This window comes from Diceros bicornis, chromosome 15, assembly GCF_020826845.1.
Source record: "Diceros bicornis minor isolate mBicDic1 chromosome 15, mDicBic1.mat.cur, whole genome shotgun sequence".
In the NCBI taxonomy this organism is placed as follows: Eukaryota; Metazoa; Chordata; class Mammalia; order Perissodactyla; family Rhinocerotidae; genus Diceros; species Diceros bicornis.
The window spans coordinates 65,934,519-66,078,697 of NC_080754.1; the positions used below are offsets into that span (position 1 = coordinate 65,934,519).

The 144,179-nt window shown below is 45.0% G+C and overlaps 2 protein-coding genes and 1 long non-coding RNA gene across 5 annotated transcripts; 2 read left to right on the top strand and 1 right to left on the bottom strand.

Annotated features, from left to right (window-relative positions):
- Positions 1 to 1,424: 1,424 nt before the first annotated feature.
- On the top strand, positions 1,425 to 7,542 carry IL12A (interleukin 12A). 3 transcript variants are annotated; one of them, XM_058556480.1, is made up of 7 exons: positions 1,425 to 1,542; positions 2,156 to 2,310; positions 4,992 to 5,105; positions 5,433 to 5,474; positions 5,550 to 5,591; positions 5,684 to 5,827; positions 7,343 to 7,542. In XM_058556480.1, the coding sequence occupies exons 1-7, from the start codon at positions 1,425 to 1,427 to the stop codon at positions 7,496 to 7,498; spliced, it is 771 nt and encodes a 256-aa protein (XP_058412463.1). In that variant the 3' UTR covers positions 7,499 to 7,542. The 3 variants fall into 3 exon arrangements, with proteins under 3 accessions (XP_058412463.1, XP_058412464.1, XP_058412465.1); XM_058556481.1 differs by lacking the exon at positions 5,433 to 5,474; XM_058556482.1 differs by lacking the exon at positions 4,992 to 5,105.
- A 5,528-nt stretch (positions 7,543 to 13,070) lies between these two features.
- LOC131415025 (NACHT, LRR and PYD domains-containing protein 1b allele 5-like) lies at positions 13,071 to 64,392 on the bottom strand. The gene is made up of 16 exons (XM_058556468.1): positions 64,078 to 64,392; positions 52,905 to 52,936; positions 51,390 to 51,434; positions 45,073 to 45,114; positions 44,722 to 44,751; positions 41,582 to 41,626; positions 40,289 to 40,335; positions 40,129 to 40,178; positions 39,642 to 39,859; positions 39,289 to 39,539; positions 36,842 to 36,976; positions 33,557 to 33,695; positions 19,227 to 19,280; positions 18,901 to 18,981; positions 16,060 to 16,329; positions 13,071 to 14,501 (listed from the first exon to the last, which is right to left on the bottom strand). The coding sequence occupies exons 1-16, from the start codon at positions 64,107 to 64,109 to the stop codon at positions 14,482 to 14,484; spliced, it is 1,491 nt and encodes a 496-aa protein (XP_058412451.1). The 5' UTR covers positions 64,110 to 64,392; the 3' UTR covers positions 13,071 to 14,481.
- Positions 64,393 to 69,607: 5,215 nt separating this feature from the next.
- On the top strand, positions 69,608 to 74,023 carry LOC131415030 (uncharacterized). Its single transcript, XR_009222302.1, has 3 exons — positions 69,608 to 70,007; positions 71,085 to 71,193; positions 72,642 to 74,023. It is a non-coding gene; the product is annotated as an uncharacterized LOC131415030 (long non-coding RNA).
- The last annotated feature ends 70,156 nt before the right edge of the window (positions 74,024 to 144,179 follow it).

The following is a 144,179-nucleotide window of genomic DNA, read 5'->3' on the forward strand; positions in this document are numbered from 1 at the left end:
CCTCCCTTTCACACACACCCAGGGTGACTAACGCTCGTGGTAGAAATGAGTGAACTGAAAAGTCCCACAGGAACCTCAAACCCAGCACATCCAAAATGGAAATTCTCCATGTCCTCCAGACTCACTCCCCTCTTACAGTAACCCCTGTGCAGGGACTGAACAACCTCCATTCAGCCCTTCTCAGCGCCTTCCTGTCCCTCACACCTGAGGAGTTACCAAGCCTTGGTCTCTCCCCCAGGAGAATCCCTCCTGCCCACCTTCTGTTCTCCATTCTGAATGTGGCCTTGGCCACATCCTCCCAACTGCTCCCTGCACTCCACTCTTGATCCCTGGGATCCATCCTCCATACTACTGTGGAAGGGATCTTCCCATCACGCAAATCCAGCCATGTCTCCTGCCTAAAACCCTAGAAGGCTCCCCACCACCCTCAGCAGAATGTACACTCCTTAGCATGGCATCTACTACCCTCACGGCAGAGGCCCATTGCCTTCTCCAACCTCACACCCTGACAGCAGAACCTCTAGATCACCACCTCCTTCTACCCTCCCTGACTGCACTCTGATCCCTGTTCCCCCTACCTAGAACCTGCATCCCGTCCCACTGGAAGCCATCTAATGCCTGCCCATCCTTCAATACTCAGGTCAGGGGCCCCCTGCTTCTGGGAGCCTTTGCTGCCTCCTCACCCCCATTGCTCCTGCTGAGGTGCCCTCTGTCTGGGCTTCTCCTCCCAGGACCCTGTGCATCCACCCCACTAAATTGTAACGATTCTCTCCTGGACATTGTAAGAAACTGGATTCTCTAGACAGTAGTTATTGCATAGCCAGACTGGTTTCATCCATTTTCATGTTTCATATAGCGCCCATGAACAAAGCACATTGAGTCAGATTCGGTGCAGGAGTGCCCCAAAGGGACCTGTTCACACTGGGTGTCCTGCACCTGGCACAATGTCCTCAGATAGCACTGAGGACCATCTGAATGAATGAGTGAATGATGAATGATGAATGAATGATTTGCGCACCCCCATCCAGAACTGGGCGGGAGGTCACTCACCATCAGGGCACATCCTGGATAGGAGATGGGAAGCGGGTGGCACTGCCCGGTGCTCCGTCGGGAGGGAGCGCTGCCGGGCGGCGGGACGGGGCTTGGGAGCTGGGGGACTGAGGGCTGCGGGCAGGGGGCGGGCTTGCCCGGGGACCCCGCGCCGCGGCTGAGCGCGGATTTCGCTTTCGCTTCGGGCGGCCGGAGGCGGGGGGCCGTCCCGGGACGCCTGCGGCCGGGCTGCGAGTTAACCCGAAAGCGCCCAGCTCCGCGGGCCGGACTCCACGTGTCACCGAGAGGCTGATGTAGAGAGAGACAGAGAGAGAAAGCAACCAAGAGAGCAGAGTCCCGGGAAAGTCCTGCCGCGCCTCGGGACAATTATAAAAATGTCACCCCCCGGGCCGGCCTCGCCACCACCGCCCTCACCTGCGGCGTCCACCCGTCGGCGTCCCGCGGCCAGCCCGGAGTCCGCGCAGCGCCCGCTCGCCATGTGTCCCCCGCGCAGTGAGTGGCCGCGCTCGGGCGGAGGGTGGGGCGGCCGCGCGGAGGAGGAGGTCGGGGGAGACCGGGAGGCCACCAGCCACCTCTTGCGGAGCAGAAAGAGGGGGCTTACCGGGCGCTCACTGGGACATTGGCTCTTTTCACCTTGAAACAGCCCCTCGAGCTCCTTCACAGCTGAGAACCTGAGGCCCCGCGCGGTAGATTTCTTGCTCAGGGCTCCTCAGCTATTGTTATAAGAGGGCAGGTCCCAGCTGGCTTCAGATGAGGCAGTGTCACCCCACTGTTTCCAAAACTCTGAATCTGGGCCAGTCACTTCACCACTTGGCCTCAGTTTCTCTACTGGAGAGATGGAGGCTTTTTCTGGGTGAGATCTGAGTCCATCACCCTTGTCTGAGCTCCTTAGGGGGCCCTTACAGTGAGTTGGCTTTTAGCCCCAGACTAGAGCGCTGCCTCCGGAGAACTGGATTCATCTCTCAGGTGTTGAAGGAAGACTGGCAGTGGGGGAGGGAGGTGGTGCCCAGGAGAGGTGGGTGGGTGGAGATGGCCAGAATGGATGGAAGGTCCAGGCAGGCCAAAACAGGCTGACCAACTCGACCTGCCCTCGCTTCCCTTCCAGGCCTCCTCCTCACAGCCATCCTGGTCCTCCTGAACCACCTGGACCACCTCAGTGTGGCCAGGAACCTCCCCACAGCCACACCAGGCCCAGGAATGTTCCAGTGCCTCAACCACTCCCAAAACCTGCTGAGGACTGTCAGCAACACCCTTCAGAAGGTGAGATTCTCAGTGTGCTTGTTCCCGCTCTGCAGCCTGTCCCTGAAGGGACTTCTGGAAGCCCTGGCCCCCCGGAGGCACTGCAGGGGCTTGTGGAAGGTGGTGGGGAGCTGCCAGGAGAGGGAGCCAGAACTTGACAAGTGGCCCAACTATTAGCTAAAGAGTCTCGGAGGCAGCAGGAGTGGTCATAAATGATAATGGCATTCGTTCTGGCTGTGTCTACACAGAGGAAAGTGGGTAGTTGTGGTGTTCCTGGTGGCCTGCCAACAGAGATGGAATTGTGTCAGGCCCACACTGTGTCTCTGACACCCTTGTCAATGCAGGAAGCCGTGAATAGGTGCAGCCTCTGTGCTGCAGGGGCTGTGAAGGTGAAGGGACCTGGCCCTCACGCAGCTCACCAGCTTGCAGTCTGGGGACGCACTTCCTCGTCAGAACAGCACATTGCAGGGGACCTGTGACAGTGCACATCCAGCCTTCATTTTCTAGGAAGAGGGTTATCTAATTTTATTTACAGCTTCATTCACTTTTTTAGGTTTCGTATTTTAATGGGAAAAAAGTGGGTTTTTTTCCTTTTAAAGTGCCCCAATAGTTACTGCCCTTGCTGCAACGACCAAAGATCAAGTGTTAAAAGCTGTCCTCTTGCCTTCCTGCTCTCTAGTAAATCTTTCTTGAATATTTTCTAGCTTGTTGCTTTATGAATATCTTAAAATAAGCTCAATGCCACAAGGCCTTCTTAAAGAACTCTTTCTCTTCTAATCTTTCACACTGTGCTGCCAATTGCTCCGTGCGGTCCATCAACCTTGTTAGAAAGCCGGCTCAGCAAGGGCGAGCTGTGCAGGGCAGTGCTCTGATTCCTGAAGAAAGCTCGATAAGGATCAAGTTGAGGAACTCTGATCTAAATAGATGCTTTATGTGCCAAAGCTGACTCTCCCACTCATGGGTACAGCACTAAAGGTCAAAAGATTGCAGGACTCAGTTTCATATTTTTGATATCATTCCTTTGTCAAATTTGCCAGAACAGATCAGCTAGCTCCTGCAGAAAAAAGAGGGGGCACATGTGTGCAATTCACAGGCCGTATCCAGCCCACAGATTCGTAGAGTCTGGCCCATGCCCTTTGTATTTATTTTGATTTTTGAGTTTGATGCCATTGAAAAAGTGGACCTTTCATATAAGAATCCAAATTTCCAGTTTCTCTTAAAAAGATCTGAAGAACTACAACAGAAGGCCCACGTTTCCAAACCCGACCCTGCATAGCCTGCTCAGGACGGTGGCTGCCGAGGTCTGCTTGAGCACCTGCAGGAACAGTGTGCGGTGTCCTGTGGCTGCTATAACAGACACCACAAACTGAGTGACTTTATGATCTTACAGCTCTGGAGGTCAGAAATCTGAAATGGGTCTCACTGGGCTGAAATTAAGGTGTCAGCAGAGCTGTATCCCTTTCTGGAGACTCTAGAGGAGAATCCGTTCTCCTGCCTTTTCCTGCTGCCAGAGGTGCCCATTCCTTGGTGTGTGTCGCAGTCCATCTTCAAAGCCAACAGTGGCCGGCTGAGCCTTTCTCATGCTGCCTTAGTCTAACATTGACTCTCCTGCCCCCTTCTTCCACCTAGAAGGACCCTGTGATCACATTGGCCCTACTCAGATATCCCAGACAACCTCCCTATTGTAAAGTCAGCCGATTAGCAACCTTAATTCCCTTTGCTGTGCAACGTGACATATCCTCAGGTTCCAGGGAGTGGGAGTGGACGTCTTCTGGTGTGGGCATTATTCTGTCTACACTGACAGGGATTTCACTACTTGTTCCCAAACACGGTCTGCACTCTCAAGGCTTGATTCGTGGCTCATGCAGCTCCCTCTGCCTGAAATTCTCCCTCCTCTGCCTGTCAACATTCTAACCCTATGAATGCAGATGCCCCATCTCTGGTGATGCCTTTGCTTCCCTTCGCCCCTCTTCAGAGCCTTCACACCCTTCCGAGCACTTCTCCCTTGCTGACGTTCTCCTAGTCACCTGGGCGCTTGCCTGTCTCTGCAGCTGAACTTGGGATCCTGGGGGCAGAGCCTAGTCATATTCTTTGTCGTGCTGCTCCGTGCCGAGCCCAGTGCCTGGCACCCATCAGGCTTGTTGAATGGAAAAGTGATCTCCATCTTCAGTCAAGAAGTCAATGACCTCTTAAGATAAATTTCATAATTATATTTAACAGTGTTTTCCAACATGCCCATAAAATGACATCTGTGTGTGTGTGTGTGTGTGTTGCAAATTAAATCTCCACTTGTCTTTAGAGTTGGATGTTTGTTATATCCACCAAGTTGTGACCTTATCAGTTCCCGCTTTAGAAGTTATACTTGGAGAAGATATTCATAAAACACACCCACTTTGGCAAAAGAAAAAACCTGTTTTCACCAGAAGCAAGTGTCCCAGTGTGGTGTAGACACTGATGAGCACAGCCCGTTGAAATGATTTATGGTGTTTATGTAATGGAAAAGCATATCATCCAGAGAAACATGCCCTAAGCAAAGGGAGAGGAGGGAGGGAAGGAGAGGTCAATGACCGTTTCCTTTGTCTTTTGAAGACCCCAGATCCCTAGAGGTCAGAGAGATGGAGCTCAAGGGCAGCCAGCTCTAGCACATGGAGCCACGAGCCCTGTTAATACTATAAACTGGGTTTCTCTTGATGTTTTTACAGGCCAGACAAACCCTAGAATTGTACCCGTGCACCTCTGAAGAGATCGATCATGAGGACATCACCAAAGATAGGAGCAGCACAGCGGCAGCCTGCCTGCCCCTGGAGCTAACCCCGGTAAAGACACACCCTCCCTACCCATGCTATACCGTTAGGAGCTGTGCCTCACCCTCATCTTCCTCCACAAATGTACACGTTTCTGGTCCCCATCATCATGGGACTTTAACAGGTCCAACTTCAGAAGTCAGATTTGAAAAAAAAAATTATAAAACAAATTGGTTTTTTCACAACAGTGGGAATATGCTTAACACTACTGAACTCTACACTTAAAAATAGTTAAGATGGTAAATTTTGTTACGTGTTTTAAAGAGATGTCTGAGAAGAAAAATCAGAAAAATGTATATTGAGAATTAATATCTTTGATGTGTGATTCTTTTTCTCTAGAATGAGAGTTGCCTGGCTTCCAGAGAGAGCTCTTTCGTCACTGTAAGTCAGAAAATTAAAGGTTTCAGCCCATGTTATGAATTCATATCATTGATGTCTGATAACTTTTTCTTCTAGAATGGGAGTTGCTTGACCTCCGGAAAGGCCTCTTTTATGATGGTAAGACACAAAATTCTTTCCTCAAATGTAATGAGGGGGAAACGTTTTCAGCCCATCTCACAGGTTCCTTTCTCATTTTGTCACATCACCAGACCTTGTGCCTTAGCAGCATCTATGAGGACTTGAAGATGTACCAGGTGGAGTTCAAGGCCATGAATGCAAAGCTTTTGATAGATCCTAAGAGGCAGATCTTTCTGGATCAGAATATGCTGGCAGCTATTGATGAGCTGATGCAGGTAAGGCCTTCATCCTATCGAGGGAGCACCTTCTTCATGCTGAGACAGCCAGCCAGGGTCCTTAAGAAGTATAGGATCAGCCCTTCCTGGATTGGGAGAGGCCTGAAATCCTCCTTGTAAAGGCCCTGCAGAGCCTCGTTCTGCAGGGCAGCCTCTAGAGAGGCCTCACGTGAGCAGTCACGTGGAGGGAAGCGGCCTCCGCTTGTCGGCCACTTGGTATGCACCAGGCTCTCTGCAAACATTGCCATACATTTTCCTATGTCGTCCTCACAACAGCCGTATGCGGTCTGTACCAAGGAGGAAACCAAAGCTGAGAGAGCCAGGCGCTTGTGTGAGGTCACACAACGTGTAAGTGGCGGAGCTAGGATGTAAGCCCCATCACAGGACCTCCACGCCACTGATATTCTCACCTCCAGAAGCTGCAGGGTGTGCATGCAGGGGCCGGCATGCACAGCTGCAATATTGCAAGAGAAGACAAGCAGCTAGTGCCTGCGTATGACCCATTTTGAGCTAAAATGTGAATGAAATAAAAGAGTGACCTATCACCGGGGAACATCCCCAATGTTGTTCATTTGACAGAACTTGCTTTGTAATTTTCTGAATCACCGTAGCACATGACGCTCATAGAAAACAGAAATACTCACATAAGAAGGAGCAGGGTGAGTGCCTTGGTGACCAGGGCATGGGATAAAAAGATGGTGTCGGAAATCATTGTCTGAAAAGGAATTTATTTATATTTCATTCATTCATTCATTCTTTTTTTTTGGTGTCAAATTTCCTGTTTGAAAGGCAGTGAACTTCACACAAGTGTCAAGAACATTACCATCTAGAGAGCTGTAAATGATACTTCATTTTGAGGTTAACAGTCAAGTGATTGGGGTGGTGGAGTCAATTCTGCCAGTCATCAGCCATTTATCCCTCTGTGCCTCTGTTTTCCTCTGTAAAATGGGATGACTTTACCCATCTACCTTTCTTTTAGTCTTTTTGTGAGGAACAAATGAAGGTATTGATCATTGTTCAAATATAAGGTCTTGGGTTGTGTTATCAAATTAAAGGGCTAAAACTGGGGGATCTGTTGCCAGGTGTATTTATCTGACACACATGAGTGTCTAGTAAACAAGTCTGTTACTGATAGTTCTGGTCAACAGCAGTCCATCACCTCTCTCTTCTAAAAAGGACTTGGTTTCTTCATGTGACACATGAAAATTAATTAGTGCTGCAGACAGCATTGTAACAGAACTGCTCCTTGCTAAAGTGCGGCTCCCACCGAGGATTTTCTAAATGGCTTTAAGGTGTCTTCAGAGCTCACTGAGGCACACATGCTTAGATCACAAGTGTGTCTTCTTTCAGGCTCTGTCTGCCATCTGGCTGGGAGTCCACTTGGGCTGGGTCTAGGAGACGTAATGAGGAGTGGGTTGCGGGCTCTGAGACATGTATTGGTTTTGCCCATTTTTACCGATGAATGTTTTAATTTTGGAATACCATATATGTCATGCTCAATCTTTATTCTCCTAGGCCCTGAATTTCAGCAGTGAGACTGTGCCACAAAAGCCCTCCCTTGAAGACCTGGATTTTTATAAAACTAAAATCAGGCTCTGCATCCTTCTGCACGCCTTCAGAATCCGTGCAGTGACCATCAACAGAATGATGAGTTATCTGAATTCTTCCTAAAACGCGCAGGTCTCTCCCAACTTTAAAGTCATTTTTATAAGAATTTGAACCAAAGAAATTTTAATAGAATGTGGGTTAAGAACCGGGGAGGGGGTGGCTGACCTGGTGCCACTTAAGCCGGTACAGGATTCTCATGCTTGTTTGCATTACTCATCCCAGGATGTGGAGGATGTCACTGTGAGATCCACATGATTCCTTTCAAGTATATTTCACATTTACCACGGATAAGTTGTTTTTAAGTTTTCATGAGCAAATTGCTAAGGAGGGGAAAATGTCCTCACTGAACATGTTTTTCTTTTCCCTTTAATAGAAGAGCAAGAATTTATAAGCTATTTCTGTATCAAAGTGTTTATAGAAACAAACACTCAAGTATAATTTATTTTAAAATATTTATTTATATAATTTTGTGTTCATGAAAGCATGTGAACAAACTTATATTTATTTATGTCATATTTATTAAAATATTTATTATCAAATGGATTTGAGAGATACTTTGTTGTTCTACAAATAAAATGATTGAATTAAAGTAATTCTCATGCTTTTCTGATGTAATTGGAATACTTTTAGTGTTAAAACACACATTGTGGGAAAACTGAAAACTCTGATGAAATTTGAACAAGATGACCTTGGAAAGAATGCCACAATATCCCTGCTCATTTCCTAGTCTGTTTAATCTCGTATTTTAGAGAGAGCCTCGTAAGACTAGATATGCTTTAACACTGAGGCCAAGGAGTGAGTTCTGGTTTTTGAGAGTATAGTTTATTATTTTTGTTCAACATCTGAATGTAAAAGTAAAATTCATAAAAATGTTTTTCCCTGTTAACCACAGTCCCATAACATACTGTGCATTAGACAAATACATAATAATATCCTCCAACTGGGAAAAACAGCATTAAGAGGCCATCTAGTTAAATGATTCTAATTTTTGTGACCCTTTGGGCCATCAGGGGGAAGTTGTTTCTAAATTATGAGAAAAACTCTCCATTTGCTTTAAATTATATAGAACTTCTGCCTGAACCACATGGATAATTGCCTTGCTTTTGCTTAAGAGATGTGCTCTTAATAACCCAAATAGTAAATTCCATCTTTTTAATTCTCTAAGCTATGTGAATTTTAAAAGGGTCACCTGACAGAATACCATGTAATTTTAGTACTCTGATAATCGTACTCCTCCTTAATATGAAAAGGCCATAAGAAACGAACTATTTAGAGTTCCCTCCTTTCCTCACGTGACTCCTCCTCACCAGATCCCAGTTCTTATCCCTGTGGACTGTGCGGGGAATGTGTATGGCCACCCCAGGTCTTCATCTGTGTGGCAAACTTACTCGTTTTTTTAGATTCTCACCCCACTTGATATACAATTACTAGATAGAAATCACTGGACGCTAGATCCCATCGCATATCTCCTTTTCTTGAAGGGTTCCTCCACAAGCTTGAATGTTCTTCAAGTGATGCACAGACAGGAGTTTCTTGCCTTTAAGTGTAAGGTTTGAGGTTTCAGCAGCTTTGACTGTGGGAAGAAGAGCCTGATGGCAAAGTGGGGCAGGGCTGTGGAGCTGCTGCCATCCCACACATGGGGAACGGCGACTCATCTGCTGCCTGGCAGGTTGTCGGTGCCCAGAAACAGGAGAGGCAAGCAGATAATATACCTTATGGATTAGGTTTATACAGAGGAACACAGGTGTTACTTTTGTTCTAGAAATTACCATGGCGTATGCTTCAAAAACATGATTGGCCCAAGAAAAGTCTTCACAACTGATTCCATTCTTCATTACATGGTTAGTTTTCCACTTTTTTCTTTTAAGCCTGGGTCTACAAGTTGTCTAACATGACCAAGTTGTTTTAACCTCTCCCTACCTGTTTCCTCTTCTAAGAAATGAAGATAATATACCAGCACAGACCTCAAAGGATCAGAACAAGGATTAAGTGAACAGCTCATACAAAGCACTCACATTGCACCTGGCAGATAACACATGCACAATAAACGTGAGCAATTTTTGAAAATTACTATTAGTCTTTGGGCTTGGCGACTGGGCCAAATGACTTAAACCTTCTTTGCTACTATTTTCTTATCTGTGACATTCAGAAAACTGTCGCCCCTATTTCACAGTGCTATTGTGAGGAGTAAAGGACACAGTGCAGGGCTGGCATCTAGTCAGTGCTCAGCATTGATATTTTAAATTGTTAGATTGTTGGCTTGAAGACCTCAGCACACCCTGTCCTCCACAGCACTCAGCGCAGCACAGCCACTCAGTAGAGGAGGCTGTCTGGTGTAAGACAAGAGGGCAAAAAGGCGGGGCCCCCACCTTCACAGAACAAAAGTGGGTGGTAGCAAAGTCATTTAGTAAGACCAAGCTCCCCCTAAAAATATTCTCCAGTCCTAGCCTACTAGAGACTCACTTGATTAACAAGTTACTTTTTCAAAAAGGAAGAAAAACAGTGACTGTTTCTTACACCTGAGAATGACTTAATCAGAGAATTAACACAAAAAACAGCTGACAGCTGTCCCACTGAGGGCCCAGAGCTTTGAGGAAAGGGGACAGTTCTGGTGAGCAGTCTTGCCAGACGTTCACAGGTATTGGACAACTCAAGAGACGCAAGATGGCCTTAGACACTCTAAGGAGGAAAGAGAACGTGGGGACAAATAGGGAAGAAAGCCAGCTTTGTCTGGGCCACCACCAACGGAGGTTGAGAGTCCTTCTGGCCGTGCCAACCCGGACCAGTGTTGGCCTTGTTTCAGGACTAAATATTTGGTTCTAGCTAACACAAGTTTGGCTTCCTAGTTTAAGGCAAAGCGTACTACAGTGTTTCTGTGGACTGAATATTTGTGTGCCCCTAGAATCCATATGCCCTGATCCTCAGTGTGACGGGATTAGGAGATGGGGCCTTTAGGGGTCAGTTAGGTCATAAGTGTGGAGTCCTCAAGATGGCAAAAATGTCCTTGTAAGAAGAGACTCGGAGAGATCTCCCCACCCCCACGCGAGGACACAGTGGCAGGGGGCCATCTGCAAACCAGGGGGAGAGCCCCCACCCGACACCAAGTCTGCCAGCACCCGGTTCTCAGACTCCCCAACCTCCAGAACTTTGAGAAATAAATGTCTGTTGTTTAAGCCATCCAGTTTATGGTATTTTGTTGTACTAGTCCTAGCTGAGAAAACTATTTTAAACAACAAAAAAAACCCAACCACATTTTTTAAAAATTGACTTGTATCACTTTTTGGTTGAAATGTATTTGGTAAGAACAAGTCAAAACCTTCAGTTATATTTCCGTATCTTTGAGTATGACACTAAAATTATGAGTGTGTTATGACATCACTATGACATCAGGGAGAATATGCTCATGCACCCTTTTACAGAAGCAACGGGAGCCGATGCTCATCATCAACTTACGAGACGCCACAGAGGCAGAGTCCTCCCAATCACCCCACGAGGAGGACTGTCGCCTTCCCCTTTTCATAGAAAGGAAACTGAGGCAAGAGACCGGATAAGCTTGCACGATGAATAAACGACAGATGCTGTGATTTCAACCCGGTCAGCCTGGTTCCAGCCTGTGCACAATTACCGCACCCTTTTGCCTCTCACATTAAGGACGCATCAGGTCAAGGGACACTTTCATCACGACCACACACACGTCGTCACAGTGACTTATGCGTCTCCTCTCTCCCATACTGCATGTGAGGACCTCAAGTAGAGCAAATGTCACATCACTCGTGCACTTGTGATCTCAGGCCCTGCCACTCAAAAGTGGGAGAGAGAGAGAAACGCAAATCTTCATGGGTGCCCACAGGTTTCTCATTTCTTTTTGTAATCTAGCAAGAAACTAAAAAATCTTCAGTCTTTAAACATCAAATTATTCCCAATTACAAAAAAAGTTAAAAATTGCAAAACGCACATGCTTGCTTGGTTCCAAACAATTATATATGCTTATAACGGGGGAAACTACAAAATTCATAAGCCTGTTCATTGAAATAATTTACAGATCTCTGGTTTGGATGATGTGGTTACTAACGTTCAGAAACAACATGCCGACAAAACACACATGCTTTGAGCTGGGAAGTGGTTTCCTTCCTGCAGCAGATGTCTCAGCAACAGACTCCAGGGTGACAGTGTCGAGACCCAAGCAACCATCTCCTCACTGGTCCCACACCGCCCCCGACAGCGTGGGTCAGGGGTCCAGCAGGCTCCCTAGTACCCCCCAGAGCAGCTCCAGTCTCGCATGCTTCCCTAGCGTGGGTTCCAGGCAAGATTTCCTTCCACAAATGGCTTCTGCAGCTAAGGAAAAGGTAAAAATTCACTGAACTAGTCCAAGCCCTCCCCTACAGTTAAGTTTTTATAAGCAACAAAACCATCTTTTAGATTTCCCAACTTGTTTGAAAACAAAACCCTGCTACAAATGCATAGAGCACATCCCTGTCTAAAAATGAACCCCATGCCAGGGGTTATAGCAAACAGCGAGAATGGACTTCCACAAAACAAAGATGGCTAAATTACTCCAGCCTGTCTCACTAGGAATTTACATCCTGATTGGAACACATCACATCTAAAGCCACTGGAATCCACAGGGTGGCGCTGGAGGTCCCAGTTAAGAAGCAGCAAGAGGGACCAGCACGGTGGTGTAGGGGTTAAGCGTGCGCACTCCGCTTTGCCGGCCCGGGGGTTCGCAGGCCCGGATCCCGGGTGCGGACAGATGCACCCCTCATCAAGCCATATTGTGGCAGGGGTCCCATATCAAGTAGAGGAAGACGGGCATGTATGTTAGCCCAGGGCCAATCTTCCTCAGCAAAAAGAGGAGGATTGGCAACAGATGTTAGCTCAGGGCTGATCTTCCTCACCAAAAAAAAGCAGAAGGAATGTCAGAACTCCATGCTCAGAATTCAACCCAGGGCCTCTATTTTAGTATCAACAGCTGTAGAGCCGTTATCAGAAAGGCTCAAACCCTGATACGTGCGGTAGAAAAGACACTCCCAGCAGCAAATCTCTAGTCACCCAGTCGCGGTTGCGCCCTCTGGCAAGGAATGCCCTGCTTCACCCCAGGAAGGACTTCCAGCAACTGGCAGATGGCTGGGCCAATGGCTGAACACCACCATCCTCACGAAAGCACATTTAAGAATCAGCAAATACAGTGGCTTCCTTAGAAAATGGAGTGAATACGCACACTTCCACATGATAAAGCAGGGGAGGGAACTTTTCCCCTAAAGCAACACAAAAATAACAAAATGAGTCCCAAATGTGCAGAAAAATCCTGTTAGCAAGATTCACAGGTAAGGGACTAATACGAGTCAGCCTGGTTTTAAACAAAAACACAACTTCCCTTCGCCAAGGGCCAGGGCAGGCAGGAGGAGATCTGACAGCACGCCCGCAGGGAGGAGGGCCGGGGCAGGCGGAGCCTCCTGACGCCGAGCAAGCTCCTGGGGAAACGCGTCTGCCTGGGTACAATGGCTCGGCCGCAGCCCAGGAACTGGAGAGCGGGGTACAGACCCAACTGATGCCCACAGCCAAGATAGCAGCAACTGAGGAATATAACGCTTTACAAAATAACCTGTAAGTAAATAACAACACAAAGAAGACACAGCACTGTGCAAATGCAGATTTATTTTTCTTCCCTTCACCCATAGTATGAGAAAGGTTGAAAACTGTTAGGAAACCAGCGTATATACAAAGCACCGCTGAAATTATACTTTTCGTTGGAAAACAACTTATAAACATTTAAAAATTCAAGTCCTTTATGTATTTTACACTTCTGAATATTTAAATTTTACGTTTCCTAAAATATAATACAATTTAAAAAAAATCTCATAAAGTGACACTGATTTGAATTCCACAGGATCCCTGGCAATTAAAAATATGTTCTTCCCTATAAAGTAAATTCGTTCTTCACAGGCAAAGCTATAGTTAAAGTGTGTTTCTCTGATTAATTCATTGAGATTTATTTTACTCTCCAGCTAACATCTACAGAAGATAAATGGTAATTTAGTTTCTTCAAATAAGTTAACAAAATGTATCCAAAATGTTAATCACCACATACATGATTCTGGGACAGTGATAATATCTATATATCCCCAAAAAACCATTTCACCAATTAAGAAAAGTCAATGGGCCCATTATTCCCTGGGGCAAGTCTTCTTCAAGAAGAGATCACAGTCTTCCCTTGGTCCTGCTAAGGCTATTTCTGAGTGGAATTTTCCCCCCAGAAAGTAAATGACCCCAGGGCGAAAGTCAAGAAATGTAGTGCTTGGCCTGGTGACTTTGGAAGGTTGATGAAACTCGCAGGGGCTCTCTGATGGTCGATGCAACTGAACTCCCAGGGAGACGAGGAGATCACTCCTAAGCGGGCATGCCAACACCATGATGGGGGAGATTACACTTCCTGATCACTCCAGGACCAGGTAACACGACTGGGTCAACGGTTCAACAGACCGCTAGCCAGACAGGTCAGCAATGTGAGATATGAAAATCACTTCCCACATAAACAGATACATTGTACCGGGGGCACGTGTGTCTGTGTGGGAGCTAAAAGAATAGGAACCTCTCTTCATTAATGTCAACATGAAAAAAGCTAGACTAAATTGGTGCAAGTTTAAGTACACCACCACTTAATTGCCAAAAATGTTTCAAACACTTGATATGAATTTCATAGTTCACAGACTCCAAAAAGAAGATGACCACATTTCTCACTGGCTGAGTGGAGTCCCTTTGCGCAGCTGTGTAAGCATACCAGTGGGGAGCACAGTGGGATAGTGCAAGCAGGAGGGGCAAAAAACATCTTGATATTATAGAAGTTTTTTCCTCCTCAAGTTTTCCAAATATTTTACTTTCTCTTTGCCCCTGAATAGTGTGAGCTATAGAGTGGCTGACTGTAAACGGAGTTGCCTTCACAGATGGTGAAGTTCAAGGTCTCATCAAGTCTATACCCACTACCAGTTGAAATGGTCTTGTGCAGATAAAAGTTCCTGAGGCTTCTTTTTCAGTTCATCTTCCAAACTTCACGTTCCCCGTAAGAAACCTAACAAAACAGAGAACCAAACAAATTCAGGGATTCATTGTTGGGGAAAAAGGTCCACGCTTTTAAAGACAATCACTTGTCCACTTCAAGAAAGAACTCCGGGAAGTGGTTAGGTTTTCATGGGCTGAAAATAAGCCACTGCAATTTAAAGGCTGTGGCTGTAAGATACTAAAAAGCCCTGATGAAAATACAAAACTCAGCCAATTTACTAGATCTTTTGGCTACATGAGAGCATAAGATATCGGTAAATTTGGGGGGTTTTGTTTGTTTTTAACTCACAGAAGATTTTTTTCTCCTATTGAATGAGGGAATTGGACAAATAAGCTTTTATGATCCCTTTCACTGCTAAAAAATGTCACAAACCCTTTATAGTTCTAACGTATCAGAAGTCAAGTGTCTAGGAAGGCCAGGAGCAGATAACAACAAAAGAACAAAATAACAACTTATTATGGAGGGTTTGTGAGAAGGATCTTCCGAGCTTCTTTTTGATGGAAGAGACTGGCTATCACAGCACAGCAGCCACTGCTGTCAACAGGCAGAAGCTGTATGCAGATGAGCAGATCTCCACAGGTGGGCCTCAGTCATTACGTAATTTCAACATATCCAAGAGTAAGAAGGAACAATTTGATATTGAAACTAGCTATTCTATTTCCTCAGGGCTCCTGCACCCAGGGTCTACAGGGGAGTTCAGAAAGTTTGCCCACCGTGGCTGGAAGCATCCTGTGAGATCACTGAGGGCTGTTCCTTTTCCTATAAACTCTTGGGGCATTAACACACTTTCACATTCTTTTTTGGAATAAAAAGTCCAAATAGAATTCCAAACGAAACCTCTCTGTGGCTTGGTGAGGCTTCTGAGAAGTAACACTACATTTATTAACTACCGTAACAACAGAGAATAATAAAACTTTTGAGTTGGTTTGACCTTGCGTATAACAATGTACTAAGTCAAGCCACAAAAAAAGAAGTGCTTAAAAACAAAGGAAGGAACCGTGTGGTTTTCTGGATTGAGACTAGAAACAACTCCCTGAGCCCTCGCTGGGCTCTGCTTTTTCCCTTCCTTTCTCTCGGCTGGAGGCTCACGGGTGCCACCCAGTGGCCTTCCCCAGTACTGCTTCAGCACCACAGAAGGCCCAGAAGGCTCAATGCTACCAGTCACGTGTGGAGTGCCATCGTGTCATTCACATCCACCCCTGACTGAGCCTTCCTACCGGCCTGGAGCTTTACATGCACTACCTGTTTTCATTCTCACAACCCTAGGACACACAGGGTTTTGCATCCATTTGACAGACGGCAACAGAGAGGCATAACGTTAGGTTAAGAGTTTGCTTCGTCACAAAGCTGGCCGGCACTTGGGCTGGGATTTGAACTCTTCCCAACTCCACGCACAAATCCTCTCTCCTTAGACGATGGCAGCCCACATGCTTACTGCCGTATCTGCATACTTCTCTGAACCACGCTTATCCATAGCCAAGCAACACATTCTATAGCAGAAATTTGCTAATCGCAAAGACATGGCTTGATTCTGAGTCAACGACTAATGCAGACAATTCCTGCTCACCTTTCAGCACATCCTGGACTTCCACTGGGGCATTTCTCAAGCAGCTGTATAAATTCTGGGCTGTGGCATTACCCTGCTCCTTTTCTTGCCACTTCTTCAGCATCTTAAAGTTACAGATCGTAACGTCTTCTTTCTTCTCCTGCATATCATCAATATCTCGGGTCTCCAGCTCCAGGTTGGCAGCGGCGACTTTTCTCCACTCCTTCCCCAGCTTCCCAGCAAGGGTGATCAGCTGAGCATCTGTTAGCAGGGCTCTGGCCTTCACTCCATCTGAAAGCAGACGAGGAATTCAGCAGTTCCTCTCACCACTTCAACCACTTGTAACAATTTATACTGAAAACGTAGTCTCCTTATATAAGTAAGGACACCATGAATTCTAACTTTAACTGATTTTAAAATATGTTTAAATGCTGAAAAATCCCTGCTTTCCAAACTATTGTAAGGACTAAAGGGAACTATTTCATATAGTAACACTAAACCGGGGTATAATGTTCACAGTGATAATCAGTAAGTCAGGGAATAAGACTGTTTTACAAAGCAGTACAAATTACGCTAGAATAAAAAAAAAAATCAGAGACCAAAAATAATTTACATGGCGCAAAAAGAAAAACATACAGCTCTGCCCTTGCCCAGCTGTGTGTCTTTATGCAACGTCAGCACCACAAACAGAGGCCACCGCAGAGCTCACTACAGGGTGTGGCAGAACAGAACCGCAGTCTCCACTGCACCACCTCCTGGCATTCCGGGAAAAAACACATTCCACGGAAGAGTCATGGGATGGTATCTGTGTTATTGGTTGATCCCTAAGAAACAGTGTCATAATCTTGGAAGGGCATATGTTTGCCAGTGCAAAACACTGGCCTCATGAAAATGTTTGCCCTATCATTAAGCTACATTTTCTACTTTCATATTTTTTAGCCGGCTGTGCTCTGGTGCAGCAAAGCTCACTGGCTGCAGAGTTCTGGGTAAGGATCCTCAAAGCATTACACTGGAGGGGATGCTGGAAGGGAGTGAGAGGTAAGAAGAGTACTTCCTGCCCCTCCTCCGGAACCACAACACCTCTGCTCAACTACAGCCAACCATTTATTAATGTGAATTGAACATTTGTGCCTGAACCCTTCCCCACTCTTTTACTTTCTAGACTGAAGAACAGGGTCCCTAAAGATGGCCTCTGCCCTCTAGTGTTTCCTGACACGTGGTCGGCTGCTCCTAGCTCTCATAACTTCTGACACAAGGAAAACTGCACAGGAAACCTACTGATCGTCAAGCTCTCAGGACCACCACAAGGCCCACTGCATCAGACTCTGAACCTGAATGTTAGCGGGTCTCGAGGTGATGCTGCTAGGGCTGAGTGCCGACCATATTTTAAAAAGCAACACAGTGATATACTGTGAGTAAAAAAATATCAGGGTAGTGACTCAATATCTCAAAGAATGTTGTGAAAATACCTAAACAAAAGTAAATCTTGATTCATTTATTTAGATACCACATTGTCAACTCCAAAAAGGTTGGAAATTCTTAATCTATGTATTATTTAATAATTCGAATTCCATTTCTAGTTACTTGCTATTGGAGCTAATTTTAAATAGCCAAATAATTGCATGAAACAAGAAAAACTTTTCCTATATGTCAATCTAACATAAAATTGCGTCCCACTCAGTTATAAGATGAATAAGTCTGAGGATCTAATGTACAGCATGGTGACTGTCTCTAACAACAATGCACTGTATACTTGGAATTCACTGAGAGTAGGTCTTAACATTCTCACCACCAAAAAAAAAGGTAACTATATGAGGTGATAGATGTGCTAATTAACTTGATTGGAAAATATTTCACAAAGTATATATCAAATCATCACATTGTACACTTTAAGTATACACAATTTTATTAGTCAATTATATCTCAATAAACCTAGAAAAATGTATTCCAATTTAGTTAGGTCTTAAAAATAATTCCAGAGTCTCACTTATTTTGATGTTCACTTAATAAAAATAACATTAAACAGTTCTACAGTGATATGCAGTAAAACCACACACCTGTCACCCTCACAGCCTCCTGCTCTAGAAACTGAAGAGTATCTTATTTCACTTGGTGGAGAAACAATTTATCTGCTTTTAGACATTCATACCTTACAATAATAGGAAAAGAACAGGTATTTTGATGGAAGGGTTAACTTGGGGAGCTACATGAGGCTCCTAAAGCCGTGAGACTTTGTCTCATGAGTCTGAGTTTCTAAACTGAGGTTTGTGAGTTCTGGTTGGACTTGAATTTTGAGCTATACAGTCCATCTTCTGGGTCCTCAGAGAACTGTTGTTAAATGTTTTAAATCTCTATTGTATTTTCACGACTATTGAGCCTTGGTCTCTGCCATTTAATTGGAAGAAACTGAGACTTGCCTCCAATAATTGAGCTGGAGGTTCTCCACCCCAGATGCAGCTGACAACTGTGAAGCCAATGAGAGCTCACACGGACATTCAGTTTCCTCCATTCAATCAACACTCATTGTCTTCTACATAAGAGACCATGCTCAGAGGGATGGGAATCGTACAGATGGACAGACCATGGTCCCTACCCTTACGGCCTGTAAGGGAGCTCCCCCCAACCCCCTATTCTACTTTGAGTGAAGGGGAAGAGTAGGGAGTCAAGCTGGCAACGTCCTGGGGCAGACCAAGGAGGACCTCACCCAGGCCTGGGGAGCCACAGGGAAAAGGCACCCAGGGCGACAGGCAGAACTGGGATGCGGCTGCAGGAAGCGCGAGCCACCAGCATGTGTGTGGGATGAATGTCAACGGCAGAGACCAGGGAAAAATAATTTATACCACTGATGACATTTTTACAAACCTGAAGTGTCAATCTGCTTCATTCTTTTATCATAGGCCTCCTCATCAGGTAAGCTGCTACTCAATTTTCGTCGCCTGTTACCTTAAAAAAAAAAAATCAACAAGTTGGCTTTCCCTTATGTTTCTTATTTCCTACCCACCTCCCATCTGGAATTTCTTGTTAAATCATCATTCGGGTAGAAACAAATTGAAACAGGTTCAAAGGTTGTTCAGATGATTGAGAGTGCTACAGAACATGTAACAGATCCTTCGCAAGACCACGTCTGCACAGCAAAACAAACCTCCCAGCAGACGGAAGGAGCAGTGAGTCCAGTTACCAGCACTTACCACCTGTGCTCCTTTTCGAACTGTTCCGATCCTGATCATGCTGAACCCAGTCACCTGTTAAAGCACAATGAGCATCAACTGGAGAAGCAACATGGAACGTGAACCACAGAAAGCAATCAGTGAAAGCGTGTGCAGCTCTCAAGTCTCAGCAACCTCTCTGCAGCTCAAGTATGAGTCTGGGGCTTGAACTCGGTACATGCACAACGCACTTGGCTTGAATTTTGAGATAAATAACCAGTACTCCTTCCAACAGGTCTATGGGGCAAGTGCTTCCCAAACTAAGTCATCTGCCTGCCACTGTGTGGTTTTTGTCACACCCGTATGCCAGGTGAAAGGTTACTTATCTAGTATGTCTTTAAATTTATACCTGTTATTGTAAACAGAACACTGGTATCACCTGCCATATGGAGAAGGAAGCCATAAAAGTAAACACTTTTTATTTTAAATGTATTTATATGTAGTCCACCTAAAACAATCTTCTATATTATCATGCTGTACTCGGGGAGTTCTTCCTGGACACGTCACTGTGACTCTCCACCACCTCCCTGTTTGGAATTCAGTCCCTGCTCTAGGAGGTGTCTCGTCTGATGCAGACCACTTCACGATGAAGTGAAGACACCTTCATTGTGATGACTGATCTCAACCATTAGCTTAGTCTAAAAAAATAATGGAGACCAGAAACCTCTTACAGTGTAGACTATAATTAAAGAAGTTTAAAAACATCAAACATAAGAGGTCTTATAAAGTGGTCTTTAAAACAACGAAGAGATTCATTCCCAGTCTAGAAGAACATTTGTTGTTCAGGTTGCTCCACAGTGAAGATCTCTGTTACTGTGGCATTTGCTGTGATTAAAAAGAAACATCTGAGTGGCTGAGGAGGAGCAGAAGCCCAGAAAGCTGAAGATGGAGGCGCCAAGAGCACTGAGACAAGAATTTAAAGACTATTTCGAGGAGTGACGTCAGCATCATGGTGGGGTGAGTTGTTCCCACTGTCCCTCCCATTTAAGTTACAACTAAATGGACATTCATTGACCAGCAGAGAACTCCCTGCACAGCACAACAGGACGTCTAAGAGATCCACGTGGCCGTGCATGTGAAGGTGGGTGGACTGGATCCCCAGGAGCCAGTGGAACTAGGTGAGCACACCCATCCCCCTCCCCAGGAGCAGCCATCCAGGTCCCGGATCCTCACACAGTGGCTGGTGCAACTGTAAGAGGAGGTGGGGGACAGCCTGGTCTGCGCAAACGCTTTTGGAGTTGCAGCCTGGCCCTTGGGAGTACCCACCATGCCATGTGGGCCCCACCCCTGGGAACGCTCCTCACCAAGTGGCGTGGTTCAACCCCCACGAAGGAGCCCCCACCAAGTGCAGTGGCTCAGCCGCGCTGCCCACAAGCACAGAGCCGGCCCTCAGGCAGAAGAAAGCACCCCACCCCTCCCCCCGGCACACCAGCTCAGCCAGTCCCTGCCGAGTGCAGTGGTCCCACACCAGACAGACCCGCGGGCAGAGCACAGAGGCCCCGCCTGCACGTGCACGCATGACCCGCCAAGCAGCTGCGGCCAGCGCGCGAACGCAGAGAAGCCCTGCCGGCACAACTTCCAGCAGATGGGGCAGGGCACCAAACACAGCTCCTGCCCCCACCCCAGCGGTGGCAGATGGAATCTGTGACCTGATACCACCACAAAGGCACTGGCAAAAGATCACGTCATCAAACACCAGGAAGAACTACAGTAACACTGCAGTGCAGAAAGAAGATGACAAGTCTCCAGAAACCAACCCTGAACTCACAGAAATTTACAATCTAAATGGCAGAGAACTCAAAATAGCTGTCATAAAAAACTCAACGAGCTACAAGAAAACTCAGAAAGACAGTTCAATGAGCTCAGGAATAAAATTAATGAGCAGAAGGAATACTTCACCAAAGAGAGTGAAACTCTTAAAAAAAAAAAAAACAGAAATTCTGCATATGAAGAACACAATTAATGAGATAAAAAATAATCTAGAAACCATAAAAAATAGAGCTGACATTATGGAGGACAGAATTAGTGATTTCGAGGAAAGAAATATAGAAATGCTTCAGGTGGGGGAAGAGAGAGAACTAAGATTTTTAAAAAATGAAGAAATTCTTCGAGAAATATCCGACAATTAGGAAAGGCAAGATAAGGATTATAGGTATTCCAGAGGGAGAAGAGCGGGAGAAAGGAGCACAGAACTTATTCAAAGAAATAACAGCTGAGAACTTCCCAAACCTGGGAAACGAACTGGACTTATAAGCACATGAAGCCAATAGAACTCCTAATTATATCAATGCAAAAAGACCTTCTCCAAGGCATGTAATAGTAAAACTGGCAAAAGTCAATGACAAAGAAAAAAATATTAAGGGCAGCAAGGCAAAAGAAAACAACCCACAAAGGCACCTCTATCAGGCTTTCAGTGGATTTCTCAGCAGGAAGCTTATAGGCTAGGAGAGAATGGGATGATATATTCAAAATTCTGAAAGACAAAAACTTTCAGCCAAGAATACTCTATTCAGTGAAACTATTCTTCAGATATGATGGAGAAATAACAGCTTTCCCAGATTAACAAAAGCTGAGGGAGTTCATTGCCACTAGACATCCCCTACAAGAAATGATGAAGGAAGTCATTCTACCTGTAACAAAAAAGGAAACATTTACAAAACCTTGAACAAGGAGATAAATAGACAGACAGAATCAGAAAACTGCAGCTCTATATCAGAATAGGTCAGTAAACAATTATAAAAGACAAAAGGAAGGAAAACGTCAAAAATAACTAAAAACACTTCAATTTAGTCACAAACTCACAACACAGAAAAGAACAATTTGTGACAACAATAACTCAGAAGGGGAAGAGGAAACGGACTGAACCTGCTTAGTCTAATGTAGATAAAAGGCTATAAGAAAATGGACCATCTCGGGGCTGGCTCAGTGGCGAGAGTGGTTAAGTGCACGAGCTCCACTTTGGCGGCCCAGGGTTTGCAGGTTCAGATCCCGGGCGCGCAGTGACGCACCGCTTGTCAAGCCATGCTGTGGCGGCATCTCATATAAAGTGGAGAAAGATGGACATGGATGTTAGCTCAGGGCCAATCTTCCTCAGCAACAAAGAGGAGGATGGGCATCAGATGTTAGCTCAGGGCCAATCTTCCTCACCAAAAAAAAAAAGAAGAAAGAAAGAAAATGGACTATCTCATCCATGAGATCTTTTATACAAACCTCATGGCAACCACTAAACAAATAATCAGAGCAGAGCCACAAATCACAAAATAAGAGAAAACTGAGAAAACCAACACAGAAAACCACCAAACTGAAATGGCAATCAGAAATACAAGGGAAGAGACAAGTCAAGATGGCAGCGTAAGCAGACTCTGAACTCACCTCCTCCCAAGGACACAGCCAATTTACAACTACTCTTGGAAAAATTACCCCTGAGACAGCACTGAAAACTGGATAAGAGGAACTCCTGCAACAACGGACAATCCTAATTGAGGTGGAAGAGGCAGAGACTCCCTTCTGGAGAGGAAAAACGCTGTCTTCACAAGCCACAGCACCTCACAGCCGCCCAGGAGCAGCCGAAAGGTATGCAGCCCTCTCTGGAGGAGTGGGGCCCTGAGCCGGGGAGCGCCCCCGCTGTGGGCATTTTGTGGATCCAGCACAATCGACACGAGGGGCATAATATCTGACTTTGCCTGCTACTGAAACACTGGGGAGTACCCCCAGAAAAGCTGGTTCACAAAGAAATTAAAACCAGCTCTTAAAGGGCGCACACGCAAACCCACCTGTTTCAGAAAGCAACCTAAAATCACCAGAAAGAAAGGCGCACAGTGCTTTGGTGAAAAGAGACTCACCTGATAGGCCCTGAGTGCATCCTGGTGAGAAATGAGACCTCTCCAGGGACTGGGACATTGGGGGCGGCCATTGTTGTGGCCTGGTGTGGCATGCTGACACAGACACCATTGGAGTTCTCCCTGGGGCCTGCTAGCCCAGGGTCTGCCCCACCCACTAGAGCACCGATTTAATACAGCTCAGCCAGGGCAGGCAGCCCACCCTAGAGACTGGCCCCACCCAACAACAAGCCCTCAGGCAACTTGTGGGCCTGCATAGATTGGTGACTGGATTCTCTGCAGCCTGGCAACTGAGCCCACTTCAGTGGGGCAGGGCATGCACAAGGAGCGGGTGGAGAGTGTGGGGCTCTCGCCATGGAGAGACTGGGTCCACTTCAGGAGGTCAGGGCACGCACATGGGGCAGGACTGTGTTGACTGTGTGTGTGGACCTGTGGGCGGCAGGGCTTGTCAGCTGCAGAAGACTTGTGCTTCTCAAAGACACACAAAGGGGGTTGCCCCACCTTCCAAAGCCTGAAACAATTCGGTACTCCCGTGCCTGAGGCCAGCCCCACACAGCTGCAATCCTCAGAGAGCTGACAAGAGACCTAAAGGCTGGAGGCTTATAGCAATTGTAAGCCCCTGAGCCTAACAACGTGCCACACTGGGGGCCTAACTCAAAAGAAATACTGCAACACAAATGTGGTATTAGAACTTGAAGCCAGCTGTGCTGGGGCTCCCCACACCTGATAAAGAGACTGAAGGGCCCACAACAACTACAAGCAGCTGAGCATTACAACAGCTGGCCAGGAGCATAACTCAGCCTCCCTGGGCTCCTAAGGGAGAGCAAACAGGCCACAACAGAAGGGGACACATAGCCCACATAGGGGTCACACCTGGAACATTGAGAACTGAGGGAAGCATACTGCAGGCCTCCTAAGACATCACTTATATAAGGTCACCTATCCAAGAGCAGGAGACGTAGCTGACCTACCTAATACGTAGACACAAGCACAGGGAAAGAGGCAAAATGAGGAGGCAAAGGAATACATTCCAAGTAAGGGAATAGGACAAAACCCCAGAAAAGGAACTAAGTGAAACAGAAATGAGCAACCTACCCGACAGAGAGTTCAAACAAAGAGTGTTAAGGATTCTCACTGATCTGGGGAGAAGAATAGATGAACTCAGTGAGAATGTCAACAAAGAAATGGAAGATACAAAAAAGAGCCAAACAGAAATGAAGAATACAATACTGGAAATGAAAAATTCACTAGAGGGACTCAAAAGCAGCGTAGAGAATACAGAAGAACAGATCTGTGAGCTGGACGAAAGACTAGAAGAAATTACCCAAGCTGAACAGGTAAAAGAGAAAAGAATTAAAAAGAATGAGGACAGTCTAAGGGACCTCTGGGACAACATCAAGCACACTAACATCCGTGTTATAGGTGTCCCGGAAGGAGAAGAGCGAGACAAAGGGGGAGAGAATCTATTTCAAGAAATAATAGATGAAAACTTCCCTAACCTAAGGAAGGAAACAGACATCCAGGTACAGGAAGCACAGAGAGCCCCAAACAAGATAAACCCAAAGAGGCCCACACCAAGACACACCATAATCAAAATGTCCAGAATTAAAGATAAAGAGAGAATCCTAAAAGCCGCAAGAGAAAGACAAGTTACATACAAAGGAAACCCCATAAGGCTATCAGCTGACTTCTCAGCAGAAACCTTACAGGCTAGAAGAGAGTGGCACGATATATTTAAAGTGCTAAAAGGAAAAAACTTACAGCCAAGAATACTCTACCCAGCAAGGTTATCATTCAAAATTCAAGGAGAGATCAAAAATTTCCCAGACAAGCAAAAATTAAAGGAGTTAGTCACCAAGAAACCAGTGCTACAAGAAATGTTAAAGGGACTGATTTAAGGGGACAAGAGAAGACCACAAATAGGAAAAATTATCTATTTCCATGATAAGAGGGTAATGGATACAAATGCACAAAAAAGAGGTTAAATATGATACCAAAAACATAAAATGAGGGAGGAGGGGAGTTAAAGAGTAGAGCTTTCAGACAGAGGTCAAACTAAAGAGACCATCAATTCTGTATAGAAGGAAAAAGGAACAGAGAGGGACTACTAAAACACTGAGGAAAAAAAAAGATAAAAAATGGCAATAAGTACATACTTATCAATAGCTACTTTAAACATCAATGGACTAAATGCTCCAATTAAAAGGCATAGGGTGGCTGATTGGATAAAACAACAAGACATATATATGCTGCATACAAGAGACACACTTCAGACCTAAAGACACTCACACACTGAAAGTGAAGGGATGGAAAAAGATACTCCATGCAAATGGCAATGAAAAGAAAGCTGGGGTAGCAGTACTCATATCAGACAAAATAGACTTTAAAACAAAAACTGTAAAAAGAGACAAAGAAGGGCATTACATAATGATCAAGGGAACAATCGAACAAGAGAATGTAACACTTGTAAATATCTACGCACCCAATGTAGGTGCACCTAAATATATAAAGCAATTATTAACAGACATAAAAACAGAAATAGACAGTAACACAATAATAGTAGGGGACCTTAACACTCCACTTACACCAACAGACAGATCATCCAAACAGAAGATCAATAAGGAAACATTGGCCTTAAATGACACACTAGAACACATGGACCTAGTAGATATATACAGAGCATTCCATCCAAAAACTGAAGAATACACGTTCTTTTCAAATGCACTTGGATCATTCTCCAGGATTGATCACATATTAGGCCACAAAACAAGTCTCCATAAATTTAAGAAGATTGAAATAATACCAAGCATCTTTTCTGACCACAACGGTATGAAACTAGAAATCAACTATAGGAAGAAAATCAGAAAAGCCACAAATACATGGAGATTAAACAAAATGCTACTGAACAACGACTGGGTTAACGAAGAAATCAAAAAATACCTGGAGACAAATGAAAATGAAAATATGACATGCCAGAATTTATGGGATATAGCAAAAGCGGTTCTAAGAGGGAAGTTTATAGCAATATAGGCCTATCTCAACAAACAAGAAAAATCTCAAATAAACAATCTAACAATGCACCTAAAGGAACTGGAAAAGAAGAACAAACAAAGCCCAAAATCAGTAGAAGAAGGGAAATAATAAAAATTAGAGCAGAAATAAATGAAATAGAGACCAAAAAAAAATAGAAAAAATTAATAAAACCAAGAGCTGGTTCTTTGAAAAGATCAACAAAATTGACAAACCTTTAGCTAGACTCACCAAGAAAAAAAGAGAGAAGGCACAAATAAGTAAAATCAGAAATGAAAGAGGAGAGGTTACAACAGACACCTCAGAAATACAAAAGATTATAAGAGAATACTATGAAAAGCTATATGCCAACCAATTCGACAATCTGGAAGAAATGGATCAATTCTTAGAATCATACAACCCTCCAAAATTGGATCAAGAAGAAGTAGAGAATTTGAATAGACAATTCACCAGTAAGAAGATCAAAACAGTAATCACAAACCTCCCCAAAAATAAAAGTCCAGGACCAGACGGCTTCCCTGGTGAATTCTACCAAACATTCAAAGAAGACTTAATACCTATCCTTCTCAAACTCTTCCAAAAAATTGAGGAGCGGGGGAAGCTCCCTAACTCATTCTATGAAGCTGACACTACCCTGATACCAAAACCAGACAAGGACAACAGAAATAAAGAAAATTACAGGCCAATATCACTGATGAACATCGATGCAAAAATCCTCAACAAAATACTAGCAAATCCCATACAACAATACGTTAAAAAGATTATATACCATGATCAAGTGGGATTTATTCCAGGTACGCAGGGATGGTTTAACATTCGCAAATCAATCAACATAATACACCACATTAATAAAATGAAGAATAAAAATCACATGATCATCTCAATAGATGCAGAGAAAGCATTTGACAAGATACAGCATCCATTTATGATAAAAACTCTGAATAAAATGAGTATAGAAGGAAAGTACCTCAACATAATAAAGACCATATATGACAAACCCACAGCTAATATCATCCTCAACGGTGAAAAACTGAAAGCTATCCCTCTAAGAACAGGAACCAGACAACAATGCCCACTGTCACCACTCCTATTTAACATAGTACTGGAAGTCCTAGCCAGAGCAATCAGGCAAGAGAAAGAAAGAAAAGGGATCCAAATTGGAAAGGAAGAAGTGAAACTCTTACTATTTGCAGATGACATGATTTTATATATAGAAAACCCTAAAGAATCCATCAGAAAACTTTTAGAAGTAATAAACGAATATGGTAAAGTTGCAGGATACAAAATCAACATACAAAAATCAGTTGCATTTCTATACACTAACAACGAAGTAGCAGAAAGAGAAATTAAGAATACCATCCCATTTACAATTGCAACAAAAAGAATAAAATACCTAGGAATAAACTTAACAAAAGCGGTGAAAGATCTGTACACCAAAAACTATAAAACATATCTGAAAGAAATTGAAGAAGACACAAAGAAATGGAAAGATATTCAGTGCTCTTCGATTAGAAGAATTAACATAGTTAGGATGTCCATACTTCCTAAAGCAATCTATAGATTCAATGCAATCCCTATCAAAGTTCCAACAACATTTTTCACAGAAATAGAACAAAGAATCCTCAAATTTATATGGAACAACAAAAGACCCCGAATAGCTAAAGGAATCTTGAGAAAAAAGAACAAAGCTGGAGGTATCACACTCCCTGATTTCAAAATATACTATAAAGCTATAGTAACCAAAACAGCATGGTACTGGCACAAAAACAGACACACAGATCAATGGAATAGAATCAAAAGCCCAGAAATAAACCCACACATCTATGGACAGCTAATCTTTGACAAAGGAGCCAAGAACATACAATGGGGAAAAGAAAGTCTCTTCAACAAATGGTGTTGGGAAAACTGGATAGCCACATGCAAAAAAATGAAAGTAGACCCTTACCTTACACCATACACAAAAATTAACTCCAAATGGATTAAAGACTTGAATGTAAGACCTGAAACTATGAAACTTCTAGAAGAAAACATAGGCAGTACGCTCTTGGACATCGGTCTTAGCAACATATTTTCAAGCACCATGTCTGACTGGGCAAGAGAAACAATAGAAAAAATAAACAAACGGGACTACATCAAACTAAAAAGCTTCTGTACAGCAAAGGAAACCATCAACAAAACGAAAAGACAACCTAACAATTGGGAGAAGATATTTGCACACCATACTTCTGATAAGGGCTTAATCTCCAAAATATATAAAGAACTCATGCATCTCAACAACAAAAAAACTACCAACCCAATTAAAAAATGGGCAAAAGACCTGAACAGACATTTCTCCAAAGAAGATATACAGATGGCCAAGAGGCACATGAAAAGATGTTCAAAATCACTATCAGGGAAATGCAAATCAAAACTACAATGAGATATCACCTCATGCCCGTCAGAATGGCTATAATTAACAAGACAGGAAACAACATGTGTTGGAGAGGATGTGGAGAGAAGGGAACTCTCATACACTGCTGGTGGCAGTGCAAACTGGTGCAGCCACTATGGAAGACAGTATGGAGATTCCTCAAAAAGTTAAGGATAGAACTACCATATGATCCAGCTATTCCACTGTTGGGTATTTATCCAAAGAACTTGAAAACACCAATTTGTAAAGGTACATGCACTCCTGTGTTCAGTGCAGCGTTATTCACAATAGCCAAGACTTGGAAGCAACCTAAGTGCCCATCAAGGGACGAATGGAGAAAGAAGATGTGGTATATATACACAATGGAATACTACTCAGCTATAAGAAATGATGAAATCCAGGCATTTGTGACAACATGGATGGACATTGAGGGTATAATGCAAAGTGAAATAAGTCAGAGGGAGAAGTTCAAATACCGTATGATTTCCTTCATTAAGCAGTAGATAATAACAACAATAAACAAACACATAGAAACAGAGATTGGATTGGTGGTTACTAGAGGGGAAGGGGGGAGGGAGGAGGGTGAAAGGGATAATTCGGTACACATGTGTGGTGATGGGTTGTAATTAGTATTTTGGTGGTGAACATGATGTAATCTATGCAGAAATAGAAGTATCATGATGTACACCTGAAATTTTTACAATGTTATAAACCAATGTTACTGCAATAAACAAAAAATTTAAAAAAAAATAAAAAATAAATAAAAATTTTCTTTATTATAATAAAAAAAAAAAGAAGAAGAAGAAATAGAGAATCTGAATAGATCAATCACAAATAAAGAGATTGAAACAGTAATCAAAAACCTCCCAAAAAACAAAAGTCCAGGACCAGATGGCTTCTCTGGAGAATTCTACCAAACATTTAAAGATTTAATACATATCCTTCTCAAACTATTCCAAAAAATTAAAGAAGATGGAACGCTTTCCAACTCATTCTATGAGGCCAACACTACCCTGATACCAAAACCAGACAAGGACAACACAAAGAAGGAAAATTACACGCCAATATCACTGATGAGCATAGATGCAAAAATCCTCAACAACATACTGGCGAATTGAATGCAGCAATACATTAAAAGGATCATACACCACAATCCAGGGAGATTTATTCCAGGGGCGCAGGGATGGTTCAACACTCGCAAATCAATCAATGTGATACACCCCATTAACAAAACTTGGAATAAAAATCACATGATCATCTCAATAGATGTAGAGAAAGCATCTGACAAGATACAACATCCATTTATAAAAACTCTCAATAAAATGGGTATAGAAGGAAAGTACTTTAACATAATAAAAGCCATATATGACAAATCCACCGCCAACATCATACTTAATGGGGAAAAACTGGAAGCCATCCCTCTGAGAACAGGAACAAGACAAGGGTGCCCATTCTCACCACTCCTATTCAACATAGTACTGTAGGTTTTGGCCAGAGCAATTAGGCAAGAAAAAGAAATAAAAGGGATTCGAATTGGAAAGGAAGAAGTGCAACTCTCGCTGTTTGCAGATTACATGATTCTATATACAGAAAACCCTAAAGAATCCACCAGAAAGCTATTAGAAATAATCAACAACTACAGCAAAGTTGCAGGGTACAAAATCAACATACAAAAATCAACTGCATTTCTATATACTAATAATGAACTAGCAGAAAGAGAAGTCAAGAATACAATCCTATTTATAATCACAACAAAAAGAATAAAATATCTAGGAATAAATTTAACCAAGGAGGTGAAAGACCTATATACTGAACACTATAAGACATTATTGAAAGAAATCAAAGAAGACATAAAGAAATGGAAAGATATTCCACACTCATGGTTTGGAAAAATAAACATAGTTAAAATGTCCATATTACTTAAAGCAATCTACAGATTCAGTGCAATCCCAATCAGAATCCCAATGACATTCTTCACGGAAATAGAACAAAGAATCCTAAAATTTATATGGAACAACAAAAGACTGAATAGCCAAAGCAATCCTGAGAAAAAGAACAAAGCTGGAAGCATCACACTCTCTGATTTCAAAATATACTACAAAGCTGTAGTAATCAAAACAGCATGGTACTGGCAGAAAAACAGATACACAGATCCATGGGAAAAAATCAAAAGCTCAGAAATAAACCCATGCATCTATGGACAGCTAATCTTCGACGAAGGAGACAAGAACATACAATGGAGAAAGGAAAGTCTCTTCAATAAATGGTGTTGGGAAAACTGGACAGCCACATGCGAAAGAATGAAAGTAGACCATTATCTTACACATACACAAAAATTAACTCAAAATGGATTAAAGACTTGAATCTAAGCCCTGAAACCATAAACCTCCTAGAAGAAAATATAGGCAGTACACTCTGACATCAGTCTTAGCGTCATCTTTTCAAACTCCATGTCTCCTCAGGCAAAGGAAACAAAAAAAAATAAACAAATGGGACTACATCAAACTAAAAAGCTTCTGCAAGGCAAAGAAAACTATGAATAAAACGAAAAGACAAACCACCAACTGGGAGAAAATATTTGCAAATCATATATCCAACAAGGGGTTAATTTCCAAAATATATAAAGAACCCATATAGCTCAACAACAAAAAGACAAACAACCCGATCAAAAAATGGGCGGAGGATATGAACAGACATTTTTGCAAAGAAGATATACAGATGGCCAACAGGCATATGAAAAGATGTTCAACATCACTAATTATGAGGGAAATGCAAATCAAAACTACAATGAGATATCACCTCACACCCATCAGAATGGCTATAAGTAACAAGACAAAAATAACAAATGTTGGAGAGGATGTGGAGAAAAGAGAACCCTCATACACTGCTGGTCGGACTGCAAACTGGTACAGCCACTATGGAAAACAGTTGGGAGATTCCTCAAAAAATTAAAAATAGAAACACCATACGATCCAGCTATTCCACTCCTGGGTATTTATCCAAAGAACATGAAATCAACAATTGAAAGAGATCTATGCACCCCTATGTTCACTGCAGCATTATTCACAATAGCCAAGACCCGGAAGCAACCCAAGTGCCCATCAACGGATGAATAGATAAAGAAGATGTGGTGTATATACACACACACATAATGGAATACTACTCGGCCATTAAAAAAGACAAAATTCTCCCATTTGCAACAACATGGACGGACCTGGAGGGTATGATGTTAAGCAAAATGAGCCAGACTAAGACAAACACTGTATGATTTCACTCATATGTGGATGACTAACAAACATGTGGATAAAGAGAACAGATTAGTGGTTACTAGAGGGGAAGAGGGTGAGGGAGTGGGCGAAAGGGGTAAAGGGGCACATATGTATGGTGACGGATAAAAACTAGACTATTGGTGGTGAGCACAATGCAGTCTATACAGAAACTGACATATAATAACGTAGACCTGAAATTACACACTGTTATAAATCAATATGACCTCAATAATATGAAAAATAAATTTTAAAAAGTAACGTTTCAAATTCATTTATTTGAACAAATAATGAATATCAAGAAAAACAATACAATCCCCAACACACAGTCCCAACCAGGACTCTTCACGGGTTAGGTCATTTAACTCGGATAAAAGGGCCTGTTTCAAACTGGCTAACTTAAGGATATAATACTAAGAATAAGAATTGATCACATCTACCGAAAAGGCTCATGTTGAAACTAGGACTGAGAATTCCAAGATGACCAGGTCAGGTTTCATTTCCAGAGCACAAGACATGATAGGAAATACAGACTCAAGGAACATGATCTGTATTTTGGAAAGAGAGACATAATGTATACGGACTGGGACACAGCACTCATCCTATGTCATGAAGAGCAGTTGTAATTTGTCCACATGTAACCCAACGGATACAGAAGAAACAAGCTAGAAAAGGATTCAAAGGTTGTTCAGATGATAAAGAGATTTACAGAATACTTAACAGACCCTTGATGTTATTACATTTCTGTAGCAAAATAAACATTCTGGAGAATGAAAGGACCAGAAGACTAAAGAAACCCCTTTAATGTCCAGCTACTGGCACTTACCACTTGTGCTGCTTTTCAGAACGATACTGTAGTCAACGCGGGACTATGTGTGATACCAAGAGAGTTATGGTACTATAATCCAAAATGCAAATGATGCAAAAATCATTTCTACTACAGACATGTGGCACTGGCAGGAGGGACCACAGTGCCATGTGCAGATGAGGATACTGCAGCCACAGTGCGTTGAAAGACTTGCCCACACTCCCACATGGAGCTGGTTAATTCTCAGGCCGGAACTAGAACCCATACGATCTCATTCCCAACCCCCCTACTTCTGCCTCCCTTCTGGCTCCAAAATGTGTTCACTATACACATGTCTGTTGTTCTAATGAGTCCCTTCAAATAGAAGCGGAGGTCAAGCTCAGATCTGCCTGCGGAGGGGGCAGGGGCAGCTGCCTGGGTCCGGAGTCTCCTCCCCAGGGCAGTCTACATGGGCTGCAGCCTCCCCCACTTCTCCCAGAGCAGGAGAGGGCGCGAAAGAGGTGGTTGCCAGAGGGCTTCTCAGCACCAAACACTAACAGGGAGAAAGCATTCCACAGCAGAGCTGTGATCACACAGAGCAGCAGCTCTCCGCTGAAGACTGAAGGAGCAGGATCTGGCAAACGAGACGTGTAATCAACCAAAATGCAGATCTACATCCAGGTCACGGAAGAGACTTTGTCGCAATATCCCTAATGCCCATTAAAATATCTAAGATCCAAACCTCAGCGTGCTTAAGAGAAAAACAACCCTCTCTCAGCTAAGCCCACCTACTGTTTGCAGCCTCGGCACACTGGATGATGGGTATCTGAGAACCAGAGCCAGCACGTCTGCTCCAGGAGCTGGGCCTTGCTTTCCCTGAGTCAGATTTCTAAAGGTTATGGGATGGGACAGACAGGGACTCTCTGTGCTTCCCACCCCCACACCCCACAGAGTTTTCACTCAAGATTCAAGACACTTACATTCTCTCAGTTTTGCTTTCCATACAATTTCCTCAGAATCCATTTCAACCAAAAGCAATTTAAACTCCACTGGTTGCTCCAAATACACTTCAATATAACTTTTCAATTTTAAAAGTGAACCATCAACAAATTCAATTTCCTTTAAAAAAGAAAACAGTGCATTAATTGACGACATAAAACGTCAAATAAGGAATGACAGCAGGGTGAGTGCCTACTCAGATGCTCCCTGACACCCGGGAACTCACCCTGAGTCACCCTAGCCCCCTGCTTCCAGCCCCTCCTGACTCTAACCTGCTTCCCGAATCACTGTGGCTCCCAGGACCTGGGCCCTGTTTTCCTAAAGCCTAACTTTTCAGCTGTTTCCTGATTTCAACGTTTCATGTTCCCAAACTGGCATGTGTGCCCACCCATCAAGCACCCTTTTAGAAGTGCTTTTAAACTTCCTCACCATCTTTTGCTTACATCGTCCTACAGTCTGGAATTGATTTGAAAACATTTGCAGAACTACACTGAGGTGTTTTATCCACATGCTCTCACTGAACACCACCTTCCCCTAACAAATCCTTTTACTGCTACCTTATGGATAAAGAATCTCAGAGAAGCTAATGAACTTGCCCAAGTCCACATCTAGGAATTGGTGGAACTGAATTTGAATCCACACCTTCTGACTCCAAAGTGTGAGCCTTTAACCCCAATAGACCACCTCCTGCCTCTGACCTCCTCTGCTCCTCTCCAGTCTGGCTAGCAAGCCCAGAGGGAGAAATACGTTTTAAAAAAATCACTGGGCATAGCGACCACAAACCGCTGGTCTGAACCCACCCCTCTGCTCTCCCTTTCCATTCCACATCACTAGCATTGTCCTCACATCCTTCACTGGGTCCCCAGGGCCTATGGAGCTGCGATAACACCTCACACGGTCCCACTCCTTCCACAGCCACCGTGCTCCCGTTTCCCCAGAACTGTCCTGGCACCTCGAGCCCAGCTGCACATTCCCATCACCTCCCTTAGGCACGTGCAGCTCCCTCTTCCAGGGGAGCTCGTCTCTCTCAGTGATTCCCTCTCCCCTCAAACCCAGAACCAAGGTCACCCTGTGGGAAGCTGACCCAGACACCCCGTGCACTCTGTACCTATCTCTACGGTAATACCACATTATGTTAAAACTATTCCCGTACATGAATGGGGTATTTCTCTCTCCACACTAGCATCTTTGGGAAAAAAGATCATGGCCTATAAATCTTAGCTCTTATCCCAGGCTGACCTGTTAGTCTTTTGATAGGCACTTCTGATACATGCCAGTTACACAAAAATCATTAACGGCATAAAACTAAGAACACTTTAGATTTACAGAGTTTTACAAGTTTCAGAGTGCCGCCAAACCATTATCTTATATGACCCTTAGAGCAATCCTGGGAGATTATCCTCATTTTATAGGCCAGAAATTTGGCTAAGAGAGAGCACACAAATAGTGACAGAGCTAGACTACTGACAACCCTCCAGCCATCACTATCTTCTGTAGGAAAGAACTCTGAGGATGATCTCAGTCTCTTCCTGGGCAGATTCACCCATTCAATACGTATTATTCCCTCTCCTAGCAGTTCTTAATCTTGGCAGCACGGTACAGGGAGCTTTAACTAGCCCAATGCTGAGGCCATTCCTAGAGCAATTAAGTCAGTATCTCTGGAGGTGGCACCCAGGCCACAGACCTTTTTAAAGCTCCCAGGGAATTCCATTATGGAGCAAAGGCCAAGAATCACTGTTCTAAGCAAACCCTTCAACTTGAATTCCACCTCCCAGACTAGGCTACAGTTTGCTTTTTGTGAGTGTCTTGATGTCCCATCTGCCAGGGCTTGATCAGCTTGGAAGGGCTGAGAATCAACCTCTCAGATCCATCAGGAGCCAAGGGCAGACGGGCGAGGGCCAGGCTCTCCCAGGCCCCGTTATGTGTCGTGGGCAGATGACCCACCTTCACACATTAGCTTCTTAAGCTACATTGTTGCAAAGCTCAAATGACACTGGGTACAAAGAGATCCTCTGAAACTGGGACTGTCTGGTCAACCTGACTGCTTCTCCAGGGCACCAAGCCCCAGACAATACAACAATGCAACATGGACCACTGCCATTAGCTCTCTCTGGCTTCACATTTTAACGTAATAGAATCAAAGCATGTTTTCAACTTTTCACAAACTATAAAACAAACAAAAAGAGGTGTACAAAAGGAATTCCTACCGAGACATCTCAGCTAGATAAGCTATGGCATACATTCAGAGCACACAGTGAAGTAAGTTTTAAAAATAACTTAGTCATTTAGGAGAAACCAAAATCACTTACAGATGTCACAGTGTGTGCAGTGAACAGTTTAAATCCACTGACAATCTGTTCCCATAACTATTTTTCAAATGCCTTTCAGTAAAAAAAGCCCAATATTCCTTATTAGCAGCTCCTTTCCATTAACCTTCAATGCTCTGCGACTTAAAATTAAACTTGAGGTTTTTATTCCTTTGAAGCTAACATTGTTAAGAATTTAATTAAAAATTCAAGAAAATTTAAAAGCTTTTTAAAGGGAAAGAGAGGGCTGGCCCCGTGGCTTAGCAGTTAAGTGTGCGTGCTCCGCTACTGGCGGCCCGGGTTTGGATCCTGGGGTGCACCGACGCACCCCTTCTCCAGCCACGCTGAGGCGGCGTCCCACATACAGCAACTAGAAGATGTGCAACTATGACATACAACTATCTACTGGGGCTTTGGGGAAAAAAAGGAGGAGGATTGGCAATAGATGTTAGCTCAGAGCCGGTCTTCCTCAGCAAAAAGAGGAGGATTAGCATGGATGTTAGCTCAGGGCTGATCTTTCTCACAATAAATAAATAAAGGGAAAGAGAACGGATAGTCAATTTTTGCAATGGTTGCAGATTAATCCTGAAACTCAACAGCATCTTTGGAATAAATTATGACTTTAGCAAAACAACTGCTTTCTTATAAACAGAGTAATAAAAAATGAGAACTGGGGCCGGCCTCGTGGCACAAGCGGTTAAGTGCACGTGCTCCGCTGCGGCGGCCCGGGGTTCGCGGGTTCGGATCCCAGGCACGCACCGACGCACCCCTTGGCAAGCCATGCTGTGGCTGCGTCCCATATAAAGTGGAGGAAGACGGGCATGGATGTTAGCCCAGGGCTGGTCTTCCTCACAAAAAAAAAAAAATGAGAACAAAATGCATATTTTAAAACCTTCAAAATATCATATTTAAGAAAGGTACATCCTTGCTACTACTCCAAGTGGTTTTTAAAATATATACCTCTGGGGTAATTTCAGCTTCTGGCTCACTGATCAGTCTGTATTTCTTCCCATTCTGCAGTAACTTCTGGCAAACAGGAGGCTTGTCGATTTTCATGAATTTCTTAGAGGAGTGCTTCACAGACTTGGAAATATCCTAAAGGTGGAAATAGGTTTTGATTTTAAAATTCATCAGCAACAACTTTAAGAACGGAACGAGTCCAAGCAGTGCATGTGCCAGCTGGCATCGTCTTCACTTCCTCCTACAAATGACAGCAATGGAAGAACGCTCACAGTGCTCGAAACAGAAATGCCCCAGGGCTAAGGCACTTCTGGTCTGCACTCCAGGATCCTAGATCTCCAAACACCTTTCTGCAAAAGCACTACAGCCAAAAGCAACACATACCCTGCGTGGCACCAGCAACTTGCTTCTGCAGGATTCGAGAAAATTAAATTAGCACTAGCAATATACATTTGTACGAATGACATGCCCATTTCATGTGAAAGGAAAGCAACTACTTTACTGTACGCAGTTCCAGTTCACTCGAAGTTTGTTTCCATCCTTTGATGGGGCCCTAGAGGGGACACTGATTTTATATGTATTGTTTGAATGCCCCAAGGAAGTTAATGTAACCTTTGGCCCAGGATCACACATGAAATTTAGGTTTCCTGAAGGCAAAGTTCAAAGAAATCTTTTCTTACATAGGAGAAAAGTCAACCCAAGAGGCAAAGCTGCAACAGTAGAGCAGCAGTCAGGAAGGACGCCCTGCCTCCCCCACTGTGCGCCCACCACCTGTTTCTCCCCTCACCTCGCCCACAGAATCAGCTGCTGCCTCCAGCCGCCCAGGCAATGTGGGCAACGCCATTTTAATTAATTGAATTTACTTTCAAAAAATATAAAGTTCATTAAATAATAGTATTTAATCCAAATCTATCTAATTCTACTTTAGACAGGATTATTTTTACACCATTCTGAAGACTAGTTTCCCAACTGGAAGTATTAACTTCAGTGAGATTCCAGGAAGCATATTTTACCTTCTTAGGAAGACACTAAAAACCTATTACTTAATCAAGTTTTTAAACTCTAATATATATTGCTAATTATAATCAATATAACTTATTTTTAAAGCCGTGGAAACACTACAACTTAAAACACTGGAAGTAGATAGTTTGATGTCAGTTTTGTAACTCTAACTCATCAATCAGTACATTTTATCATAGACCTAATGCTTTTTTTTTTTTAACTTATGTCAAACCCTGATTTCAAATCTGAAAGTACAATTTTGAGTCACTGTCTTAGCTGCCTACTTTGCTTGTTTCAGTTCTCCATCTACCTCTAACCCATTACAACTGTACTGACGACGACTAAAGGTATGAAAGGAGATTCAATTACCACGATTCTAACTTATATAGGAGCTCAGAAAAAGGGCTAAACATCCCAGCCTCATTCCATGTTCTAGAGAACTGGTAATATCCAACTCTCTCCCCTCAGGCCACGCTGCCGTAAACACAACGGGCGCTTCAGGAATATTTGCTGCTACAAAACCCAGAATGTTGAACCCATGAACCATGGGTCAACTTTTATCTAAAGAATTGCTCTGAAATGAGTTAACCTGGGAGGTCCATCTTATTTGAGGAGCTTTAGGCCAAGGAGAAATCTCAAGTCACCCTACACTTGACCCAAAGACCTCAAATGGCTTCCCAGTGTATTCCAGAGCAGTGTTTCTCACACTCGAATGCGCACACAGGTCCCCTGGGAACTCCGCCTAGGGCAGGCTCCCTCTGATTCTGTAGGTCTGGGGTGGGGCTAAGATTTTGCATTTTAACAAGCTCCCTGCTGATGTCCATGCTCTTGGTCTCCTGGTGCCCAGATCACAATTTGAGTAGCAAGGCTATAGAAAACAGATGGCCTGGGCTATACATCAGGCAACCCTCTCCAAGGCCAGGCTTGCTTGCCTGGGCCATCTCCACCTCTGGAGGGCTATTTCCCCATCTGTTTTCTTCTTGACACTGTTGCAGGTTTTTTTGTGTGTGAGGAAGATCAGCCCTGAGCTAATATCCATGTCAATGCTACTGCTTTTGCTGAGGAAGACTGGCCCTGGGCTAACATCTGTGCCCATCTTCCTCCACTTTTTATATGGGACGCCACCACAGCATAGCCTGACAAGCAGTGCATCCGTGCGCACCCGGGATCTGAACCCGGGCCGCGAGCAGCGGAGTGAGCCCACTTAACCACTACACCACCAGGCCAGCCCCCTTGACACTGTTTACATGTATAAACTACCGTACTCCATGGATCTGCGGACTCAATATACATCTAGGCACTGACCTTATAACCTCTGTGGGTAACTGACAAATTAGACACAGCAGGGGACCACTGAAATCAACAGAGATAGGATCCACCTAAACATGGCATCATGTTTGAACACAAAGTATTCAACATTTATTATTTATTTTCATTGACTTTACCTTGATGAAGGACTCATTATTGGTTGCTATATACACTCGAAAAGACAAGGATGGATTATGGTCAATGGCTTTGTACAAAATCACAGCCCCGTGGTGGTATACTGTTTCTTCACTTTGAATAACAGGTCCCACAGGAGAAAGCGAGCTCACATGCCATTTGACATGGGTTGCAGAATGATCCACAGTGGATTCTAACAAGGCCCCAGAACTTTTCACATGTAAGACTTTGAAGGTCATATTGGCATCATGGTCTGTTAAAATATGAAGGTAAATTAGTGTTCCAGGCATTGTAATGGGCTGCACACAGACACACATGCACATGCTAATTAAACATTTAGTAAACAAGTACTTACAACCCAAGCAGAGGGAATGTGGAAACTGAATGGACGTAAGACAGGCTGGGTCACATTTTACATCAAACAAGGGTCCACTGACAGCCCAGGGCTTAACAACCAGGTCTGCGTATTTGCTCCAGGACAAAATGCAATACTTGATGTCAACTTTTCTGTTCACCTCAAATATCAGACCAGTTTCTGTGCACTGGTAAATTCCCTCTGTGTCCACCTTCAGTCTGCATTGGACAGATAGGACAACCTGTTTAGTCCTAACGTTTGGTTAGGAGAGGACTTAAAATTATTTATGTTTTTAATTTCATTCAAAAGCACTAAGGGAACTACAGCATTTTGAAGAAGCATCATTATAAAAGAAAACAATCCAAGTAATTACATAAAATGTGTGAAATTAGTTATGCTGCTTTGTGTTTCCCCTACTTGGGGTTATTTTTATGTAGAAAATTAAATTACTGATGATGTTAAGTCTTCTGTCTTCACAATTACTTACAAAAACTGTCCCCGGGAAAGGAGCCTAGGGGTCACTTGTTCATTGTGTTTCTGGAGAAAAGGTACATATATAATATATAAATAAGTAATATATAAGTAAATGTTGTTTTCTTAAATAAAGCAAATTAGAGAATCAAATTTTATAATTAAAACATACTTACATTTTCAGCATTACAGTGTTCACAGTAAGGTTGGATTTTATTAAACTCTAAATGATAGAGAAAAAGTTTTACTTTTATGAATGTGATTGGCATTTTCAAATAAAATTTTTTTAATAAATAAATATGACATGGCCAGATTACAAAATTCAAAGGTACATGCCCCTCAGTAATAATATTTAAACGAATATTTGGGGGGACAACCTCGTGACCTAGTGGTTAAGTTCGGCACACTCTGCTTCGGTGGCCTTGGTGCAGACCTACACCTCTCGTTGGTGGCCATGCCATGACGACAACCCACATACAAAAAGACTGGCACAGATGTTACCTCAGGGCAAATATTCTTCAAGCAAAACGAGGAAGATTGGCAAAAGATGTTAGCTCAGGGAAAATCTTCCTCAGCAAAAAAAAAAAAAAAAAAAAAAAATTTTTTGGAAAATATAAGTTTATATCTGAATTAAAATAATCTGTGGGTGATTCTCTATCCTCCCATTCTTCAGCTATAAAAGACATTATCAATTTTCGCCATGCAATTTAAAAATTTTGTTATTTTTCTGTATCATGGGAGATATGGATCTAATTTTATTTTTTTCCAAATGGTTACCCATCATCATTTATTAAAAAGCCCACAAATAAAAAAAAAAAAAAAAAGACATCATCACACAGTATTGGTATAAGTCAACCATAGGATAAATCACGTACCACTTAAACACCCACCTTCAGCTTCACAACCAACAAGAACTTTAAACATATATCTAAACATCCCCACAAGTCACTTCAACGACACATGATACGTTATCATGTTTGCGACTCTCACCATAGGTCTAATGCAGGAAAACAAGTTTGAATGTGACTCTTAAGTTTCAATGCACCCCATTTTGACACATATGTCTCTATCTGATCTTTTTAATTTTTAAATTTTTTTTTTTTTTTTTTGGTGAGAAAGATTAGCCCTGAGCTAACATCCGATGCCAATCCTCCTCTTTTTGCTGAGGAAGACTGGCCCTGGGCTAACATCCGTGCCCATCTTCCTCTACTTTATATGGGACGCCACCACAGCATGGCTTGACAAGCGGCGCGTTGGTGCACGCCCGGGATCTGAACCTGTGAACCTCGGGCTGCCAAAGCAGAGCGCGCGCACTTAACCGCTACGCCACCCGGCTGGCTCCTATCTGATCTTTTTATACAGCAGCAACCCTTCTCTCATCACCTCTCAGACGCAGCCCTCCCATCCTCTTCTCACACCACATGCATGGGGGAGAAAACAAGAAGGCATGCCCATTGCTTCCCTCTTACCCTGAGCAGAAGCTTCCTCAGTGGAAGACTCTCCTAGTTCCCCATCTGTGGAGACAGGAAGGGCTTAAGGCACAGGTGGTCTTGAAGACTCTCTTCATTAGTTACTCCTCACCGAGACCACCGTCTCAACTACAGAGCTGCAGCCCCCACTGAAGCCTCATTCATGGGGACCAGGTGTTGGGAATTAAGCTGGAGTCATATGCCCAAGACAATGCTTGGCTGGCATCCGCCCTCCAAGCTATCACAGAGTTAGAGAGATTAGCTTGGAAGTAAGAAAGAAATTAACATTTGATTTTAGGCATATTTCAACTGGAACTATTATAAGAGTCTCTGATTTAGCATGCAGACTCCTTCTGTATGGCTCAAAGCCCTATGTGATCTCGCGCCCCATTGCCTCATCTCCCACCAGCCTCCCCGCACTCCTGCCCTCCAGGCACTCCCTGCCCTTTCTCACACCAACACACACTCCTGACCCAGGGCCTCTGCCCTGTCTCCTCCCACAGATATTCATGTCACATGGCTTCTCACAGCCCTGCCGCCCCTGCTCAAATGTCACCTTACCTGAGAGGATTTCCTGCAGCCACCCCCTTGAAACAGGGCCTGCATGACCTACTCACTCCTCCCCCTTCATTTTCCTTGGGGCACCCCCACCTGGTACACTGCAGTTGAGTGTTTATGCTTCCTCTGGAATGCGTGCTTCATGAAGACCACATCCCTATGGCCTGGTAAGTGCTCAGTGACTATTTTCTGAATGACTAGAATTCCATAATACAGAAAAGGATTACGAAAGGGAACAGCAATAAATTCTCCTATTATCTATCCTGGCACTGGCTGCATGAGCTTGGGCTCTCTAGTTACGTCACTAGGTCTCTCCACGCCTCACTTTCCTCATCTGTTAAATGGAGATTAGAATAACACCACTCCAACAAAGCTGGGAAATTAAACTACCAGGAGGGATTGTCCTGGCATTCAGCAAGTGCTCAGTGTTAGCTAACTGTTGTTAACGATTATTTTGCTATGGCAATGGGTGGAATTTGTTAAAAAATTCAAGAATTCTAAAGGAGACAAAAACCCTGTCACTTGGGGTAGGACCCTGTGTGTCAAATGCTTGGTTTTATATTTTAAAGGTCTGAACAAGCTTTGGGAGGGTCACCCAAGGGTCAGACAGGCATTCCTCAACCCATGTGCAAGGTCCTACACTATCACCAACGCCCAGGACAGGCAGACCCCCGGGACAGAGCACTCGTCCTGGCCACACAGCTGCCTGATCTCCCCGGCATAGGGCAGCATCCGGGAACCAGGGCTGGCAGAGAAGACCAGCTTTAAAAACAGCATTAAGATGAAATGGCAAATAGAGACTAAAAGTGTTTAGAATCCTGGACTCAGATTATTAGAGATGCAAAGGTTCTGAAATACTGACCCGACTCCTGTCCCCACAATCTTCCAGTCGTATTTCCTCAGCCACATGCGATAGTCACAAATTTTAAATTATGTCGTGGCTATACATCTACACTGTATCTCATCCACATCCCACGTCTCTCTGTCTTGCTACTTGCCTCGCGAGCAGAGAAAGGAAAAGTGGTCAGAGAGTCCTGACCAGCCAGCAAATGCAGGGTCTCCAGCCAGGTCTTCCCAGCAGAGCAGAGAGCTGACACATCCTCCCCAGCCTCTCTTCATACACAGGGCAAATGGCCTCAGAGCTCACACCTGTGAGCAGCAGGAACGGCCAGCCCACAGAGGAGCAAGCGCCCCAGGTGGCCCACCTGCTCCTTCTGCCTGACCAGAGCATGAAGGCTCGTGGGAGGTGCCTCCCCCTCTCCCCCAGGGTGGAGGCTAACAGGCCTTTTAACAAGGAGAATAGCCCTGGTGGAACGCAGGGCCCCTTGGATAAACCTGGGGCTCCAAGGACAAACATCTTCAGCCCACCCACAAAAGACGCCGGAGCACTTTCACTGCCAAAGAACATCCAGGTGTCTCACCCAGCTGAGGGCCAGGGCCAGCTGCTCCCTGCCCCACATCCGCCCAGTCTGACCTCGCTGACCCCAGCCTCCAGCCCAATCTGGGGCCTATCTTGAGCCTCGCTGACTTCTACCTGGGTTGCCTGCCCCGGTGAGGCCCTAGCCCAGGCCTGGCTTTGGACTCTGAGGGTCCTGCCTCTGGACTCTGGGTCCTACGGCCATTTACCCAGCTATTAGCCTGGGACAAAAAAGACCTGATCCCAATGCACAGTTTTCTAACTTCATTTCTATCCTAATCCAACCTATGGAGACTGGACTTTTGACCACATCTTAAAGGATGAAATAATCCATAATATACAAAGAGGACTGAGAGTAGGAGAGCTGGCATACATTGTTCCTTATGGGCATAAGAATGGGACATTTACTCCGCGAGAGTGATACAGCGATAATTACAGGTCTTATCAGTACATAACATGATTGCAAGGAGATTACAATGACCTTCAGCGTCCCCACCGGGGAACTGCAGAAAGAATCAGAGGAAACACAGAAGGACTTTTAAGTGAAAAGACTTGACTTATTTTAAAACAAAGGAGCCCTCTGACTGCCTTGTATTTGTGTTTATGGGCAGATCATATTCTAAGAACAGGAAAAAAAATGCTACAGCAACATAAAAATCAGTTAAAACATAAGCTTAGTCACTCACAAAACTTTAGACGAAAACCATATTTTATATTTAGCATCTATGCCCTTCAAGTGGTTTCATACTCAAGTTGCTCACAAAACAGCCAGAACAGCAAAACTTTAAACCACAAATGGTCTGACACTTCCAGCAGCCAACAGCTTCCTCTGCGGCAATCTGTGAGCAGTGACCCCGCGGAAGGAGGCTGCCGAGACTGCCCTGCAGATTACGGCCAGTCTCTCAACCTTTTCTCTCCAGCGAAACTGTGAGAGCAGAACCGCACAGGCAGAGTCCTGGGATCAATGCAGATCAAGCACATATTCCTGGTATGTCAAGTGCAGTGAGCTCAAATCTTCAAAATGCTTAGAAGTTTCCTGACGTTCAACTCCATTTTGCACAGAAAAAGATAATGAACAAGCAACTCGCAACTTAAAAATCCCAGAGGCTATCCTTCTTCTCCCTTTCAACAAAAAAAATAAAACTCAGAGGAAGCATACACTCACTTGTTTGTTCTGGTTTTGGCTCCTCATTATCTACAAAAGAAAAGTCTAAATCAGGTTCATATGACAACTGAGAAAAACACAGCCTAAGGGAGGGACGCCAGATGCTTGCCTCTCACCAGCAGCAACCATTTCCTGCCTTTCTTCCTCAGCTCATCCTGTTTTGCCACTTTGCTGGCCAACTAGAAATTGTTTACCATGTAAGTACTTTTTCAGGACTGTACGAAAGCACCTGGCAATGAACACACCCTCCAGCAATGTAAGTGATATGTGCATTTGTTTGAAACAGAAATAAAGGTGTATACGTTTAACTAGATTTCTATAACTAAAGAAACACACACATACATTACTTACCCGACTCACTTTCAGAACTGCTCTCACAACTGCTGTCTTCTCCTGAAAAAAAGCATGTCAATGTACACAGTGAATAAAAAGTGGGAGTTATTTTTTTAAATTATATATATCATAAAATAGATCCAAACCCAACTAATTTCTTCTTTTAATCAATTCTCATTAAGCACAAAACTAGTCTGGTTCAAATAAAAAGGGGCTTATTCTTCTTTGGAAATGGATAAAATATACTTTAATGGTTTAAATATGAGCTCAAGGGCTGGCCCTGTGGTGTAGTAGTTACGTTCCTGTGCTCCACTTTGGTGGCCCGGGTTCCCAGGTTCGGATCCCGGATGTGGGCATACACCACTTGTCAGCCATGCTGTGACAGTGTCCCACATACAAAATAGAAGACAACTGGCACAGATGTTAGCTCAGGGCTAATCTTCCTCAAGCAAAAAAAAGAGGAAGATTGACAACGGAGGTTAGCTCTGGGTGAATATTCTTCACCAAAAATAAATAAATAAATATGAGCCCAAATCACACTTTGGCTGCAATAATCACTTTATTTGGGTGTCACCCAGGTCCTACCCAGCCTTGACCCGCCCCTGCTGCTCCCGTCATGCCACTGCACTTGCACATCTAGAAGGTCCCATGCACAAGTTCAATGATATGAGAGTGCAGAATTCTGGAGTGTAGACGCCATTTCACTGAAGCACAGGACAAACGAAGCTATAGTGTTCAGCTAGTTCTGGAAAAAGTGGTTCCCAAAAATGCTCCCTCCACCTCTTCAAGCCCAACTCAGCACCTCATCCCACAGCAATCAGGCTTCTGTTCCCCCAATTGGTAGGGAATCCTTTCCTTGATGTCTCCAAAGGCCCGCTAACCCCCACGGCTCCCTAGGGTGAAGACGCCCGCCCGCCACTCCCTCCTGCCACAGGGCCTCCATGGTGTCTGCCCTGGTCGTCCTCCTGCCTCTCTGATGCCCTCCACTTGCCTCCGGCTCCTCTTCACACTCTCAACTACTAATGCCCAGGCCCCACTCCCCACTCCCAGCCCTTTCCACTTCCAGAGCCCTAGGATGGCATTTCACCTCCTCCCAAATCTGAGTCCAACGTCCACCTCCAGGGGCCCCCGGCCCCCTCCCGGCAGACCACAGAAGCGCGCCAGGCACAACCTGCCTGGCCCAAGTTCAGCCCCTCCACTCCCACTCTTCAATCACTCCTCCTCCTACTTTCTGACGCTGCCTCACCCTCGACTCAGGCTCCAGATTTTATGAGGAAATACGAGGAAAGCTATTAGCATTATACTCAAATCCTCCCCTCCCTACATACAACTACTGACAACCAGAACCAACGATTGGCAATAGTTACGTGAAAGGAAGGAAAAGATCTGAGAATAATGATGGGAACAACAATAATAGCAGCTTTCTTTGAGTGCTACATGTCAGGCACTATACATATATCTACTCATCTACATATAGTCACTCATTTTGTATATATATACACACACAGTCCACATATATTTATGAAAGTGCTTTACACACATTTACGCATCTCACAACTGCCCAGTGAGGTGAGCTGAGGCCAGTTAACTTACTTATGCAAGACTACCACCACCACCACTACCCTGCCACCCCACCACTCTCCCACAGGAAGTCTGGGAGCTAAATTTCAGCTCGGGCAGTGTGGCCCGAACTTGCACTCCTGACCCTGTCATGACACTCACAAGCACACTTATCATTTCTTAGGCAGTTCACCCCCAGGAGCTGGTGACTGGCTAGACGTGGGGGGAGGGGGCGCAGGAGTCAGGGTCCTGCAGGAGAGGACGCCTGAGTGGAGCGGAGGCATTCATGGTCTCGGGACAGGCAATCAAGGTGGAAGACGTGGCCTCCGTCCTCCAGGGCTGGAAGCACAGAGCAGCGGTTCTCAACCTTGGCTGCACATTGGCATCAGCTGGGAGCGTTCTGAACACACCCACACCTGGGACTCCGCCCTTCCTTACACGTTCTCATTTCACTGGTTTGGGGTGCGGCCTGAACAGCGGTATCTTTTTAAGGCCCCAGATGATTCCAATGCGTAGCCAAGGTTAAGAACCACTGGACTAGAATCAACCTATCCTAATCACTCCCCTGTTCCCCAAACTTGTTCCCCAGGATGACTGCCCCTCTTCCTCTAAGCCTTTAGAGATGCCTTCCCACTGCCCGGAAATCCTTTCCCCAGACACTCCTCAAGAGCTCTTGGGTATCCAGGAAGACCTAGCCCAAAGGTACTTCTGCCGCAAGTCTCCCTCCAGCCGCGGGGTTGGCTGTGCCTCTTCTGTGGTCCATCCTGTCACTCTTATCCCCTGGCAGGCTACTTGTTTAGCTGTTGGTCTGTGAGCCCTGGGGGACTGAGGCCACGTCTCAGCACTGTGATTCCCCAGCACGCATCCCTACACAGCTGCTCAATGAATGAATGCATATGGCAATGAATGAATGCCTTGCCCGGCTTTGAAGTACCAAGCAGGCCTACCATGGCCCCTCTTTCTTCTGTCGGTTCCCTCTAAGAGTCTGGGCCTCTGCAGGACTGTAATTCTGCCTGGACCAGCCCCAGGTGAGAACCCATCTTCTGCCCAAGGTCCCTGGGAGATGGCGTCTCCATCAGTGGGGTGGGGAGTGTGACTCTGGGCCACCCCTTCAGTTCACCTTCCTGCTGGTTCTGGTCCCAGGACTCCTGGTTCTATCTCTGCTCCCTAAAGCCACCGGGACCATCTTTCTGCCTCATGGCATAACTTTGAGGACTGAAAAAGCTATCTGTAAAGAGTGACCAGCCAGGGCCTGGCACACAGAGGCACTTAAGAAGTGGCAGCTCCTTTTTTTTTTTTTTGCTGAGGAAGATTCGGCCTGAGCTAACACCCATTGCTAATCTTCTTCTTTTTTTGCTTGAGGAAGATTGGCCCTGAGCTAACATCTGTGCCAATCTTCCTCTATTTTGTATGTGGGATGCCGTCACAGCATGGCTGACGAGTGGTGTAGGTCCCGCCTGGGATCCCAACCCAGAAACCCAAACCGCCACAGTGGAGCACGCCGAATGTAACCACTCTGCCACGGGGCCGGCCCCAGCAGCAGCTATTTTTACTATAGGTCTTGCTCACTCCTAAACTCCGGCGACAGGCACTGGCCAAGCCTGTTGTTACAAAGCATGAAACCCCACCCACACCTGTGCAGGTGAGGGCTGTGGCAGCAAACCCTTTGTTGGGGAGAGCCGACGTGCAAAGAGCCCCCCGCTCTGAGTTCCTCCTCTCTTGTTCTCTCATTTTGACTGCAGCCCCCTTCATCATGCCAGCTGTCCTTCAGAACGCCCGCCTAAATGTGGACAACATCCATACCCCTTCCTTTCATCCCTTTAGTTCAACTAAAAAAGGCTAAACTTGGGGTGGGCCTGGTGGCATAGTGGTTAGGTTCAGTGTGCTCCACTTTGGCAGCCCAGGTTCACGGGTTCGGATCCCAGGCACAGACTTACACCACTCGTCAGCCATGCTGTGGTGGTGACCCACATATGAAATAGAGGAAGATGGGCACAGATGTTAGCTCAGGGCCAATCTTCCTCACCAAAAAAAGAAGGGGGGGGCTAAACTTTTCAAAATAAACTTTACTTTAAAAAAAAAAATAAGGTGAGAAAGGGAAAGGGAACACAAAGCAGCTGTACTGCCTCTCTGGCTCCTTTCCTCAGCTGGTGCAGAAGCCCACTAAGCTCCTCCCCCAGCCCCAGCTAGGGGACAGACACCTCCAGGGGCAGACAGTGGGGGAAGGGGGATATGGAGACCTAAGCCCCTTCCAAGTTCCAAGCGCAGTGGCTGCACAGCCCACAACCCTCCGCCCAGAGGCCAAGGTCAGGGTTACTCGCACCTCCCACCTGGGGCTCCTTGGTCTGCCCTGTACCTCTTCCCGCCACATCAGCTCTGTCCTCAGTTTACAAAAACCACCCTATGCTTCTTGACAAGTCCGGCCCCCCCAAACCAGCAGAAAAGGTGCCACCCGGCTCTGGCTGGAGGCATCTCTCCCCTGAGCCCACTTGAGGATGTGTAGTACACACCTGCTGAACAATCCTCAGCAGTCACCTTCTCCTCCCATCCCCATGCAGACACCAACCCTGCAGGAGGATTTCTCCTCCTCTCTCAGATAGCTGGGGGAGAACCAGCCTCGCACAATCCCATTCTAATCTCTGTTTGGGTTCCATCTTACACAACCGTAGTTCAACTTCTGTTTTTATTTAACGTTAACGCCAAAGGGTAGCCGGCAAAATGTTAATATCCTCAGGGGGTGCTGCTGGTTCCCCTTTTGTCACTAGAAACATGGAAACCCTGGAAAGAAAGCCTACACAATCATCAAACTCATACAAAATTGCCTTGAGGAGAAAAGATACTTAATTTTCCAGATATACATAAAGATAAAAAACCCTTCCATCTGGCAACAAGATTGCCAATTGACCCTTTTCTCAGAAATTACCTGGGTAAGGAAAATAAATTAGAGGAACAACTTGTGCTACTTGTCCGTGCTAAAGTATATTCTACTCTGCATGAACCTAACCACAGAACAAATCAAGTGTACAAAAACCCTCAGTGTCAGCATACCTGGAAGGAGGGCCGCCGGGGCACAGACATAGCCACGCTCAAATTTTTCAAGAAAACAACATGTATTTTTTTCTGGTTGATAAGCTTTGGATTTTTTTTGATATAACTTTTTTCTTCTATAACAGTTTTATTGAGATCTAATTTACATACCATACAATTCTCCCACTTGAAGTGTAAATTCAGTGGCTTTTAGTATATTCACAGAGTTATACATCCATCGCAATAACCAATTTTACATTTTCACCACTTGCTAAAAAAACTGTATAATCTTTAGCTATCCCTCCAAACCTCCCCATTCCTCCCAGACCTAGACAACCAATTATCTACATTCTGCCTCAATAGAGTTGCCTACTCTGGACATTTCATATAAATGGAATCACAATATGTAAGCTTTGGGTCTGCCTTCTTTCACTTAGCATGTTTTCAAGGTTCAACTATATTGTAGCAACTATCAGCACTTCATTCCTTTTTAGAGCTGAATAATATTCCACTGTATGGTGTTATGTGCTGAATTGTGTCCCCCTAAAATTCATATGTTGAAGTCCCAACCCACAGTACCTCAGAATGTGACCTTATTTGGAGAAAGGGTCTTTACAGAGGTAACCAAGTAAAATGAGGTCATTAGGGTGGGCCCTAATCCAATATGACTGGTGTCCTTATGAAAAGGGAAAATGCAGACACAGAGACACATACAGGAGGAACATCAAATGATCAAGATGGCCATCTACAAACCAAGCAAAGAGATCTGAAATAGATCTGTCCCTCATGATCCTCAGAAGGAGCCAACCCTGCCAACACCTCGATCTTAGACTTCTAGCCCCCAGAACAGTGAGACAATAATTTCCATTGTTTAAGCCACCAGTTTGTGGTATTTTGCTACAAAAGCCCCAGCAAACTGATGCACACGGGTAATACTACATTTTGTTTATCCATTCATCACTGGATGAACTTCTGGGTTGTTTCTCACTTTTGGCTACTATAAATAATGCTGCTATGAACATTCACGCACAAGTTCTTGTGTGGACCTATGTTTCCATTTCTCTTGGGTATACACAGAGAAGAGGAACTGTGGGGTCAAATGTAACTATGTTTAACTATTTGAGGACTGCCAAACTGTTTCCCAAGTAGCTATGCCACTCCATACTCCCATCAGCAGTCTATGAGGGTTCTAATTTCTCCATGCCCTTGTCAACACTTGTTATCATCTGCCTTTTATCACAGCCATCCTAGTGGGTGCGAAGTGGTATCCTGCTGTTGGTCTGATTTGTATTTCCCTGAAACAACCTTGAGCACCTTTCACGTGCTTATTGGCCATTTGTACATCTTCTTTGGAAAGACAATTTTCTCCCTAACTTTGCTCTGTTACCCAATTCATCACCTCCTCAGGGAAGCCTGACAGGACGAAGTGTCTCCCACCTGGCTGGGCTTGCAGAAGACCCTGTATTAGGTTAGTGTGGTCAGTCTAGATTGCCCCATCAGATAATTTCTCAGTTTCACTAAGTACAGCTTTATCACCCAACTTTAAAGTCGATGACTTCATTACGCTAAGTCATCATAAAACTTTAAGATTTATTCAACTCTTTCAAGTAGAAAAATGAAAGTCCCTAACTTTTACTCAGATTACTTGACGTAAAACAGAAAAATAAACTATAATTTATCTTGCTATGAATTGATTATTTTGTAAAAATTTCATTTGGGCATATACCAATATTAATCATATCCCTTACCTGATTTAGAGTCCTTTGAAGTATCTAGGTTGGGGCTAGGGCAATCTAAATTTGGAGAAAGAAATGAAGTTTAATAGTGTAAATACAAGAGTAAAATATAACATTATGTTCATTTTTGTAAAAGCCACTAGTGAAGGGGCTGGCCTGGTGGCATAGTTTGCATGCTCCGTTTCAGCAGCCTGGGGGGTTCGCAGGGTCGGATCCCGGGCACGGACATACGCACTGCTTATCAAGCCGTGCTGTGACAGGGGTCCCACACATAAAGTGGAGGAAGATGGGCACAGATGTTAGCCCAGGGCCACTCTTCCCCAGCAAAAAGAGGAGAATTGGCAACAGATGTTAGCTCAGGGCCAATCTCCTCACCAAAAAAAAAAAAAAAAGCCACTAGTCAATAGTAATAGAAACACCTTCTGCTATGAATTGAATCACTTATCTAGAGCAAAGCAGCCTTTGGTAACTTATGCCCAGTTACCAACGGCAAACGATGCCATATTCTCAGGGGAGAAAAGATTTACACCAAGAAACCTTAAGCCTTTCCAGTAGATAGAACAGAAAGCCAACAAACTTTATAATTACACTTGGTTGGTTCCCAGTAAGCCCTCAATTTTGTGCCAAAGAAGCTGTATTGTTTCTTTGTTTGATCAGCTCAGCAGCTCCCTAAACACATCCTGGCAATTAAGTAACTTCACATCAGAAAGGAAAAAAGCACCTGGCCGATGAGGGTTTGGTGTTACCATACTGAAGAATCCACGTCCTTCCCCAGTTAGTAGTCTATTCAAGCAATCATTGCCAACAATTGAGTGAAAACACACACCTGGGTTGAAGATAAGGATCTGAAGTTGGCCAGATAAGGTGGGGCAGAGGAGGGAAGGCCCTGAATGCAGTTAGGAAGAACCGGCACTGGGTGATGGTCCAGGGACCACCCTCGGCAGGCCCCACTCGAGACCCAGACCAAGTGTATTCCTTAATAAGAGAGCTCCTACTTGACTCAGTTTCTGCGATAGAATTACGTGTTGCTATTTTCACTAAGCATATAAAATATTTTCACTAAGCGTATACAACACTCGAGTATTAAAGAAAACACCTAGTTATTATGCACGGAAAGTTTATAGAATTCAGTTGATAATACTTCTCTAATCTTACTTTATTGAATTTAAAATAAAGTTAAAAAGAGCATTAGACCCAGAGTTTAAAAGAAGGGAGATATAAGAGCATTTACTTTCCATTTTTCAAGTTGTAAAAAGCTACAAAGGCCCAAATTCTTTACATTTCACTTTTTTAAGTATCTGTTGAAAGATAATGTTAAAATTCTGAAAAAATGTTATTATCCCATCATCTTAACCTAATGAATATTTCAACGCATTTCTATTTCTGTAAGTCTATGAAATCCTGAATGTAACAAAGCAACTGCACCCAATAATTAAAATGAATGAAGAAATCATTTTCTAAATCTGCAAATGTTTCCATAGCATAGGTCAAGGTTCTCGATGACAACGCTGGCGCAGAGCACTGTACCTTTTTCTTCTGAAGAGGCACTGTGATCACCACTAGAACAAGAGAAGAAACACCGTTTTATAAACGAATACTAATTTTATACACAATAATTAGGAAAATCGTGGAAATGATTATGACGTTATGCTTCTCCAGAAATGCTGCCGATTAAAGACCTCTCTCCCTCCTCAATGCTCTTCCCGCCCCTCCCACTTCCCACCTACACCCGACCCCACACGGCACACACGGAGCTCGCGCGCTGCGCAGTTGAACGCCTGCGCGTGCCGCCGCGCCCCCGCCCCGCCCCCCGTTCCCCGCCCCGGCCGCCCGCCTGCCCCGCCCGCCCGAGAGAGGGCGGCGCGAGAGGGCCCGCCCTCGCCCCCCGTTCCCCGCTCCGGCTGCCGACGCTCTGCCCTTCTCACGCTCGCCTCACGAGAGCCCCAGTCCCCGCTTTCCCGCCCCCATTCTTCCCGAGACTCACGGCCAGCCGGCTTCTGCCCTCCCACGGCGCCAACACCACTCTAGCCGGCGCCACCACTGACTCCTGCCCGGGAGACCCCAAGGGCCCTTCTTCAGTCCCGAGTGACCGTTCTCTCTTTACAGGAAGCAGGTGACAGGCCCCTCCACGGCTCCCGCGTCCCCTCCTACCTGGTCTGCTCCGCTCCACCTCCTCTGTCTCGGTGGCCTCTCGTCTCTCCACGTGCTCCACCCGTTCCAGCCTCTTGGGGACTGACCTGACATCTCACCGTCACCCTCCTCTTCCCGCTCCCACGGCCTCAGTGCTGGCCTGCAGGCCAAGGCTTCAGACTCTAAATCTTGACCTCCTTCCCAGGCCTCTCCCCTGAGTTCCAGGGGCCTGGGACCTGGCTGTCAGTTACCCAACCGCAGCTTTCCCTCTCCATGGAGACCGCTCCTCCAGACTCGCCCTTGCAGAGAATCACACCAGCATCACCTAACAGGCCCCTCCAGGTCATCACCAGCTCCTGCGCCCTCTTCCTCAGCAAGCAGCCAATCCCAGTCCTCCTAAGCCGCCTCCAGCACATCTCTGGAATCTGGCCCTCCTCAGCATACCCTGCTCCTGCCTCATCCTGCTCTCCCCTGCTGAGGAAGGTACTGCCTGCAGTCTCACTCTCGGCTCACACCCACGTGACCATCAGCATGGCCTAATCACATCTTTGCTTACACCCTTCTGTGGCTCCTCACTGCCTCCTGGCTAAAGCCTAAGTTGTGTTAAAAAGAAAATCACAGGCCCAAAATGGAGTCCCTCTTGCTAGGCCCACATCACCAAACTGGGGCTTAACACCTAACCTAACTGCAGCTTCAACCCCCCAGAAACGTCATCTTAACCAGTCACCAGCATTTTCTGGTCAGCACCAAGGAGGTGATCTGTCACATGGGCCCTCTCCATTCCTCAAAGGGAGATGAGGTAACCCACCTAATTAGACTGTTTTGTCTCCAAAGGGAGATAGATGACAACCTGAAGTAAACCTTTTTCCATTTATGAGTTCCTCGTCCTGCCTTTAAAAATCTTTCCCGTTCGAACCCTCATACACTGCTGGTGGGAATGCAAACTGGTGCAGCCTCTATGGAAAACAGTATTGGGGGGGTGGCCAGCCCAGTGGCGCAAGCGGTTAAGTGCGCGTGCTCCACTGCGGTGGCCCGGGGTTTGCCGGTTTGGATCCCGGGTGCGCACTGACGCACCGCTTGGCAAGCCATGCTGTGGCGGCGTCCCATATAAAGTGGAGGAAGATGGGCACGATGTTAGCCCAGGGTCCTCAGCAAAAAAAGAGGAGGATTGGCAGATGTTAGCACAGGGCTGATCTTCCTCACAAAAAAAAAAAAAAGAAAACAGTATGGAAAGTCCTCAAAAAGTTAAAAATAGAAATACATTAGGACCCAGCTATCCCACTACTGGATATTTATCCAAAGAACCTGAAATCAACAATCCAAAGAGGCTTATGCACCTATGTTCACTGCAGCATTATTCACTATAGCCAAGATGTGGAAGCAACCCACGTGTCCCTTGACTGATGACTGGATAAAGAAGATGTGGTATATCTATACAATGGAATGCTATTCAGCCATAAAAAAAGATAAAATTGTCCCATTCACAACAACATGAATGGACCTGGAGGGTATTATGTTAAGCAAAATAAGCCAGACATAGAAAGACAAACACCGCATGATTTCACTCATATGTGGAAGATAAACTAACACACGGACAGAGAGAACAGTTTGGTGGTTACTAGGGGGATGGGGGTTGTACAACTGGAATCTCACAATGTTATAAACTATTATGACATCAATAAAAAAAATTTTTTTTCCCTTGCTATAGCCCCCTGGAGCTCCCCTCTACTCGCTAGATGGGATGCTGCCCGGTTCATGAATCGTTCATCAAAGCCAATCACACCTTTAAACGTACTCGGCTGGATTTTTGTTATTAACAGCTTCTTGGCGTGGCATGCAAGGACCTCCACCCCGCTCCTTATCTCCCACCCTGCAGGCTCCCCAGAGGGAAAGACCTTCCGTGTCACAAGCACACCCTGCATATCACACACACACACACACACATACACACACACCACTCTCTGCATCCCCCCCAGAGCCCCCTGTGGCCTTGCAGGTCACGCACCCCAACTCTGGGTGCTCCATGGACATGTACCATGATGTTGGGGTACCCCCTGGAGTTGTGTGTGCATGTGACAGCCCTGCCCGCCCCCTTGATGCCCAAACATCTACTCATCCTTTAAAAACAGCATTTCTCAAGGTGTGGTCTGAGGACCATTAGAACCCTATACGGTGCCCCCTAAAAGTTCTTCTGTGCCCAATGAATCAGAATCTTTGATGAATACGTGAAAAAGCAGAAGGAAACAACAACGGTGTCTGCACTTATGGGTATTTAAAATCTTTCTTTATTTTCTCATATCATCATCCCAATAAGCCTATGAAGGCCATTTTACAAATGCAGAGACTGAGGCTCAGAGAGGTTAATTAACTTCCTCGAGATCACACAGCTAACAAAAAAGGGGTACATGACCCTAGGCCATTACGACTTGGAAGCCCAAGTACTTGCCTGGTACCATGTCTTCCCTCACTTCCCACCACTTCACCCCCAAATCCCAATCATGGTAGTAAAAGTACACTGAGGAAGAAAACAGTAAAAGCAGCAGACCAACTGCTTGCCCTTTCCCTTCCCTTCCTTACCCAAGGTAGTCAGGGACCCCCAGATTTTATAATCCTCCTTGACTCAAGATTTTATACTAATAAACTTTCCCATGCATTTGGTATTTCCCAAGCTCCATGATTCTAGGGAATACATGTATTGTCATTTTCAGACCTAAATCCTCTTGTTTTTTAATCTAAACTCCTGCTAAAAAGGTCAGAGAGCAGTGATGAACCTAAAATTAGGAAATGCTTCAAGAAACCAAGAAAGGCTAAACTATGGCTCCTAATGAAAGGCATAAAAGAACAAGCCAACCATTGCATCTTTTTTCTCTAGACGCGTAACCTCTTATGATGCAGTCACTACGCCTTTCAACTTTAAAATAATTAGGAGAACGCATGTTCAGAGTGAGCATCCTTATTGTAGGAATGTGTCTGCTTACACCCACTTCTCAGTCCTCAGTGACAAAACAGCATTTTCCTTTCACCTGGCACTTTCGTCTTCCGCTCTCTACAGCTGTTTATCTCTATCTCCAGACATGTACACATCTGCTTAGATATTAAAACTTCTGCGAAAACCCTTGTGGAAAACCTCTATTCTCTCCTTGAAGTAGATGAGAGAGTGGTGCCCCAGACGAGACTGGTCAGACTACAGGCAAGACGGCCAGCCCTCTGCACTGAGCCCCCGACAGCTAAGGGGAGGGGCCCAACGAGGAGGAGCCGCAGGCGCACGGCTAGGTGAGAAAGCAGACTCGCAAGCACCACAGGCCCCTCCACTATATGGATGCTCCCCACGTTCTCTTCCTTTCTGCTTTTTCCATGTGGACTGTTACAAGGAAAACCACAGCAACCACGGAGAGAGAGCACCCATTCCAAATGTTCACAGTGTAATTTAGGCGCTGGAGATCAGTAGGCAAGGGGTGTGGACATTTACTTAAAAGCATCTAAAACTCCTTCAGTTTTGACCTGGACTCAACCATTACTACTAGGTATAATTTCAAGGCCACCTCATGCCCATCAGCTTCCAGGCCCCACTTACTCCAGGCGCCTTTCCCTTAGTGGAAGGGGGGAAACCCTGCATCCTGGCACAGTCAAGTCTGAGTTACTACAGGACTGAAAGAACAGGCTTCAGACCTCAAAGGGGTAATATTAAATGAGGGTATTTATTACATGTTTGTTGAAAAAAATGTGGATTATATTAAATTGGTGCAAACGAGTAAAACCAATTCTTGTTGGAATAAAGTCACGGCTGCAGTGAAACGAACGCCGAGAGCAAAACCAACTCCTGGCGCGGGCCGAGTCCGCCAGCGCTGCCGCAGCGCTCTCAAGGCCGCCGCGCACCAGCGCCCGGCCGGGCCCGCCCTCCCGCCGCAGCCGCGCGGCCACGTCCCCCGGCCAAGCCCGCGCGCGGGGCGGGGCCGCCCCCAGCTCAGGTCCCCACCTCGCAGGGAGCCCTCGCCCTCCGCCCTCGTCCGGACGCCTCGGCACCCGGCCTCACTTCGTGCAGCCTGCACACGTGCCACGAGGCGTCCGAACGACCCCACTCAACTCTGGCTCAAGAAGTAATAATTCTCCAGGTAAAGATTTTTAATAATTCTTGAAGTAAACATAAAACTGTCATATGACAACAGCTAATATCTATTCAATATTTCCCGTGTGCCTGAAACTCAGCCAAGGCCTTGGCATGCCTCAACCAGCTCACAGAGGAGGGAATAAGGCTTCGAGTAATTGGGTATTAAACTGGGTAATCTATCCAAGAGCCCTGGTCCATCTGATTGCTGAGCCCAAGCTTTTAGCAGTACATTTTACAACAAAAAGCCTAAAATTATGCCAAGGAGACAACAACAAAACACTCACTCACCACTTTCTCCTCCTAAGGTTCCTACTGCCTGTGAAGTTAATTCTCAACTACAGTTACATTACAGTAACTAATATGAAGTTATTAGACATAATTAAATCCACAATGAGCACCAAATCCTCCTCTAACTTTTCACCAGAATTAAACCAGGTGGTGTTTTACTTCTTTTAGCCCCTATCAACCTTCTAGGAAACAAGTGGAAAAAGTTCACGTTAGTCACAAACAGGGGTTAACCTGCATAATCACAAAACAGCTCTACTTCCCAGAGCATCATCTCACTGAAAGCAACATTCTCTGTAATACAGCTCTCTTTTCATCAACTCATATTAAGACAGGTGCTGTGCTAGGCAGAGGGGACATAATAGTAACACATGACACATGAACCTTGACCCCAAGGGGCACACTAATGGAAGAGGAGACAGATCAGGAAATAAATGCATATGACTCAGGAAGAACAAAATAAAAACAAATATAAGCTATAGTATTAGCCCAGAGCAGGCTACGATCAACTGGTAAGAACTGAGCTCTTATGCTGTGAACATAGGCATGTCACCAACTACAAGCCCGGCTTAACCATGATGCTAAGGCCATCTTGCATTTTCAAAGAGTGCCACTGCCCCCCAAACAGGATCCTCTAATATTAGACTCAGAAAAAGTTGACACCAAAGGAGCCTACAAGATCTTCCAGTCTGATGCATGATTTTACAGAGGGGGAGACGGTACACCAGGAGAGGTTCAATGAATAAACACCCAAAGACCACACAGCATGTGAGAAGCAGAGACAATCTCACAACTCATCTCTGGCCTCTTGGTTAACTCATCAATTCATTCATTTAACAAACATGTATGGATTATATTGTTGGGGAGGAAAATTTTCCTTCTGCCCCTCTAGGTTCTTCTGGCTGGTCTAAGAATTAAATTGACATGAGACAGATTAACAGGAGAACATCAAACAAAAGTTTAATAACATGTATACATGGGAGAAACCCAGGAAAACTGAGTAACTCGCCAACACAGCCTAAGCCATCAGCTTAAATAGCATCTTCAGCTAAAACAAAAGATGTTGGGGGTGGGGAGTCAGTTATGGGAGGTGACCAGGAAAAGCACATAAACAAGGGTAAGGTTGTTATGCAGATTTAAGTCCTTGCCTTCTGCATGGATAAGAGTTTCTAGAGATTCAGTCATTCTCCTCTTCCTGGTACAGTCAGGGAGATACTCCTACAAATGGAGAGTTCTCTTACAAGTGTAAATGTCTTTTATTTACAAAGCATAAGTTCTACTTGGTTTTCACAGTTCCTCCCACGTCTGCTGTTTCTTAAAAGATAAGCAGCCCAAAATAATGGTTATGCCACAGAGACATACTTTGGGGTGGCAAATTCTGCTCCCCTGTAAGGTGTGAGTCACGGATGAACAAAGCAACCGGGTCTGTGCCTTCGAGAACCCATCGGCCTGACGGGGAAGCTTGTCTTCCCGTCTGAGATGGAGGAGTCAGGGAAAGCTCCCTGGGCTGCAACACGGAGGACAGCAGGAATGGGCACGGGAGGAGCTGGGGAGGTGGGGTGGGGGGCAGATTCTGTCTAGGGCCAGAAGGGGTCACCACGGAGCAGGAATGGCAGGAAAGCAAGCATGGTCAGCGGAGAGGCAGCAGTGAGGAGGGAGGCGGGATGGTGAAACCTTAGCTCTGTAACCAGACTGACGACAACCACCAGGATGCTGGGCGGTGACCATCCATCTGCTGGTGGTCTCTCTAGCTTCAGTTCGGGCCGATCTGAAACTTGAGCGCAGAGGAAGAAGTCAACAATGCAGTGTCCCCGAGTCTGCAGTCGTCAAGGTCTCACGAGGAGCCTGCCTCAGCCTGTGTGGCCCCAACAACCTGCAGGCCCTGACACTGCCTGTGTTGAGTCCAAAAGGCCCAAGCATTTCGCCACAGAAAACCTCAGTCCCCCTCCGCCACGAGAGCTGCTCAAGATGTTGCAGAAGAGAAACACCTCTCAGGAGGTCAGGTGATGTTAAAGCACATTCCCCAGGAAACTGCCTTCATTCAGAATGGAGCTCTGGAAGCCAACAACACAGCCCCCTCCATACCGGCCAGGACTGAAGGACTTCCTCAGCCAAGTCCTCCAGGACCAGGCCCTGGGGTGGAGCAGGGACTCGCCAAGGGGAAGGTAAGGGCAGGAGGGGGATAGGAGAAATGTGGGCACCCTGAGCCCCCAGCTGTCATTCCCCCAGGGGACACTTCCCAAGCCAGGCTGGTTTGCCATCATCACCCAGTTTCTTTTCCTCTAAGCACCCTAAAGATCACCGCTTCCAATCAGCTCCACCAGGAAAGAGCCACCCCACAGCTATTCCTTCCTTCCATGTTCAGGTCGTTGAACGAGAGCATGGTTTCCAGTGCTTCTGAGGTCCTTCGCGCCGGCAGAGGTGGGAAGCCCACAGGGCTGGCTCTCCAGCTAGCTCCTCCACCGACCTCTTCTCAGTTACATTCGTAGGAAAATAATGGTGGAACTGGTATGTCTTTGGGCATCAAAAGGCTAAAGGATTCACTGCATCATTATTTGTGAGAAAGAAGACATGAGTCCAGCCATATTAAAATAGAGCTGGAGCACCCATTTCAGAGGAACTGCCGTGCACGTCTTGTTATCTCCCAAATGGACCAAACCGCCAACATTCCATGAAGTCAGTAAAAACGAAGACATCCTGTCTGTAAGGACTGATGAAATTGGACTTTGCCAATGACCGAATCACTAAGCTATCTATGAAGTACAATCCTAGCCTTACCTCATCTAGTACCAATGAACTCTTCTTGAAAACATCTTAGCTCATCTTCCTCCTTTTTCTCATAAAAATTCTGAGCCCCTCTCCTGTAATCAGGACACTATTTGGGTTTCTACTTGAATCTGTGCTCCTGAATTGCAATTCTTTCATTCCAAATAAATGATTTGCCTTTTGAACTGGTTTCTGTTTTTGTAGGTTGACATTTGTAATAAGCAAAAACTGGAAACAAGTACCATGTTCATCAAGAGTAGAATGGATGAATAAATGTGCTATATCATATAATGGAATACTATGAGGCAGGAGAAGAGAACTGCTCACCCACAACCACGTGCACTCATCTCACAAACATAATGTTGCACAAAAGAAGCCAGACACAAAAGGGTGTATGGTGTATGAGTCTATTTTTATAAAGTTTACAAACAAGCAAAACTAATGTCTCATCCTTTGGGGAGGAATATGAGAGTAAGGAATATGAGGGGCTTCTAGGATGCAATGTGCTGTTTCTTGACCTGGGTGGTGGTTACATAAATGTTTTCACTTGGTGATAATTCATCCACTTAAGACACTTATGTTTTCTGTATGACTGCACACACACACACACACACACACACGAAGGGTTTTCAGCATCTTGGGAAAGGAAAAGTATTTAGGGCTCTAGCTTGTGGGCCATGGTTGTGAAAGGAGAATGACCCTGGGTGGTAGAGGGACAAGGAGAAGAGGCTGACTGCACTGGGGATACGGCTGAAAGGGCAGCTGTGGGGCAGCAGGAACTAGGCAGAACAGTTTCAGGGCTTACTCCCTTCCTTCTTGAAACTGTCAGTGAGATCTCCGCATAATGGACTCCAAAGGGAACTGGGGCCAAGAGGGAAAAGTGCTAGAACTCCGCTGGCAAGGAGAAGGGAGCGGCTGGAGCATTTCCAGCAGCGAGAGGACAAGGATGGGGGAAGAAGAGGAGAGAGAAAGAAATCATAAGTGCCCAGGGTGGGCAAGGAGAGCTCGCATGGGCTGGGCATGTATGGGGTGGGGCGATTCCCATGACCCAGCAAAGCAGAAGGGTACCCTTCTCGACTCCCTTCCCTGAGCCAACAAGCTCCGACACACACCTGGATTAATGGTTTTACTGCACTGCTCTGCTGTGATTTGTTTATAAGTCTGTTGCCCCTGGAAACTAAGAGAATAAGCGGAAGCGCGAGTGAGTGGGGGGCGGGGGTGTGTGTGCAGCAAGGATGCCACATCTCCAGTATCCAACACATAGTTTGGCACATAGTTTGCACTGAAAAAAAAAGTGTTCATTGGACAAATAAATGAGAGAACGGAACACGGTAGTTAGACATAAAGGAGAGGCTCTATTCCTCAGTACTTACAAAATCTGTAATAAACAGCTTAAATAACCAAAAATGTGGGCAGGGCTAAGTATCAGCGTGGATATAGTGCAGGACTAAGAATGTCAAGCAACAGACAAGCAACAGTTGCCAACGTGTGCAGGGCGCTGTACCGTTTACTCAGAACTGCACCGCACCCCCGTCTGATACGGAAGAACATGGACTTGGTTGCCACACTGAAACGTGAAGATGACACATTAGCAACAATCTCCCTGAAGAGGCCAGAAAGATCAGGGATGGTGGACTAACAACTTTTTATGGAAAGGGGTGGGGAGCATCCACACCTTAAGTTACACTAGGAGGGCTGGTGGTTCTGGGGGACAGCAGAGAAGTTTAGTTAGCTCTGTTAGCTCTGCAATAACTGTGCTAATTTCGCATACTACATTTCAATTCACTTCCTCTCTTTATTGCCTTTAGGGAAAAAACTTTACTTTTTGTCATAACCTGATTCAAAGTTCTCTTTAACGATCATTCACAAGCCTCGCTGTTGAGTGAATACCTCTACAGAAGTGTTTTTGATATTTAAAGTGGACTCAGTTCTGTCCCAGTGTGGTTTTTTCATGCTCCTAACCTCAAGAAATCAAATAGCAAAACCTCTCGCGCACGAACTTTTTCTAGGCTGACTTCCTGATTGCAACAATGTTTTAAATAAACCGGGGGGGCGGGGGGCGGGTGAAAAACCCTTCCTCCTCCCTGAGAGACGCTGGGCCTCATGTCTACTAATCCAGGAAAAACTGAAGTCTCGAAGACTTCTTCCTCTGGTTGTTCCTGTAGAAACTATGTTTGCAGCAGTGTCTGTCCCAACAGGAAATGCTCCGCAGTCGGAATCTTTGCTGAGCGTTTCCGCACTGCTTTGGGTGGACTTCCTGCAAGCACTCAGTGCAATGAGAGGATTACCTAAAGGGTAAGCTGCACAAACCGCCATCACGAGTCTTGCAAACTTGAAACACTACATCCGATGCTAAAAGCCTGCTTTTGCAGATGACTGTGGGACCTCTGGAGAACGCCACCACATACCGTTAGACCATCCCCAAACCATCTCTTAATAACATTCCCATGTGAAAAGCAGCTGCTTTTAAAAGTCTCTGGGACGTTGATGACATGAGGCATTGCCACCTTCACAGTAATAGCAGAAATCCTTCTAGCAATGTTGATTTCGCGCCTTCTGTGCTCAAGACGTTGTTAGTGCCACATGGGTGGTGAGGGGCTGATGGGGGCGGGGACCCTGCACGCACCGGCGAAGGGCGGCCTTAAGGGAACTAATCCTGCCCTCGACTCAAACAATTTGAAAGCTGAGTAGCCAAAGCGCCGACGGTGTTCAGAAAAACCCCGGGCACCCGCCTGGGCGACCTCCCCAGTCCTCCTCCAGGCGCGCAGGGCGCAGGGGCTCCGGAGAGCTGAAGTCCGAGAGCTGAGGCAGATGAGGACAGCAGAGGCCGGGCCTCCGGGGCGGGAAGGGCCCAGTCCACCAGCGGAGAGAAAGGGGGCGCCGCAGCGCGACCTGCCCCCCTCCGCACCCACGGGCCGCGCCGCCGCCGCCGCCACCCGGAGGATGTGAACAGATCTGGCCCACCTGCCGCCGCCGCCGGGCCGGGTAGCAGGCGCGGGGGACGCGCAGCAGGCCCCGCCTCCGGGCCTCCCGAGCTGCGCGCCGCCGCCTCCCGCGCGGGCACCTGCGCGCGACCCCGGCGCCGCCCGCCCTCCCCAGGTGCGGCCCCGGGGCCGGGCCGCGAGCAGGGAGCGGAGTCCGGGATGGCGGCGCATCGCCTCCCCACGCTCCAGGCACCGCGCGGGCCAGGCGCCGCCGCCGAAGGGCGCTTTGTTCGCGCGACCTGAGCGGAGATGGCGGGGCGGGCTGGAGCCCTCGCCGCCACCCAGGCAAGGGCAGAGCCCCGGGTGGGCGGTGCTGCGGCGGCAAAGCCTCTTCCGCACGCGGCGAGGTTGGGCCCAGCCACCCCCAACCCCGCTCTGCCCTTTCTCCTCCCTCCCCCGCGCCCCCCAGTCCCACGGCTGCGCTCACCTGCTCTCCGCGACCCGCGCGCCGCAGCTCATGGTCGCTGGGCAGCTGGATGGGGGCCCGCGCGCGCCGGGGCGGCTGCGGGAGTGGTGCGCGTGCGGAGCGCGGCCCTGTGCACCCGGAGGCGGCCGACGCTGCGGGGGGAGGGAAGAGGGCGAGCGAGAGCCACCGGGGGAGGGGACTGGGCGGGAGGGGGCGCCGGGCGCGCCTCTGCAGCGGCTGCCGGAGGCGGCACGGCTCCCGTAACGGAAACGTAGCTCCCCGTCGGCCCCGCGCGTGCACACCAGCGTGCACAGTAGCCGGCACACCGTGGCTGCTTGTCGGCGCCCTCATCCTGCGGGAACTCGCCTTGGTGACGCTAACGCTGGGGATTCTGTGAAGGAGTAGGGCCAGCGCCATTCTGGAGGGGACAGGGAGCTCATGTCACCCAGGTTGGGGTTGGATACTCCTGTATCTGGGAATTTTCCCCGGGGACCTCGAGACACCACCCGAGGGGTTCCCAGATTCGCTTCTTAGGATCAGTAAGCCCCCTGCAATTCTGTGCCAGATTTTGTATCTAAACACAATGTCTGGAGTGAGGGACTACAGCTTTCATCCCATTGAACAGCTGTGTGACCACCGCCCCCCCCCCCCCCCCCCCCCCGCTGTAAGGATGGATGGATTAAACCAGTGGTTCCCAAACTGCTGCACATTAAGTCACCGAGTAGTTTTTTTTAAATCTCGATGCTCCTGAGTGGTATCCCAGACCAATTACATCAGTGGAGGGGACCCAGGCATCAGTATTTGTCACGATCCAGGTGATTGCAATGTTCAGGAAATGGTGGGAGCCACTGTGTAGACTGTCAGTGCTTTGCTGTTGGCTTTCTTTCACTCCACGTTTCAGCATGACGTTTGCTTGACTGTCTGTGCTGAGGTGGTGGGTGTCACAGCATCTGACCCAGGTCTGGCTCACAGTAGGTGCTCCCTGCATGTTCCCTGCAGGAAGGAGGCAAAGGCAGAGCCCAGGAGGGGTCCTCCAACTTGCAGCCCCATCTTTGCTGTTTCTGAAATTCTCCAAGGGCTGAAACACCCCTGACCTCATGGAAATGGCCTCATGTAATGCCTGAGGCTGGGGAAGAAAATGAGTCATTACAGCTTGAAGAGACATCTGTCTTTTAGTTGCTCCAAATGTCTCAGCCCCAGAATGCCCCTACCTGCCTCCCTGTTACAGGTTCAGAGCTGCAGTGTGGGTGAGCACAGTCAAGTCATAACCACTATGGATGGAGTACCCGTGAGTCCAACACTGTAAAATTCTTTATATTCTGAGAAAGAGCTGGCCTGGCACTATCACTGGGCCTTGGTGTTCTCCTGTTGAATGTGACTTCAGAGAACGTCAGCAGCAGACAAGGCCCCTCTGTGACCACGATGGATCAAGACGAGATCAAGATCACTCCATAAACATGTTTGAATGAAGAAAAAAGGTGAACATTGTCTAAGCCACAAAATATCAAAATACAGCTCTTCTGGCTAATGAGAGTGACAGCTGCTTCTTCACCATCTCTGGCCTGAGCCTCGCTATAGTCTGTCCTCTCTATGGATAAGATTTATGAAGATACACATTTGTAGAATTACCCCTGCTTTCTCAAGCCCTCCCCCGAATCAGCTAACAAAAGCCCGAGTCCTTTAATAACATTTTCTAACACTCTCTCACTAAGACATCGCCAGGGGTTCCCTTGGTGTGCATTTCCCTCACTGCTATAAGTAATAGATCCAACCTGTTTAACTCTGGGTGTATTCCTTGTGGTCTTTGGTGAGAGGGCATTAAAAATAAATTATTTAATCACCACAATAAGAGCACAAGGTAGATATTACACCCTGTTCACATATCAGCTAACTGAGGTTCTTATAGATCATATGACTCAAACTCGCACAGGGCCACCCAGCTGTCAGTGGAGAGCCAGGGGTCATGTTCACATGGGTTTGTGGGGAGCCAGGCTAGCATGTTGCCTGCTCACATGAACTTTGGCTTCCAGATGAGCCTGAATTCCAACTCTAGCTCTGCCCTTTACTTGCTATGGGAATTTGAGCAAGTCATTTAACTTTTCTCAACTTTAGCTTCCTTGCAAAAAAAATAAAAATGGGTCTAAGAACTGGTATTTTTTTAATTGAGATATAATTGACATATAACATTGTATTAGTTTCAGATGTATGATATAATGATTTGATATATGTATGTATTGTGAAATGATCACAATAAGTAAACATCCATCACTACAGATAATTACAAGTTTTTTTTCTTGTGATGAAAACTTTTAAGATCTCCTCTCTTAGCAACTTTCAAATATATAATATAGTATTGTTAATTATAAGGAATGGGTATATTTTTTACAAGCTCTCCAGGTGGCCCAACCCAGCACCTGTTGACAGGCCCTAATTTGGGATCCACTGGCTCTCTCTCTCTTTCCCTCCCTCCCATTGGCTTCTCAACCGATTATAACGTCGTCCCCAAACCACTCCCCACTCTTGCTAAGGTCACCAATACCTAGCAGCTGCTAGATCTGCAGTGCCCTTTTCCATATGCCATTGACTCACTGGACTGTTCTCTCCTTCCTGAAATTCTTCTTTGGTTTCCAGGAGGCCTACATGGTATGACAAGCAACCGAGGCCCACAAAGAACTGAGGCTCTCGATCCGACAGCCTGTGGGGAACTAAAGCCTGAAGACAACCATGTGAGTGGGCTTGGAAGTGGATCATTCAGCCTGGGTGAGTCTTTGGATGACTGCAGCCCTGGTGGACAGCTTGACTGCAATCTCCTGAGAGACCTGAGCAACAGCCACCCAGCTAAGCCGCTTCCAGATTCCTGACCCACACAAACTATAAAATAATAAATGTTTGTTGTTCTAAGCTGCTGAATTTGGGCGTAATTTGTTTTGCCGCAATAAATAACAGATACAAATAGGAAATAAGAACCTATAGTTGGTGCAGCAGAATCACATCATTTGTACTTTTAACTTAGGTAAATTTAACCATACTTGCTCTGCAAAAGAGGGAGAGAGAACAATTTACAGTGTCGACAATTCTGCCTGCTATTCCAGTGAAATGGGATGATGAGATGAAAGAGATGAGTCTGGTTTCATCAGTCAGTCTCGGTCCCAGTCCTGGGCATCTCTCATAGAGGAGAAAGTTTGATGTTGGCTGTGCTTCTCATGTTTTTAAATATCCATGTTTTGTACAAAGTGGGAAGAATGAGACTAATTCACTGACTTGGGTTACATATGTAATGTAGTGAAAATGATGCCTTAACTCATCAGGACCTGAGCCCAGGACTCCCCGAAACCAAGAATGGTACTGACCTCAGACCAGTGTAGGAGAGATCCCAGCCCTGGGACCCTTGCTTCAGAGGGCTCTCCCATGGCCCCCCTCCAATCACATTCCCAGGAGTGAAGAGTCAGCCTCAAAGCATGTGCCCTTCTGGAGCTTGTGCCTCCCCCCAACTTCTAGACCAAGCTAAGGGGATAAGAGACCCCAATTCACTGTCCACATGGCCCCGAGCCCACTTCCAGGGCTGCATCAGCCCTTTCCCCAAGTCCAATTTTCCAAGGGTGGAATGTACCACCCCAGTGCACACTCCAGGGCAAGGGGAGACCAAGGGGCAACTGTTTAAGGGGATGTGGGTGGGGCTTGTATATGGGAGCTGAGTGGTCACACATGTACCAAGCCTTTTGCCATGGGGACCGAGCCAGCAGTGGAAACTGAGGAGGGTGGCCTGGGCCCTGAGCCAGCTCTCCCAACATTGCCTCACCCTGGGGTTGGACTCTGAGAACCCTAACTTTAACCTTCCACATCCTTTTACAGGAATATCTGTCAAGGCGGGAAGACAGAATGTATTGCATTTAACAGTGTGTTAGCCTGATTTATAACTGTTGAATATTTCGCTGTTTACATGTAGATGTCCATTTGTACTCTGGCCCAGGGTCCTGCAAATGATCAGGAAGTCCTGGCCAAGAACTCACTTCTTTGTCCTTATTTCTTTTTACTTGTTAGTTTTGGCCTCTCGTTGCCTGAGGGAATGGAGGACAAGGTGTTATTTGAATGGGAGAGGAGGGCGATGGGTAAAGCCATTATTTTTCCATCTCCTTCTCCTTTGATTTAAATATATTTGGTTATTATTTTGCCCAACACATTTGACAGTGTGTCTTGTCTCTCAGGCCCAACTGGGGCTTGTTCTTAGGACTCTCTGCCAGTAGAGCCCATGCTTGTATTTTTGTGAGTTATTGGTTATTGTTATGGTTATTGTTATCGTTATGGTTATTGTTATGGTTATTATTTAATCCTTTTGGTGGGGCAATTGCTCATCTCAGTTGGGAGTGTCCTTTCCAGACCATTTTTCCAGTATCGTCATATATATTACAAAAAACATTATTTTGTGTGTCTGTGTTTGCCTCAAAAATTGTATGATATATACACTATTCTTCAATTTGTTTTTAGTCTACCATATATCTCAAAGGTCTAGTAATAACAAATTTTGCTATTTATATATTTAGTGCTATTCCATTTATAAAGCACTTTACTTAAATTATCCCATTTTGATACTAAATATACTATATGAAATTTATATGTGAGTCAGGCATGTTTTTAGATTAAAAATGTAAGTTTATTTAATTTTTGGAGAATGGCTGTTAATGGACAGAGATTTGAAGAGAGAGGATTTCCTGAAGACATCTTGGAGAATTCCTTAAATCCTGCAGCATCAGAGTGAGAATTTTTTGTCTAAGCTGTGAATAAGACCAGCCATTTTCTGATTTACATATGGCAAAGACTGCTCAGTTCTCTCTCCATGTTTGTTTTCTCTGTGTTGTGACTCTTGTCTTCTGTATCAGGCCTGGAAAGGCAGGTGCAGCCAAGATATCAACACCAAGAAGTTCCTTGGATGCAGACGTTAGCCAGTGTAAATCTTTAGTTACGTGTTCAAGCAGCTCTTGGTTTTCTCCCTAAAGGCCGTTTGGTATATTCTCTTGGGTTGTGAACTTCCTTGGAGCTGGCAGTATTTGTCCTCTACAATGAGGGCATGCCATTTTTTGTTTAAGGTGCTTTTCATGGCATCCTAGGGCTTGCTATGCATCTGCTTCTCTAACTGACAGAATGTGCGATCCTCCAGGTTCCACAGAGAAAGGGCAGTATTGCCCACTGCTCTGCTGCCAGTCAGAGTGCACCAGGGTACACACTCATACCATGAAACAAACCACCACTGACAACGGGGAACTTTGCCCAGAACTGACAGACTCCCAGCACTGAAGCTAAATCATTTATCTAGAAGAATCTTTAGCTAATTGTTATGGACTGAATGTTTGTGTCCTCCCAAAATTCATGTGTTGAATCCCTAACCCCCAATGTGATGGTATTTGGAGGTGGGGCCTTTAGGAGATAATTAGGTTTAGATGATGTCATAAGGGTGGGGTCTCCAAAATGGGATTATGTGCCCTTATAAGAAGAGAAAGAGACACCAGAGCTCTCTCTCCCCGTCATGTGCGGACCCAGAGAGAAGATAGCTGTCTGCAAGCCAGGAAGTGGGCCCTCACCAAGAACCAAATCTGCCTGCATCTTGGTCTAGGACTTTGCCTCCAGACTGTGAGAAAAGAAATGTCCGCTGTTTCAGCCCCCAGTCTGTGCTATATTGTTATGGCGGCCTGAGCCAGCTTACACACTAGTCTTCAGGCTTCTGTTGTTGCCAGATGCTACCACAATTTTGAGAGGACTACTCTGCTTTTGCCTTTATCTAGCAGAACTTTGTCTCTTTGCCTCAGCTGCTTAAAGAGACAGGGAGTATGTGAGGAAGGGATTCCAGGAAGGTAAACCTAGCCAGGAAGTTATCATTCTTGCCTCCTGCACCCCTCCACCGCTATTCTAATCGTGCACCTGAAGATACAACCACCTCAGGCTGATTTCCAAGTGAGGTACGTCGCTGTGTCTCCAGTCAACTCTAGGGCTGTTACAAAATAGTAAAATATTGCTCTACAAAATTGTAACTCACCTCAATTTTAAAGATTAAATATCATTTGGGTTTTTTTGCAGAAGACGATAGAGTAATTATAGTTACAGAAAAATTGGAAAATTCCTTTTTGTGTGTTTTGGTATTGTTTTATGTATAAACGCGGCCTCCCGATCTTTGATGTTAGAACCTAGAAGTGTCAGTAAGGGTGTTACTTTGAGCTGAAAACCAAGTTAGTGAAGCCTTGCTACACAAAGTGGGGTCCACAGGCCAGCAGCATCAGCATCACCTGGGAGCTTGTTAGACCGAGACTCTCAAGCCCACCGAGTCCCAATCTACAATTACACACAACTTCCTCGTGCTCTGTGAGCACATTTACAATTTGATAGGCACTGATGTAAAAGATACTGGGTAGTTCACAGGCCCTCCAGGAGGGCCTGAGAGCCGGCGTGGGGCTGTGGGAACAACTCCCTGGTGACTCCACAGAGGGCTTGGTGAGGAGAACAGCCCTCCTTGCTCACACAGGCAGCGGACTTCACCACTGGAGTCCATGAGGGCCCAGCTCCCTCCTCATTTCTCTAGCTTCCAATCCAGGGCACGAGGCAAATGTAGAAGGGTGCTGGGGCCCAGGTCACAGCCCGCCCCTCAGCTTCGGGGAGGCCAGGAAAGGGAGCGGCATTTTCAGTTCCAGTAATGGGAGTTTAAGTAATGGAGTGGAGGGATGTGCTTCCAAAGGAGAGGGAATCTTCAAAACATAGGCAAGAGGTTTCAGCCACTGGATGGCCAAAAAGTGACAGACACCCACTCCCTTCATACGGAACAATGGTGGAGTCCAGCTCTGCCATGACCTGCCCAGTCACCTTTAGCAAGTCCAGGAACATGTCACAGCCTCTGTTTCCTCATCTTTAGTATTATTTTAATATAATGGTTTCTATTTATACAGAGCTTTACCATTTGCAAAGCATTCCCACACAGATGTTTTCATTTGAGTTACAGAGCAACTCTGTGTGATAAAGAAAGTAGTGTTATCTCCATTTTACAGACTGGAAACGAGAGGCGCAGAGGACCCGCCTGAGAGTGCTGAGACCACAAACCTTCAAGCTCCTCGTTCTAGAACCTGGAACCAGTCACAGGAGTCCATGCACGTGAAAGTAAGTCGAGAACTGTCACGTGGTATCCCAGTAAGGAGTGTTCCTTGTTACTCTAGCAGCACTCCACAAATTGAATCACGCACCATGATTCTGTTGGTTCTAGAATCAGCAACCCCCTTCTCTCCTTGTGTATGGCAAAACTATTACCAGGAAAAGTAAATAATTAATATCAGCGGTGAAGTGCGTATAAATGAGAGTTAAAGGAACACCGCAGAAACCCGGATGGAAGAAACTCATCAAACTAAAATTGTTTCATTGTTTAGAGTCTTCTGGAGAAAGTAATCAGGAAAATCTTAAATGTTTCTTTTGAACTATTTTGAAGAAATAAAATATGGACCATTTCCATAGGTTGTTGTTTGTCCTCACATTATATAAGTTGTATGAAGTCCTACTCCAGTTCTAGGAGGTAAAAGGTGGCGAAAGGACCATGACAATGATAAGACCACAATTCAGGTCTTCTGTTCGCAAAAATCAATGTTTATTTTGGGTTTCTCAAATAATATGTCTCTTCTGTTTTTTTCTTTAGAAAGACACAGTAGTTTCCTTTTATCTTTTTTGTGTGCGTGTGAGGAAGATTGGCCTTGAGCTACCGTGTGTTGCCAATCTTCCTCTTTTGGCTGAGGAAGATTAGCTCTGAGCTAACATCTGTGCCCATTTTCCTCTATTTTTGCATACGGGACACCACCACAGCATGGCTCGATGAGCCATGTGTAGGTCTGTGCCCAGGAGCCAAACTCTGAAACCCCGGGGCACCAAAGCAGAGGATACAAACTTAACCACTACAGCCCTGGGCCGGCCCCTCTTTTCTCTCTCTTTTAACAGTAGGTCACATCCTATGGTTCTTTTATCATCTGTTATGAATTCCACTAACTCTAGTTCTTTCTTTGTTATTGATGTCACATCAAGTGAAAGGCTTTTCAACAGGGTTTTAAATTGGGTGATGTCTCAAGGTCAAAAGTCTTTGGCAAAGCCTGCCCAAGGAAATAAATTTTCAGCTAACACAGTGGAGAAAGGATTATCACATTTTTACTATTATGAAGTCACTGCTCTGCAGATATATGATAAATATTATTACCATCCAATATAAAGTGAAATATCTTTATTCACATTCATTTATTTGCCTTCTTTTGCAGGGAGAGGGGTCCTTTTTTATTTTGAATATGCATATATTGGTAATAACTGCCATTGTGCCTAATATATGCAAAGGACTATGCTGATTTTAAATATATTATCTCAAATCCCATTTGATACTATTGACATAGCAACAATATTATCAACATTGTACAATTGATTATACAGTTGAATAATTGTAATAATAATAATCACTAATTTTTACTGCTTTTTACAATGTAATTGGCAATAGTGCTAAACTCTTTCACATGTATTGTCTTGCTTAGTCCTCACATCTGTCTTGTGAAGTAATTACTGTTATCATTTCCATTTTACAGATAAGGAAACTGAGGGACAGAGAGATTAAGAAATTTGCTCATGACCACTCAATTAATAAATTTTGGAGTCAGCATCCATCCCCCAGGAGGTCTATTGTCAAACCTTCTTGCTTCCCAAGAGCAGGTTACCTCTGAGTTCTGCTAATTTCTTCATAAATGCAGTTGCCTTTGAAGGCCTTTGAAAGCCTAGCTGAGCACAGGCACTAGCATTAGACAGACCTGGCTTCAAATCCCAGTGAGTTAGTTTGGCAATAACAGTCAAGACAATTTCTCCCACTTCTACTGCCAAGTCTACTTTGCAGCCAGTTGGTGGGGAAGGAAGAAGGAACAAAAGCACGCACTCCTTCCTTTTAAGAGCGTGAATGACTTGTGCCCCCAGCCCAGAGGTCAGAATGTAGTCTCGTGGCTAGATCCAAGCGAGGCTAGAGAACGCCGGGTTTAGACAAGGCAGCAATGTGCTCAGCTAAAACGTATAGATTTTACGAATAAAGAAGGAAGAGGAGAATGAATATTAGGACAACCAGGAGTCTTTTCCTCCTTGAGCTTTACCACTGTGACCTTGGACAAGTTACTTAGATTCTCTGAGCCTCAGTTTTGTCCTTTCTAAGATGAGGATGAGAGTATATAAGCACATTAGGATTTAGCTAGCGCATGTCAAGTAACCAGCTCAGTGCCCAGCACACAGCAAGAGCTCAATAAATGTGAATACAACTGCGATTGGAAAAGTAGGGTGTAACTGAAGTGCCAGATCGGAGCTACTGTGACATGGACTGTGTGAGGACTACACAGCGTGAGTTATACTGTCTGCAGGCCACCAGGGTTACTTGCTGGGTATTGCATAATTGCTGAGCTTTCTCCTGTGTGTATTTCAGGGAATTCTGGGAGCTAAATGGAGTGTTAAAATGAGATATTTTCAGATTCTTGGACATGTTGTGGAAGAGGGAGAACCCCCCTCCACCCTTTCCCTTAAGGTTCTTATGGCTGGCCAAATAGTTAAAAGACAGTTTAGCAGGAGAAAATAATACCAAGTTTAATAACATGCATACATGGGAGAAACCAGGGAAACTGAGTTTCTCCGCAAAATGGCAGAGACTCTCATCTTAAATACTATGTTTAGCTAAAGACAAAGGAGGATGTTGGGGGGTAGTGGTTTTGGATTTCAGAGGGGAAGAAGACAATTCACATGGAGAGGGAAATGTAAATGTTTGTCAGACAATTCTTTGTAGGGCCACCTATAGAGAATGTGGCTGGAGAGACAGAAATTGTAGTAATCAAGAGTATGTAGATTTAAGTCCTCTCCTTCCGTCCTGATAAGAGTTTCTACAGATAAGGCCATCCCCCCCACCCTCTTCCCAGTACACAGAGGGAGATACCTTTAACAAATGGAGATATTTGGTAAACAGAACTTTGAAAAGAATGGGCTTAGCAGGACCCTGCCAGTCTGTCCATACCCAAAGTTAAATTCCTGTAGGCAGTTAGTGGGGGAGGTCAAATGTCCATCAGAGAAAATAATCAAGGTAAAGAGACATATCTCAGGGTGGCCAATTTTTGATCTCCCACAGACAACTGAGGTTTAATTTCCCAGGTAGAAATGGTGACCCCACTAGAGTGTATGTGTGTTAACCTATATTATCTAGATATATTTAGTTACAATATCTAGATGTTAACCTAGAGCAGTGATGCTCAGCCTCAGTTTTGCAACATTTCAGGTTGTCTTCACTTATTTCTAAGGATACAACAAATTCTTCAAAATAAAAATAGCTAAAATAAATTTTTGTGCATGCAGTATACACAATATTCTGACATTATTTTATGTGACCTTTATTGAGTTCTGACCATGTACCAAGCACCCTGGTAGGGACTGGGGCTACAGTGACAAGCGAAGGTAGATATGGGCCCAGCCTTCATGGAGTGTATGGTCTCTTAGGGGAGATAGACTTTAATCACATAATTGCACACAATGTTAAAATTGCAGCTCCTGTGTTATGAATAAGAGGTGCGTGGTGCTGTGAAAATGTGCAATAGGGGAAAATGGCTACAGGGGAAGATGGGGAAGGTTTTCCTGAGGAAAATCATGCCCTTTTGCCTTCTGAAGCATGAGGAAGAATTGATGAGGAGCATAGAGGCCATGTTCTGATACAATCTGGAGTCAATCCAGGTTTTGTGGGGCCTGAAGAGGATCTAATTTGGGAAGCCCTCATTCAGAAAAAGAATATAAACATTATCTTGCTTTTGCAAATTTTACAAAAACGCATCACCATGCAAACACGTCGAGGGCCATGCAGGTGAGGGCTCTGAGGCTCAAGCTTCATCAGCTGTAGGGAGCCTTCTCGGGGTGGGGTAGACCCACTTCGTGGTCTGGAATGGACACAGCAAAGCATTTGAGTTTGGGATTGAGAGGCAATGCTAGACTGGACCCTTTCCCTGCCACTCCCTATTATGTGAACTTAGGCAAGTAACCTCTCCCGTCTGGTTTCCCTGATCTGTTATATTGGGGTAAAAAAGCTTTAAATAAAATAGTGTGTGTGAGCACCTGGAATGAGGTGTGATAACAGTAGCGTTGTTATTAAAGCATTTGGAGTGACCTTTTTGTCCTTTTATGAGAGGCAGATTTACTCCAAGGTGGGAGGTTGTTCCTTTGGGGGGTTCAAAGACCGCCCCCCATTCACAGTATGACCTCTCCTATCGTGCCATGGCTGCCCCACAGCCAGAGACAGGCTGTCACCAACCAAAGCCTCAGGCAGGTGGTGAAAGCTAAAGCTTTGGAATGAGCTGGGTGGCTCCCAGGCCCTGCCAGGGAAGACAAGTACTCTAGTTCTCTCTCAGAGCCACGGCCCACCAAGAACTCTTTGGGCAATAGCTGTAGTGACCTCCATTTTTAATTGAAAGGCCCTAAAGAGTTTGGGGCAGACTTTCTCAAAGGAGTATTTGTGGGCAGAGAGATCCTTGCATCCTTCATCCACAGGATGTACAACCCAAGGCCTAACCCAGCTAGGGCAACCAACCCTCTCAACTGGCTGAAACTCTCCCCGTTTTAGCACTGAAAGTGCCACATCCTGAGGAAACCTCTCATTCCTGGGCAAAATGGGATGTTTTTTCACCCAGCAGAGGGCAGCTTGTGAGTCCTTATACTCTGGTCTCTTCTGGTGAAGGTGGGTGTGGTAGGCATTACTATTGTCCACCCACTTCTGGTTTGCCTCTATTTCCCAGCAGGAGGGAGGATTGTAGTTCTCTGCTCCTTTGAAGTTAGGTGGTGTCATGTGACTTGCTCTGTCCAGCAAGACGTGAGTGGAAAAGATGACTGTGGCTTCTGGGTAGAAGCCCTGGAGAGCCAGCATGTGATTCTCTGTCTTTCCTTCCTTCTGCCATGGCACTGGCGATGTTGTGGATGGTGGCACTTTGTCAGCCTGAGTCCTTGAGTGAGGATGACACTGAGCAGAGCTCCCCTCCACCCCTTGAAGTCATGTAGTCTGAGTGTGTGATAAACTTCTGTTCTTTAAGCCACTGAGATTGGGATGTTGTTTGTTACTGCAGCATAGCTGAGTCCATCCTGACTGATACAGGAAGTGAACCAGAGATTCTAGAGGCTGTAGCAGTAATATGGTTTTAATGATTTCCCTGTGGATGATAATAATAAAACTTTTGTACATATCAGTACAGTACTGATAGGAGAGAAAACCAGTGCCACTTTTCCAAATTCTCTGCCAGGAGAAAGGCCCTGGCCTAACCTAAAGACCTAGTGAGCAAACCTCGCTAGGCCTCAGATGACCCAGCAGATGTTGCCCTTCTGACTTCACAGGATCACACCGGTGTGTAGCACCCGACCCCGCCAGAGGAGAGGAGGCTCTGTCCCCGGTGTGCTAGGCTAGATTGAACATTTCACATGCACTCTGATAGTAACACAGTTAAATTAGATATATTTTTTAAAAACAAGTTTATGGAGGTATAATTTACGTACCGTAAAATAATTTTAAGGGTACAATTCCATGATTTTGAGTAAATTTGCCAAGTTGTGCAACCACTACATTTTCATCCATTAGAACGTTTCCATCACCCCAAAACGGCCCCTCCTGCCCATTCACAGTTACCCTCAATCCCACTTCCAGCCACAGACAGCCACCAATATACTTTCTCTAAGTTTGTAAGTTTATAAATTGGTAAGTTTGTGTCTGTAAATTTGCCTTTTCTGGACACTTTATATAAATGGAATCATACAATATGTGGTCTTCTGTGTCTGGCATCTTTCTCTTTGCATAATGTCTTTTTGCTTGAGGAAGATTGGCCCTGAGCTAACATCTGTGCCAATCTTCCTCTATTTTGTACGTGGGAGGCTGCCACAACATGGCTGACGAATGGTGTAGGTCCACGCCTAGGAACCTGGCCCAGGCTGCTGAAGCAGAGCACATCAAACCTAACCACTAGGCCACAGGGCCAGCCCCTTGCATAATGTTTTTGATGGCCATCCATGTAGTAGCAGATGTCAGTATATGTCAGTGTCAGTATATGGATGTGTTTTACACACATTTATATACATTGGTATCAGATTATATATATCTATATATTTCTGAAGAGGCAGGTATGGTGGAGCAATCACAGGCTTCAGAGATGATCAGACTTGCATGGAATCCCAGCCCCTGGAAAGTCTCAAAATGCCAGTTCAGTACTCCCCCCTCAAAGGACAGAGTCTCCCCATCTGAGTGGACACCCCCAACGCTGTCCAGCACCTTCTTCCTCAAGGTTCATATTAACAGTGACTGTACATCAGCAACAGTGTCTCCCTGTTCAGCGATTCGGAGACAGGGCAGAACACCAGAGAGCTCACGGTGCCTGTCTCCTCCTGGCCCACTCAGCAGTCCTCGCCCTGCAGACACAGCAGCCATAGGGGTGCACCTGGCATGGTCCCTTTTCCCTCCTTGGGCTGCTCTTTCCAGAGGTGCTGATGAGCCCTGGAATAAACTGCCCCAAAACAGGCAGCAGGAAGGGGACAGGAAGGCAGGAGAGGAAAGGGGCAGGATAACTCATAAATCAGACAAAGTAGCAGCAAAAACATCGCAGATTCAGCCCAAACAGCCTCAGAGAAAAAGAACTGAGTGTAGGGGTTTGTACTTAAGATACAGATACCTATACACCTGTGCATAGAGCTTTTTATTTCCTTACCAGAAACTGTATACATCCCAGCTGCTCCCATAGTGCATCAAATATTTACTCTGCTAAAAGATAATAAAAGTATAATTAATACATCATGATATTGCAAAAAAAGCATTTAGGCCCTGAGCTGAAGAAAACTGCAGAAGAGATGCTTCCGAAATGCCCTATTCCAGTGGTTCCCAACCCTAGCTGCACGTCACAGCCACCCAAGGAGTTCTTAAAAATATGCAATGCCCACGGCCCCGTGGCTTAGCGGTTGGGTGCATGCGCTTCGCTGCTGGCGGCCCGGGTTCGGAACCTGGCGCGCACGGACACACCACTTCTCCGGCCATGCTGAGGCCGCGTCCCACATACAGCAACTGGAAGGATGTGCAACTATGACATACAGCTATCTACTGGGGCTTTGGGGGAAAAATCAATAAATAAAATTATTAAAAAAAAAAAAATATGCAATGCCCACGCCATGCCCCAACTGTATTAGTTTCCTGTGACTGAGTGACAAATTACCTAAAGCAGTGGCTTGAAACAACGGGAATTTTTTCTCTCACAGTTCTGGAGGCTAGAAGTTTGAAATGAAGTTGTCAGCAGGGCTGAACTTCCTCTGAAGACTCTAGGAGAGAACTCTTCCTGGTCGCTTCCAGTTTCTGGTGGCTGCAGATGTTCCTCAGTTTGTGGATACATAGTTGCAGTCTCTGCCGCCATCTTCACATGGCCTCTCCTCTTCTCCATGTGGCTTTCCTCTGGTTGGCTCTTATAAGGACACTTGTCGTGGGATTTAGGGCCCACAGGATAATCCAAGACAATCTCATCTCAAGATCCTTAACTCAGTTACATCTGCAAAGACCCTTTTTCCAAATAAGGTTACATTCATAGATTCTGGGAAGTAAACATACTTTTTGGGGAGCAACCATTCAACCCACTACAACTGCTGTAGACTGAATATGTGTCCCCCAGATTCATATGCTGAAACCTAATCCCCTGAAATTCATGCTGAAACCTAACCCCCCAAATTTGTATACTGTAACCCAACCCCAATGAGATGGTCTTTGGACGTGAGGCCTTTGGGAGGTGATTACGTCATGAAGACAGAGCCCTCAAAAATGGAGTTAGTGTCTTTGTAAAAGAGGCTCTAGAGAGCTCTCTCACCCCCTCTGCCATGTGAGGACTCCATGAGAAGGCAGCATCTATGAACCAGGAAGAGGGCTCTTACCAGACGGAATCTACCGACGCCTTGACCTTGGACTTCCCAGCCTCCAGAACTGTGAGAAATACATTTCTGTTCCTCGTAAGCCACCTGGTCTGTGGTATTCTGTTATAGCAGCCCAAAGTGACTAAGACAGAAAGCAACCAATTAAATCAGGCTCTTTAGGGTGGAACCTGGACATTAGTATTTTTTAAAGCTCCCCAGGTGATTCCAACGTGCAGCTGAGTTTAAGAATCACTGATCTATTTGAACTGCCACCTCCTGCCCAGCAGAGGTCCTAGGGTGGAAATGGACAAGAGGCCCAAAGAGGAGCCCCGAGGATGTTCCTGGCCCCCAACATACATCTGAAGCTGAGTGAGATTGAGTGGACTGCCCAATCCCAAAGGAAGAAAAAGAGGGGTATGGTTGGAAAGAGGGAATCCCCATGGAATAATGCAAGAAATGCCCAATGGAATGAGAGAAGCTTCTAGTTTTTAAAGTTTAGAATCTGTTCATAGGAGGGAATGTTGCTAAATGTTAAGGGCAAGGCCTTGAAGTCAGATAGGCCTAGTTTCAAATACTGGCTCTGTCAAATTCTTTTGCTGTGTGACCTTGGGCAAGCTGCATAACCTCTCTGCACTTTAGTGTCTCATCTCTCAAAATGAGGATGAGACAGCAGCTGCACTGCCATGAGTTACTGGAGATAAATTTTGAATTTTGAAACGATAGACCCAACTCCCAAAGAATTGGCTCACTGGATAGATTTTAAAAATGCCAAATAATGAGAAACAAATTAAAATACAATCTCTTGGTAATTTTTACCCGTAATAACTAAAATGAAAGTAAATGAGAAGTGTTGGGGCAGATCCTGGCACTGTGCCATGTTCAGATTTCAGCCAGTCAAAGCTATGGTTGCCAGTCTCAAGGCCACTACTACAGGGACAAAGTATGCTGGAACAACAGGTAACACCTGTATAACCTCTGGTCAGCAAGAAAGTAGTCCAGGTGGTGGAGGAGCGGGGGTGTCGAGGATGTGCAAAACCAAGAAACTACCAAACCAGAGGACACAGTGTGAAGCTGTCTCATGTTGCAGATAGGTATCTGAGCTTCCTGAAGAACCTTTCCTAACATGGTCTTGAGAGTGACAAACTTAGGAGAGGTCTTCCTGACTTTGAGCACTGTAGGGTACAAGAGCATGTCTGGTTGGTGCAGGACCCATAGGTCACTACTGAACAATCAGAGACGGTTATGCATGATCCAAACACACAGCAAGCTGTTCCTGAGACAGCCAGCCTGGCAGACTGAATAGAAGCCTCTGTAAAATGTCTTTACCCTGAAAAGGTAAATTGACAGTTCTCCTCTTTAAATGCTAAGGAACCCCCAGATGAGGCAGCTTCTATGCTGCATATGCAGTCCAGGCTGTACTGGCTTTATGATGATCAGGATGTTCATCCACTTAATATGCCCCTTACCCAGGTCATAGCAAATGCTGTGATGAAGGGAACCCTTTTGCATAGGCACCCCATGTAAACTTAGTGCTGCAAAATCAAGCAACAGTCCGAGAAGCCATAACTGAATTGTCATCTCAGTTTACCCTTAGTCTAAGAAAATTAGACCCAGTCACAAAAGAATGGAGAAAACAAAAGGGATAGTCAAGGGACTTATCCTAGCAGGGATGACTATAGAGGACATTAACGGGATCGAAACAAAGATCTTAACGCAGCCCCTCTCCGCTCCGAGGAGGTTGGGGAGTGGAACTGAAAGTTCCAACCCTCTAATCACGTGGTTGGTTCTCTTGGCAACCAGCCCCCATCTTTAGGTGCCTTCCAAAAGTCACTCTATTAACGTAATAAAAGACACCTTTACAGCTCTCATCACTTAGGAAACACCTAGGGTTTTAGGAGCTCTGTGCCGGGAATGGGACAAAGACCTAATATATATTTCATATTGTAAATCACAATATCCCAGGGATGGTCAGGCAAATTAATCAGGATGAAGCTTGATGAAAGGGCCAGAGTCCCTTGGCCTGATCCTGAAGCCAGGTACCTGCGGGTTACTGTAGATATTCAATAAGGACTTGAATGCCTTTTGACCTTGTTCACAACACAGACGTAGATGAATCTTGTCAATTTCCTGCTTTTTGTTTAACTTGAGGAGTGACTTGAGTCTTGAGGATTTGTGAACTTGTTTTGCAGAAGAAAGAGAATGCCTTCAGGGAGGTTTCCATCAGATGGCCCGGCCTGCAGGCAGCAGCCGTTGCAGATTGCCCAGGGGCTTATCAGGAGTGAGCCCTTTGTTTCTCTGAAGCTTCTCCTGCCAAGCCCCTTAGCTCTATAAAACCCCCCTGCTTTTTGCTCTGGTGAGGGCGGATTTGAGCGAACCCCTGCTCCTGCCTTCTCATCTTGGCCAACTCGAATGGGGCCTTGCTCCATCTCCAAGCACTGATGTCTCAGTGTTTGGCTTGCTGTGCATCCGGCACACAAATTTGAGATTAAGAGGTTCAGTATCAATCCCTAGCTGGGTACCCAAGGCCATGAGCATATGTGTAGGTAAAATGGACAAGAGTGCATAAAAACTTTTCTAGGACTTCTTGACACTGGATCCCAATGCAATGTGATTTCAGTACCTATTGGTGAGGTCCTAATGGGGGCTACAGTTAGCTTGGGAGCACGTGGGGATGCAACGGCAATGGGATTGAGGTGAGGAAAATTGGGATGTCTGAACAGACTTTATGTGAAGTCGTTGTGTCTCCTTTACCTGAATGTATTATTGGAATGGATTTGTGTCTGACTGGGGAACATTTCCTGCACCTTATATTATAAAACTGAAGGCATGTAAGTTTGCCCTTCGGCTATTATTAATTGAACATACTAAATGAGAACCTATAGATTTCCTCGAGCCCACACAGGTGGTTAATGTGACACAGTAGTGGATACCTAGTGGACAAAAAGAGATTTCCATTTTAATTAATGACGTGTTAGAAGTTGGAATACTGATGTCAACAAATTCTCTGTACATTAGCCCTGTGTGGCCCATGAAAAAGGCAGATGGCTTACCGACACTAACAGTAGATTATCAAGGCTTGAATAAAGTAGTACTACCTAAAACATTAGCTGTCCCTGATGTGGTTCCAATGTTACTGCCCAAGGGGGTGTCGTCTGCCTCCTGCAAGACATGCCAATAGTCAAGAAACAAGGAGGTAGGAAAGAAAGGACTTTTACTACAGCTTGCTAGCAAGAAGGAAGATGGCCAACTTGAAACCAGCAGTTAGCCGTTGATGATTAAGTGGCTAGTAACTATGAGGGATTGGAATTGGCCACCTCAAAATATGTCTCTGCCTGAAAGACAGTGGCCCCTACCCCCACTAACTGACCAAAAGAGTTTGGGATGGGAGGCCTGCCCCCAGAACAGGCCATCACCGTAGACATCTCCAGGTATCTGGGAGGGTCCTTGCTAAGCCCATTCTTAGTTCTGGTTACTCTTTGTAAGAGACATTTACATTTATAAAGGAAATCTCCATTTGTAAAGGTATCTTCTTCCTTGTACCAGGAAGAAGGGGGGGTGGCCTTACCTGGAAGCTTATCAGAACAGAAGGTGATGACTTAAATCTGCATGATAAACTTACCCATTGTTAACTGTGCTGTTTGGGGAATATGATATCTGACTCCCACTAGGTTCCTATAGATGACGTCTCCCTGGATCCCGGGTCACCATGGTAATGGGTGTTTGAGCTATTTTTTTCAGGAATTGGAACTTCTTGTCCACTTCAGGCCAGTTGAGACCACCAGCTCATCAACTGGGCCCCCACAGATATATGTCTGATAAGGGACCTTTTGACGTCAAGAGATTGGAACTCCACCCTCAGGACGTGCTAATGGCGCCGTTCTGTGAGCATGCAACCTACGAAGAGGCATGACGCCTGCTAGGCTTGCGCAGATCGTCAATTACCTCGTCCCTCCTCACCTCCAATCATTCCAGACCACCTTGCCCCCTACCCCGTAAATATCCCTGAGTCCCTATTTTCGGGGAAGCAGATTTGAGATTCATTCTCACTTGGCTGCCTTGTGATTAAACCCTTTCTCTCTCTGCAATCTTGTCATCTCAGTGATTGGCTTTCTGGGCAGTGGGCAAAAACAGACTGGTGTAGTAACAGACTCATGTCTGAAAGAATCATCTTACAGAGCAATGACTGTAGGCCAATTATATAGGGACAGGTCTCCGGGTGGGGGAGGCATCTGGTCTCAGGGTGGAGGCAGGCATTTACTCTTAGGGTGGGGTGATGCCAGCTCAACACAAGGTTGATGTGAGGGAAGCCATATTGTGAAAAAGAAACCCTATTATAACTTGGAATGACCTCTGATTAACTAACCCAGACGTGCTCTGTGGACTTTATGGCCCCTCCCAGCTGCTATAAGTTGATAACTTGGTTCTCTTGAGTTCCTTAGGAATGTGATGACCCCTGGGCAGAGAGTTTATGCTGATAGCCATCACCAATGACAACTGAAGGATCAGGGTAGAGGGCGTTGCTCCAGTCTCTGACGCATATCAAGTAAAACAAAAGACTGCCAGGAACTAAGACCAGGTGTTCTTAGGCAGACAGAGTAGAGGCAGACATCTATTCTCAGGATAGGGCATACATCTGATCTCCAGTGGAGGCAGACATCTTGTCTTAGTTCCTGATAGTTTTTTGTTTTACTGGATATACATCAGAGACCGGAGCAATGCCCTATACCGTGAGCTTTCAGCTGTCACTGATGATGGCTATCAGGATAGACTCTCTGCCCCGGGGGTCATCACATTCCTAAGGAACTCAAAAGAACAGTTATCGACTTATTGCATCTAGGAGGGGCCATAAAATCCACAGAGCCTGTCAGTTAATCAGAGGTCATTCAAAGTTACAATAGGGTTTCTTTTCTACAATGTGGCTTCCCTTATGTCAACCTTGTGTGGAGCCGGTATCACCAACACTGCAAAAAATACAAGCCAAAAGACATTGGTACTTGGTGACTGATCTTGCAAATGCTTTTTTCTTGATTACAATCTCAACAAAGAATTAACCATGGTTTGCCTTCACATGGGAAGGATCCCAGTTTACATTTACTGCATTGCCACAGCGTTATTTCAATTCACCAGTCTACTGCCATAATTGGTTTGATAATACACTACATTGATGATAGCATGACAATATCAGGAACTGAAGAACAAGCCAGGATGACTGAAATGCAGTGGTGACACACGTGACTGACAGAGGCTGGTTGACAAATCCAGCAGAGATCCCAGAGGCCACCCAAACGGCAACATTCTTTGCAATGACCTGGGCAGGAGCCGCCCTGACGTCCCACAGACACTAAACATAACCAGTTGTCAGTACTACCCTGGAGCTAAGTAAGGAGCACAGCACCTCTCAGGTGGTCTGGATTTGGAAGACACATAGTCCACGTCTGGGAGTATTTCTAGCTTCTATCATAAAGCTACCTGAAAGAAAGCTGTATCTGAATGGAAGCTTTAACAGCAGCAAAAAATGATGTCTCGATCAATATTGGGCCCTTATGATCCATACTCCGATATAGTATTGGAAGTATCTCCAACTCACACTTAACAGACACTGGAGCTTATGGGAAAGTCCATGAATGCTGCCTGGTGGTCACCATTGGGATTTGGGGCCAGAAAATTTCCAGATGCAACAGTATGGTATACGTCACTTGTGAGACAATTATTGGGTTTCTGTTATTGGGCATGGGTTGAAAGTGCCTCTGTGACTGAAGGACATGAAATAACCTGGAAACCTGAAATACACATAATATCCTGGGATGATGTCAGAGAAACACTCCCATAGGGAAGGCAGTACCTAGAAGAGCTCCATAATAAAGTGAAGTGGTTTATTCAGGCACTTGCTCCTGGAGGAACACAAGGAGGTTTTCATCGTATCCAGGAGCAGGTAGTCTCCTTTCCTCTAGGGCCAACTTTGGAACCACCTGAGGAGCTGCCAGAGCCTGTGGACACGTGGGTAGTGTCTTATGAATGGCTCTTGACTAACAAACCAAAAGCTGCTCGGCTTGTGGATGGCAGTTCTAAAGATGACAGGTAGCCTTTTATTTGCAAGGCTGTGCACCATCTGATGGAAAAACTAGAATTGAAGAAGGTGAGAACAAATCAGCCCAGTGGGCTGGATTGCATTTATCTTCCTTTCAGTGATGGAAGCAATTATTCAACAATCAGAACTCTGAAGTAGGAGTGTATTCTGACTCTTGGGCAGTGGCCAATGGCTTGTTCAGGCAGATGGGCAATGGAAAACGAGATTATTAAGTGGATATCCATATCGGGCATAGCCCCATGGAAATCACTCTGGGAATTTAAGAAGTACATTAAATAGGACATGTTGGTGCCCAACAGAAGGACTTCTTTCCCAGATTGGAAGGTGATTGGAATCAGCAAGCGGATATCTTGGTGCGCTTACTTGAGGTGTTCATCTGGGTCCATGAGATGAGTGGATCTGGGGGAGCTGCAGCAACACAGAGATAGGCTGATCGTGTATATATTCCTCTTGCACCCCCAGATGCACAAAATGCCAACCATAACTGTCCTATTTGTCGGCAAGAAAGACAGGGACTACAGATGGCTATGGGGCAGATTCCCGGGAGAAGATCTCCGTGTGCATAGCTGGCAAGTAGAATGTACTGGGCTGCTGCCAGTAGTGCTGGGAGGCTATAAATGCGTCCTGACAGAAATAGACCTTTACTTTGGACTCAGCTTTGCAAGCCTAGTGGTAATGCATATGCTCGAAACACTAGAAAAGGACTGGAGCAGAAGATACTGCAATTTGGACCTCTGAGTTACATTTCATCAGACCAAGGAACACACTTTATAGCCCACAGAATCAAAGAGTGGGCAAAGAAATATCACATCAAATGGGCACATCATGTTGCTCCTCATCCTCAGGGTAGTGGTTTAATAGAGAATTGTCAGGGGCAATTGAAACATTTACTGTCTAAAATTGGGGGAGATAAAGGCATGAAGGGTTGGTTTACACACCTTCATGAGTGTGTGCTCACACTCAACATGAGTAGGGCCAAGGAGAGCTCTCCACTCACTAGATTCCTATGCTTCTGTAGGGGAATGGGGAAGAGGGGTGGGGACGATGCTCATATGACTACACAATCATTCCCCACATCACCACAAATTCCTTTTCTCCTGCCTGATGCAGTGGTTCTCAGACCAAGATGGCAACTGTGAGTGCTGGAAGCAAGATGAAGTACGGACAATCCCTAAGCAAGAAATTGTAACTGTACCTTTTAAATCTTTATGCCAGAATTCCTAAGGGCCTAATGGGCTGCATTGTGCCTTCACTCTATCTGGCAAAATTTAGATTGACAAGGAATGCAGCTGTGTTGCTCAGAGATCAGGACAGCCCATTAGTTTTGCACCTGTGTAACCTACTCTGCATGAACGCGAGTGGACTGAGGGGGAGGCACTTGCTGGACTGGTATCGCTGCCAGCAATCTGGACTAGTGTGCAACCTGAAGCTAACAACCCTTCAAAAGGTGGAAAAGTTTGGGTAAAAATCAGTGACGAATGAAGAGAAGGTGAAATAGTAGCTGAGGGAAAAGGAATGAATCAACGGATTATGCAACAGGGGAGGTCCAATATTGCATTGGCGCCTCTCGAGAGGCTCAGAGCAACAGACAGAAATTGTCTCTGAGCACAATTCTATCAGATGCCTGAAATGGTAAAGCCATATGTTTGCCAAGACCACCTCTGCTTTTGGAATCTTACAAGGTCAAGTGGAAATCTGCAAACCTGAGTGGCATTGTTCTGGGAGACATTTTAGTCACCCGCTAGAGTGATGAACTGAACCAATTGTTAATGACTGAGGGGAACTCTAGGAATGTTCAGTATCTTTGGCTCTTATTTTTCAGGTTACATCTACTACAAAGGATATCATTAAGTTAAGAATTTCCGGGAAATACTTCATACTGGGCCATTGGACTATGTGGTAGTCACCACAGCTTCTAGCTGACTGATTACTGTGTAACAATATACCTGATGATTGAATGCTGATAAAAAGTCTCCTGTTATAATGGTTAAAATATAGCAGCGGCATGCCCAATATGCCACAGTGTGCTGTGCACAAATACATATTACCCTTGTTTTTTGGATGGAAAGCTATTAAACAGAATAGGGAAAGGGGATAAGTTTCTGATGGGAGTAAAATAGTGGGCATCACGTGGCGGATGGGAGTTCCTCTGGTGAATGGCTCTGCCCCGAGATGAAGAAGGCTATGGCAGGCCTGATGGCATTCTCAGACTACACTACATCTAGGTGTGACTGCCACTCATGTCACCCTAGTGTGGGAGACCCAACACTCTTGAGTACAAAACATGTATCCTAGCTGCACCCAGGCCATTAGTACACAATGACAGCAACACTCGTGGTGGATTCAACAACACTGACCCCAAGACAGAAAAGGGCCATCAGGGAGATGGGTACCAGCTTAAGCATCGTGGGACAAACTGAATTTGCTTTTAATGAGGAACGGTACTCAGAGGATGAAGGATACAGTTTTCTTATTACTAGCATGAAAGTTCGCCTACAAAGGCCTAGTGTGTAGCGCACAGCGAGAAAAGCCACCCAAGTCACTGATAATTAAAAACATTTTTATTTGATGCCCAAGGCAACTTCAGAATAAAAATCCCACTTTTTATTGGGCAAGTAGCCAAAGAAATGTACCCTGTAAATTTATAAAACCAGTATTCAATTAAACTCATTGTTTTCAGAGTCTGTGTCAAGAACATTCTTATAAATTCTAAACATTTTTGTATGCAGTTTGATTTTCTAAGGGTCACAGTTTTACGTCAGAAATACTGAAGTTCCAAGTGAATCAGAGAAGATTCCCTTCATAAAATGCACAGTCTCCTGTATTTCAACTCCAACTCCCAAAACGATCTTTCGTGGGCTAGGAGTCCAGAAGGTTCACCTTAACCTAGATTTAGATGCCTATTCCTGTGCTCCTGTTTCAGAAGACCCCGACCAGCCTTGCCCCCTCTCCACCCCCTCATCCCCATTCCCTGAAGCTGCTGCTTCAACTACAGAGTTTTATTGGGTTGGGAGGAGGACAAGAATCGTTTCAAACCATGAAGCAGGTGGTAAACAATGAAATACTGATGGCGCCCAAAAGAACCTGAGGGAATCGCAGAGGCTTACGTTACTCAAAAGCCTGTGGGTTTTATCAAGTTGCTTAGCCATATGTCTAAGGATAATAAAATACAAATACACTGCACAAACTCCAATTATGACAGAGATTAAGTCTTTCAAACAATAAAGAAAAAATGTTAAATTCTGGGTTTTAAAATATTTATAGTCACTTTCACCTGTTAGGACCTATAGGCAGATAAATTGAAGAGATACTTAGATTTGAAAATAAATGCCTCAAAAAAATTCCAAACACAGAGCCACACACTCTAAGACAAAGCCTCCAGTATATTATCACTGTTCAGGTGCTCATCAGCTTCTCATAAGAGAAAGAAAAAGAAAGATTTGAAACTTTTGGAAAATATATTTTGGAAGAACTTTAAAATACATTCTTTGGGGATTTTAAGTAGCTGGGTTGAGAATAAAACACTCACATTTCACTTCTGGTTGAGGATGTTTGAAAAGTATTTTTATTTCTGTAGAAAATTCAAAGCCAAATAATTTGGGGTAATTGCTTAAACGTCTGGAAATACCAATCCTTTCATGATTTTGGTCTCATGAAGATGCAAACATACATTGGAGAGCCACATCGACTTTTCCATTGTTTATGTATCCACGTTTACACAGACAGAAACAGTCACGGGCAAAAGTAGTTTGATTTACTGGAGTGGGTGGAGGGTTTATGGGTAATTTTTCTTCTTTTGATTTATGTTAATGTTGCTACTATTACCACGATTTCACAACCACGTTTTCTTAAACGTTTCCTGAAAGATTCTTCCTCTAGAGCAAAAGATTCAGTGTTGTACAAAAATAGTTGTGGGGCAAGTGGGTTCTCGCCCAGATTAGTGTGGATGCCCCCTAGAGACCAAGAGGAGAGCCCAGAATTTTGAGGGACCTTAAGATAAAAATAAAGACTCCCAGCAAACCCCAAGTACCTAATAACCTTATAATAAGTAATAAATTAAAGGAGCATATGAAACATTGGCTCTCAGATCTAGCTGCACATCAGCATCACCAATAGAGTTTTCAAAACACAGCTGCTCAGATTCTTAGGCATTGTGACTCAGTAGCTCTGGGGAAGAGGCCGCACATCTGTATTTTCTCAGATCTCCCTGGAGTGCAGTCAGGAATGAGAAGCTCTGTCCTGTACAGAAGAGACAGGCTCCTAAAGGCGAGGTGGGGAGTTACTTTTCACCTTATATCCAAATGTATGTTTTGACTCTTTTTTAGCATGTGGATGTATTATTATTATAGAAACATTTAATTTGCAATCATATATACATCTGATTTTCAATCATATATACATCAAAATTTGTGCTTGCTACATGTCCCACAAATATCTCCCTTCTCTGCTCCTCCCAGAACAGCTGCTGGATGCCTTTTCAGCTCTATCCCTTTGACATCCAAATGCAACATCCCTTGGGACACTGGTCCTCAAACTAGACTGTGCATCAGAATCATCTGAGAAGCTTTTCAAAATAGAGATTTCCAGGCTCCACCAAAGGAGATCTAATTCAGAACACCAGGGTGGCATCAGGAATCTGCATTTTTAAAAGGCTCCCAGGGAGTTCTCTCAGGTTTGGGATCTGCTGCCTCAGGAGGGGTGACAAATTAAGCAGTTCTCTATCAATCATTGACAGCTTAGAGTCTATGAATACAGGACAGATTTGGTCATAGTCAGTCAGGGTAAGGGGACTGCATGTTGGAGGGTGCTACATGTCCTGTGGGAGGCACAGAGAGGAAAGGACAACCACAGACCAACTCTCCCACCTCGTAGTTTTGCTAGATTCTAGCCCAAACCTAGCACTCAGCAGATTTTGACTACATCTTTTACCCTTTCACAGACTCCCAAGTTATAAAACACAGTACCCTCAGTTGCCTTTCAACTGTTTTGGTCTTGGGGACTGTTTTCAAATAAATAATATATGCAAAAGCTGTGACATTAAAATGGGAAGCGGAGCGTATTACATTGTAAGCCGAGGGCCAGGGTCGCCCTGCAGGTTCCCAGCTTGGGTGGTGCCCACTAAGGGCCTGGCGGGTGCCCAGCTGGGGTCAGTTGCTCCCTAAAATCCAACAAGCCTCCTGGTTTTTATTTCTAGCTCCTCTTCTGAGTGTGCTGGGACGAACCATTCATTCAGGGCCTCAGTTTTCTTCTGGCAAATCAACAAGAATGTTTTTTGAAAAACTTTGAGGATAGGCCCCGGGAATGACAGTTGCCAGAAAGTGGAAAACTTTGCTAAATATAACAGAATCAGTTCTAGACGTTATCAGGGTAGAGTAAGATGTGAATAAAAATAAAATAGGAAAAGTCTAGGATAGTTTTTCAGAATCCCAGAGAACTTGTGTAAATTGGGCATGAAAGGTGTTTAATTATTTAAAGAGCTGGTCAATTTGACCACAATCACGATAGGATATAAACGTTAAGTCACAAGATAGTATCAAAGCTTAGAAGAACGTCAAGCCAATTTTTTAAAGACATATTTACGTGTTCAGACAAAAATACGTCCGCGTTGATACACTCAAACGAGATTCATGAAATAACATGTACACAGGTAACACTTAAAGGACATTTACTTTTGCTTTTGAAATGGCGATCTCTACCTCTTCTTTAAGCGATATATCTTGGTTCCCAGTAACATCTTTTCTTTCAAATCCACTATCTTGGTTTAATTTTTTTTAAGTGCCTTTTTCTACTAGCTTTCAAATAAATTATTTACTCTTCTGAAAATGTTTTAAACATCAACTCAGCCAAAGCTGATGTAAGTGAACCCAGAGGAATTGACAACACACAAAATGAAAGTTTTTTCTCAAATGGGAGTACAGAAAAACAAACAAAAACTGATGGAAGAATAACCTTAATTCTCCATTTTCAAGGAGGGGAAATGAGAGCAAGACAAATCGGGGCACATCTTCCTAGATTTTTCCTTTTCTACCCAGAGGCCATAATTAGCAGATTTAGTGCCTATTACAAATCAGCAAGTTGCTAATTTGCAAAAGTTAATTGTTGCAGAGAAGAATATTAGGTTATTTTGTCAAAAAAGGAAATATAGCAACAGGCTACAGTAAATACTTAGTGTGGTTGAGTTAATATATAGGACTTAATAAAAGAAACTTTAAAAAACAAAAGGTATCAGCAGGCATAAATGTCACAAAGTTTTATTTTGTGGCAAATGACCAAGGACACAAAAAAATGAACTGCGATTTTCTCAGGTTCACAAAGCAAGAATGAAAATTTTCGGACTCTGACTTTTACCCTGAAATAAATGCAGAAATGGGGACATCTTTGGCCCAAAAGGGGATTATGTACGGGGTGTGTTCCCACCTGGATTTACAAATATGCTCCTGGATTTAAGGCTGTCTCACCACAGCTGGATGCCAAGGAGCAAGAAAGATGTGGAAAACACAGCAGAGATGAGAAGAAACACGGCAGAGCTTCTTCGCGGAAGCAAGTGTGGGCGAAGCAGCGAGCTGGGATCTGTTCCCACAAGAAATGTTTATATCTTCATTAAATCAGAGACTGCAGCCAAAGAAATGCCTCCAGGGACTAAGAATCAGGATTCTTTTTAATGCCTTAGCTTGTAATGAACTACAAAAGAAAGTCGATATAGGAAGAGATCCAGCTTATTTTCCTACTCCTGGACCCCAGGTCCCCGGTCTCAGAGTGAAAAGAGACCTTGAAATTCACGGGATCTAACTCCTCCATTTTATTATTTTTATCATTGGGAACACTGAGGCCCACAGGAAGTTTTTTCTAAACTTCCCGTCTCCCTTCAATGCCCAGTCTGGTCACTTGCTGCGCTCCCTCTCCTTGCTGCTGCTGGAGCACTGGTCCGGGGCACTCTCAGACGCATTGTTTTTGGTCAGCAGAATTCTTACACGGAATTAACAAACCGGCAGCAAGCCCCCTACTCCCTTCCACTCCCACTGGCGCAGGGGCACCAAGGACACAACCTCACCCCAGAGGCCAGGAGCAGGAACAAGCCCCTCACCTGAAGAGAACCACAAGCAGCCACCACCGGGCGCATCCACAGGATGGAGTTCTGTGAAAGCCCAGGAGTGGAGACTGCTGCCACACAGAAACGTGGGCATGAACTGATAGCCAGGAGAGAAAGGCAGATAAAAAATTCCCACTTATTTGCAGTGGAGAAACCTGACCAACATCCACAGCGATACATCACGTTGATAGTATGTTCTCTTGATATGATGTGATGAAAATGGCGCTTTACCTCGGTGATCTTTTCCCAAAACACATAACTCCAGTCTAATTGCCACCCAGGGAAGTCCCTAAAACATTTTCCACGTCTAATGCTTTGTTTTTAAGTTACGTTTGCTTATAAGAACCAAGGCAGAACCAAACCATAACGGTCCAAGATGGCGATGGTGTGCCATGAGCAAAAGGAAGCATGCGCAAAAGGTGCCATGTGCAAGAAGGGAAGATCTGCGCATGCCCCAATGCCCCGCCCCCAGCGATGACGGGGAGACCCCGCCCCCTTCACGTCCGGTGAGAACACTGCTCACCTTCCCTTCCCGGACAAGGTGTTTTAGAGCACCATCTCTGCCTCCTACTTTTGTGGATCAAGGAGTAACGTTTCTGCTCCGCTACTCCGAACCCAGTGTGGTTGTATTGGTGCCGGCGGGTCAGGGCAAAAGGACCCGCTTGCGGGTCACCAGTCCCTTGGGGCTCAGTAATAGGGGCTTCACAGAAAAGAAATGAAAACCCAAAGAAGCGGTTGGATTTGGGGGCTTATATATCATGTTAACAAAAGGTCATATATTGTGGAGAAGTCGTTAGATAAAGGAGAAGAGGATTGGGGCTCCTAGGGGCGGTAAGTTGTGGGAAGTTGACTAGGAAATGTATGGTCGAGAAGGGTTGTTTAGTAAGATTTGTTATGCTAACTCCCACTCCAGGTGCTTCTCAGGTGATTAAGCTAGTTCTTTTCTTGATAGAGGAGAAGGGGACACCTTTACAAATGGAAATTTATATCACCTATATGAAGGGGAATTTATGCCCTGATTTTAGGCAGAAAGGGAGAGGGCAGGGCGTTCTTCCTGTGTCTGCTGTTTCTCAGTTCCTTTTAGCTTATAATAATCAAAATAATCCTTATGCCAAAGTGGCATATTATGGGATGACACATTTGGATCCCCTTCAGTTCCTAGAACACTTAGAGATGAGGAAAATGAAGGCAAGAATTGTCCAGGGTTACAAGGTTAATAAGCAGAAACTAGGTTATAAGCCGATCGCTCTGATTTCAAAGTCACTAGTAGATATACCATATGAACAGAATTTTTTAAAATAAATTTGTTATTTCAGAGTGGTTTTAGATTTACAGGAAAATTGCAAAGGTAGTATAGAGGGTTCTTGCATACTCTGCACCCAGGTTCCCCATTAGGAACTATGTTAATTTGGTACATTTGTTACAAACAATGAATCAATATTGACACATTGTTATTAACTGAAGTCTATCCTTGATTCAGATTTCCTTCGTTTTTGCCTAATGTCTTTGTGCTGTTCCATGATCCCATCCAGGATGCCAAGTTACAGTTAGTCCTCATGTCTCCTTAGACTCCTTGCTGTGACAGTTTCTCAAACTTTCCTTGTTTTAGATGGCTTTGGCAATGTTGAGGAAGACTGGTCAAGTATTTTGTAGAATGTCTCCCAAGTGGGGTTTGTCTGACGTTTTTCTCATGATTATATCACCAAGCCCCAAGGGACTGGTGACCCGCAAGCGGGTCCTTTTGCCCTGACCCGCCGACACCAATACAACCACACCGGGTTCGGAGTAGCGGAGCAGAAACGTTACTCCTTGATCCACAAAAGTAGGAGGCAGAGATGGTGCTCTTAAACACCTTGTCCCAGAAGGGAAGGTAAGCAGGGTTCTCGTCGGATGTCAAGCAGGCGAGGTCTCTCCGTCATCGCTGGGGGCGGAGCATTTGTGGCATGCGCAGATCTTCCCTTCTTGCACATGGCAACTTTTGCACACGTTACCTTTTGCTCATGGCGCACCATCACCATCTTGGACCTTTCTGGTTTGGTTCTGCCATTTGGCCACCTGGCATTGTTCTGCCTTGGTTCCTATAAGCAAGCACAGTTTAAAAACAAAGCATTAGACATGGAAAATGTTTTAGAGACTTCCCTGGGTGACACCCCCATGAACGTAAAAATATTAATAAAATCTGTCTGCCTTTTGTCCTGATAATGTCTTTTATCAGTTTAAATCACAGGCCCTAGTCAAAGAAACTAAGAGGGTAGAGGAACAGTTTTTGCTCCCCTCCAGAATCAAGTGAGATAATATAAGCTATATGTGGGATTGCAGCTTAGAGCATAGGAAACTTCAAATGATTTCCTATTTGTATGACTGTGGTGAGACCTTCTTGTATGACCTTCTTTAGGATCCAGTTTCCTCATCTGTAATCCAGAGATAACAATAGTACCTTCATCTCCAAGATATGTTGTAAGCAATAGATGAGACGATGTTGACGTGAAATGATCACCATAGTTCAGAACATGTGAGCCATTATTATCCATGATCCCTGCTGATGGTTGGCCCTCAGTCAGAGATGATCATTCCTTCCCCTGGGCTTCCCTGGTGGAGGCAGCACAGCCACAATATCTGATCCCCAGCTTTGTTAGTTTAAAACTACATTTTATCCATCCAGTTAGATGTGATCAGGCCCAGGAAACTGAGTCACCTTAGCACAACTTTCAAGAGATTAGTTCATAACCAGCAGGCTGATGCATTAATTTTCTTGGGAAATATAATGGTCAAAAACATTGTGTTTGGCTGTGAGGCTGGTTCCTCCCAGTGGGCATATCCTCTTGGGAAACCATCTTAGGCTCAGAAGCCTGCTCAAGAAGGACTGGGATGGAGTGCAAAGGAAGTTATGGTCTTGATGGAATGTGTAGCCAGCTCTTGGTAATTTATGTTCCTGGTCCGCTGTTATAAGCTGAATTGTGTCCCCTCAAAGTTTAGGTGTTGAAATCCTAACCCTCAATACCTCAAAGTGTGACTGTATTTGGAGGTGAGGCCTTTATAGAGGTAATTAGGTAGAATGAAATCATTAGGGTGGGCTCTATTCCCACATTACTGGTGTCCTTATAAGAGGAGGAGAATAGGATACAAACAAGCACAGAGGGAAGATGATGTGAAGACACAGAGAGAAGGTGGCCATCTGCAAGCCAAGGAGAGAGGCCTCAGAAGAAACCAACCCTGCTGATAACTTGATCTTTGACTTCTAGCTTCCAGAAGTATGAGAAAATTAATTTCTGTTTTTAAGTCTGTGGTACTGAACCCAGTCTGTGGTACTTTGTTATATCAGCCCTAGCAAACTAATTACCCTCCATAGAGAAAGGCCTAGAGAGCCCAGGACAAATTCTTCCTACTATCCAATTCTCTTTTTCAACTCTCCTTCTTAAACTGTAATTACATCACATACTGAGACATGTTACAATTCAGTTGTATAAATAAAGTTTTTGTATAAACTGATTTGTATAAATAAAATTTATTTGTATAAATACATTTATTTGTATAAATATGTACAAGCAGGCAATCGGAATCCCTTGTTGAAACTAAGAAAACCTTCTAGTATGGAGTCTGCGAAAGTGAGTTTCTCTACAAAAAATGATTCTGTGGTAAAATACATTTGGAAAATACTGCATGCTCTAGCTTTTCTTAGAAGTTCACAGTGTACATTAACATATTAAAGACTGTGAGAAGTCCCACAATAAAGAATGTGCTTCAATATTGTTTAATCCAGTACTTGCAGAAATTATTCAGCCACGGAACTCTGTCTTTCTGGTGGGTTTCTATTTACAATTCACTTTGAGAAATGTTGCTCTGGGCTAATGCTTCCCATTTACCTATCATCACTTAAATGGGTTATTTCCTCAGATGTCAGTTAATGTCATCCTTTTTATTCCCATGGTTTTGTTTTTCAGAGGATAACATTTCTTGGCTGTCTTTCCAGATTCTCAAACTTCTAGTCTGTTACTCATACACTATGGAGAAATAAAACTTTCCTAGTAAAGCAAGGCAAACGGAACAATAGAAACCATTTGAGTTGGTATCATTATCTTGTCACATCAGTTTTATGTCACACATAAAAGTTTCCACAGGGACCCAGAGAATACGAGAACACAAGAGGCTCCCACTTGATGAAATGTACTTTTTTAAAGGCCATCTTTTTTTGAGGCTTTCTGAGGATCTCTAATTGCAGCTGATATCTTTAAGAGCCAAATAAATAAGATAACTAGCTGGGAAGCTGTTACCTGTGCAATGGCTGAAGGAGCCTTTCTGGAAATTAAAATTTATCCTATCTTTAGCGATCTTCAATTTGAGTTTTATCTTGATTATGAGAGAAAAGTTAACTCAAAGAGTTAAAAGCCGTTATTTATCATTGATTTTTGTATTGCTTGTTGGCCAATTGACCAATAGAATAATTATTCCTTTTTTGGTCTATTCTTCACCTTCATCTCTCTTAAGATCCTGATTGTCATTTCAGATTCTGCACCTTGAGAGACAGCAGCTTCTGAAAAAGCAGATGACCAGCTTGAGAGTGAATATAAAAATTCATTCTCTAAAATGCATGAGTTAGGATGTAACTTACAAATCAGCTAAATTCCTCCATGGAATTGCAAATAGAATTAGAGAAGCTGCCCAGAATTTTAGAATTGAAAGAGAAAATGATGACTATTCCATATAATATCTGCCCCCTCCCATTTTTCTGTTAATAGAATAGGCAACTTGGCACCAGACTATAAGGGAGGCTGTGTGGTACCCAGAAGAACAGGCACAGTCACAGAGAGTTGGGTTCTGGGCAACTTAGCAGCTGGGTAACCCTAGCCATTCAGTCCTCCCCTCTACAACACTGTTTCTCCCCTAGAAAATGCAATCATTGCTGCTGTGCCCTCCTGAGGGGGGGTTGCAAGGAGTTAAGTAAAATGAAGTGAGTTTGTAACAGGGTGACATCTAAATGGGAGGTTGCAAACTGCTGGCCTGTCATTTTCCTGATGTGTTTTCCTAAAATTTATTTTATCTTTGATTTTTAAATTAGGAGATTTTACTTAAAAGTCTGATTTTCCATCAGAATTTTAGAGACTTTGTATAAATAAATTTGTAAAAATAAAAACAAGCAGATAATCAGAACCCCTTGTTGAAATTAAGAAAACAAGGTGCTTCAACATTGGGCCCACATTCCACACAAGCAGCCGCGGCGCTGCCCTGTTGATGAGGGACAAGCTGCCCAGGTCACCTGGGTGCCCACCACCACCCATCTGTTAAGGAGACCAGCCTGGTGCAGATAGGCTTCTGATTTCGTAAGCCCTGTAAGGGAGCGAGTTGCAGTACTGGGGTAGGGATATCTGCACTCCAGCCTCTCACTGGATGTGCTAAGTCCTTTCTTTACAGGGGGGCTGGAGCTTCACTTTGTCTATAAACCCATAATCCCTGACAATAGTGAACTTTATCTGAGCCTTGTGCTTCCAGGAAACAGGGGGGATTAATCCCACCAACCTTTGTTTTCTGACATCCTCCACCCTTTCTTGTTACTAGTAAGGGCTTCTGTCAAGAACTTCCTTCCTCTTATGACTTAGCTAAGGCTCGCAGACATGCCCCTGTTTACCTAGGAAAGGGCCAGACACAGACTCTCCAAATTCCTATCCTTTGTCTCAAAAATGATTAGCTGAATTGACCCCTCCCCCCTAAAAAAAAAACAACTAACTAGACACAGAGATAAATATTTCCTGTTCAGCTGACTGACTGGGACTCCACCTGACGGCAGAAGCAATCCTACCATAAGATCGCCCCCTGCCACGACTTGCCTGCTCCTCCCTACAGATGTCTAAGGTGAACCGCCCTGCGGAGACACTCTGGTCTAGACATCTGGGAGGCTCTTCCGAGTGCAATAGCCTGAATACTGTCAATTTCCTTACTTCTTAGAGGTTTTTTGCCTTTGACACCTTGGTTCCTGAGAACCGTATAGGCTGTTTGCACAGAGCACGAACCTTTTTAAGCATTTCAGACATGACCGAGTTACAGTGTTGGACAGAGGTTGGTGGCTGAATGTTCTAGTTTAGGGCCGTTGGAGAAAGGGAAGCTTCAGGGAGGTAGGAAGTGAGAGCGGGACAAATCTGGAGATATTTTGAAGAGAAGAGTGAAAGTGTGCCTTTGTGATGGGCAGCAAATTCTCTAAAAGACATTTCTGTTCACTCAGGACGATTCCACAAGCTGAGACTAGCCGTACCTCTGTTTCACCTGATAAATAAATGGCAAGCAATAGGATATATTGGAGCATATGAGGAAGCCATTTGGGATAAAACTAATTCAGCCTAAGTTTGTTTTTCCAAAAGGGCCTATTGCCTGCATTGTGTATCTGCTTTGCCATGTGCCAAAGAGAAGAGTAAATGCCCTTAAGATAAGGATGCAACTTCCCCCTCATTGGCGTTACTTTAAGGATGAGCATTTCTCCCTAAGCTAGAATTTGATTGCTGCAGTCATCCTGTGACCAGCCAGCTCAAGACAACAGACCTGACACCAGCCACTCCCATCAAGACAGCAGACCTGCTCCCTGCTGTGTCTATCAATAGCTATTCTGGCAGGGCAATCTGATAGGGTGATCTTGTCGCTATTGTAAAAGGGACATTGCAATCCTATGTGATACATGCTTTTTGACGGTATATAACCGCTCTGTACACCCCACTTCGTCGGTGCCCTTCCTTCCTTGGGTGCCCTCCCCTTCTCAGGGAAGGAAGGCCCAGGGCCATGGCCCTCAAAAGTTGGCTTATAATAAACTCACCCCAATTTTGATTTATAGATTGATTATGGATTATTTACGTCGACACACCTCACCCCTCCCATCCCTTGAAACACCTTTGGTTTCCTTCCTATGGTGTGTCCTGCATGCACCTCCGGTTATCTAACTAAAATCCAGCCCTGATCACTTCACTGATCGCTTCAAAAGACTATGGTTGTTCTCCATTGCCTTTGGGATCAAGACCAAAATCCTTAGCATGGCACAGAAGACACTTCTCAACTTGGTCCTCTCCTGTCTTTCCTGCAGCTTCCCCCACCAATCCTCGAGCTTCACCACCGCCCCCGCCCCCCCCACCCAGTACAGCAACACAAATGAAGCATCTGTCCTTACAGCCAGGGTCCCTGAGGAGGTCTTACCTATATGCCCTATCTTGGAACCCTGGCAGGCCATGGCAGGCCTCCAGGAGCCCTGTCTACAGAAGAACCAAGTGGTCCTGAGAGAAACAAGGAAAAAAGAATGTTGGAACCGTTGTGAACCCCAGGAACCCTGGCATTCAGGCTATTCTATGTAAGTGGTGCCTGGGACTTGCTTGGCTACTAAGGGAGAGAGATGCTGTGGGGGTTGTAGAAAAAGAATTATGCTTTACTAGAAAACGAGGCATTGTCTAGAGGACAGCCCTCAGGTTGTCTGATTCTAATCTTTCATTGCCTTTGAGCTATTTTACAACCTTTTCAGTTGTAAATAATGCAAAATGATTCTCAGAAGTGCAAATTCTGTCCTATCTGGTAGAGGTCGAATTGATTTCCCTAGCCCCTGTGGAAAAATCAGTTTGCTTTCATTTACACATTCATTTCAATATTTCTGATCTATAAATATGTCTGTTCTTTGAGTTATAATGCCCTTCATTGATTAATGAATTACCTTCATTGATTAATGAGTAAAATGAAATCTTTAACATATAAGTATATAGACCATGATTTTAATTATCTTCTAATAGAGGGTAAGACGCTGTATGGTCCCACCCAAACTTCTTCCAAATCGACCCAGAGAGAAGTTGTCTCAGCATCTTCAGGGAGTCAAAGGAGACCAAGGGAGTGATGTCACTATTTCAGGACTAAATTAAAAAAAGAGTTGTGAAACATTAGTAGAGGAGAACTTCTTCACCTAGAAAGACAGCACCAGCAGCTCAACAGACCCCGTGTTCAACATAACAGGTAGAGGCCCTCCAGGTGAGGCAAGGGTGGGGCTGCAACAGCGGTCAGCTTCTGTGAGGAGGCAGCAGTAGACTAAGGAGTGCTGGCGCTGAGGGACTTGGATGACATCAGACCCACCCAGGGACAGAGGAGAAATGTGGAGGGCTGAGGAGTGGACAAACCTGGGAGCTCAGCGAGCCTCAGACCTACAGATTTTTCTTGTTATCATTGTTAATGTTACCCACATTCTTTGAATAGCCTCCTGTTAAAAAGAAACAGCAGGCCTCCGGGCTGGCCCCGTGGCTTAGCGGTTAAGTGCGCGCGCTCCGCTGCTGGCGGCCTGGGGTTCGGATCCCTCGCATGCTCCACTGCTAGCGGCCCGGGTTCAGATCCCTCGCGCGCGCCAACGCACTGCTTCTCCAGCCATGCTGAGGCTGTGTCCTACATACAGCAACTAGAAGGATGTGCAACTATGACATGCAACTATCTACTGGGGCTTTGGGGGGAAAATAAATAAATAAATAAAATTATAAAAAAAGAAACAGCAGGCCCCAAATGGAGTCACTTATGCTAAGTCCCACCAAGCCTTAATTCTTAACCTAATTTTAGTTTCAGCCTCTCCCAGAAATGGAATTTTAAACCAATCAGGCTGGGATTTCCTGATCAACACTAATGAGGTGATCTGCCTGATAAGACCCCCTGCCCTTCCCCTAAGAGAAGGTGACCTTGCCTGAAATAAGCCACACTTTTTTTTTTGTGAGGAAGATCGGCCCTGAGCTAACATCTGCCAATCCTCCCCATTTTTTTTTTTCTGAGGAAGACTGGCCCTGGGCTAACATCCATGTCCATCTTCCTCCACTTTATATGGGACACCGCCACAGCATGGCTCGCTGCCAAGCAGTGCGTCAGTGCGCACCTGGGATCCGAACTGGTGAACCCGGGCCGCTGCAGCAGAGCATGCGCACTTAACCGCCTGTGCCACCAGGCTGGCCCCAATAAGCCACACTTTTAACTTCTTTGTCCACCTACAAAACCCTTCTTTCTGCCTATAAAAACCTACCATTTTATGGATAAAGAGAACAGATCAGTGGTTACCAGAGGGGAAGGGGGCTGGCGGGTGGGTGAAAGGGGTAAAGGGGCACATATGTATGGTGATGGATAAAAATTAGCTATTGGTGGTGAGCACAATGCAGCCTATACAGAAACTGATATATAATAATGTACACCTGAAATCACACAATGTTATAAACCATTATGACCTATTGGGGGAAAAATAAAAAACCCTTCCATTTTGTACAACTTCTTTGAGCTCCTATCTATTTGCTGGATGGGATGCTGCCCAATTCATAAATGGCTGAAGAAAGCCAATTAGATCTTTAAATTTACTCAGTTGAATTTTTGTCCGTTAACACTTCTTAAGGTAGATGTGGGGCTGAGGGGGGAATCAAGGGTTAAATTCCATTGTTCGTATTCATGGAGCTCTTCTGATCCTAGTATTTATTATACAAGAACCTGGGATATCAGGTTATGTAGGAAAGCAAATACCTTATATAAAAAAATACCCTCTTGGGGCTGGCCTGGTAGTGTAGTGGTTAAGTTTTCGTGCTCCGCTTTGGCAGCCCAGAGTTCGCAGGTTCAGATCCCAGACGTGGACCTACGTACACACCACTTATCAAGCCATGCTGTGGCAGGAGTCCCACATATAAAGTAGAGGAAGATGGGCTCAGACCCAGGGCCAGTCTTCCTCAGAAAAAAAAAATGAGGAGGATTGGCAGATGTTAGCTCAGGGCTAATTTTCCTCACACACGCACACAAAAATACCCTCTTGAGCTGATCATTTATTTAAATAATCCCTCACTCAAACATCCTTCTCCAAGCACACTAGTGTCCATACCAGCTTTCAATCAAAGACTTGTGGTCAGTCTCTAATGAGCTGTCAGAAACTATAAATGTATCTGCCACTTTCAGATGACATCCGTGACTATGAAGACTACAATGAAATCAATTGCAAAATGAAATTGCAAGTCTTCTAAAAGATGTAGGTTTATGAAGCAGTGAGTCTGACGTTGGAGAACTGAATCATGCACAAAGCCATGACACGCAGGAGGAAACAGTTAATAACAGAAAAGAGAAAACTGACCAGACAGGTTTGGCAGACATTGTAGGTGACTCATCTCCCAACCTCATCTTTCCTTGCCAGACTCTACTTTAGAGCCGGAAAAGCTGAAATAACCCCTCTCTCTGTCTTCTCTACAGCCAGCAAGAAGCAGACTGCTCAAGATCAAATCTGGCTTTGCCTCTTCCTGAGCAAGTCATTTAACTCTCTTCCCCTCAGTTTGCTCATCTGTAAAATGTACCTGCCTCATGGAGTTGTTCTGAGGATTAAATGAGTTAATATAAGTGAAGTCCTAAGAATAATTCCCAGCAAATAGCAAGTGCTTAGTACGTGTGACCAGGAGTCTAATTGATCTAGAAGTAGAGGCATACGTATGTGAGGAGACATAATTAACAGTCCCACAGAATGCACGTTTTGGAGCAGGGGTGTTTCACTGAAGGAAACTCTGGATGCTGGGCTGGCCAAGACAATAGAGATCCGCTAGCTCTGCTAAGTCACCAGGGATGGCTCAGGGTGATTGTCATAAGTCATCCACTCACCAGTGGCCCAAGGAGAAGGCGTGTACCTCCTGGACCATTCAACTTCAGAGTCATCACCACTGCACCCTTGGAAGGTTAGTCCATAGCCAAACTAGTTTGGAAAGTTCTTTTCTTCCTCCCCTGATATTCCTCTTACATTTTCTTATGCTTAATTTTCTCAGCTCTGTATCTATTCACACAAAATTGTGATAAACACTCCTCTCCCTTCTGTAATGTAACTATTTGGAATGCCTAATCATGCCAACACTTGGTTGGCTATCCGTCATGGTTAGTAGAACTGTTCCACCCCACTTCAGCCACATTTGTCAAGTTCCTACTATTTGCGTAGCTCACACTTTTCTCCCTTAATAATTCTTCTTTGTAAGCCCCTCAATTTCTTCCATCTTTCTGGTTGTTTTCCTAATAGCCCCTCAATTTTTGTGCCCCAAACCCAGCTCTTCAGGGACCCAGCCTGGCTTATGTTCAGCATCAGGCAGCCTGGCTGAATACATGTGTCCCATTTCTTGGCTCCCCTCGATCCCTTGGCTGTTTAGTTTTCTCTAGAGCCTGGTGATGAGTAATTGTGCCCAAGCCTCTGCAAAAGCAGTGCCAAGACCCAACAGGAGGCCCCCTGAGCATACAATTACAGTTTCAAACTGAGGAAATGTTTCTCTCATCAGATTCTCCTGCCTTTCTCAACTCTTCCCATCCTGTCTATAATCATCCTCCCTGAAGATAAAAATAAAATAAAATCTGGTTATAGACTCTCTGAACTTTAAGCAGATTAGTTGAAACACAGGTTTTGTGCAAATTTCCAGTTTGAAAAGAATAGGTATGCAAACATCTGTGAAATTAATAAAATGGAATATTATTTAATTGATAGGCAGGCCAGTTTAATGTAGATATATAGACAGGACGATCAGGACTAAGCAGTGACACATATGGAACTTGAGACAGTGAGGCAGTGTTAGCAGCACTGTGAAGCTGGCTCTGTAAACACAGCACAAACGGGAAAGGTGCACTGGTGATTTCTTAGTTGTTGTTCTGTGTGGTCATCCATAGTTTAACAATACAATTGAAAGCATAATTTTTAATTTAAAACATTATGGGCAAGCAAACACTTCACAAAGGAAGATATACCAAAGGCCAAAAAACACAGGAAAAAAATGTTCATCATTAGTCATCAGGACATGCAAATAAAAACTACAATGAGATACAACCGTATACCTACTAGAATGGCTAAAATTAAAAAGAGAATCCCAAGTGTTGACAAAAATTTAGAGCAACTGGAATTCTCATACATTGCTGGTGGAGATGAAAAATGGTACAGTCACTTTGGAAAGCAGTTTGGTAGTTTCTTAAGAAACATACTCTTGCCACATGACCCAGTCATTCAACTTCTAGGTATTTATCAAGAGAAATGAAAACAAATGTCCATACAAAGAATTACGCAAATGTTCTTGGCAGCTTTACTCACAATAGCATAATTGTAAACAACACAAATGTCCATCAGCAGGCGAATGGATAAACAAGATATGGTACAGCCACACAAGGGGTCAGCACAAAAGGGATGAGATACTGACACATGCAACACCAACAAATTTCAGTCATTGTGCTGAATGAAGGAAGCCAGACACAGAAGAGCATATGCTGTATAATTCCATTTATATAAAATTCTAGACAATGCCAACTAATCTGTAGTGACAAGAAAGCAGCGGTTGCCTAGATATAGGACGGAAAGAGGACAGACTACAAAGGGGAACAAGGAGCCTGTTGGAGATGAGGAAATATTCTTTTATCTTGATTTTGGTGGTAGTTTCATAGATGCATAATTTTTCAAAACTCTTTGAACTTTAAATAGACACACTTCATTGTATGTAAATTACACTTCAATAAAGTTGATTTTAGAATATTATGGGCCAATTTGAAGAATAGCAATTGCTCTTGCAAAAAGTAGAAAATCTTCTTCTTGAAAGATGTCTCTTGAGCAAATCCTAAGTGATTTAGGCTCTTGCTGCTATGAATAGGAACAAATAAAGCGTGTCCACACTGGGTTGGTTTTCCTCCTGAAAGCCACCTCGAATTAGCCACTCTCAGACCTGGTTTCATTCATAGGCAAGTGGGTGATCCCTTCCATGTTTAAAATAGTTCTATCTGAGTATACTTTACCTTGAAAGGGATTTGAGCAGGGAGCTGAAGTTTCTCCAATACCCTTGACTGTGGAAAGGTCCTTCTCTCTCTGGGAACTGAGCTCCTGGATTCAGGAGTAACGTCCATGAAGCTGAGAAAGAGCAAAGATGCCCATCGCCCACACTCTCAGCCTTTCTTCCCTCTCTGCTGCCCCTCTCCCACAGACAGCCAGATAAACCCATATCTGTACCTGCCGTTGGGCACGTATCAGGTCTCAGCACTTCACATGCATATCTCATTTAATTCACTATAACAGGGCCGGCCCCGTGGCTTAGTGGTTAAGTGTGCACGCTCCGCTACTGGCGGCCCGGGTTCGGATCCCGGGCGCACACCAACGTACCGCTTCTCCAGCCATGCTGAGGCCGCGTCCCACATACAGCAACTAGAAGGATGTGCAGCTGTGACATACAACTATCTACTGGGGCTTTGGGGGAAAAATAAATAAATAAAATTATTTAGTTCACTATAACAACCACATAAGGCAGATACTGTTGAAATACCTGTGCAACAGATAAGAAAACTGAGGGTCAGAGAGTTTATGTACTGAACCCGAGATTCGCTGCTAGTAAGTGGCAGAGCTGTGATGATAAAGCAGACATTCTCAGTCCAGAGCCCACATTCTTAATCACCTCCCTGCCCAACGTGGAAATCCACTGAGTTGGCAACTGTTCAGTTGAAACGACCCCCCTTTTTCTGCTGTCACTAAGGTGTCACATTGGTTCAGTGTCCCCAGTGTAATGCTGACATCGTGGCATGAGTCTGGAGTGCTGGCATCGCTGGTGCTTTGGCACCTGAGGAGGGAGGAGAGCTGGTCGGGGTTGGGGGGAGCCACGTGCGGCACATGCTTCCACAGAAGATCTCCTGGTTGCCTGAGTCCCCACACAGGGGCAGCCACATCTTCCTGGATAAAGCCAGAGCCACAGGGGGTTCGTGATCCCAGGGACACTCCAGGAAGAAAGCATTCCTCGGGGCATGTCTCTCCTTCCTTGCAGAAGCCCCAGCCTGTTGCCATGAACATCTGCTTAAATAACGTTGTCTAGACGCACTTGCAGAGCCAGGTCCAGGCAAATCCTAGTGTGGTCTTGCAGGCCCCCGTTACGGGCAGTTGTAAAGGCTCGCCTGGCAGGCCTCACGCGGGAAGCTGCCCTCCCTGGCCACCACGCTCTGATGCAGAGCTGCACTCCCAGCCTGGGGGCCTCCACTGTGGTCTCCCTGTCAGAGGACCGGAGAGCTGTGAAGATGTGTTTCTGCGCTGGCTCGGTGCTCAGTACTTCTCCACACCTTGCTCTTCTCCCCTTCACCCCCTGCCCCAGGTCCATAAAACTGCCACAGCCTTTTGTTTGGGGCTCCCTTGGCAGTGAGATGACCCCCAATCCTCCACACCCGTGCTGACCCACTTGACCCTCGACTGAGACGCTGTTCCGGGGAGGCTGGAGCACTGGGGAGCCAGTGCTTTCTCTGCTTTATACTCTTACCTGTACTCTTGCAGTAAGGGACCAAAGATTTGACTGTCACCTTCATTTTTGGCTTATTGCTTTAATAGGCTACTCCGATGCCTGGCAGCTCAGCTAGCCTGTAGAGAGACTGCCCCATAGACACCCTGGCCTGTCCTACCTTTCCTCGGGCAGTCTTCTTACCACACCTAGTTCTTCTTTTCTTTCCTCTTTTTTATGTAACAGAGCTCTGCATTAATCTTTTTCTTTTTAATTCCTACCTCTCTTGGGGCAGTAAGCATGGCTCTCTCAACGTCCAGATACTGCTGCTGCTCAGCTGTCAGAGCTGGCGTCCACATGAATAACTCTGGTGCCTGGTGACGGGCACCCTGCACTTCGACTTGGAGGAGCCATGCCGACAGTGTCCGCCCCCTGGGAACGGGTAACACGGCACAAAGTGAGGGCCACCTGCCACAAGTCACGGCGTTAGGAGACGATGACTAGAGGTGCGTCCTGCGATAGGCCCTTCCTGAGTTAGGGTGCTGTAGACTGGAATTTTGGGGAGAGTGAGGCTCTGCGGGTTTCCTGTTTGATTCCGCATTACGTGAGACCCCTTTCGCAGATATAGTTGTAAGCGACTCAAGCCTATAATCTCATGTAGAGACAATGTCACTCCTCTGACAAGACTGAGTTCCTCAGGGACAAGGACGCTGGTCATTTCACCTTTGTATCCCCAGTGTGAGGTATGACGATAAATGTATGCCAATTATGTGAAGCAAGCCATAACATATGTTATTGGCACAATGAAGAAATGAGACTCCTGGAATGTTGTCATATAGCAACTTAATTTTGCCTTCCACTGTCTCTATAAATTTATATAGTGGCACTAGTTCTTCCCCTGCCTTGTATAAAAAGTCAGGCAAGTTCCTATGTCTTCTCTGTCCGTGTCTTAAGTCACAAATTCAGTGTATAATATGTCTAGGCCAGATAAAATTCAATACTCCAACTGTGATTTAAAGGCAAACTGTTCCTCTTGGGTACATGGCCGCCCGGGCCCAGCAGCAGAAGGAAGTCTCTGTTTGGGGCTGAGGCTGTGCTTGTCCTCTCTCTTGCTCCTGCCTTTCTGATTTCTGCCTTCTCCATTTTGCCTGCTGTGGTTTCTGACCTCCCCAGGGTCTCAGGGTCACAGGAAAGTTCTGAATTGACTGGTTCTGTCATCTGCTGGCTCCAAGCTTTCTCGGTCGAAAGGTATTTAAAGTAGATGCTTCCTCTCGTAGGTATTTTGTGGTTCTTGGGAGAGCTCTGCTCCCCTTCAAAAGCAAACACAAATTATCCAACTTGCAGCACTCCTGCCCTGAGTGAATTCCACCTTATTCCACTGCTCCCTGACCCAGGAGACCAGCCAGACCTCCTCCCAGCTCACTTTGCCCCTAGGTGGACCTCTGGGGTAGGACCTAAGATGACCCCATGCCAGCTCTCTCATGCTGTGACCCACGTTTGGTGAACAGGAACCATGTGTGCTTAGCCTGACGAAGTCTGTAAGTGACCTCTTGTCCCAGCCTAACCTCTCTCCTCTGCGCACCACTGACGTTGGCCAGCCCGCCCCTCAACATGGAGGTTTGCTTTCCAGGCCCGAGTTGACCCCCAACCCCTGTGACTCAACTGTGAAGACCCCTCTAGCTCTCCTGAAGCCTCTTGCATTGGGCTTGAGATGGGAGAAATCCTTGCCCCTTGGCTGGAATCACACTGCCAGTGAACCAACAATACTCTTCCAAAAATCCGCTTCCCCACCTCTCTCTTGTCTCTACTCCCTTCAATCCTTCATATGCCCTTGATGCGGGTGAAGAATTCAAGAGTCTGTAAGTACTTTTCTGCTAAATCCTTTGGAAGCTTGCATGTTGGAACGCTGTATCTATTATCTCTCTGGTGCCTCAGCAGTTATACATACATCTAAAGGGACTGAGGCATAAATGCTAGTAAGCTTAATGTAAAACTAATAATTTGCCTGCTCAGTGAGGTGAAAACTGTTTGAGGAGCTGTCATGACTGAATGCCCCCAGATGACTCGCATTTGTGCTGTGACAGCTTCAGGCGTGCAGAAGGAGCCCCACAAACATGAAGTCAAGTGTTTCGTAGATGGAAGATCAGAAAGGTTTTCTCCTAGGGAAATCTGTAATGGCCATGGCTTGGGAAAAGCAGCTGAAATGAAAAATGGGCCCCACCCCACAGCCTTCCATGGCCATGGTCACAGAGAACTTGGGGTCTGCCGACAGAGTGTTTCCCAAAAGTCCCTGTGGGAATGGATGTGAATACCCGTACGGAAGTGAAAAGTCCAAAATAAACTCCCCTCAGGAGGTCAGGGGTTGAGGGAGGCTGTGGATAGCTGGAGCTGGCTTTAGGAACATCACACCAGAGGTCAGCTTTCCCTCTGCCTGCAGCAAAAGAGACAGAAGTGGTTCTTATGGCATTCTCCTGAGCTCACAGTGTAGGTGGCATGGTGGCTTGGGTGACCAACAGACTTGGCTGACATTTGTAGGCAGGGCAGAGGCATTTGGGTGGTGACAGTGGTTTGGGACAATGCCAGGTAGTGAATGTCTGACGGAACTTCATTTGAAGGATCTCTCCATTGAGGGGTGAGAAATGCCAAGGGGATTCAGGGCCAGAACTGATAACCCTGCAGACCATTGCGGGTTGGAAATCATTACTGCTGATGGGGTTTAGAAAACACTACCCCCAAATATAGCACCTTGGAATATTGAGTACTTTAAGCTGAAGGAGTTTGAGAAAATGGCAGGAACAGGACATAAAATCATCAGGTGAGATGTGCCCTTGCTATACGTGGAGAAAAGGAGCCTCCTAATCTCCAAAGACAAAGGGACACCAAGAAGAATTTTAACAAACAGGCCTTGCTAAACTTCCTCCAGTTTACCACACTTAACTCATCCTCCTTAACCCATCATATTTTTACATGACTGCCCACTCTTCATCAAACCCAGCAAAAAAACACTCAGGTCTGTTTCTTTGGGTCTTCATTTCCTTATGAAGGCCCCATGTCCCATAAAATTTATATTAAATAAATTTGCTTGCTTTCCTCCTGTTCATCTGTCCTAGCCAGTTTAATTTTCAGGCCCAGCAGGGCCCTAACAGGGTCGAGGAAAGCTTCCCGTCCCCCCACACTGCTTAAGATTTCTTTCTGTCTAGCACCACATGTAATGGCTCAGGATGCTGAAAAATGAAATCCACAGGAAGATCCAGGGCCAGGCTTTCCCCAGAATCCTTGTCTCTTCTCCAGGCTCAGGAAGTGGGTGGGACCATTGAGAGGGAAACTAGAAGACTCTTTATTTCTGGAGCCCAGGACCTGTTCTTGGCTTCTTCCCATCCAAGCCACCAATCAGAGACACCATCCCAAAACTCCCCGTCCAATAACAACCTCCCACCATCCTTTGCCAAGAAGTCTCTGAAGAGTTCACCAAAACAGCCTCACTAGCTCTCACAGTATCTTCACTTTTCCAAATGAAATTCCTGCCCACCTACCAAACTCTCCCCTCCTCTTCTGGGGAGGAGGGAGGAAGGAAGGATGCATCTGCCAGTACCTATGAGCCCAAAGGGCTCTTCTCTCTTCTCCTCATCTTAACATATAGTTCCCAAGATCTTATTCGTGAAGGTTGAAATAGAGGGGCAGAGACTTCTGAGAAACTAGACTAAGAAGGCCAAGAACTGATGGAGTGAAGGTTTAGGCTGGAGAAACCCTGAAGAGCCAGGAATTGAAGACATACCAGGCCTGGGACAATGGCCTGGTGTACTGAGAGGTTGCAGAGCAGCACTTTGGATGTGGACCCGATGTTGCCAGTCAGCACTCAGGTTAAAAGGCCCGGCTTCCCAGCAGATTAGGGTTAGGACAATGCCCGAGATAGTTTAGATAAATGTATTATCCCACCAAGCTGAATCCTGCGACTCTCCGGGGTGTCTGTATGCGATACCCGGATTCTTCACCCCAAGTACACTGACTTGGATGACTCACCAGAAGCAAAGCAAAGCCAGGACTGTGGGTCCGTGAGGTCCCACAAGCGGTGTGGAGTAGAAACCCTTTCATCTGTTTGACTGGAGGGAACTTTACATGGGAGAGCTCCTTAGACAATGTGTGTCTAACTCAGACACACCTCTGTCACGTGAGGCTTGGCATCCTTTGGGGTTTCAGCTGCACATTTGGAGCAGGCTGAGCAGTGTTGGGTATCCCCAGCAGGCCAGTTCTGGTAGGAAACTGAGCTCCTTTCATTCAAATGAAACGTGCATCCAATGCCCTTTAATGGGGTTTGTATTCAGTTAGTCAACAAGTGGAAGGAAGAGTCTACCAGCAAACACATCCTAGATAACAGAATTAAGCTAATTTACCTCAACCTGATACTATTTTTTTCCTCCTAGAACACAATATATAGTATAGAAAATTCTAAAGTTTCCTTTAATCTTCACAGCTCTTTCCAATTTTGTCTGTGCCTGAAAAACACAGACACCCCTGAATGATGGTATAACCAACCGTGATGCTTCTCTCTGAGCCTGGAAGAGACTTTACCGTAAGTGACTCATCATTATCATGCCACACCAGCGTGACTTCCGCGTCTGCGTGGAGCTTGCCTTCAAAGGCCAGTTCATTGTTCATGGTGGCCTCTGGCAGTCTCCATGGACTAAATTAGATACTCCTTCTTCCAATAAATGATTTAAATGAACATCTATAAAACTTACAGGGTCAAATAAGTAATAAAATTTAGATAAATCACCACAAAAACCCCATTTAAAAACAAAACATCTTTATCATCCTCCTGCGCAGGTGAGCCATATGCCAGTGAAACAGGGACTTCTGTGGACAGTCCACCTCTGCAGATGGCCTCTTGTTGAATTTTCAGAAATCGGAGCTTTAAAATGGATTTAGGAAGGCCAGTTTTTTAAAATAACATCAAATACTGGGTAAAGACATTGCCTACCAAATATGCTTACGACTAAATACATTTGAAAATGCATATTTGCTCAAATGATCATCCTTTCCGTCTTTGTCAAATGTCATAGCCTCGACACTCTGGTTTCACTGAAACAACGGCAAACAAAGTCAATGACAATAACTATGATTACAGAGGCACTTAGGCCTCTGGCATCAAGGATAAAGCCTGATTTTAGTTCAAGTCTTCCCCGTCAGATAATGCATCAACCAACCAGCATTTGTCATTAAGTTTAGGGGTTTGAAGGACGTGGCTATGTCACTCACTCAGCTCCGTAAGGTGCCATTTTCCTTGGCCATTTACAGTGGTCCAGGGTCCTGCCCTTGGCCTTGGTGGGTCAGACAGTCTTGAGAGGGTCGCGGATTTGACTGAAGGCTGACTCATGGTCATAAGAGGCTGATGTACAAAGCCACATGCTCATTTATTAATTTCCCATGAGAAATAGAACTGTTAGGTGGGCCAGATGCACATGTCAGCCCGAGGAGCCCATTCTTTCCCGCAGGTAAGGGAAGCCAGTGTAGCTAGTGGTCATCTGAGCAGTATAGCATCAGAGCAAGGAGTGGGTGTTGTATGAGTCAAGGGCTTGGTCCCAGCAGATTTGGATGGCCCGCTGGACCATCTCTATAATAGTTATTCCTCTCTCACACACTGACTGGGCACTCCCTGCCCTTTATAGTGTTTGAGTGGGCACTCGTAATATTTGCTTCAGCCACTGTTCTTTTTCTAATTTCCATGGCCAACCAAATCCCTCTTAATGATTCTTTCTTTCTTTAGATAATTTAGTACACTTGATTAAGTTATCAGCAGTCTGGCTACCTGGGAGCCACTATGTATCTCTAAGGTGACTTTGCACACCTCTGCTCTGAGCCCTTTTGGACTTAGAAGATAATTTATTTTCCCTTTTTCAGCTCATGTTTGCCTCCACTTAAAACCTATATGGAACACCAAAGGAAAGCAGAGAAAGATCCCTGAAGATTGTGTATTACCAGGAAGGTGTGCTATCCTGGGGAGGGAGATTTTGAGGTTGGGTAGTCATTGGCCTCGTGGAGAGGAGACAGAAGTCATGCCATGTGTGGGTAGTAGTGGGGGATGTGGGCAGTGGCCTGGGGTAGCAGTGAACAAAGGGAAAGAGGTGGGCATGTCTACCACCTGAGAGTCTGTAGGGCTGGGACTCTGTCTTTTTCTCAAATGTATCTCCAGCACCTAGCAGTGTCTGGCACATAGTAATTGTTCAGTACATGTGCAGAGCAGAGATCAAAGAAACTAATTTATTTAGAGTAAAGGATTCATCCTGAAGAATTTCATGTTGGGGAGTCCTGCACCAGTGGAAAGAACAATGGAGCTGGAATCAGAAGGTCTGAGCTGTGTGATCCAGTGCGTGACCTGGGGCAAGTCAGCTAACCTCTTGGGCTTGGTTTACTCACCTATAAATCAAGAATGACAATACTCACTGTATCCGCTTCACAAGATTGCTGTGAGAACAAGGACAACAGTGAGTGGGAAAGCTGCTTGAGAAAGCACAGTGCTCACAGAAGGTGGTGGCAGTGAGGATAAATAACCTAGCTCCTTTGGCTGTTCCAGGGAAAAGCCACTAACGAAGAGAGTTGCAAGTCTGTCTCAAGGTGAGCCTGCTTACTAGGCTCCGGAGGGCTGGAGCAGGAAGAGGGGTGTCTCACCCAAGGTGGCAGACTTGCCAAAATTGAGAGTCAGTTGAGAGTCAGATGAAAAGCTGGTCTCAATAAAAACAGGAGATTCCAAATAGGATGGCAAAAGTGAGGCATCGAGAGCAGAAGCATGGTCCAGGACTCTGAGCGCCACAGAGGGGAGATGACAGCAGTGTTCTCATGCAGGCATGTGCCCAGAGAAGGGTGGCTGCCTGTGGCTGCTTTTTATTAACAGCTTTATTGAGATATAATTCATATACTGTATAACTCAACTATTTAAAGAGTACAATTCAATGGCTTTTAGTGTATTCACACACCACCACAATCAATTTTAGAACATGTCATTAGCCTAAAAAGACAATCCATACTTCTTAGCCATCACTCTCCAATGTCCCCGCCCCACCCTCATCCTTAGGCAACTACTAACCTAATTTCTGTCTGTATAGATTTGCCTATTTTGGACATTTCAAATAAATGGGATCATACCACATGTGGTTTTTTGTGAATGGCTTCTTTCACTTAGCATATTTCCAAGGTTCAACAAATACTATAGCATGTATCAGTACTTCATTTCTTTTCCTTGCTGAATAATGTTCCATTTTATGGATATACCACATTTTGGCTATCCATTCATCAGTTGATGGACAGAATTCTATATCCAGATGAATTCTCATCAAGGCTGAGGGCACAATAAAGACTCTTTTAGGATTTGCAACATGCTGCTATTTTTAACCCTGTTAAGATATGCCTAAGGCTTATGCTGAAGAAAAGGACCGAAATTCTAATTTATCCTTAGCCACGTTTCCTTCATTTCATTTCCAAGTATGAAAAAAACAGTCCATGTCACTTTAAAATATCAATGCCTTCACTTCCTGGAAGAGGCAACTTGCTGTAGAGCAAGTGCTCACCTGTGAGGGAGCATGCAAGGGAGTACTTACGTGTGTAACGCTGTTTTCACTGAGAGCTGTAAGGAAATTCAGTGTCTCATTACTTCTACTTAAAAGAAAACTGTGGGCCACTGGAAAGTCCACGCAGTGAGTGACTCTTCATTGCACCCACACGCCATCGACAGAACAAGTGATTCAAGCTGTTTTTCCAGTTGTGAGAGTTGCGTTGAGCCCCCATCTTGTGACCCGAATACCTGAAGACCAGCTGCTCAGGCCAGGGCTCCCCTGGAACAGAAGGTCTGGAGCTTTCACTGCGTAAAAGTCGCAGACTCATCCAGGCATCAGACCTCTAACCTTCTCCACATCAGCCACATGAGCTCACAGCCCCAGACTCCAGGCCCTAGAATTAAGCATTAAGCTCCCCTCCTGCTGGGAGCCCAGGTCAACGAGATGAGGTTGGTCATTTGTGGACTGAGTGGCAGCCTGCCCGGGAAGAGGACCACAGACAGCGGAACCAGGTCTGCCTTCCCCAGAAGCAAAGGGAAGCTGGAAGCAAACATGCAAACATAGGAGGACCTTGCTCTTGGAGCTAATGCTCACCTTTGGTTGAAAGCTGGTCATACTTGATCGTTTCTGGCCTTCAGTCTGGGATCCCCTCTAGCTCTATAAGATTTTCTCTTCTGAAAGATGAAGAAAATAGGGCCTCGAAATAGATTTTTTTGTCTAAATTGTGTGCTTTTTGTAGGTTGTAGTTTTCTGAGTCTATAAGTGGCACATTCAATGAAAATTTGAAGGAAAAGAAAGCAAAGCAAAAAAGTATGAAGAAAAGAACAGTAACTTTGCACTCGGATTTCGTGGCTGTATCTGCTCTGTTTCCTCATTCTGGAAGTCTCTATTTTATATGTGCAGATTTCCTGGATTTGTGCATCATGGCTTCTCTCTTTTCGGTGTCATTTTTGTCTCTATTCAACTGTGGGGAAACGTCTCTGTTGTCTTCTTGCCCTCGTTTAGCATCAGCCGCGTGCATCTGCCTCCATGGCATTTCTGAGTGTGGCGATGGTATCTCTCGTCTGTCATCAACCTTCCGGCTCCCATTGCTCCCCTTTTCCTATCTGCCTGCTGCTGTGTCTTGGGGCTGATGTGCCCTTGACTCTCTGAGGATACAAATTAGAGGTGCTTTACGACTTCCTAAGAGGCTTGAGGTGATACTTTCAGAGGGGAACATTTTTGCTCCGATTTTTCAGGATAGGCCCCTCTTTTGTCTTAAAAAAATATTTTAATATGTCCGATAGTTTTTCTCCGTGCAGAGGGGCTGTCCCCATGCACCCAGTATTGGGAGGTGAGACAGATTCTAGTAGCAGCTGTGTGGCTCCCTGGTTGAACCCCACAGGCCTAGTATGGGAAACGACTTGAGATTTTCTGCAGTTCTGCTTTGCCAGGTGAGAAGTCTGGCTGCAAGTGGGAAGTCAGCAGACTTGACAGCTGGAGGCAGCTTTGCAGCAGTCCTGCCCATGCTGATGTTCCTTTTCTGAGTTTGTTGGGCAGCCCAAAGTTCACGGGGGCATCTTTCCCTGCCACGGCCACCACTGCCCTCATTAGGAACCCGCTTCGTATTTGGAGACACCGTCTGCTCGCGCTGGACGCTGGGCGCTGGGCGCTGGGCGCTGGGAGCGAGTGCCGAAGACGGCTTCTCGCTGTACAGGGCTCGGGCAGAGGTGGGACTGAGATTCCACACCTTCCCGCATGTCCTGCTGTCACCCCCTTCGCCTTCCCTGTGGCCGCTCGTCCCTCCCTCTCCTCCTCCGGGACAAGGGGTTTTAGAAGGGACCTGCTTAAGCTCCCTTCCGGTCACTCCCTGCGGCAGCTGCGACATCATCATTGGCCCGCCCGGTTTCTGTCCCCCTTCCTCCTTGCCTACAGAACACTGATTTTGTTCCTGGGGCCATTGTGTGCAACCCAAGGTGGCCACAATTCACCGAAGTTAGTGGTTCTCCAGGAAGGTTGCTAACCACACCAGAAAGTGCTTTGGAAATGTGTGTGTGCGTGTGTGTGTGTGTGTGTCTGTGTGGAGGGGGTTGTAAACATCTGAAGGACTGAAGGGTGCCCAAGAGTGGGGGTGGGGTGCTGGATGCCCTGCAATGTGTGGGAGAGTTCTGTGACCCAAAGACCAGCCCTGTGCATCCTCCAATGCCCACTGGATATTCACGTAGATGAAAAAACTGTTCGTATCATCTGCACCTAATAATCTAACTCCATTTTATATACAAACACAAGGTATTTGTTTCATAGCTTTCACAAACACTAAAATTTTCCAGGAGTGCAGCTATTGCATAACTTGAGGAAAGATTGTGCTATGCTTTGTTTGTGTTATGTTTTGAAATTTACCAGGAGCTGTTCACAATTACAGAAAATTACACCCCTGTTGGGCATCACTCCTTGTATTTGAGTTGACAGTGCCACACCCCAACATTGTAGCTGTCACATGTAATTGTGTGACTGAGGGGATTTCAGTGTCTGTTAACAGACTTAGAATCAAATATTATTATTATTTTTTTTAAGGCATTTATTTTTTTATTTATTTTTGCTGAGGAAGATTGGCCCTGAGCTAACATCTGTGCCCATCTTCCTCTACTTTACATGTGGGACACTGCCACAGCATGGCTGGTGAGTGGTGTAGGTCCATGCCCAGGACCCAAACCTGCGAACCTGGGCCACCAAAGTGGAGTGTGCAGAACTTTAACCACTCGGCCACCAGGCCAGGACCTCAAATATCATTAAGTAAAGGGAGATGCATGAAACACAGGTATTTGAATTAAATTCATAATTAGTTGTTTTCAGAGGCCGGCCCAGTGGCGTAGCAGTTAAGTTTGTGCATTCTGCTTTGGCGGCGCAGAGATTGCAGGTTCAGATCCTGGACACAGACCTATTCACTGCTTAACAAGCCATGTTGTAGTGGCGTCCCACATAGAAGAACTAGAAGGACATGCAACTATGTATTCGGGTTTTGGGGAGAAAAGGGAAAAAGAGAAAGATTGGCAACAGATGTCAGCTCAGGGCCAAGTTTCCTCAAAAAAAAAAAGTTATTTTCAAAATAATTTCATGTTTGTCATCCATACTTACAAATTTTTTTGTTTAGCATAATGATAAGAAACCTATGTTGTGAGAATAATGACGTTTATTTATTTGGGGATTGCCTATTGTTTTTCAACCTTATTTTGATCCTCTTGCCGGAATTGTACCAAACACCTTCTCTCCAGCCTCTTTTCTTATGATTTTTTTCTAGATTATCTTCTATTCCATTGCTTACTGAGACACAAGGCCGCCAAGGGATTTTTAGGTCCTCAAGGCTAAGCATCTGTCTTGACATGTGATTGTCTTTGAGATAGGAAATGGGTTTTCTGTGGCACTTCTCCAGTTCCCTGTCCCACGTCATAGAGAAAGAATTATTTTTGACACTGCATTCAGCAATGAAGCTCAGCTCACTTGAGGGACTATCATGGTCTTCACTGTCTCCACTTAACAGGCTGTAATTTGTCTGCACAATTACGGTCTTTCTCCCTCTTCCCTTTATCACATGCAAACAAGTCTGGTTTGTTACTACTTATGCTCACACTGGTTTTTATTCCAGTTGCACTTGAACCTCTGCTCTTTTATCTTCCTGTACTTCTCATGTGCAATATCGTCTGATCTTCTTTCTTTTTCCTTCCCAACTGTTTCTTGTAAATAGGTGCAACATCTGACTATGACATTGTCTTCTAGTAGAGTCATACTGAGGTATTTATGCATTAAAATGCATATTATTTTATTTTAAATTACTTTCCCTCATATTTCTTATTTTTATGTTACAGTTAGGTCATTGTTCTGAAATTATGGATATAGATGGGTTATATGATCTATTCATTGCCTTTCAGGATAAAGCAGTGTTACAAAATATTTGTTTTCTAAAAGGAGGGAGTAAAGGGGGGGATTTGTCCTGATAGGATTGGGTTTAGGGCAAATATGAAAGTCTTGTCCCCCACTGTCCCAGCCTCCCTGGAGCCAGGGGGCCGTGTGACCCAGTTCTAGTCAATGAGGTCCAAGCAGACGTCTGCTGGGTAGAGGGGTGTGGGAAAGCCCTGTGTTCTCTTGATAAAGGGGACAGAGGGGCTTGTCTGCTTCCTCTCCCTTTTAGTCACCTGGAATGCTGATGCATGGCTGAAACTGTAGCTTGTGACCATTGGATGACAAGTCCAAGGAGGAAGCCAACATACTTAGGATGGCAGACTGGGAAGAGAAAATGCCAGAGTGCCCAGAGGATATCTTTGACCTACTGAACTGATGCAAATAACTCCCTTCCTCTGGATAGTTAATTACATGGGGAAAAATTTAGTTTAAGCCATTGTAAATTGAGTTTTCTGTTACCTGCTTAACTAACTAATAGCTAACCATTGCTTTGCCTACACTGAATCCTGGGTTGGCTGGTCTTACCTGCAGCTCCCACGCCAATGACTCTGCAGCATCCTAAATCGGTAGTGATTTGGGAATCACTATTCTAGAACAATCTGTGAATGAGATCTCTTCCTGTACGCACCACTATTCTTGGGGAAACTGCCCATACTCTCTTCAGAATGTTCCATTTTGAATGCTTATTCAATCTCATGAATAAACCATCGGGGGGGGACTCGATCTAGTAATTACTGCCGTTTGACACCTTCTTAGGAAGGCAGCTGGGCAGTACTAGCATGGCCTGGAACCCTAAACTCCTGAACCTGAGGTTCTGTAGAACAGCATGTTACCAGAGTTCTGTAGTTAGGTAATGCCAATAACATGGATGAAATAAAAGCAGATCTATTAACTCTGCTACTGTAACGACTTCAAGCTAATTATTTAAGTGAAGTGGTTTTGCCTTAATTATGGAACATTATTCAATTAAAGTGCATTTGACTACCCATAACTTTTGTTCAAGGAGCACTGCATATACAGACACCTCTAATCAGAGCACAAAGCACTTAAACAAATAAACTGGTTACATAGAAGTAAAAACCGTAAGGCATGACATTCTTCCTGCTAAGCGGAATCTTCAGCCATTGTGTCTGTCCAAGACCAGGCTTTAGAAATAATGAGTAATCACCAGTGTTCACGCAGAGTATTTTGAGGAGTATGGGAAAGACACCAAAATTATATTCGTTCTCCAAAATGCAAAAAAATCCTTGACATCATCCTTGTAGTGAAATATAAAATGATAGAAATTATAGTTCAATTAATTTATTCCCTAATCAACCAGCAGAAAATACAATAGAGACTTTAAGAGACTAATTTGCAATAGGATGAGGAAGTTATTTTGTCCAGAAATAGGTCACTTGCCCTAATGTTATGGAAAAGGCTGGTGCTCGGTAACTGCTCTTTCATTCAGTGCCTGGTGTGCTGGGCATTGGCCAACATCAATAGCAGGAGAGACACTGTCCCTGCCACCCCTGAGAGGGCTGGGGCACGTGCTCAAAAGGGAAGGTGCAAAGGTTGGCACTACCCAGGTCAAGATGAGCCTTGGGGACAGACATGTCAGGGGTTTGGACTTTGTTCCAAGGGCGTAGAGAAATCATTGGAGGCTTTGCATAGCAGTCTCCATGTCACTTTTGCACTGTAAAGCCATCTCTCTGGCTGCAGAACGGAGACTGGATGAAGAAGAAGCAAGACTGGAAGCCAGGAGTCCTGCTGACAGGTACTGAGCTGGGGCTGCAAGGAGGAAACAATGAGACGGCTTGGAGAGAGATTTAGGAAGCAGACTTGAAAGGACTTGGTGAGTTACTGGGCATTGGTTTGGGATGATTATGATTCAGTGGATCTAAGTTGGGGCCCAGGAAGCCGCACATGTTTAACAAATACGAGCCAAGAGTTTTGGAAGAACATAGCATTTCCCCTATCTTCACTTCATAATTGAGCTACTGGAGACCTAAAGCTGGTGAGTGATGTTCCCTAGGTCACTTAGCCTGAAAACGTGGCTTCTCTCTTGGTTAGTTGGCACTTGGTACTTATTTCTGTTTGCGTGCTCTGCCTTTCTTTGCCCTCCAGCAAACCTTCAGGCAAAGTGGAGGTGACAGATCTGTCATACAGGGCTCTAGAGTGAGCAGCATTTGAAGGAAACTTCCCACAGCCTCTGTGCTAGTAGAAGAAGAGAGATTGACATTTGTTGAGGGTCTGCCCTCATGTCAGGTTCTGTCTAGATGCTATATTCTATCTCATTTTTTATAGTATTATCCTTGTTCTGATGAGAAAAACTGAGATTTGGGGAGGTTAACTGATCTGTCTAAAGCACAGTTAGGAGTTTCTGGGGTCCCACTTCAGGTCTGTCTGGCCTTACACCACTGCCTGCTGCCTCCACTAGGCAACAGCCAGAGTAGGGTCACTCCCTTTTTCATCATCATAAAACTACAAGATGGCATGTGGCTGAGCCCAGTTCAACCAAAGTCCCATCTTAACCCTATGACTTGTGATTTCTCCCTGTTGATGGGCACATCAGTTAACATATCTGCTGAAATGGAATACTTTAGTCAATCCTTGGCTAGCATTGTGGATCTGACCTTCCACCCACTTAAAGGAAGTGTGGAGGCTTTTTCCACTGTCAGATACAAATGAGACCCAGCTGCCTGTGACTGCAACCCCATGCCAGATGCTTTAAATGTTAGGTTTCCTGCCCAGTGTATCTTTTCATTCCCCCCCCTTTTTTTTTAAACTGCAGGCTACGACCCATTAGTGATCACAAAATCAATTTAGTGGATCACAACAGCCTTTTAAAATATTGGAATAGAATAGACTAGCCTAGAATAGAACAGAACAGAAAATATGAGAACATGTTCCACTGAGTAAAGGGTGTTATTTTGTGAAACCTACATGTCAGTTGTGTTTGTATGTGATGATAAAAAGTATATCTCTTACTCTCAGTTCCAGTAAAAACAAATAGAAAACCACTGCTTTGGAGGGCTCTGTCGTCCTTCCTTTTCAGTTCCCGAGGGAGCAGTTCTCTCTGTCCACGGGAGAAAGTTAACTTACAAACTAAGAGATGGAAGGGAAAGGAGAAGTGGGAGGCAGAGTCTTCCTTCAGGCAGCCAGAAAAATAATAGCTTACAGTGAAGAGAGACGTTTTTGTCAACAAGTCGTCCAAGGCCCGTGTCCTCAGAGAGACTCTCCGTGTACAGGAAAGCATTTTTTGTATCAACTTTACTGTTTTCCCACGTCTCAAGATTGCTTTGGGACACTGCTTTGTGGACGCTCAACAGCTTGGATTTCTGGATGCTGCAACATGAAACAAAGAAGTGTGTGTGTTTCTTTTTTAACTTTTTATTATGGAAAAATTTTAACCACATACAAAAGTAATCACATATCATCAATCAGCTTCAACAATGATCAGGTTGTGGTCAATCTGGTTTCATGTATACCTCACCCACTTTCCAGATATCCTATCACTTCATCCATAAATGTTTCAGTGTGTATTCAAAGAGGTGATGTTCGAATGTTTTGTCTGCTAGGATCCTCCAAATCTAATCCTCACATACTGCAGCTGAAGAGAACAAACGGCCTTCCCTGAGAAAGAGGCTTTGGCCAAAACACAAGAACAGGCAGTCAGGCCCCACAAAAAGAAGGTCATATGGCTTATGTTCCCTCCTAACCAAAGACCTCCCGCCCCCCCAAAAAAACTGATTACATATCCCAAGGCATCCTACAAGAAAAGAAAGCGAACAGAATGGCTTTATAAAAGAGTACAAAGCAAGAGCTCATAGTCACCATAGCGACTACCGGAGACTGTCTGGTCCAACACTGCCACTGTGCCGATGAAGTGAAGGAGACCAGAGAGAGAGACTTGGAATAAAGAGCGAGAGGACAGCTCTTGGGATGCCGGTCCGCAGAATCGAAACAGTACGTGACTGCATTTCTCATTCAGAGTTAGGAGACGGACAGTTATTGGAGGGGTAGCCAGCTAATCAGGAAGGATAAGAAACTGCAGCTCTGGGCTGTCTTCTAAATCGATGGATGTTCTAGCTCTTCATCTGTCCTGAGTCAATTCCTACACCTTTAACTGCCTGCACATCAGTTTCATTTTTAAAGAAAACTCAACCTTCCAAAACCTTCCTCAGATTATCTCCTTTCCCAACAACTGATCCCTTCCTTTTTATTCCCATGGCTCTGCCCTGCCTCAGGGTCAGTCCCAGCTCCTCAGCCAGGCCTTCCATGGCCTCCTGTCCCGTGGCCTCCACCCTACTCATCTCCACGCAGCAGGATGGGTTTCTCTCTGTCCCCTGAATGCCCCGGTCTGGTTCCCCTTCCAGGCCCTGCAAGGGTGCTCTCTCCTGTGTAGAACCTTCCTTCCACCCCTCACTCCGTGCATTGTCTTGGTCTCCTTCTTGGCCTCCTTCAACTCTCTAAGCTCTGGGAAGCCTTGTGCTCCCAGACACTCATGCCTCGTTCTCTCCCCTTGTCTGGGTGCCTGCAGTATTTCAAATCTGTTTCATTCACACTTGTGCTTTTTTTTCTTTTTTGGTGACGAATATTTACCCTCAGCTAACATCTGCTGCCAATCTTCCTCTATTTTGTATATGGGATGCCGCCACAGCATGGCTTGATGAGCGGTGTGTAGGTCGGTGCCTGGGATCTAAACCCGCAAACTCTAGGCTGCTGAAGTGGAGTGCACAAACTTAACCACTATTCTACTGGGCCAGCCCCCTCACTGGTACCTTATACTATTGCCTTTTAACTACCTTACCTTGGTTCACCTAATGATCTCACCTGGCCTACACTCTCTTTGAGGTTAATACTCAAGGATTCTCCTTTTTTGGACCATCCTCTCTTGTGAATTAAATAGGGGCAACTTGTCTCTCAGGCCCACAGGGCACAAGTGAGCTTTGGAGTCAGAGATCCCTGGTTTAGAACCCTGCTCTGCTGCTCAGTAACCATGTGACCACAGACAAGTTAATTGACTGTCTTGAGCCTCATTCTCCTCTTGTAACTCCAGGAGGATAGTACCTACCTGGCAGGGTAAATACAAATGTATCTACTTACCCAGATGGTATTTAGAATCTCTGGGTATATGTCAGGAAGCCACTGAACAGTTCTGTGCCACCTCAATGGGGGACAGAAGCACAGGTTCAATTCTATCGTCATTACTTTCTCAAAGCAACTCCAGGATAGAATTGTGCCATAAGCCAAGCCCATGGAAGTTTAAGTCAAACACTGTTAATACTGAAAGGGTATGACAGATATTATTAGCAGTAATTGCTACAGATTCAGCACAAGTGCACAGTGCGCTAGGGAGACGTATTGGTACCGGTAATTAACAGGAGCCGCTGCAACAGACCAACCTGGAGTCTCAGAGGTTTGACCTAATAAAAGCTCATCATCGTTGCTGCTGCTGCTCAGGTAAAGTTGGACATGAGTCGGGAGGCTGTCCTCCTTCTTGTATCTACAAACTGGAACACGTGACACTGAGCCCGCTGCCGCAGAAGAGAGGAATTAAGACCGAAAGCAGTGCGTTCCTTTCGCTGACTGTGAACTGTAAGGAAGGCTGGGAGACGGAGGCACCGAGTGCACATTTGCGCTACTGGCGGCCACCCACAAGGCTGCAGGCAGTGAGAGGGCAGGCCCAACCGTCCTCTGACTGTGGCGATATTGTTTGTATCAGCCAGCATCTGAGATGAAAATTCGAATTGTGCTGCTGGGCCAGTGAAATCCTCGGCCAGAGAACTCAGCCTGCCACCACCCTTGGGGCCGGACTCCCAGGACAAGGCCACCAGAGGGGGTGAGGGGAGATGGCCCTGTGGAAAGCAGCAAGCCGTTCGGGAACCAGAGTCTCTTTGCTTGTTCCCTCAGCTTCTGTAAACTCGCTTAGAGCCGCCTGCTTGCCCAGCTCTCCACCCCCTCTTCTCGCTCGCTTCCTTTTGTCCGGACTTTGGACCTGCCGTCTGTTAGAGCCAAAATGCCGAGGGAGAAGAGGCTGGCTGGCCACCGCAGCGGCTCTCTTGACCCAAAGTCCTCAACTCCCCAGGAGACCTATAGTTCTCTGACAGTGGAGATCATTTGATTTCTGTGCACACAGTAGGCGCCCAATACATATTTACAAGTAGCACATAGGTACTCCTGTAGTGAGATTAGGAGCATGTGCACTGAAGTCAGCCACACCTTCATGGACATTTTGGCTCTGCTGTTCCCTGGGTCTCAGAGCTTGGTGATGTTATTAACTATCACTGAGTGTCAGTCCACGGTGCTGACAGTTAGTGTCTCTAATACCTGTTGTGAAATACGTTTACATTAAACATTACCCCCAGTTACCAAAAATAAAACAACACAATGTGTATGAGGTAGCTAACATGTAGTACGCTCTCTAAAACCAGTAGTGATTATTATCATTATTAGTTTCTCAAGGGCAAAATTCGTATCTGACTCATCTTTTATTCCTATTATTGTCTTGCACATATTAGGGTTTAATTGGTTCAATTCATTCCCAACATTTACTTTTATTTTTATTTCTTTAAATTATTTTACTGAGGTCATATTGGTTTATAACATTGGGTAGTTTCAGGTGTACATTACTATATATCAGTTTCTGTATGACTATGATTCTGCTCATCCCCAATAGTCTAGTTTTTATCCGTCACCATACATATGTACCCCTTTACCCCTTTTGCCCTCCCCCACCCTGTTCCCCTCCGGCAACCACCAATCTGTTCTCCTTATCCATGTGTTTGTTTATCTTCCACATATGAGTGAAATCATATGCTGTTTGTCTTTCTCTGTCTGGCTTATTTCACTTAGCATAATACCCTCAAGGTCCATCCATGTTGTTGCAAATGGGACAATTTTGTCTTTTTTATGGCCAAGTAGTATTCCATTGTATATATATACCATATCTTCTTTATTATTCATGGGTTGATGGGCACTTGGGTTGCCTCGACATCTTGGCTATTGTGAATAATGCTATGATGAACATAGGGGTGCATAAATCTCTTTGAGTTGTTGATTTCATGTTCTTTGGATAAATACCCAGTAGTGGGATCATATGGTATTTCTATTTTTAATTTTTTTGAGAAATCTCCGTAGTGTTTTCCATACTGGATGCACCAATTTACATTCCCACCAGCAGTGTATGAGGGTTGCCTTTTCTCTACATCCTCTCCAACACTCGTTATTTCTTGTCTTGTTAATTATAGCCATTCTGATGGAGGTAAGGTGATATCTCATTGTAGTTTTGATTGCATTTCCCTGGTAATTAGTGATCCAACATGTATTTATTGGGTGCCTCCTCTGTGCCAGGAGAGCTGGGGATATAAAGCGACAGGGAAAGTCCCTGCTTTCATGGAGTTACTCTCTCCTGGGGAAAGAATGACAGTAAATAAAACTCCACATGGTGGTAATTGTGGTGAGGAAAAGTGCAGCGGATCAGAGCTAGAGAGAGGCAAGCACTGTTTTAGACGGTGTGATCCTGGAAGGCCTCACTGAGGAGGTGACGCCAGAGCAGATAATGTCGGAGGACAAGGGAGCCAACAAACACTGTGTCACTGACAAAAATGCTACAGCCACATTTGCTGCTCTGTGGTAGGTCTCAGGGCTGCGCTCCGAATGACATCAACGTCTCTGGTTTTAAGCAGCCCTTAATTTAAAGGTCCTGTCCTTGCTCCCCTCAGCTCTAAACCCCGAGCGAGCGTCTCCCTCTCCTCTCTCCTGCTTCTTTCCTCCAGGCACTTCATTCAGATTTCGTAATCCCTCCTTCCATCTTCTGTTCCAAAACCACTTTGATCGTTTTGTCCTTTTCCTAAGTGTTCCGTGGCCCTTTTCTGCAGATGCACATTTTCAGCAAAGCTCTCGTCTCCAGCCCTTTGAGACTACACAGAACAGCTGGAAGTGCTGAACACATTAGGGAGGCAAGAGCTGCAGACAGGGGAAGGTCAGAGAGAGCGGAGCCGACAGAACCTGGGGCGGCTGCCGTGGCTCATGGGCCACTGCGGCTCTGGAAAGGGCTCAGAAACCAAGGGGCCGTTGCCCGAAGCCAGAGGCTGTGTGTGGGAGCGTCAACGGTGAAGCTGCCGTCCCGGGCTGACTCTGCGTTCGGCAGGACGGTGGTGTGCATGGGCCTCAGAGGGGCAGAGGGAGAGGACAGCCATGCGACGGCTTCATCAGCTCTTCTCGACTGTGACAACACAAAGTAGGGCCAGTCCAGTAGAGCAGCATGTGCGTCAGCTATCTGCGCACCTTTCTCGCACTCTCTGCCACATTGTACACCACTTGTACAACTTCTGATCTAACATTCCACTTTAAACTGACCCACTTTTCTTTGTTTATTTTCAAGGAAATCTTTATGTCAAGGTCAACAAAAAAAAAGGAAACTAGTAACGGGCAACAAAATAAATACAATGAAAATTAACCGGTGTTATCTAACAGTGTTAGTCTAGATACCGCAGCCTGCCAACTCTCTAACCTAAGGTTATGTGTTTCCTTAAGTTCTCTCTGCTAAAACGAAAAAAACAAAAGGCAGGCGGTAGATGAGCAAGTGTTAGAGAAGCGTCGAGCTGTAGTGGCACTTATGCTTCAACTGTATCAGAAGGATGGAAGGAGAATTGAAAAGAGAAAAATGCTCTCAATGCTAATTCTTTGTTGTGGAATACTGTGATCATGTAACACGCTAACGTGTTGGGAAATCCAACAGTAAGTTTGGGTCCCCTGCCTGCTCCTGCTGCCACCTCCACTGTGGTCTCACATGGGCTCTTGCAGTGACAGGGCACTGGCCGCATCAAGCGGGCTTCCCAGCCCAGGCACCTACCATGAGCCCCACCCCCAGAAGGGTTCTGACGACCACACAATGGTTACAATTTATTGAGCTTTCATTATAACCCTATATGTCTTAACATAGAGTGTCTGATTTTAAGTTTCACATTAACCCTCCAAGGCGTGTATTGTTATTTGCATTTTACAATGGAAAACCTAAGAGTCAAAGTCATATCACGACTCAACCCCAGGACTGTCTCACTCCCAAGGCCTTGCCCTGTCCACTGTACTCCACTGCCTCCCTGGCTGTGAGACAAAAGCTCTCTGAGTTCTTTGTAAAGCCCTGGATTTTGCTCAGAGGACTGGTTTTCAAACTCTTTGTTTAAAACTTTGCTTCAGTTTTCTATTGCTGTGTAACAAACTGCTGGAAAATGTAGTGGAATGAAACAGCGTTTTATTCTGAATACAATTCTGAGGGCCACGACAAGGCAAACAGGATCCGCTTTTCTCTGCACAATGTGATGTCTGCTGGAGACAGAAGGTCCGAGACGGCATCCTCATTTCCCCAGGATGGCTCAGATGGCTGGGGTTTGGCTGAGCAGCCTGACTGGGGGCACATGACGGGGCCTCAGGTCTCCTCTGTGGCTGGTTCCCTGGCTCTCTCTCATGTGGTCTCTTCAGCACAGTAGCAGGACTTCTTAGATGGCAGCTAAAGCTCCAAGAGCCCACTTGTCAAGGGGGCAGTGGAAGCACCGGTGCAGCACCACGTCTGCCACATCCTTTGATTAAGCAGTCACAGGACCAGGCCGGACTTAAGAGTGTGTAAATAAACTCCACCTCTTCACGAGGCAGTGAAAGAAGTTCTGGCTATCTTTCATCTGCCACAACTTTGAAACCTTTGAGATGCTAAATCTTACACAGGGTTTGAATATGCAAAGCTGATGAAGGCAGCGAAGCATATTGGTTTGAGTGGGGAAATGAGGGGAGGGTGCAGAGCTTTGCCCCCCCCTGCTGATTCCTTGGACTTTAGATGAAACCTAGGTCTCTAAGGAAGACAATTTTTAAAGACTGGTCTGCATGACACCAGAAGAGTACAATCAAAACTCCGTGCCACAGGCTGCAAGGCCCTCCCTGGTCCCCTCTGCCTGCCTCTCTGATCTTGCCCTGGATTCACCAGCCCCACCTCCCAGCCCACCCCAGACCTCTCTGAGCTCTGCCCTACCGGCCTTCTTTCTGTTCTTCAAACCTCCTATCACAGGGGCTTTGCGTGAGATGGTCCCCTTCCCTGGAATTCTCAAGCCTCAGGTCTTCACATCACGGGCTCTACCCTGCCTCTCAGGTCAGGGCCCCCTCCCCCAGCTAAAGCAGCCTCCCCAGACCCCAGTCTCTTTCTATTGCATTAGCCTACCTTATTCCCCTCTAACGCTTACACATAACACCAGCATGTACCTTATTTAACAGTTCTCCCAGGTCAGGGACCTCGTCTGTCTTGGTCACCACTGTCCTTCCTGCCACGCAGCAAGTGCCTGCCATTTATCAGGCACTCAATAAATACTCACTTAACAACAGCGTGATTGAATGAATGAATGAATGAATGAATAACATTCAGCAAAAGGTGACTTTGCCCTGTCTTCTCTTCTCAGTGTGTTTCTAGGGCCTTCGAAAAGAGGATGGACCCTTTGAGATTGTGTAACTAAATGGTTCCTACAGAGGAAACAATAACATTAATATGGCTGATGAGAACAGCCTTGATAGGGGCTCGGTCACTGCCCCTCTCTCCAGCCCCGGCCTCTCAGTCCCAGATCGAGGCCAGGTCTACAGACAGAACGGACTGACCAGGTTCACACAGGTCCTGAGCACAGCACTGCCCTGCAGCCAGGTGAGAATCTCTCCGTCAAGGCTCCGGGACACGGCCTCTGGGTAGCACTGCGGCTCCCATCTGTAGTGCTCGGGGATGACCAGATAGGACTTGCTCGTCCTCCTCCCCCATGACTAGTGCCCAGCCGAGGACCCCTTCTATGCCCTGGTTATTTCAAGTTCCCTTTGCCAAGCAGGGATATGGATGTCCAAGTGTCCCCGTGGCCACTCATTCAGAGAATGCAGCTGAGGGAAGCCAAGCCCTAAAGCGACCCTGTCAGCTTGAAGCTCAGGGCTGAGAAATGAGACCTTTGTCCCAGAGACTCTACTGAGAAGCCGGAGAAAGGAGTCTTCATTCCTAGACAGGGCCCTCGCTTTGCACAGAGCTCTCCCCAGGCAGGGCCTCTTCAACTGCCGACCAGAAGAATGTGTGGGTTACAAAGACCAGAGCAGTCCTGCGGCTCCGAAGAAGGCAGGCTTCTGCTCAGAGCCAGAGTCTCCTGGGCAAACAGCTTCTGTGCCAGCCCAGAGTATTAAGCAGTACATTCAGAGAGGGTTCTGAAAAATTCACTCTGCACTGCCACTTTACATAAAGAGTTCCCTGTTCCTACCCAGGAAAGATTTTCTTTCTTACAGATTTCAAAAGATATTATGATCAGTATTCAGAAAATCCATAAAAGAAGAAATATCTCTTGCTTTTAATTTATTCATGGATGTAACCTTTGTCCCCTGCACTGTACCAGCTGTGGAGGACAATCACAGACCTGGGGCCTGGTCACAGCAGTCCCTACCCCGCTTGTTACCAGGACTCTTCTGCTCCCACCACTGTCGTCCTGGGGCTGCCACCAGCCCCACTGTGTCGCCGCGGGTTCCGGATGACACAGGCCATCCTCAGCAGCCTCTAACGGTGCTCCCGCACAGGAGAGAGCAGGGGATGATGGTCCCCAAGTGTCACATGTCCTCCAGCCACACTCAGGCCTTCTGGTCTTGTTTGTTCCCCTTTGCAATTCCCTGGGTTCGGGGTGTGGGGTGGGGGGTAGTTTAGTTGAGAGTCTCCTTCTCCAACCTGGAAACGAAGTCTAGAAACAGGGCCAAGTCTCTGATTCTCTCTTCTTCAACAGAGATCTCCCTTCTCTTCAGGCATCTAATGACCCTAGGGCCCCAAGCAGCCATTATTTCTTTTCTTCATCTCAATCCTGACTGTTAATCTCGGTGCCCTTGTTTATCCCAAGGAGTCCTCATGTAGCCAGAAATCCTGGTGGCCTGCATCCCCTAACGCCTGCAGAAGCGCACCACCTCAACCTCTCTAACCAGAGAATAATTAACCTAACTTTGGCCACACCGAAAACTAACTATTGCAAATGTGGCAAAAGAAAGATTTTCTTTTCTCAGACATGCTATCTATGGATCTGAAAACTTTTCCAGATAAAAAACACTCTGTTCTTCAGAGGCTAATGGAAGCTGACAGGCATTCTGTGAAGGATCCACAGTTTTAGTACTTCTTGATTTGACACAACCTCCAACCCCTCCCCTAAACCCAGTAACTGTCCGAAGGCTTTAGAAGAGATCCCCAAGGTCATCAATTTCATGACATAGCTCAGAATGGACTGGGACGTGTTTCCCCAAAGACAGTAGGTTTTGGTTTATCACACGCTGCCTTGATCTCAGCCTATGCAGCTGTCCTTTAAGACAGTGGTTCTAACGATGTGAGCCAAAGATCTTTTGGCTTGGAGCATTAATCTCCACAGTATGTACTTTAGGGGCATGAATTAATAATTAAGTTGTGATCAATTGACTTGTGATAGCCCTTCTTGGTGCCTCACCAGGAACACCACCACTCATCAGGAGAGCGTATTTGCATCCACAAATAGTAGATTTGGGGGCGGGGGGAGAAAAGGGAAAGAGTGCTATGTGAAATGCTCAGGCCTCGTTTAGAGAATGCTTTAGAGTCATTCCTGGGGTTGGCCCTAGAAGATTCACCATGGGCAAATTATTTCACAGCCCCATTTGAAACCTTGGAAATAGAAAACCACCATTTGGTGGTTACTGTGGTGAAAACACCACAGTAGTAATCATTGCAGTCTAGAATCATCAAAGGATACTAAAATTGGCTAACAGAAGTACGATGAGAACCAGAATATTTACATATTCCTACAAGGTACTTATTAATTACAAAGGGAAAATAATAACCTTAGAGTGGAGCAATGTGCCAGCACTGCCTCAGCCAAGTGATCCTTAACAGCATCAGTAATGGCACACGTGGACTTCAGGTACCCTCTGATACGATGCACTGAGAAGCATATTCTTGGCAAAAATGCAAAACCTGAACATAAACATGAGGAAACTACACAAACCCAATTTGGAGAACATTCTACAAAATAACTAGCCAGTACCCTTCAAGAATTTCAAGGTTATGAAAGACAAAGAAAGACTGAGGAACTGTCCCAGATTAAAGGAGACTAAGGAGATATGGCAGCCTAATAGCACGTGTGATCCTGGATTTGTGTCCTGGTTCAGAAAAAGGACAACAATAGGACAACTAACAAAATTTGAATAAGGTCTGTAGATTAGTTAATTGTATTGTATCAATGTTTATTTCCTGGTTCTAATCATTGTACTATGATTATATAAAACATTAACACAAGGTAATTTGGTTGAAGAGTGTGTGGGAATTGTTTTGCATTATTGTAACAACTTTCTTTAAGTCTGAAAGTACTTCAAGATGAAAAGTTAAAAGAATCTTTAGACACAGACAAAATCAGGGGAAAATAAACATCAGAGCAAATTTGATCAACAAATGAAGATTTGAAATAGAAATATTCATTCATTCAACAAACTGAGTGCCTAATATGTGCCAGGGTCTGTGCTTGGAGCTGGGGATTCAATGGTGAAGACAGTCCTCGCTGTCCCCGAGGACTGGGTCTGGACGAGGACGATCCAGACATGTAATTGATAGCATGCTGTGACGAGAGCTATATTAGAAACATGAACGAAGTGTTATGGGAACATAGAGGGAAAAGAAGTAATAAAAAATTAGGATGTGTCATAAATGGGCAAAAAGCAGCCTGAAGACATTACAAAAGCAGGGAAAGGAGAGACCCTGTGGAGGGAAGAGTGAGTGAACCTGAGAATGACCAGGGAGGTGTGGAAGGCAGGATAGAGAGGGAAGGGGATAGCAGAGGGATTGGGGAGACGTGGGAGGAAGGTGGCTGAGGGGTTTGTGGGTAGCATGAGGACGCTATAGGGGTGGAGGGAGAAAGTGAAGTTGTATGAGCTCACCCCTTGGAATGAGGACGTGAGAGAGTTCCTCAGAAAGGAGTCCCTGGGAGAAGACGCACAGTGAGGCCACAGTGAGTGTGAGGGTGGGAGACGGTAGTTTCTTAGAAGGCAGAGGAGGGTAGTGCCCTCTCAGCCAGCTCAGAATCAGCCCAGTGTTGCCTTAATAACAAGAAGAAGGCCACCCAGGGGGCAGACGGGCTGACACGGATTAGGTAGAAACACCAAAGGCAGGATCTGGGACTTTCTGAACATCAGCTGCTGGTGCTGCTGTTTGCTCCTCCTCCTGCCCTGCTGATCTGAGTCACCGCACTGAGCCAGCCCCCTGCCGCCCATAGGGATGAGAGCTCCCCAAAGAGCAGAGTCTGGGTTGCCACTTTCCTGCACCCCGAGGAAAGCTCTGATGAAATGCACTGATCTCAGAAAGTGCAAGACTCAATGGCCAAGACCTAGCCGTGCCCTTGTGATCCAGGCCGAAATGACTAAATTAGGCAGGATTTGACTAGAACTTACACTAGCTCCCCAACAGCTCATTTGTCAGCTCGTCTTACATCTTCAACCAACTGAAAAATAGAATGGCCAATTAAGAGACCTTTTCTTACCTGTTGAACACCGACGGGAGTCAGGAACACAGTGAGTGAGAGTTACACCATACCTACTAGTTCTTGTGGGTGACCTCAGTGAGTCTGAAGAAGGAAAAAAGAAAAACACTAGCTACAGTCCCCTTCTCGAAACAAAGACTTAAGGCTTGGAAGGCTAAGCCTATGAAATAATCAGGCCAGCCAGAAGGGAAACCTGTCCTGCCGGCGTCTAAGTCAAATCTAAATTCCAACTGCAAAGAAATGTTTGCCTCAACTAAATAACCACGTCAGCGACTTAGCCAGCGCTGTGTGATGAGATGCTGGTTTGTTCAAGTGTGTGTGAGTGTGTGGGTGAGCGAGAGGAAAGGGGGAGCTCCCTGATGAGAAGACCTCTGCACGTCACAGTGGCCACAAAAGGAAATCTTTCCTCAGCCACCATATTGGACAGCCCTTTATTTTTAATTCCTGAGTGTGGCCAGCAGATGGGGATAGTTCTTTATTGGTAGGTAATAACAACTACCACAAACAACCTACTTTGTAACATTCTAGGATGAACAAAAAGAGAGATCAGTTTAGCATTGTTAGGCCTGTATATTCCTTAGATAACATCAGAAGGATACAGGATAAGCATACTCAAGTGACACCCAGAGTCGTCTTTCTCTAATATTTACTGGGTGCTACATGCCAGGCACTGTATTAAGCACTGTAATCTTTACAGCAGCCCTGTAAGTAAGTAATATACCAACTCAGCTGTCCCCGGTCACAGAGCTGGTACGTGACAGAACTGGGGTCGCAGCCCAGCCTGTGTGGCTCCAGGGTCTGTACTCTCACCATTTCCATTAGGGCCTGCTTCAGTGCAACTTGGGATTTGATGTCAAATAAGTAGGCGGGTTTGAGCTGTGGGAGCTGGAGCAAGGAATATAATAAGCAAAATACAGATTAAGTGTTCACAGCAGAAGAGGACTCACTTCAAAAACAGAAGAAAATGTCAGACAAATACTTCTCCAAAGAAATTAGAGAAGATATAGACTCTTTGGGAAAAATAAAACTCAAAGAAGAATTTGGAGAGATCAAATATGATCTGATAGGACAACAAAATTGGTTAAAAAGTGAGATGATAGAGTTTAGGATAATAAAAGAAAAATAAAGATATAAACACTACAAAAATATTAATGTTAATATTAAACAGAATAAGAAGTAGAATAGACACTGCTGAAAACAGTCAGGAAAACACTTTTGAAAAGAGAATGTTAATAATTTGCAGGAAGATGATAGAGATATAAACAAGAAATGACCTGAGTAAAGGAAAAATAAGACTTCTATAGACATCCAGGCAGAAATAGCAAGTCACTCAAAAAGGAGACAAGCCAAGCTGGCCTCAGGCTTCTCCACACTGCGCTGCATATGCAGCATCAGAGACAGCAAAGGCATGTCCACAGGATTCTGAAAGAAACGTGATCCTAGAGTTTGAAACATAATGCGTATGTCGTTCACATAGAAGAGGCAGAAACAGACATTCTCAAACACGCGATAACCCAAGACAAATGAACCCGCGAGGTCTTATAGAAAGAACTGCAGGCACACCTGGTTATATTGTGCTTCCCTTCATTGCGCTTCACAGGTAATGCATTTTTTAGAAATTAAAGGTTTGTGACAACCTGTGTTCGAGCAAGTCTATTGGCACCACTTTTCCAAAAGCATTTGCTCACTTTGTGTCTCTGTGTCACATTTTGGTAATTCTCACAATATTTTAAACTTTTTCATTATTATCATATTTGTTATGGTGATCTGTGATCAGCGATCTTTAATGTTACTGTTGTAATTCTTTTGGGGGATGCCACAAACTGTGCCCATATAAGACAGTGGACTTAATCTATAAGTGTTGTGTGTGTTCTGGTTGCTCCACCTCCCGGCCGTTCTCCCCTCTCTCTCCATCTCCTCGGGCTTCCCTATTCCCTGAGATAAAACAATGTTGAAATTAGACCAAGTAATAACCCTACAATGGCCTCTAAGTGTTCGAGTGAAAGGAAGAGTAGCGTCTCTCTCACTTTAAATCAAAAGCTAGAAATGATTAAGCTTAGCGAGGAAGGCATGTCGAAAGCCAAGATAGGCAGAAAGCTAGGCCTCTCGTGCCAGCCAAACAGTGTGCCAAGTTGTGAATGCAAAGGAAAAGTTCTTGAAGGAAATGAGAAGTGCTACTTCAGTGAACACATGAATGATAAGAAAGTGAAACAGCCTTATTGCTGATATGATGGAAGTTTTAGTGGTCTGGATAGAAGATCAAACCAGCCACAACATTCCCTTAAGCCAAAGCCTAATCCAGAGCAAGGCCCTAACTCTCTTCAATTCTGTGAAGGCTGAGAGAGGTGAGGAAGCTGCAGAAGAAAAGTCAGAAGCTAACAGAGGTTGGTTCATGAGGTTTAAGGAAAGAAGCTGTCTCCATAACGTAAAAGCGCAAGGTGAAGCAGCAAGTGCTGATGTAGAAGCTGCAGCAAGTTATCCAGAAGATCCAGCTAAGATAATCAATGAAGGAGGCTACACTACACAACAGATTTTCAATGTAGATGAAACAGCCCTGTATTGGAAGAAGACATTGTCTAGGACTTTCATAGCGAGAGAGGAAAAGTCAATGCCTGGCTTCAAAGCTTCAAAGGACAGGCTGACTCTCTTGTTAGGGGCTAATGCAGCTGGTGACTTTAAGTTGAAACCAATGCTCATTGACCATTCTGAAAATCCTGGGGCCCTTAAGAATTATGCTAAATCTACTCTTCCTGTACTCTATAAATGCAGCAACAGAGCCTGGATGAGAGCACATCTGTTTACAATATGATTTACTGAATATTTTAAGCCCAATGTTGAGGCCTACTACTCAGAAAAAAAGATTCCTTTCAAAATATTACTGCTCATTGACAACGCACCTGGTCACCCAAGAGCTCTGATGGAGATGTAGAATAAGATCAATGTTGTTTTCATGTCTGCTAACACAAGATCCATTCTGCAGCCCATGGAACAAGGAGTAGTTTTGACATTAAAGTCTTATTATTTAAGAAATACATTTCATAAGGCTGTAGTTGCCATTGATAGTGATTCCTCTGATGGATCTGGGCAACGAACATTGAAAACTTTCTAGAAGGAATTCACCATTCTAGAGGACATTAAAGACATTCATGATTCATGGGAAGAAGTCAAAATACCAACATTAACATGAGTTTGGAAGTTGATTCCAACTGTCATGGATGACTTTGAGGGGTTCAAGACTTCAGTGGAGAACAGAATTGCAGATGTGGTGGAAATAGCAAGAGAACTAGAATTAGAAGTGGAACCTGAAGATGGGATTGAATTGCTGCAATCTCATGATAAAACTTTAATGGATGAGGAGTTGCCTCTTATGGATGAGCAAAGAAAGTGGTTTCCTGAGATGCAATCTACTCCTGGTGAAGATGCTGTGAAGATTATTGAAATGACAGCAAAGAATTCAGAATATGACATAAATTTAGTTGATAAAGCAACAGCAGTGCATGAGAGGATTGACTCCAATTTTGAAAGAAGTTCTGCTGTGGGTAGAATGCTATCAAATAGCATCGCATGCTACAGAGAAATTGTTTGTGAAAGGAAGAGTCAATCGATGTGGCAAACTTCATTGTTGTCTTATTGAAGAAAGTGTCAGAGCCCCCCAGCCTTCAGCAACCACCACCCTGATCAGTCAGCAGCCATCAACACCAAGACAAGAGCCTCCTCCAGCAAGAAGATTGCAATTCACTGAAGGCTCAGCTGATGGTTAGCATTTTTTAGGAATAAAGTATTTTTAAATTAAGGTATGTACATTTTTTTAGACATAATGCTATTGCATACTTAATAGACTACAGTATAGTGTAAACATAACTTTTGTATCCACTGAGAAACCAAAAAACTTGTGAACAAAAGCTGATATATTCTGAAGGAAAGTTAAAACTTGGAAGAAGAAAATAACAAAAAGTGTTTTTATGGCTTTTAGCCTGAGATCAGGCTGGTCAGTGCTACACAAATGACCACAACTGCAATAGAAGAAAACACAGTCTTTGTGGGCCAAAGAACAAGCACAGAGTGTAGAGCAGCTGCAGGCCCTGGAAAGTGAGAGGAGAATCCAAAAAGGTGAGAATCTGAGTGAAGGAGGCCCCAGATTCTGAGTGTCAATTGTACCTAACTCTCTGCAAGCATGGGGCAGACCCAGCAGCCCAGATAGAGACAGAGAACTGAACTGAGGTTGGAGCTGCCAACCAAAGGACAGAGTTTGCAGCTTGAGTCCAGTCAAGTTAATTGCCTCAAAAAAAAAAAATCAATGTTCAAGATACAATCCAAGATTAGTTGACATATGAAGAGCAAGAAAAATGTGACCCAGTCTCAAGAGAAAAGACAATCAGTGGAGACCAAGTCCAGTATTATCCAAAGGTTGAAGTTAGCAGACAAAGGTTTTAAAGCTACTATGTTAATTATGCTCAGCAAAATAAAGGAATGCAAGTTCACAATAAAGGAAAAAATAAGAAATTCCAACAGAATAGAAACTTAAAAAAATTTAATAGAAACTTGAAAAAAGAACCAATGGAAATTCTAGAACCCCAAGCAACAATACCTGATATTAAAAATTCACTGGCAGAGATGACATTTTTTTTTTTACATTTTTTTTCCTTTTTTTTTTGGTGAGGAAGATTTGCCCTCAGCTAACATCTGTTGCCAATCCTCCTCTTTTTGCTGAGGGAGATTGGCAGTGGGCTAACATCTGTGCCCATCTTCCTCTACCTTTTTTTATATGTGGGATGCCTGCCACAGCATGGCTTGATAAGCGGTGCGTAGGTCCACACGTGGGATCCTAACCTGCGAACCCCCGGCTGCTGGAGGGGAGCTCGTGAACCTAACCACTATGCCACTAGGCCAGCCCCAGAAACAAAAGTTTTTAATTACAAATTTAAAATTTATAGCAGAATGATGATGACAATGAAAAGTCAATAAATTTGAATATAAATCAATAGAAACTATCCAATGTGAAGAACAGAAAAACATTGCAAAAAACATAACAGAATCTTAGGGAGCTGTGGTACAACATCAAAAAGTCAAATATGACTTGGGCATCCCAGAACGAAAGGAGAGAATGGGGCAGAAGAAAATATTTGAAAATATAATACATAAAATTTTTCCAAATTTAGTTGAAAACATAAATTAACAGATTAAATAATTGCAGTGAATCTCACACAAGATAAATATAAAGAAAATGACACCATGCACACCACCATGATACTGCTGGAAACTAAAGATAAAAGCAGCCAAAGAAAAGGAACACATTACGGGAGAACAATGACTCAAGTCTTTGACAATTTGAATCACGAATCACCAGGGCCAGGAGGCAGTGGAACATCTTTGGAGTTCAGCCATGTGTCATTTAACGTTGGGGATATGTTTTGAGAAATGCGTCATTAGGCGATTTTGTCGTCGTGGGAACATCATGGAGTGTACTTACACAGCCTAAACGGTGTAGCCTACTGCACACTGAGGCGGTATAGCACTAATGTCATGGGACCATATTATACATGCAATCCGCTGTTGACTGAAAAGTCGTCATGTGGTGCATGACTGTAGTGAAAGAAAACAAAACAAAACCTAGAATTCTGTGTCCGAGAAAAATACCCTTCAAGAATGAAGGGCAAATATAGTTTCAGGTTTAAAAAAAAAAAAGATAATTTCTCACCAGCTACACCACTCCAAGAATTGCTAAAAGAATTTCTTCTGAGTAAAGGAAAATGGTACCTGCTGGAAACTAGGATTTCCAGGAAGGACTGAAGAGCATTGGAAATGGTAACTACATGGGTAAATAGCAAAGTGTTTATTTCCCTCTTATCTCCTTAGTTCCTTTAAAATACACAGTAATATTTAAAGCAAAAACTGCAGGGTTTATGATAATAAAAAGAGTTTATAAGTGTAGATATAATACATAGATCAGCTAGAATAAAAGCATGGATGGAGTACATGGACCTCTGTGATTGCAACACTTTTACATTTTACACAATGTGATACAATATGAACTCTAGAAAGGCTGTGCAAAGTTGAGGCTATATAGTATAATCTCTAAAGCAATCACTAAAAAAGGAATGCAAGGAGCTATACCTACAAAGCCCAACAAAGATTTTTCACAGAACGTGGCAAATTAATCCTACATCCTTTTGGAAGAACAGATAACCAAGAAGATTTGAAGAGTAGGTTATTCATAAAGAAGGAAATCCAAATAGTCAAGAAACAATTGGAGTTTTTGAAACTCAGGAAAATGAAAATAAAGCAATATAATACCATTTCCTACCAAACAGACTGTCAAAACAGAAGTCTGAAAATACCATGTGTTGTCAAAGATGTGGGGAAATAGGAATGCTTATAATTGCTGGTGGGAGTATAAATTAGAACAACTTCTTTGAAGAGCACGGTCGTGGTACCTAGTAAATTTGAAGATTTAAAGCAATTATGGTAAAACATTAACATGTATTTAATCCTAGTAGTGTGCACATAGTTATGTATTATATCTGTTCTGTACTTTCAAATAAAACTGGAAGTAAAACAAAGATTTATGCTCAAGGATGTTCATGGAAGCAACGTTTATAAGGCAAAAAAATTGGAAATCTTCTAACATCCAATAGTAGAGGACTAGTTAAATAGATCGTGTATAATAAAATTGTATGCAGCAGAATGGGGTAATTTATATATGTATGCAAAATGTGTCAAATGTATTGCTAAGGGATAAAACCAAGCTGTAAAGTAATAAAGCTCCATCTATTTGTTTACAAACTACATGGTGTATGTGCTTGCACACGCCTAGAAAACGGCTGCAAGGCTGCCAGGAGATTGTCGGTAGTAGTCACCTACGGGAGGAGGACTGGGGTGAGGGGGATTCTTATTTTTTGATTTATGTTCTTCTAAATTACTTAAATTATTTTTTTTATCATGAGCATGTATTACTTTTATATTTTTAAAAGACAATCTTTTAAAAGTTTATTTTTATTCTTAATAGCAGGCTACTAGTTGATTTGCTGAGTCATTCCAGCTGCAGAGTTTTTAAAAATCTTTTTCTCAAATTTCAGCTAGCGGAAGGAACTTAGGCTTTACCACTATTACTCATCTCATTATGCCTTTTATCCCTGTTTATGTCACCTCCACAAGAACTCAGAGCTCCAGGTCACCTCCCTTTCCCACTCTCTGAATCTCCCGCAGCTCTGCATGGCCCTGCCCCCACATTCCCAAACTCCTAAAGCCCTCCCCTGGGTTTTCAGGAAACTCAGTCACCAGCGACTCTCCCTGTATCCCCAGACTTTTCTCTAGAGGCAGCTTTCACCATCTTGCTCTCCCAGGAACCCAGCCGTCCCTGAGGACACTGCTCCCCTGCAGCCCTTTCTAGTGGTAGCCACTCCCCACTCACAGGCCAAATGCCACTGGCCCTGGGGAAGGGATTCCTCTTGCCTCCCTCCCTCCTCACATCTGCACCCTCCTGCTACTTTGAATCCCAGGGCAGCAGAGATACCAGCCACAAATCTCCTCATTGCAGTCATCTACCAGCTCTGGGACGCTCCCTCAGACCTTGAAGATTATAGCTCCTGGCTCACTCGTTCTCCCCAGCCCTGCCTCAATTCTGCGGGATTTCAACATCTACTCAGATGACCTTCCCAAAGCCCTGGCCTCTCTGTTTCTCTCTTCTCATCCAGTGATCCACCCTCCACCATACCTTGGCTGCTCATGTCCAGAGTCATATTCCAGTCATCTCATTACCAACAACCACATGCCCTCCCTGATCTACTCTCTGACACCCCCCCACCACCATCTTTTCACTTTTACACTTTCTGGTACCTCAACTGGACTGATAATCCACCTGTCCTATTACCCTTTAATTGTTCCTCAGCCCCCTCTTCCCCTCACTTCTCTCTTTACCTAGTTTAAATCCCATGGCCAATCTCAACTCAATTCTGCCCACTCTACCTGTGCCCACACAGCTGAATGAGTCTGCAGAAAGAAGTTGCACACAAGACTTCAAGGAGTTGAGTGGGTGAACCATATGATATCTGGAGGAAGACTATCCCAGAAACTAGGAACAGCATGTGCAAAGGCCCCAAGGCATGAGTGCACAGAGACAATAAAGAATAAAAGAAGCTGAGCAGACTGAGCCAAGGAGAGCATGACCAAAGATGTTATGGAAGTGAGTAGCTTTAGGGTTTTGTAGGCCAAGGAAAAGACTGCCTTTTCTCTGAGTGTGATGGGGAGCCATTGAAAGGTTTTGAGAAAGGAGTGACATCAACTAACTTATATCTGCAGAGGTTACTCTGGCTGTGGTGTTGACAATGGACTACAGGGAGAAAGGGCAGGAGCAGGGCAGCCATCAAGGAGGCTATTGTCATCATCCAAGCAAAAGATGGTGGTGGCTTGGGTCGTTCTGGTAGCTGTGCGCATGCTGAAGAATGGTCTGATTCTGGATCTATTTCAAAGATAAACAGGATATGCTGACTGACTGGATGTGGGGTGTGAGTGACTGAGAGGAATTAGTCCATGCTGCTGGTCATTTGTATTTGTTTGTTTGCTTTTTGCCCACAAGGCTGAAAGGATGGAGATGCCAGCAGCTGAGATGGGGAAGACTGTGGGTGGGTGGAGCAGGGTTTATTTTGGGAGAGTCTCAGGCAAATATTAAATCTCAATGAGGTCATTCCTGACCAACCTATTTTAAACCGTACTCCCATCCCTGTACTCTCCATCCCTTGTCCTGCTGCATTTTTCACAGCATGGATGCACGAGAGTCTGCCTGACTCACTGCCCCCACCCCCACCCTTGGCCCGGGAGAACAGGGCACCTCGTCACCTGTCTCTCTGAGGTTGCGCTCAGTGGAGGGTGAGTGAGCCGAGAGGAAGCGAAGGTGTTGTGCCGGAGGAGGAAAGGGGAGCTGAGTGGGTGAAGAAAACAGATGTCCATTACACAAGCTATAAACAGAAAACAAATCACTCTCTTTCCATTCATTTCTTTTTAAAATCAGTTACAGCTGCAGGAACAATAAATATTTTTCCTTCTCTATGAGGAATTTAAACTCGTTCTTATAAGAAGAACCTTGTAAGGTGAGGTTCTTCTATGCTGCTACCACATCCTTTTTCTGCTTTCTACTAAGACAGGTGACCTTAGCAAATTAACTTCTTCTGGAACAGCAGGATCCTTGCCTGAGGTGTGATTTGGCGAGAGGCCAGTGTGGTCTAGCCATAACTTCGTTTTGACTTTAAGCCCTCCTATTGGACCAAATGAATACCTTGCTTCATTAAGGACAATCGCAAGTAATGTATCTGCTCGTGGTTTTAGACAATCGTCTCGCCAGAGACTTCAGACAATGCTTTTTCACAATTAATATCTGTGTAAGTACCTGCCTTTTGCAAACTTTGAGGCAACAAGTTATTCAGTCCTCGTGAGGCTGAAGCCCAGCTCACCCTTTTTGACTGTGTGTGTCTACCCTTCAGCACACCACAGCTGAAGGGAAAAGGACCCAAAAGGCGAATAATATTCTGGGATATTAAGCCGATAGATTCTCATTCTTGGTCATCTCTACACAGCACACCTGGTTGACTCAGAGCATAGAGATTTTGCATAATCTCTGGCAGAGCCTAGGATTGGGTTGTGAAGTTTGGGGACTTTTTATAAACCGGAGGCAAATGGCTGAGCCAGAGGCTTCAAGCGTGTGCCAGCATGATGCCCCAGAAGACCCAGTCGGTTCAGTTGCTCCTCTGCATGCATCAGCTCAGAGCCTGTCCAGAGCAGACAACCAACAACAAAGACCACCAAGGATGCAGAGGACACTTGTGACCCTAGAGTCATCTTCTCCCCTTATTGCACCACAAGGTCAACTAAGCCTCCCATATTCCCAGATGTGATCTTGGAGAGGAGTCAGGGCAAGGGAGGAGGGGAGGTCTGTTGCTTACTGTATTAGTCAGGGTTCTCCAGAGAAACAAAACCAACAGGAGATATATATATCTCTCACCATATATATAGATACACGTACTCCACCTCACCCATTTTTTCCCATGAAAACTACAATAAGGGCTCTTGCTCCTGCTTTCCTCTTACTCTTTCTGCCTCCTGAAGACCCTGGTGCCTCCCACTGTGGCCCTGTGTGGTGTGATGTGCCCTTGGGGATCGTAAGTAGTAACAAACTCTTCTTTCAAGGCAGTTGTCTCCGTGTCTATCACCTTACCATACCCGATTGAAACAAATCCCTACATTTCAAAACAGGAGGTAATCAGAAAGATCATGCATTTATCTGAAGGAGACAGAGTCTTCCAAAGGAGCTTATTTTAAATGGGAGAGATCACGATATTCTTAATTGGCAAGTTAAAATTTAAGCTGAGTTGTGGTGTGTGAAAAAATTTTCCATGCCGCACTGGGGAAGAGATATAAGCTTGCAGGAGGCCCATTGCTCAGATGTTTGGTCAAATACTATAGCAGAATGAAAGCCATAAACAGAATAACAAGATGGCTGCTGTTTTTCCTTTCATTAGTATTTCAGTTGGCTTGCGCTGCCATAACAAAATACCATAGACTAGGGGGTTGAAACAGCAGAAATTTATTTTCTCTGGAGGCTGGAAGTCTGAGATCAGGATGCCAGCAGGGTTGGGTTCTGATGAGAGCTCTCTTCCTAGCTTGCAGAAGGCTGCCTTCTCTCTGTGCACTCAGCATGTGCACGTGAAGAGAGAAAGAGCTCTCTCATCCTCTTCTTACAAGGCCACCAATGTTATTGGATTAGGACCCTATCCTTATGACCTCATTTAATCCCAATTACCTCCTAAAAGCCCCATCTCCACATATAGTCACATTGAGAGTTAAAGCTTCAACATATGAATTGAGAGGGGACACAATTCAGTGCACAGTCATTAGAATTTAAACACTGCTGACTGTGACCATGGTCTTTCATCTGTTCATGGGCTTCCTGACGCACCTCCATATACCTTTTCTCACCTGAGTAACAACAGACCGTGCCTGTAAGCACTGCTGCACAAGGAGAATTTACCGTTCAGTATCAACACTCTTAGCTGAGATTATTTGGCTGATATAACAGGGACTTCATGGGTAGGAATAAATTGGATTTTTCCAACTTTCCTCACCCATATTTTCATATTCTTGAGGTTCCTAGGACAAAAAAAAAAGGTGCTTATTAGTTAACAAGAGTATACGTTTTCAGGGCATCTGGGTTCCAAGATGTTCCCACATTTATAAATGGGAGCCAAGATTTTATCAAACCCTGCCACTCTTTCAAAGCCAACTCAAAAACAATCTCTTCTCTTAGGCTTTTCCTGACTGTCCTACCCAAGAACTGCCCTCTCCCATCTCTGAGGCTCTGAAGCAGGTGTAGTGTGGACCCTGGAATTTGACACATAACCGCAGAACACGCGACATTGGGTCTGCCCTCACTCAGTAATAACTCTCACCCACTCTTCTTTGGCCAATCCTATTTCCATGGGATCATAAACAGGCCAAGAATTACGGGATTTCATGGTTCAAGATGTCAGCCTCCCGCTTTTTCACCCGTTTCCAGTCTCCCATTCCCTCCCACTTGCCAAACGCAGTGGCTTGTTTTCAGTTCCCACTCTCCTTGGCACATGTTTACAGCTGAAATGATGGACCACTCTCTCTTTCTGGAAACTCCTTTTCTGCAATACCCCACTCCCTGGGCTTCTTTCTCCTTCTCTGACTGTCCTTTCTTGGTCTCATTTGTTGGCTCCTCTCCCCCCACCCTTTCCTTACCTCTTGGTCTTGCTTTCAGGGCTTCAGCCTTGGACCTCTCCTCTTTTCACTCTACAGTGTCTG

Excerpts from the sequence above, each read along its gene's own strand:
- IL12A (XM_058556480.1), top strand. The coding sequence starts at position 1,425 with ATGTCACCCCCCGGGCCGGCCTCGCCACCACCGCCCTCACCTGCGGCG. Across the intron at positions 1,543-2,155 it reads CGCCATGTGTCCCCCGCGCA|GCCTCCTCCTCACAGCCATC; the intron begins GTGAGTGGCCGC and ends CTTCCCTTCCAG. Across the intron at positions 5,475-5,549 it reads GAGAGAGCTCTTTCGTCACT|AATGGGAGTTGCTTGACCTC; the intron begins GTAAGTCAGAAA and ends TTTTTCTTCTAG.
- LOC131415025 (XM_058556468.1), bottom strand. The coding sequence starts at position 64,109 with ATGAGCTGCGGCGCGCGGGTCGCGGAGAGCAG. Across the intron at positions 45,115-51,389 it reads TTCAAAGGACTCTAAATCAG|GAGAAGACAGCAGTTGTGAG; the intron begins GTAAGGGATATG and ends GCTTTTTTTCAG. Across the intron at positions 40,336-41,581 it reads TGAGGAAGCTTCTGCTCAGG|AGTTTAATAAAATCCAACCT; the intron begins GTAAGAGGGAAG and ends TCTATCATTTAG.